A 142155-nucleotide genomic window follows, 5' to 3' on the forward strand; every position below is an offset into this window, starting at 1 on the left:
ATGGTGCTGATTGGACTTGTCTGGCATCCTTTTATTTCTGTCAAGGGTTTCAGACTTTCAGCTTCTTTTAATTATCTGGCACTTATTGTTATTCAAGAGGTGCAAAGACCAATATTTTTGATGGTAGAACATGAGTCTGCTAAGGGTTCCCATCTTTGGAAAGCTACACTTGTGTGATTTCTTAATAATCACTTGCATTATGAAGGTTTAATGCCCCACGTGGTTTCCAATGTGAGGCTGCATTTTCTGGAACTACAATTCATGTCAAAGACCCTGGACAGTACAGACTATTACTATAGAACAGTGGTTCTCAACCTTTTTAGACCCAAAGCGCCCTCTCCAAATGGAATATGGAAGGATTTTTTTAAACCCTCTCCTTAGACTCAAGCTGCCCTCTCCAAAAATGTTAGCTCTTAGTTTTTTTTACTTCTTCTGTTGCAAAGAACCTGGAAAAGACCATGTCAGGTTCCAAAATGGCAACAGCTCCTATTTGAAATCTCCAGGTTTATCTTATGAATCATGGCTGCACACCTGATAATGCTAACATTGCATGGCACCCTGCAGTACCCTTGAAAGGATCTCAAGGCACCCCAGGGGGGATTGCAGCTCCTTGGTGGGGAACACTGATGTTATAGACAGGTGCTGTTGCAAATGAACATCCTAGAGGGTCCTCTTTCACTACAATCACCCCTAACAACTATTGTATTGTGTATAAAAGGCAGATGCTGTTCCCTTGATCCCAATGTGTACATTAGTCCTAGCACATCAGCTGTTTGTACTGAAGTAATAGGTGTGATGAAGCTGGCAGCTCCTGTGAGATGGAGGCAATTGCCAATTTATGGCAAACATGCTTGTCTCCAGTGCTGTCTTAAGCTTCTCCTTCCATTCTGCTCTCCCCACAGTTTTAGCTCCAGGCCTGAGCCTACCTTACAACCACCCTCCCTACTTTGTGTGGGCACTGTGACACGATGAAGCCCCAAGTTCCTCAGGGGCTGTGGGCGGGCAGGGAAAGCAGGACCTTTCTTCCAGCTGAGGAGATGGTGGCTTGCTCCCAATTTACTCCTTCCCTGGCTGCCTGTGGGCGACAGCTGTCTAGCTTTTCCAAGTGGAGAGGGAGGAGCCAGGCATTAAAGAAAGAGAGGGAGAGAAGGAGCTGGAGGTCTGGGTAGAAGTGATTTGCAGTGGACATGTGTGTTGGGGATAGGAGGAAAGCGGTAGCTCCCATAAGGGGGAGGGGAGTGCTGGGGACCAGAAGAAAGGAAGGGGTGGTTCCTTCAAAGTGTGTGTGTGTGAGTTGGGGACAAGAGGAAAACGGTAGCTTCTGTAAGAGGGAGGGATTGTGTGTGAGAGACTGAAGTACCGTTTTCCTTTCAAGTGTGTGTTGGAGACGGGAGGAAAGAGGTAGCTCATGGAGAGGATGGGGGGGCAGTTGTTGGGGAAAAGAAGAAAAAAGGGGTAGCTCCTTGAAAGTGTGTATGTATGGAACAAGAGGAAGGGGGTAGTGCCTGTACAGTGTGCACGCGTGTGTGTGACAAGAGGGGAGGGAGAGAGAGACAAGAGGAAAGGGGCAGTTCCTTCAAAATGTGTGTGTCGTGTTGACAAGAGGAAATGGAGAGCTGGGGCGGGAGGCTGGGGACAAGAGGAAAAGGATAGGTCCTGTAAGAGGTAGGAAGTGACTGTGTGTCCGTGTAAGACAAAAGGAAAAGGGTGCTTCCTTCACAGTGTGTGCTGTATGTGTTGGGGACAGAAGGAAAGGGGCAGCTCCCATGGGGGAGGAGGGTGCTGGGGACAAGAAGAAAGAAAGGGGTGGTTCCTTCAAAGTGTGTGTGCGTGACAAGAGGAGAGAGAGACGCAAGAGGAAAGGGGTAGTTCCTTCCTTCAGAGTGCGTGTGTGGTGTTGACCAAAGGAAAGGGGTAGTTCCCATGGAGGGTTGGGGACAAGCAGCAAGAAAGGGGTAGTTCCTTCAAAGTGTGAGAGACAGACCAGGGGCAAAGGGCAGGTCCTGCACAGAGCGCGCTGGGGCCGAGCACAGACGGAAAGCCCCGGCCGATGGTCTCTGCCCTGGCCCCTTTAAGGCTTGGGAAACTTTTCCCTGCTGGCCCGGCCCGTCACATCCGTGGGCGGCAGCGCCCGGCCCCTGCCCCTGTCCGAGAAACTTGCCGGAGCCGGGCAGCGCCGCGATGCAGCCGGGGCGGAGGCAAGCCGCTCCCTGCCCCTCCCCCGCCCCCCGCCGCAGCCGCTGAGTTGCTCGGTGCCTCCCTCCTCCCCGCTCCGGTCCCCGCGCTGCCGCCGGCATGGGCTCTTGCCCGCCGGCTCCGCGCCTGCTGGTGCTCGTGCCCGTGCTGGTGCTGGCGGGCTGGGCCGGGCCGGGTCGGGCGCGCTTCTCCCTGCCGCTGCGGGTGTCACCGCCGAGCGCCCCCCCGCCCCCGCCCGCCGGCATGGCCCTGGCCGCCGAGCCCGCCGCCGCCGCCGCCGCCACCCTCAACTTCTGGACCATGGTGGACAACCTGCAGGGAGACGCCGGCCGGGGCTACTACCTCGAAATGCTGCTCGGCTCCCCGCCTCAGCAGGTGAGACCGACACGGACGCTGCTCACACGCGCCCGCACCCTCTCATGTACACTTCGCACACGCACATATTCACACCGTCTCTCACACACAGTCACACTCACTCGCATTCACACTCGCACATCCAGACACTCAGGCGCACACACCGACACTCATGTTCTCTCACACACCCAGACACACACACATTCACACTTGCACGCACACCGCCACCTTCACTCTTGCACAGACATGCACTCATACTTTGCAGTGCCCTGCTGGCGGAGTGCATTGTAGCGCCTTAGCTTGAAAAGGTTCATGTGCAGCCAGCCACAAGCCCCCCACACAAGGAAAAAGAAAAGACCTTTGAGGTGGGGGGGCAGGAAATGTTCCTTAATCTTTTCCCTTTTCCTTTCCTTCCCTTGAAGAAAAGGGTTAGGGGCTGGTTCAGCTTGAGCAGCTCAGCTGCTCTTTCCCTGCTGGGTTTGGCTTCTCGTGAAGAACTTCCCTGAATTCCCCTCCTTTGCCAATGCAACTTTCTTCTCCAGTTTGCTCCTGCCTTTGCTGTTGCAATTCCAGGGGAGAAGGAATGCACCTCCCATGAAAACCGTCCCTCTTGGCATGTTGCACCAAATCCGTAATAAAGTGGCTTGTGCCAGCATTCGCCAGTGATTCAGATATCAAAGGGGATTATGCAGGAGCTCGGCAGAAAGCACTATTTATCAGAATAAGTCTTGGATATCTGTACGCATGCTGTGCACACTCTTGAGCCCGAAAGGGTAATGACACTTCTAATGCAGTGCTCCAGCAGTGGGGAGAGCCTTTTCTGTTGCTTCTGGGGAGAAGGAGAGGTCGCTGTCTTTATTTTAGTGTCTGGGGTAGTGTTTTGGAGGTAGAAAGCTTTTAAAAGCTACAAACATGCTGGTAAATATGATGTGTATGTTATATGTGGGATTACTGACAGCTAGTTCTGAAAGACAGGCTTGCCTAGACTCCTTCCTCCTCCACTCCCCTTTTAAGTCCCAGATGGACTTGTCAGGTGGAGAAAAACAAAGGGAAATGACAAGCGATATTGTGCTCCTGCTAAGTACTGTTACACAGCTTTCAGTTTTCTTGAAAGGCAGCATTTACATTCATCCACACTTTGCATGGAAAAACTCTTGTTCTCGGGCGCAGTAATTTGAAGGAAATTCTGCAGAGTTGGTCTCTCATTCAGACTGTTTAATATAATTTTAATTTGCAATGAGATGTTGTGTCAGTTAGTCTCTCTTTTTTCGGTCTGCTTTCCACTACAGTTGGGTATGTTGACTACCAGGAACGCCTATCGCCTCTCATCTAAATGCATTTGAAGCAACTGTAATTCCTTTTTTTTTAAAAGAAACAAATGCCTTCAAACATAGCCTACATATTTCTACTTATTAACAAAAATTGTTTTCTGAGAAATGCATTCCCTGTAGAATTAATTCTTCCGTTTACTTTTCCTCTCCTCCCCCTCCTCTGTCCCCCTACCCAAAAAAATTTAATTGTAAAGTTTTAAAACTTGGTTGCTTTTTCATCCAGGTCATGAGATTGCATGTGAAGCATTGGTGGATTGTTGGTGGGGATGACTAGTCAGCTGAGGAGGATTAATTTCCTGAAAGCCCTTGGGGTTTTGCATCAGAACTGTGTGTGTGTGTGGGGGGGGGTTCCTCCTTTTCATCGCAACTTTTCTACTTCTCCTTCCCTCCAGTTTAGCTCCATCGTGCTCTGTGCCATTAATGAGATCTAACTGACTGAAGGCACCCTGTGTGTGTGAAAATCCAGATTCTTCTATTCTAGCTCCTCTTCACTCGGAAAAGGTGTCAATGCTCAAAATGCTTAGGAAAAAAGAGGCTTTTTGGCTAATATGCTTCCTACTTATGTGAAATAAGTGGATTTTTCTACTTGGATGTAACAGGGGGACTGGCTAAATTGTCATGCTAATTGAAAACCTGTAGTTCATAGAGTAACACAAGTATTTAGAACAGCTTGGATAGTTTCAGGATGGAGACTTACCCTATCTGATTGTCACTGGGGTCAGGAAGGACTTTTTTTTTTTTGCCATATTGTACATTTTATAGTTGTCTAGTTTTATTGCTATGGAGGGACTGGAGAGTATGCAGAAGTGGCCACTGCTCAATTCAGGATACCAGCTTTTGATCGGACTAGCAGTGTGACCCTGTGTGCTTGAAATAATAACTGTAGGTAGAATAAGTGAATAAAAAGAACACTAATGATCTTATCTAACTGTACACTTTCAGGGAGCCTTAAGCAGTAAGTAAAAGAGAAAAAAGTTGAAGAATTCTTGTTAGATCGTCATTCTTAATTTTCCTGAGATAGATATTACTTATTGCTACAGTGGATACTACTTGTAGCTATTAAGTTATGTTATAAATAGTGCAAATGAAAAATAAACTTGCCCTCTTGGGAGTTGTTTTACAAGTTCACGCTTGACCCTGATTTCAGGGCAGCACTATTGTAAGCTAGTATTAAGTTCTCCTTAAGTTGAATGTTATAGTGCAGAACCACAAAGGAGAAACATAACTTTGTTCTCATGATGAATAGCCCCACTGAAGTTGCAAGTGCAGTCACAAATGTGCTTCTGGGCTTGACAGGCAACAATGCAGACATTGACGTAATTCGGCAGTTCCCAAACTGACACATTGTGCACCACTAATTTAAGATGGTACAACCTTGGATACATCAGCATATTTTTCAGTTCAACCTTAAGCAAATTTTTGTCATAAAAGGTAATTATAATAAATCTGTTAACATGTACCACTGGCAGGCTGTCTGTGTACCAGTGGTAGTACACATACCACAGATTGGGAACCACTTTGCTTTCTAAGCGTAGGTAAGTTACTGGGATCCGAAGCAGACAAATGGCTGTCCTGGGGTAACTACTACAGTACTGCTAGTACAGTACCCCACTGCCACATGGTGGTAGTGCAAGTAGTTGGCTGTGTGCATTGATCAAATGGCTACCCTGGGATAAGAGCAAAGTTACAACGCCAATGCCATTTTAGTTCACATCGTTTATTTTTATTGCTGTTCTTGTTTCCTGAGGTAACTACATTAGATCTTTGTAAATTACATTGATGTATGTAGATTCTAGCCATGTTGGTCTAAAGGCAAAAACAGTCCCAACTCTAGAGGTGATATCTAATTGGTCTATAGCTCCTGTGGTAGAGGTGAAATCTTTTGACTGATGTGTGTATACTTTAACACGGCAGTTCCCGAACTCTGACAGATTGCGCGCCACCAATTTAAAATGATACAACATTAAGTACCACCAGCAAATTTTTGTCATATAAAGTAATTATAATAAATTGTTAGTGGGTACCACTGACAGGTTGTCTGTGTACCACTGGTGGTACCTATACCACAGACTGGGAACTGCTGCTTTAACATATGTTTTGAGCAAATGTTTGCGGATCAGAGCCTTTTAGTGACTTGGTATTGTAGTTAAAATGTATCTTTTACTTTGAAATGAGCTGCATTAAATGCTCCCTTCCCTGCCTGAACCTGAAGCATAAAGCAAATCTTAAGCATCATGAAGATACCTGTGCAAGTGGCACTTCTAGTGAACAGTATTAAACTGTTAAGTGGAGTTGTGGTTTCTAATCTGTCCTCCATTCTCAGGTACATAGGAGAGGGGTTTTGCATAGGCAAAAGGTTCAATTTCTGAGAGAAACTGAAATTACAAATTTTGTCATCACAACTCAGTTGACTGAGAAATCAGTTTTCCTGAAGGAAACTTTGAATCCACTTTGAATCTTTCTCTCTTCCCCAAATTTGTATTTCAGGGCATTCAAGGTGTTTAAACTTCACAATGATATTGTTTCCATTCAATTTCTTTCTTTGTGGTGGTGTTTCTAGGAGAATAGAACACAAATTTCAATATTTCAAAATGGTCATTTCAAAACATTTGTTCTGACCATGTCCAAAGAGGGATGTCTCGGTGGTATCAGAATTGTTTTTTCTCCCTGTTCTTTTATTCCTAACAAAAAAAAAAATATCTAGTGCAGTCAGCCCAAGTTTGTGAAACATTTTGCTTTCAATAGAAACTTTGATGGAATCATTTCCCTGACTAGTTTATAGCATGTTATCCTAGTCTTCTTGTCAGAACCCCAAGCTAGTTACTGATTTGTGCTTTCCCAGTATTAACCAAGAGTTTAAGCACACATCTGTTCTTTGAGGATGACTTGAAGACAAAGTGAGGAGTTATAGTGGGGAGTGTGATAGATGAATTTCTTATTTCACAGATTTAGTGCATGTTCAACTCCTGATGGATTATGTACTTTACACCTATCTGTAAAGGTGCCTCGTTTCCAGTCTAAAGATTAAAATGTCAGCTATAAGAGCCCATTATGAACTGCATGCACTCTTCTTACTACTTAAGACAAATATTTCAACTGTTTAGTTTGAAATGAAGCTGTAAGCCCTTTGCTTACTGTCTTCCATATAGTTTTGTTTGAATTTGTTTTTCTTCTCCACACTTTTTTTGACCAGCAAAACATAGACCGCTTTTAACATATTCTATATTTTTTGTAATTTCCTTTACTTAATTTATCTTGAATATTTTCTAGTCATTGCAACATAGTACTATTGTCAATGTCTTCCCAATCCCATTAGCCTCTCCTCCTGTTGTGCTTCCATAGCACACCTTTGAGACCATGCAAATTTTTTCTGTAATAAAAAAGGAAGGATAATAGTATGATGTAACTAAAGTTGATCCATTACAACTGCAATTATAGTAGAACCTGAATCTTTTTATGATCCAGCATCCACTTTTGTTGTTAATTCTAAGCACAATATCTTATTCTTTTTCCTAAAAGCAGTTTATGCTGTTCACAGGATCGTTAAAATCTGACCTGAAAACCCCTGTATTTGAAAAGTTGGTTGTTTTTTTTGTTTGTTAATTTAGTTTTGTTTTGGTTAGTATGGCTAAAATGGGTTTTGAAAGTAACCTTCATTACAAAATAAATTCAAATTTCCTTCTATTTTGCATGTGCACCCACACATGTACACAGAGGCATCTGTATTGAACAGCTAATATGTGTTGAATACTTATGGCTGTATGTTTCAAAGGTGATAAATTCCCACAGCTTCCATCAGCCTGAGTATAACTTGAGAATATTAGAGGTGCACTGATGCATCGGTCTGATATTGGATCGGCACCAATATAAAGAAAAATGACTGTATCAGATGGAAATTGGCCTGATGTGACCAATAATTTGGCTGATAATGCCCTGTACATGTGCACAGCTGCAGCACAGGACGTAGGCAGCAAGGAGCACAGCCCAGCAGCTTGGACAGCTGTGTGGAGTTGGTAACTCTGTTGTGGTGGATGGGGAGGGGGGAGGGAAGGGACATGGGGTGCATATCGAGGCCCCCATGGTGAGGAAGGGAGTGGGGCTAGGGCAGGTGCTGCCTACCTGGTATGGGGTGGGAGTGGGACAGAGCCATGGCTTGCCCAGGGAGTGCAGGGAAGGAGGCGGCTCCTGCTGCTGTGTGTACCCTGTGAGGGCACAGGGGGGGAAGGGAGGGCATGTGCCCCCTGGATCTGCGCAGGGTAAGGTGGGCTGGTGCCAGGGCTGTGCAGGGCTCTTCCCAGTGGGGGGCTGGGCCAGTCTGTGCTCAGGATGGGCAGTCATGGTGCTGGGGGGGGGAGTTGTGGGGACTATGGTGAATTTTGGAGTTGCTACAGCCCCTCAGCACCCTCCCAGCGCTGCTGCTACCTGCAGGAGTACAGCCCAGCCCAGTCCCCCACCAGGAAGAGCTCAGCCTGCCCCCAGTGGCAGCCACCCTGCCCTGCACAGATCTGGAGGACACATGATGGGAGCTGCACCCCCCGAACAAGCCACTTGTAGCTCTGTCCTGTGCCCGTGCCCCCGCACTGCCCCGGCTAGACAGTCCCTGCTCTGCTTCACTCCCTCCCTCACCACAGGAGCCTCGATCAGCCCTCTTCCCCCTCCCCCCCCCGCCAGTGCCCCTTCTCTTTCCCCTCCCCTTCTATCAACACATACTTACCAGGTGAACCCTGCTCTTCAAGCTGTCGGGCTGGTATCAGAAATCAGATTGATATCGGCTGATATGTTTCCTTAAAAATTGGGTGTCAGTATGGGCGTCAAAAATCTCTCTGTTGGTGCACCCCTAGACAATATTGCCATTATGTCTGAAGTGATGATCTTTCTTGCTTACCTCAGAAGAGAGTTGAGGAATAGTTTTGCATAAACGTTGTCAACTGTTCAGCAAGTTTTGCAAGTCCCAGTTCTTTGAGTCATTCTAATATTATACAAGCCTTTGTCTGTCTGTCTGTAATGTTTTATACACGCTCTGATTGGCTGATGGAAACAGCCAATCAGAGTGCTCCAGATATGGGAGAGTGCTGCCATGATTTGTGCCAAGGACCAGACAGAGGGTTGGGGAGCTGAGGCCAGCAGCATTGGCCTTGGCTCCCCCACCCACCTGGTCCCTGCAAGAGACAGAAGAGCAGCAGGATGGGGCATTAGGTGGCGGCACTCCATCCCAGCCCTCTCCTGCTCCCCGCCCCCTTACCCCTCATTTTTGACGGGCAGTTGGCTAGTATACTATAAGATTCCGAACTTTAATTAACTTATAAATGAAAGCATATACATACGTGTACAATAGATTGATAAAGTCTATGAAATAAAGCATTGACTGTCCTATAATGAGGTAAGAACTGCTGTGGTGCAACTCAATGCCATAATGGTTATGGTACAGAAGAGGTCCAATATATAGAAAGATGGATATAGACAGATTTTTTTAAGTGTGTAACTTAAAGTGTGTTTCTAGTCATCCTAGTTGCAAAGAGAAATTTGAAAATCGGGCAACAATTTAACTTGACCTCCAAATCAATTTTAAGTCCCTAGAAATTTTTCAAAATAATACCTTTTTTGTGGCCTGTATTTTTTTTTTTTTTTTTTTTTTTAAATGTATTAGGTGTGCAGCATGATGCAGAAATACAAAGTGTAAATGTTATCACAGAGTGTTCCATCAATTTAAAAGTCCAGCTAACTTTTGGTGGGACCCAAGAAAAACAAAGGGAGGTGAAACTCTAGGATAACTGTTATCACTCCACGTTTTAGGGAGATCTTGGAGCCCTTCTGCTCTGTAACTATTATGGGATTGAGTTACAACATAATAGCCTTTACCTCATTAGTGTGGTTAATGCTTTTATTTCATAGACTTTCCAATCCATGTTAAAATCAAGTTGTGTAACTTTAAAAAAATTTGCAGTACTTATTGGGGAGATGTATATAGATACATAGATAAAAACATGTAAATAGGGAGGAGTGGTGTTGCAGGGGGTAGCTAGTGGACCTCTCCATGCCCCCCCCCACTTTTAGTATGTGGCTCTCCCTTACCAAAAGTGTTTTTTGCACTGGGTTGTCATTCACATCCTGGGAGCAAGCTACCACTTTGTGCAATAGTCCTATAACCCAGAGAGCCTTTGACCTCAGCAGTTCTGCATTCAGTTCCAGGGTGTGATGGGAAAGCATGGTTGTAGGCTTTCAGTGAAAGGATTTGTTAAGGTAATGGATTGGTAGAAGTGGGTGAAAGCCAAATGTAACACAGCTAAAACAGAGGGCAAGTACATGAGCACAATTGCATGGAATGAATTAATAGAGAGGCAGAAGTGGAGGAGGGGAAATATGGGTGCCTAAAGCAAAGCATTGGATGGAGATTGCAAGAAGAACCTTTCAAAGCTGCTTCCTCCCATCTCACTCTGCAAACATAGTATCACACCCAGCAGAATCCATGGTCCTATGTGAATCTGTTAGACTATCTCTGGACCTGACACAATAGATTAGAAACTGCTGCATGTTGCTACAGCACATGGAAAGTAGATGCTTTTCACAAAGCTGCTTACTATATGGGCTTGTCTAGACATGTTGGCTAATACATTTTAATTTGCATGATTTAAAACAATATTTTGCACCTATTGTATACAAGGCATGTCATGCTTAAGTGTAGTAGCTGATTATAGTCGGGCTAAGGCAGTTCTGTAACGGGAAACTTGAGTATATTACAGCTGCTGTTAAAGGGTAAAATGTCCTTTTTCTCCCTTTGCTTGATTGCCAAAAATGTAATTTTATTCCTAATTGGACTGAATTTGCAGGGGGGGTTGATTGCTCAAACAGCTTTATTTCTGCATGGTTCTGGTCTTGAAGGTACACAGGATAGTAGTCAGCCACTCCATAAGTATTCTTGTAAGCATCTCCTTCACGGTAAGAAGAGAAGGCAGTATTTTCTGTCCTTTTAGTGCTTCTCCAACCTGCTTTTTGTTATGCAAACATGAGCTTATGATGCAATGATTGTATGAGTAAACCAAACAACTGTTAAATGGTATGACGTATTTTATGTTCAAAGTTATCTTCTGTTTGTTAATTCATTGTGCACACTTGAGTAATACTGCTGAAGGAACCTAAAGAACAAAGTATTGTTTATAAAGCAGAGTTGTCTAGCAACCCAGAGAGAGAAGAATATTTTAGCTTCTGCTACTTACAAGCTTCCCAGTCTTTAAGTCACAACAGACTTCTGCTATCTGTCTCTGTGTAGGTCCAATCATTGGAAGCATTTGTCCCAGAAGTGACTGCAGTGTAGTGTAGACATGCAAGCTAGTTTTAAATTCTAACATGTTGGGTGCTGGTAGCCTGACAGTCTTGAGCTCAGTGTAAGTAACTTTTACCCTGCTCCACCGGCTGGTCTTGGCAATCTATACTGCTCTGTTTTTGAGCAGCTAAGCAACTTGCACTCCTTGACCCAGCTAGTTAAAAGCTAACTTAGGTATGTCTAAACTACCCAGAAGGGACTGCAGTGTAAAGACACCCTCTCTCTCTAGATTGGAACCAGCAGCAGGCTGTAGAAAAGGCCCTCCAGAGAACCAGAATAGCCCAGCTGGTTAACTTTCCATCCTATTTTGTTAAAGCAGCTAGTATTGTATGTTTCCATTTTTCTCTCCCTTCAGGCTTGCTTTCTCTTCTTTTTTCTAATTCCCCTGCCTTCTTTCCCACCAGGAGTGGGGAAAAGGTCCCACAGGCCATATCTGACCTGCCAAAAGCTTGTATGTGGCCTGTAGCTGCCCCTGTGCCGTAGGGTCATGCCCTGCCCACTGCTGCCTGGGACAGCCCATGCTATGCTTCCTCCCATACCCAACCCTGGCCCCAGCCAGCATACACAGCTTCCCTGGGTATGCTCGGCTTTTCCCTGGGTACAGCTGCAGTTCCCTGGGTACTGCTCGGCTTTTCCTTCTCTTGCCCCAGCTGCACCACTCTGGGCAACAGATAGTGGGTGGGAAATGGCAGCAGCCATGGGGATGCGTGCTGGGCACCACACACCCAGTGGGGAGGAGGGGGAAGGTGCAGTTGGGCAGCTTCTTCCCAATGTACTGCTTCCGATTCCACCCACTCTACCCAGGTGGCGTGATGAGCAGCCACCTGCAGGCAGTTGAATGGGTGAAATGCAGCTAGAAGCTGAAACGGGAGTCCTGCACACTGGGGCAGGAGTGGCCCAGCTGCAGCTTCCCCCCGCTCCCTTTTCCCCCACCTGGCTGGGCATGTGGTGCCCAGCACATGTCCCCGTGGCCACTGCCTCTCGCCACATGCTACCTGCTGCCCAGATGCTGCCTGCTGCACAGCAGGGCAGGAGGAGGAGGCACTGAAGGCAGGGAAGTCAAGCAGTACCTGGGTGGCTACAGCTGCACCAGGAACAGCCCAGCCAGGAAGCTGTGTACTCTGACAGGGGCCTGAGGCAGGCAGGAGGGCAGCATGGGCTGGCTCCTTTGGGAGCGGGTGGGACTCAGCCCCATGTGGAGTCCCACAAGGTTAGCTGTGGGCACATTGGCGGTAGAGGGTAGACCATACCTGCACCGCCCAGTTGAGCTCTGCTGCATGTGCCCCTGCCAACCCTTCCACCCCCTGCTGGCTCCCAGGACCTAGAGTGCAGGCACATATGCACACGCATATGTGCATACCCCTGCCCAGGCCCATTCCACACCCCCACACACACACATCCCCCCCCCCCACCCCACGCAATATAGAAGAATAAGACTATTTTGAGTTGTTATGCAATTGCCTTTATATACACACTGCTCAAAGAAACTTAAATCAGGAGAGAATATATTTTTTGAAATAAAATTAAAATACAGTAGATTTTCATTTTTTTTTTTTTTTTTTTTTTACCTATAATTTGTTAAAATGATATTTTCTGAAGTATTTTATGTGTGGCCCTTGAGCTCACCACAACTCATTAAGTGGCCCTCCTGCCATAGTAGTGGCCCTCCTGTCCAGCCCTGACATAGTAGGGATCACAGAAACGTGGTGGGACTCATCGCATGACTGGGCGGTGAGTGTCAAGGGCTATAGGCTGTACAGGAGGGACAGGATAGGAAGGAAAGGTGGAGGAGTAGCACTCTACATCAAGGAGGAATATACTTCCTCGTTAATTAGCAAGAGGGTAGAGGGGGGGCACTCTGAGGTGCTCTGGGTTAGAGTAAAAGGCAGTCCAGGGGAGAGAGACTTAACGGTGGGAGTCTACTATAGACCTCCCAACCAGGGAGAAGAGCTCGACCAGGAATTCTTAGGTCAGCTCACAGAGGCAGTGAGGGCTAAGGATGTGGTCATCATGGGGGACCTGAACTTCCCAGACATCTGCTGGGAGGAGCAGTCAGCCAAGTCTGATCGCTCACGTCGGTTCTTAGCCAGAGTGCAGGACCTCCATCTAACCCAGGAGGTGCACAGTCCCACCAGGGGAGATGCCTTGTTGGACCTGGTGCTGGCCACGGGTGATGACCTGGTGAGGGGGCTGCGGGTGATGGGCCACCTGGGAGACAGTGATCATCGCTTGCTGGAATTCACCATCCAGCGTAAGGTGGCAAAGGGCTGCAGCAAGGCAACAGCCCTAGACTTTAGGAGGGCTGACTTCAACAAGCTAAGGAGGATCGTTGGGGAAGCGCTGAGGACCCAGAGGGGAAGGGAATCAGATGTCGAAGGTGAGTGGTTGCTCCTTAAGGAGACGATCCTCCATGCCCAAAGGGAGGTAATCCCAACAAGGGTCAAAGGGAGCAGGAGGGCACATAAACCCCCATGGCTCACTAAGAGCATCCGGGAATGTCTCCTTGCTAAAAGGGAGGCATATACCCAATGGAGAGATGGGGTCATCACCAAGAAGGACTATGTTACAGTCGCCCGAGGATGTAGGGGGGCAGTCAGGAGGGCCAAGGCAGAGATGGAGATAGGACTAGCTTCCCGGATTAAGGACAATAAGAAGTCCTTCTTCAAATACATAGGGGGTAAAAAGAGGGTCCCGGGTAATGCGGGGCCCCTGCAGGACACGATGGGCAACTTAGTCATCACGCCAGATGATAAAGCTAACATATTTAACGATTTCTTTGCCTCTGTCTTCCTAAGTAGGGACCAGTTCAGCCACCTCCCTGCTGGGCCCCCCTCGGGCCCCGGGAGAGACACGCCTGGGCCAGGGGTTAGCGAGGAGTTAGTTAGGGTACTTCTGGAGAGGCTGGACGTGTTCAAGTCCGCTGGTCCGGACGATCTTTACCCTAGGGTTCTACAGGAACTGGCCGAGGTCATTGCGGGACCCCTGGCACGGCTCTATGAGCACTCATGGTGCTCTGGCGAGGTGCCGGAGGACTGGAAGAGGGCCAATGTGGTCCCTATCTTCAAAAAGGGAAAAAAAGAGGACCCGGGAAATTACAGGCCAGTTAGTCTTACCTCAATCCCGGGTAAGCTCTTTGAAAAAATTATCCTGGCATACATCCAGGAGGGCCTTGCGGGGGAATGCATGCTCAGGGGCAACCAACATGGGTTCATCAGTGGCAGGTCTTGTCAGACCAACCTGGTGGCCTTTTACGATCAGGTCACCAAATCATCAGACGCAGGGGTTGCTGTGGATGTAGTCTTTCTGGACTTCCGGAAGGCTTTCGACACTGTCTCTCACCCTGTCCTCATCAAAAAGCTGGGAGACTGTGGTGTCGATGCCCACACGGTCAAATGGGTCGCCAACTGGTTGGAGGGCCGCACCCAGAGGGTGGTAGTGGATGGGTTCTTCTCGACCTGGAAGGACGTGGGCAGTGGGGTTCCGCAGGGCTCGGTCCTCGGGCCCGCACTGTTCAACATCTTCATCAGTGACTTGGATGACGGGGTAGAAAGCACCCTGTTCAAGTTTGCTGATGACACTAAGATGTGGGGGGATGTGGGTGCACTAGAAGGGTGCAATAGGCTACAAGCTGACCTTGACAGGTTGCAACGGTGGGCGGATGAGAATAGGATGGGGTTTAACACTGATAAGTGCAAGGTGTTGCACATGGGGAGGAAGAACCGGCACCACACTTACAGGTTGGGGAACTCCCCTCTTGCCAGCACGGAGACGGAAAAGGATCTTGGAGTCATCATTGACTCCACGATGAACATGCGCCGGCAGTGTGGGGAGGCAGTCAAGAAGGCCAACCGTACCCTGTCATGCATCCACAGATGCATCTCGAGCAGGTCCAGGGAGGTGATCCTCCCCCTCTATGCGGCACTGGTCAGACCGCAGCTGGAGTACTGCGTCCAGTTTTGGGCGCCACACTTCAAGAGGGACGTGGACGATATGGAAAGAGTTCAGAGGAGGGCCACTCGTATGATCAGGGGTCAGCAGGGCAGGCCTTATGAGGAGAGGCTACGGGACCTGAACCTGTTTAGCCTCCATAAGAGAAGGTTAAGGGGGGACCTTGTGGCCTGCTACAAACTGGTCGGGGGGGATCAGCAGGTATTGGGGGAGTCCCTGTTCCCCCGTGCGCTGCCAGGAGTGACCAGGAATAACGGTCACAAGCTGGCGGAGGGTAAGTTTAGATTAGATATTAGGAGGCGCTACTTCACAGTCAGGGCGGCTAGGGCCTGGAACCAGCTTCCAGGGGAAGTGGTGCAGGCTCCTAGCCTGGGGATTTTTAAAAGGAAGTTAGATGAGCACCTTGCCGGGGTCATCTGACCCTGGTGCTCTTTCCTGCCAAGGCAGGGGGTCGGACTAGATGATCTACCTAGGTCCCTTCCGACTCTAGCTACTATGAAACTATGAAAATAAATCCCTACCCCTGTATTATACCTTTATTGGCTTTTTATTTTTCAGGAAAAAAAAATGGGGGATGGGAAGGGGAAATGAGCTTTTCTTCCCAGTTACTAATATTCCTCCTGAAATCCTCACTTGTTTTCCTGGCTAACTAGAAAACAAAGGTTCCAGTGCACAAACACATTGTTTATATTATGAAGAAATAAATGCATAAATAGTGGGAGTAGCAAGGGACTCTGACAAAAAGAAAAAAAAAGAGTTGATTGAAAAATGTCTTTATCCTTAACAAAAAGTATAGTGCATCAAATACAATTAATGTGTCATAATTAAAATACTTTTCTTTAAGGGATGCTGTCAAGATGAAAATTACACTTTGACTAGTTTCTCCTTGTTCTGTTTACTCACAACTTGGATTATGAAAGTAAATTAAAATTTTAAAAAAATCCTCTTCACCTTTTATCTTCTCTTCACTCAGCTTGTGAACAGCACAATTAGCTGGTTACATTGTTTTATAGGCAGACTTTCGTTTGCCGGTACAAAGTACTGCTAAGTTGGACTGCATGGTTTAATAAATAAATAAATGCCATTATCAAACTGTGCAGTCAACCCTGATTTTATTTAAAATGGAAAAGCGTGCTCAGAATCCGCACTGCCTACTAATACATAGATGAACCCATACTTGGTGCCTAAACTACCTGAGACCATCACTTTTTTTCATGATCAAATATTAAAAAAAAAAAAAGGACTCAATTGAGGAACTGAAAGCAACCTTTAAACTTGAGGCACTAAATATAAGCCTTCTCTCATTAAAGGCCAAGATCTGCCATTTGAAAAGGAAAAAGCAATCGGATCACTTTGACAGGTATCTCCCAGATAATTCCTTTTGATATTTGTTTGTGGATCTGCCTATGAGTAGTCAGCAGATCAACAATTCAGAACCTCAGGCAATATTTAAACTTACAGTCATTCCTATATCAAGGCTGGTTTTAAGTTCTTCCCTCCCTCCATTCCTGTTTTCCCAACTCCAATTCCTTTATTATTCTGCCTCCATATTTTCATATCTGAGACTGGTCAGAACACTGGTCAGTTTGAACCAGGGGAAATGTGGACATCTTTTCTTGTTGTTTAGTGAAGGCTGACAACCCATAGTACATTGTTATACTATTGCATACTTTCAAATGATAGATGGCAGCAGCTTTTTTGCTTATACCATTGATACAGAATAAGGCAAACTAAAGTTAATTTTGAGGTTATCTTTGACTGTAATTTTGGGCACAGAGCAGTGGTGTTTCCATGGAACTGTACAAGAGTTACATGCTTCAAGGTTTTTTGTTTGTTTGTTTTAAAAAATCACACTTAAGACTTTGACCTTATGATTGGGTTTCTCTTCAGTGTTGTCATTATTGAACAAATAAATGCACTGTTTTCCAAACAAGGTTCTTTGGGTAAATCTGATATCTTTTATTAGACCAACTTAAATAGTTGGAAACATTTTTCTTAGCAAGCTTTTGGGTTTAAAAACCCTTTGTCAAACTGAGGAAGCATCTGTACTTGGTGTGTGTGCTCTTCCTGGATGGAATGAGTAGTAGAGAAACCAGAGGCTGATATACATTCAAGAAAGGCAATCAGTGAAGATATAAAGTGAGAAGTCAGTGAGAGACAGGCTCAGGCGAGGAGGAGAGAAGGCGGATGTATGTAGCAGGTAAATAGTGGAGAGGTACCTGGAGAGTTGGATGTCAGGCAGGTTATAGTGCATCATAAATCCAATGTCTATATTTAGTCCATGATTTTTTGTATCCAGGAGGTTGATGAAGTGAAGTTCGTAAGCTTGTCTGTGGAAAGTGTTTTGTAAATTCCCTTTGAGGATTAAAACTGAGAAATGGGGGAGAGAGCAGTTTTCTTGTGGCCCCATAGGTAATTGGGTATTCTTGTCTTCAATAGATTGCCAGTGTGCGTTCATTCTGGTGCGCAATTGTTGTTTGGTCTCTCCTGTGTATATTTCATCAAGGCATTTGGTAACATCTCATCCAATGCATGTTTCTGGAGGTGCAGCTCTAAGATCCAGGAATGCTGATGGCTTTGTTATGGGTTGTAGTATTGTGGAGTGACAGAGATGTGTTGGCAGGTTTTGCGTTTCATGGTCTGGATCCATTTGGTGTGTTTTGGGCCATAGGAAGTTTGTTTTTGGTGATGGGGTTAGTGAGGTTCAGTGCTTGTTTGAAAGCTAGGATGTGGTTCTGGGAAGATCTCTTTAAGAATATGGTCTCCTTTTAGTATGGGTTGCAACTGTTTGAGAATTTTCCATGTGGGTTCAAGGGAAGGGTGATATGTCACAATCAGCGGTGTACGATTTGTGCAGGTTTTCTTCTGTACTGCAGCAATTCTTCACATGGTATCTGGGTGGCTCTTCCAAATGTGCAATCTGTCTCTCTGGAGGAGTGTCCTTGTTGACCAAAAGCCTTTTTAAGACTCGTGAAGTGGCAATCCCTGGTGTTTTCCTTGGTGCAAATTCAGTGGTATCTGAGGGTTTGGCTGTATATCACAGCTTTCTTGGTGTGTTCAGGGTGATTGATGGTTCTATTCAGATGTGTACGTTGGTCTTTTGGTTTCTTGTATACATGGTCTGTATTTTACCATTCTGGATACTGATCATCATGTCTAAAAGGAGATGTTGGTGCTGGAGTATTCAAGAGGTAGTCCGATGGAGGCATGATGATTGTAGAATTTCTGATGGAACTCAACCGGATTTTCAGTCCAAGTGATGATGTCATCAATATACCTTAAGTATAGCAAGGGTTTGATGGTGCAGTCCTTGAGGAATTCTTCTTCCATCTGGTTCATAAAAAGGTTGGGACATCTGGAAAGGTACTTTTCAAAATTGTTTTACATGAACTGTTGGTATAAACTCTCTGACTATTAACACTTGTAGCAGTATAAATAAGTAAATGGGGCGTGTCATCCAGGTCAGAAAAGTGTGAGACTGGCTAAACAGATGTGGAGAAGGATATTCTACTGTGCAGCTAAATTCAGTTGGTAGAGCCTGTGCTTTGCAGCAAAGTGGGGAGAGGGGAAGGCTGTGCCTGCCACATGTGACAGTGAAGTAAGATGCTGAAAATGCTTTGCCCTTGCTGGCTTTTTTTTTAATAAGCAATTTCCATTTCAGCATGTGTTCTCACAGTGCTGAGGAGCCTGTGAATCCCACAAGGAGGATTCTAAAAATGTTATGTGGGGAGAGGGAAGAAGAAGCTGAAATTCTTTAAGTTAAAAGATCCGTAATGGGCATTATGGGGCACTGTCCCCCTTGTGCTACTAATTTTGGGGATGGGGGAGATCTTTTTAATACTTCTGAACTTTTCAGGATCATAGCAATATACTTACCTGATGCAGTCAAAATACTGCAGCCTGTCTATAGCAAATTGATCCTTTCATAAGATTATGCTTAAAAACCCTTCTGTGAATAACAAACACTTTTATGATGTTGACTGCTAGCTTTTGCTTTTGGAGTGTGATATAGTTAACAAATGGAAGAAAAAACTTCACAAATCTGTTTTGGGAGTGTAGACATGGATGTTGGAGAACGTTGTGTCTTCCAGCTGAGGGTAATGTCTGCTTTTCACGCTCAGTACATTCTTTGGATTACCTTTTCCCAACAATTTACTAAAGATTAGTGCATCCTTGCATCTGCTTCTGTTGAAGATGATGTCCTCCAAAGCCTCCATATCTTCTAAGTCTGTGGAAAACTGTTTTTAGATGTAGAAACTACTATATAGTGCATCTACATCTAAAAGCACTAGTGCAAGACTCAGAATGTTGCTATTAGTGTGAGTGGCACTATTTTAAAATTATGTTGATGTGATCAGAAGTTATACCTACTTCTGTTACACAGCCATATACACATTGGAAAAGTTGCTCTGAGCTGCTGTGTGTACAAGAATGCTAGTGTAGTTGTGTAGTAGCGCAATATGATTTTTTTTTTTTTTTTAAGTTTCTGAAAAGAATAACAGAAAAGCTGATTGCTAAGTATGTGCAATCTGGGCAGGTGTGGGCATGGAGGGGATGGCGGCTCCCACTGTTGCACACTTCTTGTCTAGCAGCTCATCAGGGGTGGGGAGGGGCATGTGCCCCAGTATCTGTGTGGGGTGGACAGGGCTGGGGCTGTACTGGGCTACGCTCTGGGTAAGCACGGCAGTGGCAGCAAGGGCTACGCCCTCCTGCTGCTCCTCCAGCTGGGACAGGGCAGGCACAGGGCAGAGCCATTGAGCTGCCTTCGGACAAGTGGCATGCAGTGGCAGGAGCTACCCCCCCCCCCCGGATGAGCCGCAGCTTCATCCTACACCCACCCTCACTGGGTGGGCGAGCGGTGGCAGGGCACGGGGGAAGTGTGTTGCGCCCCGATTATAGCAGAACGGGTGGCGAAGCGGGAGCTATGTGGGGGCTGCAGCCACCCAAAAATTCACCATAGCCCCTGCTGCTTGTCTGGAGCACAGCCTGGTGCAACCCTGCCCCGTGCAGATCTAGGGGCACCCCACCTATGTCCTCCCAGATGAGTGGCAGGTGCAGCGGCAGGAACCGCCAGATGAGCAGCAGTGGGGCCCCCTCCTTTCCTCTCTGTACTCTGTCAATGAGCTGCAGCTCAGTCCTGCACCATCCTGGCCCCAGCTGGGCTGTGCTTGCCACAGCCCCTGCCCCTCCCTCACCAGGGGGGACCTCGTTCTGCCCCCCACGCCCCTTCCCTTCCACCACAACAGGCTTGCCAGCTGGATGCAGCTGTATCGAGCATCGTAAAGTTGAAACCCACATTGGAACATTGAAACAGGGTGTCAATTTATAAATGTTGTGATGTTCATTGTAATTTGAAGAATCGTAACTTGAGGACTGCCTGTACAGAAAAATAAAAGCAGATGTTCTGTTGCAAAGAATATTTTTTCATACTATGAATTCTTATTTGCAACTTTTGAGTTTATTTTGGAAATCACGTTTGCACACCTGTAACACCCTTGAAAGGATTTCAAGGTAACCCAAGGTGCAGCAGCACATTGGTTGAGAATCATTGTCCTTGTGATCCTTGCTCTTCCTGTCTGTGGATAGAAAGGGCTTTTTCTTGGGAACTAGTGGGTGTAAGCAGTGTCTGGCATGTCTATCCCAGCTGTCTTAGACACTGCTGACCAAACTTTGTTAACCAAACTTTCAGAACTCTCGGGTGCCTATACACAGGCAGCAAGGCAGAGTGTCGGAGCAGGCTCAATTAATTAAGCCTGCTGAAGCATGGTAATTACCGCACTCCAGCAACTTCAACATCTCCTACATTGGTGTCCCTGTGCTGAAAAATGATGGTGGGGGCACTTTAACTAAGGCTCGTTTTAGCTTTAGTTACAGTGTCCCCACTGCCATTTTTCAGTGTGGGGATACTGATACACAAGATGATCTGGGTGCTTTAATTTAAGCCTTTCTCCCCCCTCCCCCCAATGCCCCTTGTGTCTAGATATTTGGGTAGCTTTAACTGACTCAGTAATCTGAGTATATGGTGTATGCTATATGTGTCATCAGGGTCGTCTTGGAAGGACAGAATTAGAAGAAATAATATATTTTTATGTAAGAATTTTTTGTTACAGTTTTGCTTCCTTAACTTTCAGATGGTTCTTTGTGAACCCTACTAAACCTTCTTGCTTGGGTTTATAAAGCAAACTATTTTAGATTATTGTTCTTGTGTCTGGTTAGTGAATCATTGCAGAGCTCACAGTCTAGAACTTTGCAAATATTGCACAATGATGTGCTGCTTCTCAGGAGTTGCAGGAAGCAAAAATGACCAAATCAATAAATAAACTGCTGAAGACCTAAGGTACTGTCATCACATGGTGGATTTCATCTCGTAGGCTAGTTTTGTTCACAGGCTACAGTGGAATTATGCTCTGCAGAGGAGGGCGGAAACTGCAGAAAAAGTCCCTATGTATTGTTACAAGGACTCTCACAGTGAAGTTCTTCAGTTTGAACTTCAAAAGGTCACCTTTCTAAACTCTAAACCTACAAACTCAACCTGGTATCTGAAAATAACGCTCTCCCACTGTGAAACTACATACTTTTCCTAGTGGTAAAAGTTTATGGTGGAACTTGGTTGGCAGTTCTGATGCATGAGCCAGAAGAGAAGCCAGTTCATCTCCCAGAGCTACTGGCTCCACAACATGTATGTGTGTGTACTGATAAGTGATGGGGAGACGGGGAGGGTGAACTTATAAAATTCACATCTTTTGCATATTTTATCAAAACCACCCCTTTTTAATATTCTTTATAAAACTGTTGGAAATAACTAGTACATAAAGAAAACATTGATATGTTAAACAGCCTTGTTCTGTGCTGAGTTCCCAGTGTGTGGTGTTTTGTTTTTGTTTTTCCCTATGTACCTGCTAATTCATGAGGTGCAGCAGCATGGTGGTTAAAACATCTTGCTACAGCTACAAAGGTTGAATTCACTTTGGATCATGCCTGAAGGCTTCCCCCAACTGATCCAGCTAGGAATGGGTGGGTGCCTGATCATTCATGCTGGAAAGTCAGATGGCCCAGCTAGTCGCATGATCCCATCTTGTGATGCTGACTACAGAAACTGGACCAGCAATGTTAAAGCATGCCAGTGGATTTTGAGGCTCAGGTGGGCTTCCAACTTGACTTTGCTTAACCACTTCTAGGCTCCAGTTTCTGAAGGTTTTGGTGGTAAAATTTCTCACACCGTAACTTGGTAATACTATAAATATGTTAGGGCTGGAAAGCGCATTTCTAATAACTGCTTAGGCTGCATTCTTGAGTAGAAAACCCCATAGAGTTTCATCATCACATTGTCTTATGACACTTGAAGAACACTACATAATTTCATGTGTTTTTAAGATGCATAACATACCAAAAAGCAACTCATAATGCAAAAGGAAAAGCATAACAGTACAATTCTGTAATCACATCTCACAAAAGGAGTCATGAAAATCACAAAAATTTTTGATTTGAGCTCTTTTATATGATCAGTTCTCCAAGGATCAGAGGTAATGTGTTTACCTACCCTTCGGAACACCTGATTTCAGAGCTCAAGTATGTGTCATACAAAGTCCAGCTTAAGTTTTTTGGGCTTCATTCAACCTTGACGTGTTATTGGTCAATTGGGCTATAAACCAGGTAGCATTTTGGAGCTAGAGGAAATTACTGGCCCCAACCAAAAATCAAGATCCCAGTACATGCATGTTTGTTAGTACCACTGCCTCACATTTCCTAAATGTAGCACAGTCTCCCAACCCCTCAAAGAAAGTTTAGACGGGTAGGTTGTAGTGCCCTTTTGTCCACTGCCTTTGAATGATTCAGGTGTCATTACTCCTCCTGACATGTTTTTCTTCCCCCTGTAAAATAGTTACCCAGTCTATCTATGCCTCTAAAACACTTCAGCAAGGCACATAAAAAGTGCTATGTAAGTGCTCAACATCCAATTTTAAGTCATGCTTTAAAACCTTGCTAAAAACAAAGCCAGTAAGTACAGATAGAACAACATTCTAATGAACTGGCCTGCTTTTCCTCTGCAGAACAGGCTATTCTGAGAAGAATAATTTAGTCTGATAGGCTAGGAATGTTCCCATTTGCCTTTCATTTTTCATTTCTCCATGCTTTGTTTTTAAACTGATTTTTTTGAAAGTCTTTGCCTCCAAAACTAAGTCCTTGAGAGACAGAAGGGGGTAAGTCTAATTTTTATTTACCGTGCGGTTTTTTCTTTTTTTGAGCATTCAGATTTGTTGCTGAATGCTCAATTGTTTTTCAAAATGTTTCTCATTTCAATTCCTTGACTCATCCATCATTCCAGTGACATCTCTCTCTCTCTCTCTCTCTCTCTCTCTCTCGATGTTGAACAGCTGCTTTCAAGCTTGTTTAGAAGTTCAAGAGAGCAACTTTTATATTTGAGACTAGTAAATAATATAGAATTGGCCCAGAGCAGTGCAATTCTCATTTGGAAAACGGAGTTTAGACCAAGGGGAAGCTGCTTGCATGGCTCTTAAGTAGGGCTCATTTGGGAATTCTGGAATGAGGTTGATGCTTTCCTGAGAGGAGATGGCTTTTGGTTTTGCCCACTGCATGAAAAACGGTTGGACCTAGTGTTTTTGACAGAAGGGAGGCCAAGTGCAACATCAGTTCTTTCAGGCTGGGAGAACTCTTTCTTCATCCCTGGAAAGCAATTTGAAAGGTCGTCTATGCTTGAAATTACTGGTTTGCACTTTGAAGTTTGAAATGCTGTCCTTTATTCACTCTGTTATTTCCAAATACTGCTGCAAATGTAGAGAAATAACTCAGTGCTTGGAAAGGCATAGTATGGAGAGGTTTTTAGACTGACTCATCTTGAGCATGTTGGAGTTAAATTAGTACTATTTTTTTTTCTCTTTCAGTATAAAAAATGAGTTGGTTCTTACTGATTTCAAAGATTGGAAATTGATTTCCCATTTCAAGGTGAACTTCCGTTACGCAGGGTGGCTTCTGAAGCTAGGTAGTGAATAGGCACAAACTGAAAATGCGAGTTCTTTTGGAGAGAAGCTCCTTGGTGATTCTAATGAACAATGGAACTGAAGAGAAAGTGACATTACAAAATAAATTAGTAGCTAATTTTGGAGTGAAGAAATGTCAGAAGATTGAAATTCTGAACTATATGTAATTTTTAACAAAAATAACAGACTGTAATGCACTTGTGCATACTTATCTTATTTTAATATATTAAACCACTTTTTTCCATTTCTGAATGGCGCACAACCAGATACTTTTCTTCTCTACTTATTTTTTAAAAATAGGACAGTAATGGGAAGATGAGGGATAGGAAGCAAATTCAAAAATTTTTGTGAGTATTCTGTGTAAGTCGCTTGCTGCTAACAGAATATATATGCAAATTTAAACATTGGAGCAGGCTGAAATTTTACAGTTTAATTTTTTTTCCAAAAAATGTAAATTCAAGCTGACTGAAACAACTCGGCAAACTTGGAACTTGTCTAAAAGTACAGGTTAAGAAATCAAAATGAGACAAAGTATCTGTTTTGCTTTTCAAAAGACAAATTACTAAAATTAAATGTTAAAATGGAAACCCCCAGAAAGGAATCATTTGGGGTTGAATAACATGTTTTGTTTGACCTAACATCTGTCTTCTAATACCTACCTCACAAAAAGAATCCAGTATTTGCTTGGCACTATGTGGTGTGCCAAATAATTATATTTCAGAGTAAAGTGGGGCTCTTACTGCATTCCGTGCTCACATGAAGCTCCCACTGATTTCAGCAATATTATACTCTAGGGACAGAAGTTACACACAAACTGGTTTTAGTAATCAGAAAGTGATTTAAACCTGTAACACAGCAGAACCTCAGTGCACATTAACCAGTTTCAAAATGGCTAAAACTGCTTTAAGACAGACCTGGTTGAATGTAGTATCAGACTTAACTGATTTGGCTCAAACTGGTTTATGAAACCAGACCCCTTACTGGTTCAAGTTAAATCAGTCTCCCAGCATGCTTTCCATCCCTGGGCTGGGCTATGCTGCCTGCTTCAACAGAAAAGGCTTAGAGGGGAGGGGGAGGAGGCAAGGACTACCCCCCCTCCCCGCACTAGGCAAACCGTTGCTGGGGGCTGGGGCCAGGGATAGGAGTTAAACATCCCTTCCCCTGCTCAAACTTACTGCTGACTACAACTGTGGACTACAAATCGCAGAGGTACCTGGAAGCAGTAAAAGGAAGTGATGAGCAACCCTGCAGAGTCCTGGTGCTATGATTCTGGACTGCAAATCCTAGAGACCTCAGGGGCAGCAGGAAGAGGAAGCAAACATACAGTCCATGCTGGCTACACACCAGAGAGCCATGCTTTAGTGCCCCCTGGCTTCTGGCCTGAGGCACTGCAGGCATTTCCTGAATCGAAAGTAAATGTGGTCCAGTTATTTCTCAGTTTAATCTTTGCAGTTTAGACTAACCTGCAAAGACTGAATCAATTCAGCCTCAGGCTTTTTCATTGTCATTCACTGGTGAATGATCAATGGAGGATCAGTTCCAGTAATTACAGTATTGCTAACAACAAGTATTTAGAATCCTGAAATTGGCTGGAAAATCTTCTGAGGTTTTGCAGCCAGAGTTTTGGTTTTAGTGTTTTGTTTGTTTCTAGCTTTCAAATTTTTTGCCACTGGCGTGAGGAAAAGGAACTTATTTAATTAAATGAAATCTTACATAAAGCCCTTCAAAACTAGGCTTTTAGTCAAGTGCCAAATATTGTAAGACTTAAAGGGGTAAGGATGGAATTTAACAGTCCATTTTTTTTGTTTGATTAAAATAAATGTCATTTGTATGTACATGTGGCAGTCCATCCTTCTTTGGAAAGGTATCTCTGTTTGCAGGTATGTTATGGATCTCAAGTTATTTAAACCTATGCTGGATTTGTAAAAAAGGGCTCCTAATATTTAAAATTCAAATCCTTAATCACTGGTAACGAGGGCAAGTTAGTAGGCCGCAAAATGCAGGCATGCATGGCTAGTTATGAGGACATCTAGACTAGTATCGTTGTACATACAACAGCTCGGAGCAACTTTTCTGATGTGTATATATGGCTGTGTACAGAGAAGTAGGAATAACTTCTGATCAGATCAACATAATTTTAAAATAGTGCCACTTACAATAATAGCAGCATTTTGAGTCTTGCTGGGGGCCTTTCCTTTTTAAATAATTACTTTACATCTTCAAAATCTACAGTTCAGTTTCAAATAGATGCTAGCAGCCTACGCTCTTGAGCAAGCCAGGGAAGATGTTCACAGAGTGGAATGCGGCAACAATACTGCACCTGTAATCGTTTAACTTGTGAAGCCAGAGGTACTGCACAGCAGCATTTTCTTTAGCTTCAGATGCAAGGGTTTGTAGAATCAGAGCCTCTGCTCAGCTAGAGAGAGGAATCTTGAATCATAAAGACCGGTTCCTGCAAAAGTGAGTGTTTGGGTCTTTCTGAGGTCACTTTTTTAAAAACAAATGTTTCTAAAATAAATTAATCTTGAGCTTAGAAAGAATAGCTAGAGTGCCATGACTCGAGAGAGATGTAGCACCAGCTTTTAAAACATCATAGCACTGAAAAAGAATGTGCTATGAGAAGGAATTGAGATGAAGTTGCTAGGTTATTTTTATTTTTCTGTATACCTCTAAAATAAACAAGGAATAACTCATCTTCAGCAATGAAGCATGTTCATACAGCATGAATTAGATGGATGGGATATGGGATGTATGTGGACACCAAGAATAAATTTCAGCTAGAAAAATTGGATACCACATGAGATGGCATGTGTGGAAAGAATGTTAATGTTCAGACAACTGAAGGAATTGGCTGAAAGGAAAACACAACAATGAAGAAAGGATATTTTGCTTTGTTACCAGAATTGATTGGCTGTGTTCTTTTTGTCTTTAAAATTGTAATAGTTTTTCCTTTTTGTCAAAATGATGGTCTGTAATACAGCATTTCCTATAGAAATTGTTTTAAAAGCTTACTTTAGTTCCCCATTCAGTTGCTCATATTTCTGTTTACCATTTGGTTTACCAAGTATATGCCTCAAACCAACAGTCATTTTGGTGGATTTTTTTCTTAAGTGAAAATCAACTGTAGCAAAGCATAGTTCATGCTATGAACCCTCTTCTTAAAACAAAGGCAAGTGATTATCACTTTGGAGGCAAATGAACATAGCTCTTAATCCTGCTATGAGGTCCATAATGATACTCAAGTGCTAGGCAGAGCTTCACTGACTTCCTTCAGGACTTGTGCAGATGTGAAGGCTTGTACTTTTGGGGAAGGGGAATGGGCAGGGTAATATGTATGAGGTGAAATCCCTATTAAAGTCAATGGAATAAACACAATAAACCAAAGAATCAGTAGTGTAATGAGCAGTTGGCCACCAGGGCACTAGCCCGGGGCACCCACTTACAGGGGACGCAAGAATAGCTCCTGCTGCCAGGCCAGCCACTGTTGTCTGGGGTACAGACTCTAGCTGTTGTGCCACTGGAAAGGACGCTTGGAGATACTAGATGGCAACTTGTGGGTTTACTGCTAGTTAATTGCAATTGAATCTTAATTTAAATGTTGATGATGTCCTGCATGCTTCAGAATCTATGCTACCAATAAACAGTAGGGTCTTGGTTAAAATGAAGGTGCTGCCATGAGGTGTCTCTTACATTAAACCATTACCCAAAATATTCTACTGTGCATTTGTTCCTATAGTCACTTGAACTATTCTGGAGTTGTCAGCCCTCACTTAGCATATTGCAATCCTTCTCCTGGATATGTTGGTTTGCTGACCTGCTATCTCATATAACAATGCAGACAGACGCACAGCTCTATATCTTAACCAAACATTGACACACTTGTGGAATGTGTTGCACCACCCTTTTAACAAACCACATCAGGAAATTATTGACTTCTAAGAGTTTCTATGGCTGTGGGGACAAGCTGGCTATTTCTTTGTTTTTATGTTATCTTATTCCTTTCTATTCAATATTCCTGCTCTCTGCAAGTCCTTTCATAGCATTGATGAAGTAGGCTGCCATCTACGGAGGCTTAGTCTTTTAGGTGCCAACCTACCCCACCTTCTTACCAGTAACCTCCATGAAAGTCTGTCCTGGCCTCGTTCCTGTCTTCTCTGCCAGCTACCATAAAACAGTTTTCTGTGTTAGTCTAGTTATTTATGTGGAGAGAACATTTAGGCTAGGGACAGCCTTTACACACACACTGGTTTAAGTGATCAGAAACTGGTTTAAACCTGTAACAGAACAGATGTTCAGTGCACATAAACCAGTCTGAAAATAGCTGAAACCAGTTTGAGATAAACCTGGTTGAATGTAGTATCAGACTTAACTGATTTGGGTCAAACCAGTTTATGCAAACCTTGCTGGTTTAAGATGAACCAGACAATCCCCAGCATCCTGGCATGCTCTCTGGGCTGGGTGGGGCTCTGTACTCCATAGCAGGGCTGCACCCTCCCCTCTGCTCCCTAGCTGCATCTCTGGCAGAGACTTCCAGGCACAACAGGGTCTGCTGGCTTTCCTGTGCCCCTTTCCCCACACTCTCACCACGCTGCTTAAGCAGAGTTCCTTTCCTCCTCTTTCCCACAGCACAGACTGCCACCACGTGGTATACTAGCTAATACTGTGTAAAGCAGATAGGACAGTGTCTGGTTAGGGCTTTTGGAGGTAATCAACAGCTCAGTTGGTAATGTCCCTGCATTCCTTCCTTTGGAAAAAGCTGTTTAAGAAGAGCTTGTAATGGACAAGGCTTTGTTTTCTAACAGGATGTTAAATGCTGATAATACCAGAGCTGATAAAATCTCTGTTATCAAGGGGGTAGTGGGAGGGTGGGGGCAACCCTCCCTAGTCGCAGTGTCTTCCTGGGGCCTGGTCAGGCCCCCTCAGCTCAGCCCTGTGGAAGGGAAAGGAAGGGAGGACTACTCTAGCACCCCCCTGGCTTCTAGCCTGAGCCTCTCAGGCAGGTGCCTGCATTTCTGGAATGAAACAGGAATGTCTATCCACCTCCAAATTGGTTCAAGCTTTGTAGGTTAGACTAACCTGCAAAGATTGAATTAATTCAGGCTCAGGCTTTTTGAATGTCCATCCTTAGTCTTAAGGCTTGTCTCTGTTACAGAGCTTCCAATGCTGTAGCTGTGCTGGAATAGCAATGCTGACAGACTTCCTTAGCAGAGATCAGCATATGCCACTAGACAGGTTTTTTCTGCTAACCTAGCTATGCCGTTTCACTGAACAGTACAAGCACACTTGTTGGTTTAATTCTTTGGTTGGTATAGCTGCATCTGTGCCATGGATTTTTTGATGTAGCTATGTCAGCAAGAAGGCATGGTCTTTTCATGCCCATAGCAGATGTGCTATGCTGGCAAAACTTTGTAATGTAGATAAGGCCTAAGTCAGCACTGCAAGAGGGAGTTTTGTAGTGCTGGGTGGGGTGACTTATCCCCCCAGAATTGAAACGGATGCAATGTGTTCTGTGGATTCCTTTCCTGAGTACAGCAGAATCATGACTTTGTAGGTTCCACTGAGGAACACCCTGAAATGAAGAAAAACTGATTTTTTTTTTTTTTCTCCCCAAATGCTGGATCTGTTACTTTTTTAGCTGGATGTTACAGTAACCCTTATTTAGGCCTTGTTTGCCTATAAATAAATTGCAGTAGACTTTGCTGCTATATACAGCTGTCTTCCATTCTACATGCAGTGTGTTTTTCCTGGGGTCATGTTCTTGGTTTTCATGTGTATCTCTGATCCTCCACACGAAGCATACTCTCAAATCTTCCTTTAACTCTTTAAAAAAAAATAAATTCTACAGTAAGCCTTAAACTTTTTTCCTTAAGAAATCTGACTGTAAATATTATCTGATTTCAGATAATAGAATTACTGTACTCTGTTTTTCTGTTTCTTTAAAAAGCCAATATTCATTCACTTCCATAAATGAAAAGTTGAAAAAACCTGATGACGATCTAGGCCAGTAATATCACGTAACAACTGGTCAAACAGCATATAGTTTCTAGAGTGCATTTCCCATTTTGTATGATGGTTGCAAGCAATTCTTATCAGATGGGTTGATAATGTCATTAGAAATCATTGCATTAAACAAGGCAGTATTTAAATTGGCAAGTAATTTTCCTACCTATTAACCAGCTTTAAAGAAAAAAAAAGAGCAAGAAGTGTTATCCAAATGATTTCTAGTTGTTAATCACTAACTAGAAACCTAGCAGTTTTTGCTTCTCAAATGTGCTATTCAGCAAATTACTTTTAATACCGTTTATTACAGATGGGTAGAACAAACTTTAAGAAAGAAGGTAAAGTAAGATCAAATGTTTATATGTTGCGTAGTAAATATTTAGTGGTTCGTAGAGTGATGAAATTGAAAGGAACATGAAGGTAATCTCATCCATGCCCTAGCACAAGCAAAGGATTTGCTCAAATAGATGCTTATCCGTGAAACAAATGCTTATACATCAAACTGCTCTGATTTACTGAAGTGCTTCTTGCTTTGGGCAATTGACTTGAAAATGGCCACGGCTGGCAACACCCTCCATCAAATACAGCAGGAATACAAACCTTTACCTGAAGCATGTAAAACAGGACAGAGGGATCATGAAAGCGAGGAAGAACAAGTTTTTAAAACAGCATGAGAATGTAGCTGTCCTATTCCCTGAAAGAGATCTGTGTCTGTCTCTCTTTCTCTCTCTCTCCCCACTTGAGTTAAAAGCATACCTTTGACTAGAATTAAAATCTTAGTGAAGATAAAGCCTAGTTTTCTTCTCATGAGCTAGCAGTTGTATTTGAAGCGAATGTGATGTCATAGAGAATGTGATTAAAAAGTACAAATGCCTTATCTTCACTTAGACTGTAAATTAAGAGCTTGCTGGCCTTCAGAGGGCAACAAAATACAACACTGCTTTGCCTGTGATTTACATTAACCTAGTGTCAAAAACAGGAGGAGCACAGAAAGAGAGAGGTTTCCATCCCTGGGACTTGACCAAAAATATGTTTTGTTAAACCAAGGCTGCTTTCAGCAAGGGGAAGTGGAGAGGGCACATTAACCTTTTATTCATACTAGAAGTTACTGAGAACTCTGGCGGGGGGTGGGGGAGTGGAAATTGGCCAGATAACTTAAGTCTAAATTGAAAGAAAAAATTATTTAATGCATTTATGGTGATCTTGGAGGCTGTAAAAGAAGGCAAGAACCCAGGCAAATAACAGGCATCACACAATGAAAATGGGAATGAGTGTCTTCTCAATCACTCCTAAAAATAGGAAGTTTGAAATTGAGTAACTGGGAGAATGTGGCTTCCAGATGGGGTAGTTGATAGCTTTATGTTTAGCAGCCATGAAGTGTAGATAACCCCTATCAATAAAGACATAGTAGTGACAGCACTCGTTTTCGCAAATGAGTGGGACAAGGCTGAAAACCACAGATGAATACTGTTTTTCCAAAACGAAAAGATGACAGATCGATATTAGAAGGAATCTTTTCATTGGTTTATTTAGCTCTTTAAATAGACCGTTAAACATTGCCTTAAAAGGGGATGTTTAACAGTTAATTTAAAGTCTTGTATTAAAGTATTGAAGCAGAATAGTATACAGAAAATGCTACTTGATGTTGGGTCCAACCCAAATACTGGACGATTTGAGGGGTTATTGAAACAAAGTATTAACAAACTACTGATGCAACGTATTGACAGTGAATTTGATTTCCCATCAAAATTAAATTATTGCTTTTTTTTTTTTTTAGTGTTTTGTTCACTTTAGAATAGATCGATATACACACTAAAAATGCATGGTATATAGGGATTTTTTCCATCTCTTCACAAAAAAATATGATCCACGTTTGCAGCTTTAGGTAAATTTAGATTTTTAATTTTCTAATAGAATTTAATTTAATTTTGTAGCTCCTTTACCAAAAACAGCATCTAGTCTTGGTGTAGGGAAGAAATAATAAAATTATTTACATTCAAATTTTGCCTGGCAAAATTGCCAGCCATTGGTTTAGATATTCTTAATTTAATCAAAATTGCCATTGTTATATGCATAGGAAGCAGGCCTGAGTGTCTTTATAAACATGCATTGTATGTTCTACAGCTCTATTAAAGGTGACCTTCAGAGTCAAAACTAGGCTTGTACCTTTTTGGATGCTGCTTAATATCTAAAAGCCTGAAATTGAACTTGGAAAAAAACAATAAAAAATCCCTTCAGGCTTTCCTTTTATACATCAAAAACTAAAAGGACACAAACCTGTTGTTTATTAAAAAATGTTTTCCACATGATCAGGCAGTATTCCTTAGGCAGTCTTGATAACCTATAATTTTTCTTTGTACCCCTGTACTGTGTTGCTCTGATCTTGGCTTTCTCAAAAACTTTAACTTGCTCTGACACTTCCTGACAAAGCTTGATGGTCATTGGATAGTGGGGCCCAAACAACAGGAAGTGATCACTATGGCTAGGGACAGAAATTACACACAAAATGGTATAAATGGTCAGAAATTGGTTCAGATCTGTAACGCAACAGAAGTTCAGTGCATATAAACTGCTTTCAAAATGGCCAAAACCAGTTTAAGATAAACCTGGATGGGTGTAGTATCGGACTTAAACTGATTTAACCTAAATCAGTTATCACACTTTTGTCCCAGATCCCCTCCACATTCAAGTTAACTCACAGTCCCCCAGAATCCCTGGGAAGTTTGCATCTCCCCTACAAATTCTCCCTCCCCCTCCCCCCCCCCTTCACAGTGTGGGCAGCTAGCCTTGGCCGAAGCTCTTTGTTGTAGAGCAAGCAAAGAGGAGGGAGGTGCATTTTAGCGCCTGCTGTGTTCTGGCCTGGGCCAGTACAGGCATGTGACTGCATTTCCAGAATCAAAAGTGAATGTCTGTTCATTTGCTTATTGATTCAATCTATGCAGCTTAAACTAACTTGCAAAAACTGAATCAGTTCAGCCTTGGGCTTTTTGACTGGCTGTACTTAGACTGTAAGTGTGTAATACTTTTCCTGGTAGACCTACACTACTTGTCTGAGTTGGCCAACGAGGAGGCCTCTATTATATTGATGTGAAAGGACTTTTTAAATGATGAGATGTAAGGGGAATAATAGGAATTCAAACCTAAAAAAGACAATTTGGTAATTTAAACCCATCCCCAGATAATCCACTAATTATTAGTACTGTTGTAAGGATTATAACAGATCTGTGTCTGTCCTGACTGTCTGTGTCTAGTTATACATAAGCATATAGATATGGAATGTCAGCTTGAATAGCTATTTGTCATGTGAATACTAGTTATACCAGAGTGGGCTGCACTCATGTGCTTTACTGTTCTTTGTAATTTTATGGAGGTTTTTCTTTTTTCTTTGAGTACCAGACATTGTAAATGCTGTCTTTCTCAGTAGTGGGCAGTAAATTTGCCCTTTTTCAGGGATTCGTGAATTCTGTGATGCTAGCCTTTCTGGTGTTTTAAAATATCTTTCATGCATGCTTTTAAATAAATCACAAATACCACAAAGTCCTCCTCCGTGTGCAGTGTCATGTATTTTACTAATGTCAAGGCAACACCTACATACAGTTTGTACTATTTATATAGTGCCCATCACTCAGTCAGGAATCACCAACTGCTTTAGAAATGCTAATTAATTAAAGCCATAGGGCACCCCAGTGAGGCAACATTTGTTGCTTCTAAAGTGCTATAGCCTTTTTATAAACATACTCGTTGTTTCCGCAAAGAACAAAAATGTAGATACTTCATTGTAACTTTTCATGCTATTGTTGAAATGAATTCAGCATAGGGAATGAACTTTCCTGATATCTCCTTAAAGAATAATACAGTAAAGCACACAATATCCAGTAAGCTCGTAATGTGTAGAACACAACTTTTCTTTTCCAGAAAGTTGAGTAAGCAACCAACAGGTTGATCTTTCTTCTCCTGACAAAGGAAGAAAAATTGCTCGCAGGTGTGAAGGAGACAAGAGTCTTGGAAGGAAGTGTTTATAGTATAATAAAGTTTACGATTATTTAAAAAAAAAAAAAGGCACAAAATTAGCAAAGGAGGAATATTGAACAGCAGAAGGGTAGATTTCAATCAACTCCATAGCATGGACGGTCCCATGGGTAGACCAATTGAAGCATAGTGGGGTCCAGGAAGCCTGACAGTTCCTTAGGACCATAATATTGGAGGTTCAACAAGAAGCTATTTCAGTGTGGTAGGAAGAACTTCAGGAGTGATTTGTCTATACAAGAACTTATTGCTTACCTCAAAGCAAGAGAAACATGGTCAGAAGTAAGATGGGTGAGTCACTAGGGATGCATACCAAGGAGCTGCGAAGATGTTCAAGGACAAAATCAGGACAGGAAAGGCAAAAATGATATGCCATTGAAAACGGATGTTGAAGACAATTCAATTTAAATGTCAGATGGAATAAGACCAAGGGAACTGTGAATGATCCTACAGATCTATTAGCAAAAGCCACAAAGAAGGCAGAGTCGCTCAATAATTGCTTTGCTTTGCCATTTTCTAACAATTAAATGGACCAAATAGCTAAGAAAACTAATACAAAGCAGGCAAAAGGCAGCAGATCACTATAAGTAAAGTGCATATCAGAGTTCTTGACGAACTTTGGATGGATTTGATAAGGGCAAATGTGACATGTTACACAGGGGAGAATAATGACATGCACAAAAGCAGAATGGGCAATGTTTGGCTTCGCAGTAGCATTACTGAGACACTTCTGAAGGCTTTGGTGGATCAAACTCCATGTGAGCCAGTAGGGTCATACAGTTGTCAGACAAGAGCATAATTTTTGGCTGTGTTAACAGGAATGTAGCATGTAAGACACAGGAGGTGATGGTACTATTTTACCCAGCAGTGCTTAGACTTCAGCTAGGGTACTACTTGCAGTTTGGGCCCTGCAATCAAAGGATGATGTGGAAAAACTAGAGAGGCTTCAGAAGCAAGCAACAAAAATGCTAAAAGGGTGTAGGAACACAAAGTTGTACAAGGAAAGGTTAAGAGAATAGTTATGTTTAAGTTGGAGAATGTTAGATTAAATGAACATTTCCAACTGTTTGAAAGGCTGCTACATAGAAGAGGGAGGACAACCTTGTCTCGGAGAATGGGACATGAAACAATAGGTTTAAATCTGCCTGCAACGAGGCAGATTTAAATTAAGTATCAAAAACAAGTCTTTGTTACTATAAGAACAGTAAGGAACAAACTTCCCAGGGAATTTGTGACATTTTCATTAGAAGCTTCCAAAAAGAGGCCGCACTGTCATTCATCTGGAATTGTAGAGAAATTACACATCCTGCATTTTTGAGTAGGGTGTTAGACCCTGGCAGTGCTTTCCAACTCTGATTCTGTGAAGTTGTCAACTCATGACTTCACCTAGTGTTGCACTGTAGTTTTACCTAAAGCCCCACCCAGTTCCTGCAATGAAGTAAATGTATTTCAGCTATTTTTGAAAAAAAAAATGTTTCTGGCCTTCATGGTTGTAGAGTAAGCTTTGAAAGCGAACTCTAAAGGCTAGAAGTACACGGATATGACAGTTGCCTATCAGATCAGCACTGATAAAAGGAGAAATGATATTATTGGTTATCGGATTCTTTTTTTTCCTGTTGTAACCAATAATATTTACCGATAATTATGCCTTCTGGCCAGGGCTCTGGACACTTGGGTTCCCTCTTCCCCCATGGAGCCGGGACCCTCAGATGCCTGGGTTCCCTTGGGAAATGGCAGGTTTTCCCTTGCAGAAAGGCAGCATTCTAGCCTGCAAGGGGTCCTGCTGCCTGGAGTGAGACGCAAGGGGTACTGTGGGCATGCATGTAGCCAGAAATGCAGCCAGGCAGCATGGAAAGCAGCTCCCTGCAGGTGAGTCTATGGAAGGAAAGGGGCAGGGTCAGATCAGGGCCCCGACAGTGAGGGAGAGAGTGGGGCTGGGGGAGCTGCCCAGCCAAGGTAGTGTATGGGCCTGGGGCAGAGAGTGGGATGGAGCCATGGGCAGCTCATCCAGGGGGTGTGGGTGGGATGGCTCTCCACTTTGCTGCCTTTCCCTCGGGAGCCTCCTGCTGGCCCTGCACTCCCTGCCTATGCAGTAGTAGTGGAAGTTGCGAGTTGTGCCTCCCACTGCTAAGCAGGCAGGAGATGTGATATGGGGCTTCTGAGGCAAAGGCAGCAGGGTGGAGATACCAGAGCCCACAGCAGGCAGCCTCCATCTACCCTCACCCCACTCGGCTCGGCTCTACTTTAAAAGCGTACCCGTGCTTTAAAATGGTAGTGGTGGTGCTTATTCAACAACCTGGACCAAGGAGAGGAGGTTGATGTCATATATCTTGACTTCAGAAAAGCCTTCAATCTGGTATCCCATGATCACCTCTTGGCAAAACTGGCCAGTTGTGGCCTTGGGACCGCCACGATCTGCTGGCTGGGAAATTGGCTCCATGGTCGTACCCAGAGGGTTGTAATTGACAGAAGTCAATCGTCATGGTGCCCTGTGACCAGTGGGGGTCCCCCAAGGATCTTATAAAATCCTGAAGCTTACTGTACAAAGATGAAGGGCAGCTGACTAGAGCTTCTACCTGCTGTTGTACAATTGGTACAGTACCAAAGTGTATCTCTACACACAGCAGGCTACCTAGATATGTAGAAGAAAGATATGTTTATAATGGACCTGGCTAATATAAGCAATTTAAGGAAAGTACTGAATGTGTTCTCTACATGAATATCAGTATTTCAGGTCTCTTCTTCCTACCTTCACTTCGCAGTGAAATTCTTTAATTAATTCTCATTAATGAGCCAACCTGAAAGGCCATAACAGCGTGTCTCATGTCTTTGCTAAGAGCAGTATTTTGTGCAAATACTGTAGTTGTATGTATTCACCAATGTTCACCTGTTTATAAACTGAAGATAGCACTTGTGTGTTTGATTCAAGGATTTGTCAAGTAAGAAAGCAGCCCCTCACCTTTCTTTTCTGTTTTCTGCAGTTGAACATTCTGGTTGACACTGGAAGCAGTAATTTTGCAGTTGCGGGTGCTCCAAATCCTGATGTTACATCGTACTTTGATACTGAAAAGTAAGTGTCTTTTCCTCACACTTTGAGCAGGGTTGAGTGCCACTGTACGAAAACCACAATGCAAAGCAAAGCAAGCGGACAGGATCCTGTGACAACTAGTAGTTGGTTGTGGTGTGTACCTTTCTTTCTTGAGGGTCAGAGTTTTACCAACCTTTCTCCAGGCTGAGCAGTATTTTACTTCCCTTAATGGGCTGATTAGAATAAAGGGCTAATTAGGATCCAGTGAAAAATTTTTGGACAAAATCTTTTTGCTCCTGATACAGCTGATTATAAAATATTTTTGCAAAGTTCTACAGGCTTCAGTGAATTCTTATCACAACAAAACCTGAAAAAAATTCTGAAAGTTGAAGTGAAATGATGCATAAAAACTGCTGAACAAATTGTTGTGTTTTTTTTTACTTTGCATTTTGTCAAAAAATGTTCAATATGGCATGACTTGCTAGAACATCTAGTCACCAAATATAGCACTACCATAAGCTTTATTGAGAAATAGGCTCAGTCATTGTCGCATTTTGCTATTAGTATGTTGTTTTTCCCTTGATTTCAGTATTTCAGGTAAGCTGCTGCAAGAAGGTGTAGCTGTACCCATCTTTAACTGAACTGCAAGAACATAGCCCAAACTGCTTTGATTGAGAGAGAGGAAGATGCTTGCCATCCCTCATACCTCTTCATACATCTCAGATGTGTAACTTTTGCTTTATTTGGGCTATTTTTTCCCATAAAATGCACTGTACATTGAGGGAAAAACTGCATTTCTATGCCAAATGTGATGGTTAGTAAGACTACTCTATATTCAGCAGCCTTAATGGAGATTTTGCATGGCTTATTCCAGAAATAAAACCTATCTGAAGAATCCAGCATTTGCCTTTGAAAACTATTCCTCGAATACTTAAAAGTATAGAGTCCTACATGCCAATTGTATATGCTGCATTTTCTATGAAATAGTGCTTAATCTGAGTAGTATTGGGGTGTGTTATGTAGTGACAGTAATTGCTCAGCAATAGAGTTTCCATTATAAATCCCTCACCCCCTGTACATATGTGCACACACCAACTACAAAATCCTCAAATTTTGGCAGGCTAGATTTTGTATAAAGTAAGGAATCTTTCTGGTAGGTGTAAAACCAGTTGGACAAGAGGTTCCTCAGAAACCCCAAAAATAAGGCATTTGGGGGAGCCCAAAAAATCTACTAAAGGAACAACAAACCTAGTGACTGGACTGCTCCTAGGATATCCAGTGCAGAGGTTCTGGGCTTTGAGTAGGGTGAGCATTGAAATCAGGGGACAAGATTTCCTATTGAAATCTGCTGTGGAGCAAGACCAAGTAGTGGAAGATGGCATTCATCTGAGTATTCAGCGCAGTGCCAAGGAGAGGGGGGCAGTCCCAGCCTTCCTGTCAGCCTTGATAGACTGGTTGGGCTTTTGTAAGCATCATACTGATCTAATTGGGAGGAGAATGGGCATATGTTGTGCTATGTCCATTATGTTGGCTAGCAGAACACGGAACATACACCAAAAATATAATAAGAGTTATAGTATAAGAGCAGGATAACAACTTCTTAGGAAAGGGTTGTGAGCTTCACAGCTTGGACCTGTGGAGACTTTCTGGACCACTGGGTTTGGTGGGTACTGGGAGGATGCATGGCTGATCATTTTAAGGCTCAAAGGTTAGGAGCAGAGAAAGGGGCAGGAATGTTCCTCCTAGAGACCCCATGCATGGAGTTTGGGAAGTGCCATGGAGTGCTAGAAAGGAGTTCCTCAGTCCTTGTAATTCCCAAGCATGGAGGCTTGGGAGAAGTTTGTCTCAGTAAACCACTCTTTTTAGGTTGTATGCGGTGTCCCTGTACCCATCTCCAGGTGGCTTAACAAGAGAAGAGGAGCTTCATTCGGTGCCTTTCCTGGTCTGAAAGAAAGAACTGAGAAGTGGGGACTTTCTCTACATATGGACTAATGTAGCCAAAGGACTCTTTTTTTCAGAGGAAGTTGTCTGGGGACTAATTATGGAGACATTGTGGCCATCAGCCAGTCCTTCCCAGCTTTGCTCCCATTTCCTAGCAACTTCTCGTATTTGTAGGAACATGGCTTCTGTATGTCAGGTCCAGTTAATGAACAGAAATGACCCCTAAGAAATGCCATACAGCACCAGAAGTTTGCAGTCATGTATCTGTGTTCTATATATGCCCTCCTTAACTTTTGGCAGGCAGCAGCAACAAAAGGGAAGTGTCACTGAAAAGGCTGTAGAGAGGAACAAAAACATATTGGTACAAATATACAAGAACTTCATAATGCAGCATAAATTTTTATATTATAACTGTGTTGGACATTCATATGTAGGACCCTTATACTTCAGACTTCAAATAAACATACCCTTGATAGACTCCTGGCCCCACTGGAATCAGTGACAAAACTTTTATGGAATTGAATGAGGCTACCATTTCACTTCTTATTTTTTTCAAAATGAAACAAATATTTGGTGTGATTCAACACCAGCATTTTTTCTCTAGGTCATTTTACCTCTATTAATTGACAATGAATGCACACTTCAGCAACAAAGTTATAAAATGCTCCCCACATCTCCAAAAAGCATTAGTACTTATTTTATTTTGTTACATTTTTATGTAACTATTAAGGTGGAGTACTGTTAGAATCTTAGTTCAGTGTTAGTACCTCAGTTCTGAATGCCCTGGGGTGCTATTTTTTCTTTTTATTTAACTCAAATGATCAAAATGCTAAGCAATGTGTGAGAGGTCTTGACTTTAGTTTGTTTTTATGTGGACAAGAAAATTGTCTTGTTATGGAGTCTTGAGGAAAATAGTGCAGAATTATTGGTTTTATAAGACTGACCTCTGTGAGTGTTCTAGGGGGAAAAAAAAGTCTTTGAGAAACTGTCCTGTGTTGTTTTTTTGCCTTCATAAAGGTCTGATGCCTGTCTATGAGTCTATTTAGCTATAAACCGAGCAAACTTTGCAATCTGATATTTGAGCACTTTGAGTATTCAACTGCTAACATTCTCCATACCACCTAAAACAGTGGTTTTCAACCTTTTTGAAGTAGAGGCACCCCTCCCTCATTTTTTTGAATTGTGTGGCACCCAATTAAAAAAAACTAATTAATTGATTATAGTGCTTATGTTCTTGCAGAGGGGCCTGGCAATAAGGATTGGGGGTATCATCCAGGCAGAGACTAACTTGAGCCTCCGCTTATCTGCTTATTTCCTGACACCTTGCTTATCTCTTCCCATCTTGTGATCTGGCAGACCCCTGGTTGAGAATTGCATATCTAGATTCACGTGATGGCAGGGCAGGGATTGAGGTACTTTGGTAGTCTCAGTTTTGAAAAATTCAGCTGGTATTAGCTTACTGTGTTTGTTGTTCATCAAGTTCTGCTTCATCAATCTTGAAGTGGGGTAGTAGGAATTTCTTCTGTTTAATGGGGTAGAAACCATTTGAGTATTTTGCAAGTGAACTTATTATGCCCTTAAAGCAGGGAGAGAGGGGCAGAAGGTTGGGAACCTGGGAACTTCATTTCTCATGCCATTTGAAGTCTGTCTGTCTTTATGGAAAAGTAGCTGTGTACATGCATGCGTGTGTGTGTGTGTATACACACGTGTGCACTGTGTGTATGTATATATGTATGTACAGAGACGCACACATTTATTTATTTATTTATTAGTGAACATAATGGGTTGCTTTTCCATAAATAATTTACTTGAAGTACAAGAGTTTTTAACAGTGCATTTCAGATTATATCATCATTGCTTAGGCAGGTGAATGAGTGATAGACAAGTGAGATGGATTTAAACAGCAGGCTGCTTTTATTAATGGAAACATTGGCTGCCTTTTCCCACCCTTACCCCCAAAGAAAGGAAAAAACTCTCTTGCCAAACTTGTAATTACTTCACTCATGGGTTAAAACGATTAGTATTATTTATATAACTAAACCACTTAGGAAAGACCTTCCTTAGTCTAACCCTGACCTCGTCTCTCTTTTCAACGTTAAAGAGTAAGTGTATGGTGGAGGCTATCAAGTGGGTGGACATCTCAGTTGCAAAGACTTCAGGTCTCCCCCAGCAACATCAGCAAGTAGAGCATCCCACAGCAAAACCCTGCATCATCTACCTCTTGGAGCTAACCTCTTTTAAGTTTGTCAGCTACACTAGACAGTAGCCACAAGCCACAGCAACCTTTAATTTATATTTTCTTATAACTGCTAACCCATCTGCCTCTGAAGCAAGAAAAATAATGGGATGGGGAGAAGGAAGGAAGAGCATTCATAAACCTCTTGTAAGCTCTGGCTTGGCTAAAAGGGAAAAAAAAAATTCTTCAGGCTTATACAGACTTTTTTTTAAAATAGCAGTATTTTTCTACAATCTTAATTATTGTATTTTTAATGACAAATATGTCACAAATTTAATGATGCATAAATATTCATTGCTGTAAACAGCAACTATCTTGCTATCAGCTCTTAGAATGTTAAGATCTCAGTCAAATTCAGTTATGGAGGTGCTGTTTGCTGCTGCTGTGTGCTGACCGTTTAGAGAGGTGTGTAACATACCTCCAACATGCCTGAGGGAGGACACACAGACAACGTAATGTCATCTGAAAGTTGAGTGTGAATACTATCCACTTCCTTCTTTTCGAATGCAAGCATTCTTTGAAACTTCCTGAATTCTTACATTTTGGTTACCTTTTGCAATTAGCAATCATACAAGAGTTGAATTCATCACACACATCTGACTCTCAGCATTAGAAAAAACAAAGCACACTTGTTACAACTGAAGGGAGGGAAGACAGATATCCAGAGCAACAAGCTTTGGAAGAGGCCTCAGCAAGCTTAAATATTAAGGGGGGAGGTCAGAGCCAATGAGCTGGCCTAACTTTTCCCCTTGCTCTAGCCAGTGGAAAGGCAAAGGCCCTGAAAGTATCCTTTCTTTTCTAATATGCTGTCTATAGCACCCCAGGAAGTGACTACAAACACTTGCTGTCCTCCATGCAAGTTCTCTGGCAGGTGAATTCCTGGAGGAGAAGCTCTTAACCTAACCTAATTTTAAAAAAACAAGGATTATTTAAAAAAAAATGTTTGGTAACATATGGAAAATCCATCTGGATTTCTCCTTTAAGCAATCTCTAACAGCTTGATTTTATTAGCCAAGCCTATTGTCATAAAACGAAGGTTTCCACTGTGATATGTGTTTGATCATCCCTTGAATGTGGCAGGCAAATTTAACTCTCCATATAAGGATGTCTAAAACTATGGGGTAGTAATATCGCTTGACACAGTACTAAAAATACATGATAGCAGGCAGAAGTAAACACTCTGGCTTTGCACTGTTTTTGTATTTGATTTACTTGTGTGTGCAGTTCACAGGTTAAATATCGTATTTCGACTAATTGTAGTTTTTTCCCCAAGAACACTCCTAAATTAGACTTTTACCTTAGTTAATTTAGTTAAATGTTAGCTTATACCCTAGCATAGACTCGGGAGGGATCTTGCTGTTTTGTTTTGGTTCCCTTTTGTTTGCATTAATGGAGGAGCTGGCAGCTAGGCAGACAGTCACCTTGGAATCTTAAGATCTTTGTCTTTGGGAGATGTAGAAACAAATTTTTGTTGAGTCTCTTGCTCACTCTATCATTCTTATCTCTTGTTATGGAGCTTCTTAAGACATTGATTTGGTACAATGGAAAATATAAGGCCTTAACAGGATCCTGCATTATTTTATGGCTGGGGAGTAGTAGGGGTGAGTGGAGATTATGGAGGGGATTCACAGATGGATCATGACCAAGTTAAGTACTGGACAGATATCCCTATAGCACTCCAGCAGTGGAACTGCTTATCCCATCCCATGCTTTCAAAGGAAGAATGACAAATTATATATTAAGGTCTGTATTTTAGATCTGCAGGGCAGTAGACTGTTCTGACTTCAATGAAATCACAATTTACTTTCAGTTTTGGTTGAAGCCAAACAGGAATTATTTTTGTTCAGTAAAACAGGTTGTTCTTGCTTTTGTTCTTTATCTGTGTTCATTTCATAAACAGAACAATAACACTAGTTGTGCATACTTTCCAGACAGTCTGCAAGCTTACTGGCTAAGGTCCAAATCCCACAGAGCATGGGAGACAGCCATGTTTGGAGCCTAAAAAGGCATGTAGAGTACTTGGTATTTATGTACTTGTTTGCATTTTGTCAGACTATGTTATGTTGCTGAAAGGAGTGGCACTGTATGTTAAGGATAGTATGGATAGTAACAGTATAAAGAACTTACGAGAAAGGAAACTAACATAGACATCCGGTGGCTAGAAATTTTGTACTTGATTAAAAAGAATATACTGTAGTACTGTCGTCACATAGACCAGATAAACACATTATCACGGCAAGATGTGGAACTAAAATTTCTGGATGTGATAAATGACTTCTTTCTAGAACGGCTTATCTTGGAATCCACAAAAAGAGAAGCAATTCTACACCTAATCTTAAGTAACGCACAGGACCTGTTTCAAGAGAGATATGTTGGTGAGCCACTCGGTAATAGTGACCATAACATAATCACATTTGACAATCTAGCAGAAGGGAGTAAGCTAAAGGAAAGTTCACCGCACTGATATCAAACTTTAGGAAGAGAAATTGCACAAAAATGAGGAAATTTAATTGGAATGAAGTTTAAAGGTGAAGTAAAAAATGTAAATGGCCTGCTGGTAGTTTGGAAGCTCTTTAAAAATACTGTATTAGACCATGTAAGAAATGTTTATATCATAAATCAAAAAGAGTACCAAGTGAACCAATAAAACCCTTGAATGGTTTAATAGCATAGTTAAAGAGGCCATTAGAAGCAAAAAGGCATCCTTCAAAAAATGGAAGGCATACACAGATGAGGAAAACAGAAAAGCTGACAAACTCTGGCACTCCAAGTATAAAAGCAAAAGAGGACTGGCCAAAACAGGATTTGAGGGAATGTCAAGCAAAAGATGCTAAAATTAATAATAAAAACTTTTAAAAACACATCAGAAGTGGGAAGCCAGGTAGAAAACTGATGAGACCATTAGAAGACCAGGAGGTAAATTTGAGCTCCAGGATGATAAGAAAACTGTAAAAGATGGAAGATTCCCATGCCAGATCAATCCTTCCTAGTAGATAAGTCTGAAGAGTTGGACCACGTTGATGTGGCAACAGAAGAAATTTCAGAACAAATCAATAAATTAAATACTAATAAGTCACTACAACTAGATGGCATTCACCTGAGAATTCTTAAGGAACGCAAAGGTGAAACTGCAGAATTATGGGAATAGCAGGGAACCTATTGTTACAAATAACCCCTGTGCCAGAGGACTCATAGGTTGCCAACATAACACTCATCTTCAAATGGAAACTATAGATCAATGGGCATGTCTACATGAGACACTTAATGTGCAGAAAACTAATTCTGCTCAGTAGCATTTAATGTGAGGAAGACTAATTTTACTGCTAATGCTAATGCACAGTAGATTTAATCTACACAGTAGATTTAATCCTGGAATGTCTTCTAGCTAAAAGGGAGGCATACACCCAATGGAAGGGAGGGGCCATCACCAGGGAGGACTATACTGCGGTTGCTCGGGGATGCAGGGGGGCAGTCAGGAAGGCCAAGGTGGAAATGGAACTGGGACTAGCTACCCGGATCAAGGACAACAAGAAGTCCTTTTTTAAATGCATAGCAGACAAAAAGAAGGTACTGGGTAACATGGGGCCTCTGCAAAACATGCTAGGAAATTTGTTCATCACACCAGATGACAAAGCTAACCTATTTAACAACTTCTTTGCCTCCATTTTCCTGAGCAGAGACCAGATCAGGCCCCAGAGGAGGCGCACGTAGGCCAAGGGTCAGGGAGGATCTAGTCAGGGAACTTCTGGAGAGACTGGATGTATTCAAATCAGCTGGTCCGGACGATCTCCACCCCAGAGTGCTGAGGGAATTGGCTGAGGTCATTGAGTGACCCCTGGCATGGCTTTACGAGCACTCATGGTGCTCTGGTGTGGTGCTAGAGGACTGGAAGAGGGCCAAAGTGGTTCCCATCTTCAAAAAATGGAGGAAGGAGGACCCAAGGAACTATAGGCCAGTTAGTCCTACCTCGATCCTGGGTAAGCTTTTTGAGAGAATTATTCTGGCACATATCCACGAGGGGCCAGCAGGGGAGATTATGCTTAGGGACAACCAGCATGGGTTCATTAGAGACAGGTCCTGTCAGGCCAACCTGGTGGCCTTCTACGACCAGGTCACCAAATCCTTAAATGCAGGGGTAGCAGTGGACATAGTCTTCCTGGACGTTCGGAAGGCCTTCGACACTGTCTCTCACCCCGTTCTCATTAAGAAACTGGGGGACTGTGGTGTCAACACCTACACAGTCAGATGGGTTGCCAACTGGCTGGAGGGCTGCACTCAAAAAGTGGTGGTGGATGGGTCATTTTCGACCTGGAGGGATGTGGGCAGTGGGGTTCCGCAGGGCTCGGTCCTCGGGCCCACACTGTTCAACATCTTCATCAGTGACTTGGATGAGGGGGTAATAAGCACCCTGTTCAAATTTGCTGATGACACTAAGATGTGGGGGGACGTGGGCACACTGGAAGGATGCAACAGGCTACAATCAGACCTAGACAGGTTACAAGGATGGGCGGATGAGAACAGGATGGGTTTCAACACAGACAAGTGCAAGGTGATGCACCTTGGGAGGAACAACCGGCACCGTACCTACAGGTTAGGGAACTCCCCTTTTGTCAGCACGGAGGCCGAAAAGGATCTGGGGGGTCATCACTGACTCCAAGATGAACATGGGCCAGCAGTGTGGAGAGGCAGTTAGGAAGGCCAACCGCACCTTGTCATGCATCCACAGATGCATCACGAGCAGGTCCAAGGAGGTGATCCTCCCCTGCTATGTGGCACTGGTCAGGCCGCAACTGGAGTACTGCGTCCAGTTCTGGGCACCGCACTTCAAGAGGGATGTGGACAACATGGAGAGGGTCCAGAGGAGGGCCACTCGCATGATCAGGGGGCATCGGGGCAGGCCCTACGAGGACAGGCTACGGGACCTGAACCTGTTCAGCCTCCATAAGAGAAGGTTGAGGGGGGATCTAGAGGCCATTTACAAACTAGTCAGAGGGGACCAGCAGGCACTGGGGGAGTCCCTGTTCCCCCGAGCACTACTAGGAGTGACTAGAAATAATGGTCACAAGCTGGCGGAGGGTAAATTCAGATTAGACATCAGGAGGCTCTACTTCACTCTGAGGGTGGCTAGGATCTGGAACCAACTTCCAAGTGAAGTGGTGCTGGCTCCTACCCTGGGGGTTTCATAGTTTCATAGTTTCATAGTAGCTAGAGTCGGAAGGGACCTAGGCAGATCATCTAGTCCGACCCCCTGCCTTAGCAGGAAAGAGCACCGGGGTCAGATGACCCCGGCAAGGTGCTCATCTAACTTCCTTTTAAAAATCCCCAGGCTAGGAGCCTGCACCACTTCCCCTGGAAGCCAGTTCCAGGCCCTAGCCGCCCTGACTGTGAAGTAGCGCCTCCTAATACCTAATCTAAACCTACCCTCCGCCAGTTTGTGACCGTTATTCCTGGTCACTCCTGGCAGCGCACGGGGGAACAGGGACTCCCCCAATACCTGCTGATCCCCCCTGACCAGTTTGTAGCAGGCCACAAGGTCCCCCCTTAACCTTCTCTTGTGGAGGCTAAACAGGTTCAGGTCCCGTAGCCTCTCCTCATAAGGCCTGCCCTGCTGACCCCTGATCATACGAGTGGCCCTCCTCTGAACTCTTTCCATATTGTCCACGTCCCTCTTGAAGTGTGGTGCCCAGAACTGGACGCAGTACTCCAGCTGCGGTCTGACCAGTGCCGCATAGAGGGGGAGGATCACCTCCCTGGACCTGCTCGAGATGCATCTGTGGATGCATGACAGGGTACGGTTGGCCTTCTTGACTGCCTCCCCACACTGCCGGCGCATGTTCATCGTGGAGTCAATGACGACTCCAAGATCCTTTTCCGTCTCCGTGCTGGCAAGAGGGGAGTTCCCCAACCTGTAAGTGTGGTGCCGGTTCTTCCTCCCCATGTGCAACACCTTGCACTTATCAGTGTTAAACCCCATCCTATTCTCATCCGCCCACCGTTGCAACCTGTCAAGGTCAGCTTGTAGCCTATTGCACCCTTCTAGTGCACCCACATCCCCCCACATCTTAGTGTCATCAGCAAACTTGAACAGGGTGCTTTCTACCCCGTCATCCAAGTCACTGATGAAGATGTTGAACAGTGCGGGCCCGAGGACCGAGCCCTGCGGAACCCCACTGCCCACGTCCTTCCAGGTCGAGAAGAACCCATCCACTACCACCCTCTGGGTGCGGCCCTCCAACCAGTTGGCGACCCATTTGACCGTGTGGGCATCGACACCACAGTCTCCCAGCTCCCAGGGTCTTTAAGACAAGGCTAGACAGTCACCTTGTTGGGGTCGTTTGACCCCAGTACTCTTTCCTGCCATGGCAGGGGGTTGGACTTGATGATCTGCTCAGGTCCCTTCTGACCCTACTAACTATGAAACTATAATCTAATGTGCAGTAGTGTCACAAAAAAGTTCATCTGTCCTAATGTACTGTGGTGCCAATTTATGGCACATTGCTAGTACCTGTCATTATAGATACTAAACTTAATGTGCTGTAATTATACCACATTAATGAACATGTAGAAACACCCAGTGAGTCTCATTTCCACCCCGGACATTGGTAGAATACTATAATAAAGAATTAAATCAAGAGTCACATGGACAAATATTATCTTCTGAGGAAGAGTCAACATGGTTTTTGTAAAGGGAAGCCCTGTCTCACCAACCTGCTAGAGTTCTTTGAGGGTGTTAAGAAGCACGTGGGCAAGGGGGATCCAGCTGATGTAAAGCTTTCAATAAGCTCCCTCACCAAAGGCTTTAAAAAAGATGATGTTTCCACAAGACTGGAGGGAAGGTGCTTTCATGGACTGAGAGCTTGTTAAAAGATAGGAATCAAAGGGTAGGGTTGAGTGGTCACTAAAGGTGGAGGGCTAAGGGTGGATTCCATCAAAAATGGAATCCCGTAGGGATCTGTGATGGGCCCAGTGACCTGGAAATGGGGGTGCATGGTGAAATCTCCAAATTTGCAGCTGATACTGAATTATTTCAAGACTACTGAGGTAGTCAAGTCCCAAACTGACAGGGAGGAGCTGCAGAAAGATCTTGCCAAGCTGAGTGGGCAAAAAATATGGCAGATGAACTTCAGTGTCATCAAGTTTAAGATAATGCACCTGGGAAAAATAAGCGCAGCTACACATACATAATGCAGGATTCTGAGCTACCTGTTACAACACAGGAAAGAAACCTTGGAATCATTAAATAGAGTTCTCCAGAAACATCAGCTTAATGTGCAACAATGACCAAGAAAGCCAATTAAATGTTGGGCACTAGGAAGGAACTAGAAAACACCATTGTGCCATTATACAAATCTATGATGCACACCCACTTATTGAATATTGGGTGTAGTTCTGGTCTCCACATCTCAAGAAGGATGTAGTAGAATTAGAAAAAGTACAGAGAAGGGCAACCAAAATTGATTAGGAGCATGGAGGAGTTCTCCATTCTCTCAGGGAGAGATTTCCATATTTCTCTAATTGTGATCTGTTTAAACACACAGGACATGCATTAGAACATTGTATTAGTTGGATTGGCTTAGAGGTTTATGCTCTTTTGCATCTGTCAAATGGAAAACACCAAAATAGATTATAAAAACTAGGTATCTTCAGTTTGGAAGGGAGAAGGCTGAGGCGAGGATATGATCGAGGTTTAACAAATCATGAAGTTTATGGACCAGGTGAACAGGGAACTGTTGTTTACCAAGTCCCAGTTCCTAGAACTAGGTACACTCTGGGGTATTATGTGCAGAGAAATTCAAAATTATGGAAAATTAATTGGGTTTTTTTGTTTTTGTTTTTTTTGTTTTTACAAATAACACTAAATACAACTCTGTTTGAAGCTTCTTTAGAAATATATGCAGGTATTATGTAGGTTTGGGGGTGGGATTTGTGGGAGGAATGGAGGGTTGTAAAGGTGTGCGGATTTGAAGGGGTTGTGAAGAAGGATGGGGGGGTGTGGGTATGAGAGTATGTGGGGTTTGTGGATAGGTGTGGGAGGATATGGAGTTTGTGGCGGGTGTGGATACGGGAGTGTGTTGGGTTTGTGGGGTGGTATAGATGGGTGTGAAGTTTGTGGGTGTGCATGGGCCCCTGCCACATGCTTTTTCTCCCTTGGTGCATAGCCCCCACAACTGGCAGCTCAGCAGTAGCAGGTGGCAGGCCCTCAGGGCACTCACGGCTGCAGCAGGCAGAGCCCCCGGTGGTGTATGGCTCCAGCTCAGTCCCAGGGATTGCACATGGAAACAAGGCATGGAGCCAGCTCAGCCCAATGGCATGCAACTTCACGTTTCCATGTGCAGGTCCTCATTAGAGTGCTAGAAGCCCCACATGGAGGTAGACAGCCTGCCAAGCCTGGCTTGATGGTGTGCAGAGCAGGAGCAATGCACCATTGGGGCAGACAGGCTCTGTGCCTCCACATGGGGCTTCCAGAACTCCAGTGGGAAACATCATGTGAAAGCATGGAGTCGCGCACTATCAGGCTGTGCTGGCTCTGCCTCCACATGCAGCTTCCAGCTGGAGTGCTGAAAGCCCCACCTGGAGGCATGGAGCTGGCCAGCCCAGCCTAATGGTGCACAGCCCACGCCCACCCATGCCTTCTCCTCCCTGCAGGCAGGAACTCCTCTGGCATCTCTAAAACAACAAAGGTGAATGCTAGAGAGGATAGTGGGTAGGGCAAGGATGGGGAACATCTGGCCGGCAGGCCAGATCCAGTTGGCTGGGGACTCCATTTCCCAGCCACCCCTGCCTGCATTGCTTGTGTCAGTCTCCATGGAGACCCCAGCCTCAGCCACACCAGCAGTGCACATGGCAGAGCAGCACAGGGGGCTGCTCGGGAACCGCTGGGATCTTGCGGTGGGGCAGCTTGCTCCAGAGCCAGGGCAGAGCCGTGGTATGTAGCCTGCATGCTCCAGGCAGGAGCACACATGCAGGGGATCGTGACTCTGTCCCAGCCCCTTGCAGCAGTGACAGCCTGTCTGGAGCTGGGGCAGAGCCATGATCTCCTGCATGTGTGCCCCTGCCTGAAGCGTGCAGGCTACAGATCACAGCTCTGGAGCAAGCTGTCCCCGTCCCACATTCTTGGCAGCTCTGGAGCAGCCCTCTGAGCTGCTCTGCTGTGTGCGCTGCTGGTGCGGGTGAGGTCTCCATAGAGATTGGCACAAGCCATGTCCACAGGGGCAGCTGGGAAATGGAGTCCGCAGCCAAGCACCAGCCCAAAGGTTCCAATCCCTGGGGTAGGGGATAGATCATTCTAGGAATGTTCTCCCTCTAAGCATCCACTTCTGTCACTGTTGGAGACAGGTTACTGGGCTACAGCAACCCTTCTTATGTTTTTGTGAAATAATTGGCTCACTTACCTCATTTTCCTCCTTGGAGGAGGAGTAAACTAATAATGGCCATGCAGCCTTCCATAGCCTGTACTTGTAGGGTCCTTTCCTTACCCTTGTAGTTCTCATGTGCTGTCTCTTGGGGAGATGGAACCTTTTTCCATATTTCTCTGTGATCTGTTTGGGACTCATGCCATGCATTAAAGCAATGTGTTAGCTGATTTGACTTTTAAAGAGGTTTTTGCTCTCTTGGATAAGTCAAATGGAAACCACTTTGATTCAGGTCAAGCATCAGAACAAGCATCAGAAATTTATTTATGTTCTGTACCATAATGCTGCTGCCACCAGGGTCTTGTATTAAGAGTTTTAATATTTTGGAAGTGACTCAGATTATCACTGTTTGGGTGAAGAACAATACCTTACTCTTAAACAGTACTCTTCACCTTTCCAGCACTTTACAAAGGAAGCCTGGATAGTTATCCCCACTTGACATATGGGGAAAATGAGGTACAGAAAACTGAGGGGATTTCATAACAACTTTAAACTACCTGAAGGGGGTTCCAAAGAGGATGGAGCTAAACTGTTCTTGGTGGTGGCATATGACAGAACAAGGGGCAATGGTCTCAAGTTGCAACAAGCAGGGTTTAGATTAGAAATTAAGAAAAACTTTCTCACTAGGAGGGTGATGAAGCACTGGAATAGGTTACCTAGAGAGGTGGGGGACTCTCTATCCTTGGAGGTTTTTAGGGCCCAGCTTGACAAAGCCCTTGCTGAAATGGTATAGTTGGGGATGGTCCTATTTTGAGCAGAGGACTGGACTTGATGACCTCCTGAGGTCCCTTCCAACACTCATTTTCTGTGACTCTCTTCAGGTTCCTCACAGCAGACTGACATCAGCCAGAAATGAACCTATGATCTCTTGAATCCCAGTCCAGTGCTTCATTTGTAAAATAGCATATAAAATAAAGACCACATGCTTATGAAATCACATCTCTAATCTCAATTTACTCCTCTCCCCAGACAAGAAGTGAGAATGGCTTTAAAAGCATGATATTTTAATTAAAAGTAACTTGCTTGTCTGCCTTGTAGAACTGCAGGTCTTAAACTGGTTCTCAGGGTTTTTCTTTCTCCCTAAAACTTTATATTGGGAGGCTCTTCTCCCCAGTCCTGTGTGGTCATTTCAAGCTTGTAATTCATATTTAAATTAATGTATACGTAAGATTCATCTCACTGCCTACTTGAAGCAGAACTCAGTCACACCTCCAGAATTTGGGAAGTGATGATGTTTTGTTCTCCTTTTGTTTCTTTTCTTGTCTTTCTGACACAGATTCATATGTTTTCTCCCTCCATGCTGTGACGCACCATCTTGCATTTCCTTTCTCTTTGTTCCCAGTGTAGGGGCTGCTGTGGTTATGTAGAGAAGAACTGGGAGCCATCTATGCTATCTGAGAAGTTTATGCTGTTTTCCACATAGCACATTTACTGCTTCTGAGCTGATTATGTTTGATTCTTTGACTTGCTGTCTTGGGCAACAGAGAGTCCGGTCAACAAAAAAGTAATGCAACAAGAAAAGAGGCATGAGAGGTGACCAGCTTCCTCTTGCCTTTTGGAAGGACGGGTGATGGGGTCTGGAATCTACATGTTGAAAATATTAACAGCCAAGTCGCTTTTACAGTGTCACCACATTAATCATTTTTGTTCCCATCCCCCCTCCAATTTTTTCCAAAAAATGGTATTGGGTTATGAAGCTAGAAGTATCTGACCTTGCAGGTTGGGTAGCTTTTTAAAGGAATGCGAGGTAAACTGTCCAACTTCACTCTGACCTTGCAGTGCCACTCGTCTTGAGGGAGGAAACTGTGGTCAGGGCTTGGCCTTATCCCTGCAAATCTCAGAAAGCATTGCATTTTTATCAACTCCAGGGAAGGTCTGCCTGGTTTTGGATTTTTCACTTACAGGATTTTAGTTCAAAGCCTAGAAGTAAGGTTTGCTTAGATAAAAATGGTAGACAATAGATTGAAATCGGCATTGTTATATGGCTAAGCAGATTCTGTGTTTTTCCACTGTGTATATAAGTGGTCTGTGCTATACCAAACCTAAATTTAAATATGCCTGTGGGCCTAAAGGCAGGAGTTCAGCAGAACTGAGACTTGGCTTTAATGTGCATACATCACTGTATTTAAACTACACATATACATCGTATATGTAAAAGTCAGTACTGTGAAATAATCTTAAAATCACAGATTTCAAATTTTCTTTGAAGATTTTTACTATAAAATAGTAGCCTTTTTAAAGATGTTTTGAAATAAACTTAGCCCTGTCATTTGTCACTTTAAAATGCCAAATAATTGGACCAAAGACGAATGGTTTAAAAAAAAAATCAAGTTTCATTGACCTCATCTACTGAAAAAAATAATTGTTTTAGAGTTTAAGTAATGGTTGTGATCAATATTAAAAAAGGACCTTCAAAGTAAAAAAACAAGAACAAAAAAACCCACTTGTGTGTGTTCTAATCCTTTTTCTTCTCCCTCCTTTCCCCTGACCCATCTTCTAAATTTTAATTAAAATTTTTCGCTTTTAAAGAATAGATGTTGGCATGTATTGGCTGAAAGCGAGACGGATACTCCAAATGTGATCTTCTGACACGTTTTTTCTGTCCTTCTTCATCCGCTCAACATCCTTGGCTCTGATTTTGCTCTCACTGAAGTCAATGGCAGAACTCCCGTAGACTTTAACTAAGTACAGACGGTCAGAAAGCCCGAGGCTGAACCGATTCAATCTTCACAGGTTGAAGTATAAGCTGCGTAGATTGAACCAATAAACAAGTGAACAGACATTCACTTTTGATTCTTGAAATGCAGCTACATGCCTGCAGTGGCCCAAGCCAGAAGCTAGGGGGTACTAGAACACATCTCCCTGAGATGAGGGGAGTTGCAGAGGAGGTGCAAAGAATCCTGGGATACTGAAGGACTGTGAGTTAACTTGAATCTAGAGGGGAACTGGGACAGAAGTTCAATAAACTGAAGCCTGATACTGGTTTCGGCCATTTTGAAGGCAGTTGTGTGCATTGAACTTCCATTGTGTTACAGATCTGAACTGGTTTCCAATCACTTATACCAGTTTATGTGTAATTTCTATCCATAGCCTAATGGTGTAGCCTGTAAAGCCTTTGATTCTTAATCAGAGTGCCATGACACCCTGGGGTGCCATGAGATCTTTTTCACGGTGCCACCAGCTGCTGAGCAACTGTTAGGTATGCAAACAACTACATATGATTCACAAAATAAAACTAAAGATTTCAAATAGGAATCTAGTGTCAGAACATTTTGACCTGTTGCAGTCTTTCTGAGTTCTTTGCAATAGAAGAATTGTTATATAATTTTTCTGTAGTCAGGAAACAAGTGAAAGCCAGGAGCTGATATTTTTGGAGGGGTGCCTTGATTCGAAAAATGGTTGAGAACCATTGGTTGCTAAGCCCTTAATGTTCAGAAAGCTACACCCAGCCTTTCTGAAGAAAGTCAGACCATACAAACCTTGCTTTGGCAAATCTATTAATCTTCAAACTCTCACTGAAATGAAATGAAAGATTTTCCCACCTCACCACCCCTGCCCCTGTGTCCTTGTCAACAAAGCCAGGCATGGGTTTGTCTCTTCATAAATTGTTTTACTCTGCTTTTTCTCTTTACCCCCTGGCTTATCACAGCTCTTCATTCCTTTACTATTGTCCCCAGTGTACAAAATGTTTTTCTTCTTTCTCTTCCCTCCCCCCATTATTGATACCTTGCTGTTAAATCTGCCTGCTTGCTTTCAATATGCAGTTCTGATTGTTTGTAATGCATGTAATGTATGTTTCATTGCTGTGCAACTAGAAACAACATTCCAGTTAACCCAAAATGGAATTTTAATCGTGTTAATAGAGTGTGTCTAGACCTCCTCGGGTAGCTAGGCACTTCAGTTTTTACATCTCACTGCAGAGCTTTTTTGGTTACTTTATAAAGCTTAATACACTCAATTTACAGTGAAAGTTTTTATTTTTATTATGATAGCAAGCAGATCAGAATTGGGCTCCTGCTATGCTGAATGATCATATAATCACAGACTTTAAAAGTCTCATGCCCCAGTGAGTTTAGTTATTGAATAGTTTTCAGAACCAAGCTATGGGGTGAGGGGGGGTTCTTCCTTATGTGCTGTCTCAGATATGCATGGTCGGTCTGTCTGTCTGTCCCTCTTATTTTTAAAGCACATGTGACTTCCTTGGCAAAAGCCACATTTTAATGAGCAGGGCATTAAAACAATCTTTCCTTTTATAGGTCAAGTACATACACATCTCAAGGCATTGATGTTACTGTTAAGTATACTCAAGGAAGCTGGACAGGAGTGCTTGGCAAAGATTTTGTTACTATTCCAAAGGGAATCAATGGCTCTTATCTTATCAACATTGCTACCATTCTTGAATCGGAAAATTTCTTTCTACCAGGAGTGAAGTGGCATGGAATTCTTGGACTTGCCTATGATGTCTTAGCTAAGGTAAGTCTTCTTATGACTTGGAACAAATCAAAATATTAGATGGAGAAGGCAAATGCCTTCTAATGGCTTCAGTCACACCCTGTCAACCTTTATCAATTCTTTATACCTCCCAAATAGTAGGCTTTTCATATAGGTCTGACAAAGCTCAGCAGGGCTAAGTTGGTTGCTCCCTCCAAAGTTCCATGTGAAGATTTAAATTTTTCTGATGCTGGATGATCCAATTATTGCTCCTCTGGAATGAGTTAGCTTCTTCCAGAGCTTGTGATTAATGGAGGAAGTTAGTTTTGAATGATCTTGCAGCAGCACCTGACTGTATTTAAGCCTCCTAAAACATGTAAGATCATGAGGCTTGCTAGTAATTGATACACTTGCTAAGTAAAGCCCTGTGGGTGTGTCTACACAAGATGCTTTACTGCACAGTAGACTAGACTACTGCACAGTAAAACGTTGCCATCTACATGTATATGCCATTTACTGCACAGTAGATTAGTCTACTGCGCAGTTAGCTAGTGCCTGTAAAAATACAGGTACTGGGTTAACTGCATAGTAGTTACTATGTAGTACCACTCATGTAAATGCTGACTAGGAGCAAATTTGATCCTGGTTGGCCACAAGGGACAGGGGAGCTCTCTGTCCCTGGTCCTGGTGCTGCTCAGCAGCTAGCTCCCCACAAGGAGCTGGGAGCCAATCAGTGTTAGAACAGGGTTGCTCTCTGCCTGCTCCCCCCAGTCCTGCCCCCATCCCAGCACTGCAGGGCTTCTGGCTCCCCACAGGAGCCAGGAGCTGAGCAACACTGTGACTGAGGAACTCTCTGCTTCCTAGCTTAGCTGCGGGGCTTGCTAGCACCTGTGCTGCTTGTGGGGCACCTGCCAGTGAGCCAATCCCCCCTCAGCAGGGGACTAGCCAGGACCTGTCGTACTCATGGGGTGGCTCCCAGTGAGCCCCCTGTTGGGCAGGGAAGCTCTGCTGGTCATGGAGCTCACTTGCAGCGATGTATCCCCACATGCATGGTGCCAAGAGATCTCTGGCAACTGCAGCAGCAGCCATCTCCCAACCCTGTGTACATTAGGCCCCATCCCAGCGTGCACAGGGACAGGAGACAGCTGCCACTGCATCTGGCAGAGCTCTCTGGCCCCAATCGCATTGGAACTGGCCCCGTACCCCCTGCTGGCCCCTGAGCTAGCACCCCAGGGAAGCCTGGAGCTCCACCTGGCTGCTACAAAGGACAGAGCAGGGCAGGAGCAGCCCTGTACTGGCTGTTCCCATTGGAAGCAGACTTGCTCCCAACAGGGTGCGCACATAGGCAGACTCCCAAGGAAGGCTTATGGCACAGTATTTTACTGTGCGTTAAGCCAGTACTGCACTAATAGCACATGTCGATGAGGCCTGTGGTGCCTGTTTAAAGTATACAAACTCTATTCGTCAAGTGAAGTTGAGGCTGAGAGCACATACTGGGTAACTTCAAAGATAACATCCTTTGCAAAAATGCTGTCACTAAAAAATGTTTATAACCTGTCCTTATCCCTACTGTTACAGAGCCAAGAAGTTTACAGATAAAGTGAATATACAACAATAATCCCAGTGTGAAAATTCAATTAGAACTCTCACGTTTACCTTAATTCTGCTGTCATAATGATTCCCTGACAAATCCAAGGACTCAAACTTATCAACCTACAATGAACAATATTATTCTTTGTCTAGAACTGGAATGCTTTACTCCAAATTGTACAAAGGCTGTGTCAGCTTCAGCCTGTCTGCTGTTGTGTTCTGTCAGTTTAGGAGAAAGGGGAAAAGAACTATTTTCAAATTTTGGATTAGGCAAATGGTATGTTGAAGGCAATTCATTGCCTCTCCTTATCGATGTCTCACTGCTGTAAGATTCTCAGGATGCTGAGCACCTCCCAAGGTAAAGCTCTTTTATTCTGTGTGCCAAGCAAATATTGACATGTCATGAAATGCAAAGTTGAAGCGTCTTGATATAGGCTGAACAGGTTTTTTATCATGAAATTGTGATGCTTTTACAACCAGAACAAAGGCTAGTGTGGGGGCAAATGCATCTAGCTTCTATTGGCAAACCAATTGTTTGCCAATAATGAATCAGATGTAAGCGCATTTTGATAGTTTCAGGGTTTCTAGGGTCGGAAGGGACCTGAGTAGATCATCTAGTCTGACCCCCTGCCATGGCAGGAAAGAGTACTGGGGTCAAACGACCCCAGCAAGATGTGCATCTAACCTCCTCTTAAACACCCCCAGGGTAGCAGCCTGAACCACTTCTCTTGGAAGTTGGTTCCAGATCCTAGCCGCCCTGACAGTTGAAGTAGAGCTTCCCGATATCTAACCTAAACCTACCCTCTGCCAGCTTGTGACCATTATTCCTGGTCACTCCTGGCAGTGCTCAGGGGAACAGTGACTCCCCCAGTGCCTGCTGATCCCCCCTGACTAGTTTATAACAGGCCACAAGATCCCCCATCAGCCTTCTCTTTTGGAGGCTGAACAGGTTCAGGTCCCTCAGCCTCTCCTCATAGGGCCTGCCCTGTTGTCCCCTGATCATACGAGTGGCCCTCCTCTGGACCCTCTCCATGCTGTCGACATCCCTCTTGAAGTGCAGCACACAGAACTAGACGCAGTACTCCAGTTGCGGCCTGACCAGTGCCACATAGCAGGGGAGGATCACCTCCTTGGACCTGCTCGTGATGCATCTGTGGATGCATGACAAGGTGCGGTTGGCCTTCCTAACTGCCTCTCCACACTGCTGGCCCATGTTCATCTTGGAGTCAGTGATGACCCCCCAGATCCTTTTCGGCCTCCGTGCTGACAAAAGGGGAGTTTCCTAACCTGTAGGTATGGTGTCGGTTGTTCCTCCCAAGGTGCATCACCTTGCACTTGTCTGTGTTGAAACCCATCCTGTTCTCATCCGCCCATCCTTGTAACCTGTCTAGGTCTGATTGTAGCCTGTTGCATCCTTCCAGTGTGCCCACGTCCCCCCACATCTTAGTGTCACCAGCAAATTTGAACAGGGTGCTTATTACCCCCTCGTCCAAGTCACTGATGAAGATGTTGAACAGTGTGGGCCCGAGGACCGAGCCCTGCGGAACCCCACTGCCCACGTCCTTCCAGGTTGAGAAGGACCCATCCACTACCACCCTCTGGGTGTGGCCCTCCAACTAGTTGGCGACCCATTTGACTGTGTGGGTGTCTACACCACAGCCCCCCAGTTTCTTAATGAGAACGGGGTGAGAGACGGTGTCAGAAGCCTTCCGGAAGTCCAGGAAGAGTATATCCACTGCTACCCCTGCATCTGATCGTAAAAGGCCACCAGGTTGCTCTGACAGGACCTGCCACTGATGAACCCATGTTGGTTGCCCCTAAGCATGCGATCTCCTGCTGGCCCCTCTTGGATGTGTGCCAGCATAATTTTCTCGAACAGCTTGCCTAGGATCGAGGTGAGACCAACCGGCCTATAGTTTCCCAGGTCCTCCTTCCTGCCTTTTTTGAAGATAGAGACCACGTTGGCCCTCTTCCAGTACCTCACCACAGCACCACGAGTGCTCGTAAAGTTGTGCCAGCAGACTTGCAATGACCTCGGCCAGTTCCTTTAGAACTCTAGGGTGGAGATCATCCGGACCAGCTGACTTGAACCCCTCCTGAAGCTCCCCAACTAAATCCTCGTTAACCCGTGGCCCAGGTGTGCCTCCCCTGGGGCCCAAGGGGGGCCCAGCAGGGAGGTGGCTGTTTTGGTCCCTATTTAGGAAGACGGAGGCAAAGAAATCATTAAACATGTTAGCTTTGCCGTCTGGTGTGACAACCAAGTTTCCCATCGCGTTCTGCAAGGGCCCCACATTACCCGGGACCTTCTTTTTACCCCTTATGTATTTAAAAAAGGACTTCTTATTGTCCTTAATCTGGGAAGCTAGTCCCAGTTCCATCTCTGCCCTGGCCTTCCTAACTACCCCGCTACATCCCCGAGCAACTACAGAATAGTCCTCCCTGGTGATGACCCCTTCTTTCCATTGGGTGTAAGCCTCCTTTTTAGCAAGGAGACATTCCCGGATGCTTTTGGTGAGCCACGGAGGCTTGTGTGCTCTCCTGCTCCCTTTGATCCTCGTTGGGATTACCTTCTTTTTGGGCTTGGAGGATCATCTCCTTAAGGAGCGACCACTCTCCTTGGACACCTGGCTCCCCTCCCCTCCGGGACCTCAGCGCTTCTCCAACTATCCTCCTTAGCTCGTTGAAGTCTGCCCTCCTAAAATCTAGGGCCGCTGCCTTACTGCATGCCTTTGCCACCTTGCACTGGATGGTGAATTCCAGCGATGATCGCTGTCGCCCAGGTGGTCAAGCACCTGCAGCCCCCTCACCAGGTCATCACCCGTGGCCAGCACTAGGTCCAACAAGGCGTCTCCCCTGGTGGGGCTGTGCACTTCCTGGGTTAGATGGAGGTCCAAGAACCTACATGAGCGTTCAGACCTGGCTGACTGCTCTTCCCAGCAGATGTTATGGGGGACTTGAATTTCCCAGACTACCACATCCTTAGCCTTCACTACCTCTGTGAGCTGACCCAAGAATTCCTGGTCAAGCTCTTCTCCCTGGTTGGGAGGTCTGTAGTAGACTCCCACCGTTAAGTCCCTTTCCCCTTGACTGCCTTGTATTCTAACCCAAAGCAGTTCAGAGTGCCCCTCCCCTGACTCCTTGCTAATTAACGAGGATGTGTATTCCTCCTTAACATAGAGCGCCACACCCCCACCTCTCTTTCCTGTACTATCCCTCCTGTACAGCCCATGACATTCACCACCCAATCATGCGTTGCGTCCCACCACGTTTCCGTAATCCCCACTATGTCCGGGCTGGTGTCAGCCAGCAGGAGGGTGAGTTCCTCCTGCTTATTCCCCATACTACGAGTGTTTGTGTAGAGGCATTTGAGGCTTCCTGTGGGTGTGTGTACTGACCCCCTAGTCCCAGCGTTACCCTGGCCCCTATCTCTTACCTGTTTATTCACTTTGCTTGTTGGTCTGGGCTGGGCTGTAGTTGTGGGTGCGGTTTGGTCTGGCAGTCTGATGTTTCCTCCACCCTCATCTTCCCTTTCCCCCGACGAGCCTAGTTTAAAGCCTGCCAGAGGAGGTCTGCCAACCTAGAAGAGAACACACGCTTACCTTTAGGGGAAAGGTGGAGCCCATCCCATCCCAGCATGTCTTTCGTTGTGATGTGCCGGTCATGGCTGAGGAAGCCAACGCCCTCCTCGAAGCACCATTCCTGTAGCCGCCAGCTGGTCTCCACGATGCACATTTCATGCCGTCTACCTCGTCCACTCACTGGCAGGATAGAAGAGAAAACGACCTGCGCGCCCATCTCCTTCAGCACACACCCCAGAGTGTGGTAATCCTCCATCAGGCGATCAGGGCTCCTCCTGGCCGCATTGTTAGTGCCTACATGGACTAGGACCATGGGGTAATAATCGGTGGGCTGGATTACGGTCTGGAGCATCCCTTTCACATCCTGAATCCTCGCTCCTGGTAGGCAGTATATATCATGTGCCGAGGGGTCCCAGCAACAGATGGGGCCCTCCATACCTCTCAGGATGGAGTCATCAATGACGATCACGCGATGCTTCTTCCTCCTGGCCTTCTTGCCTCCTTCAGCTTGCACGGGACGCGGTGAGCGTGGAGTTGCCTCCTCTCCGGTTTCATCCTCTCCTCCCTCCTCCTCCAGGGCTGCCAGGGCTTCGTACCTGTTCTCCAGCCGGACTGGAGGAACTGGCGCTGCCATGTCTCGAGCAGCCCTGGCACGGGAGGTGACCGTCTGCCACTTAGCAGTGGAGGGCTCATCTTGAGGTGCATCCTCCTTGGTCGTACAACCCTGCAGGGAAAGAAAATAGCTGTCAATTTCCTCCTCTGCCTCCCTGATTCCCCTCAGCCTGCTAACCTCCTGCTGGAGCTCCCTCACCTACACCTGCAGGGCCCTAAGGCCTGCAGGACAGGTGTGGGAGTCTCCAGTCCCTGGCCCCCCAGGCCTTGCTGGGCAGCTCCTGCAGGCCAGGGGGGTGGGGGGTGCCAGCCCCCCCCCCCCCGTGGGCTCCGTCTGGGTGGAGGCCTCAGACAAGCCCCGGGAAGGCCGCGCCCCCCGGGCAGGGGCCCTGGCAGCACTTCCTGTCGACACCATCGTAGGGGTCGCTGAGTTTCTAGCTGAGTTTGGGTCCTCTGGCCCGCGCTAACACGAGTCAGCCTCTGGGCCTCTCCTGCTCCCCACCGGCGCAAACGCCGGCGCGCTCTTACAGACCGTGCCTGTTTGTGCGGCTTGGGAGCACGGCTCCCTACCGGCTCAGCTAAGAGGGATCCGGGGGGCTTCCCCTCCAGATCTGGCTCAGCTGCGTCGATCCCTCTGCCCCAGTTACTTTAGGGGGATCAGCTGCTGCTGCCCCTGCTGCTGCTCTGTTTGCCTATGCTGCTCTCGCCTCCGCTCTGGGTCAGGTAAGTCCTTCCTCTCCCTGCTGCTCCTAGCTCCTGATATACCACCCCATCACAAAAAGAAGGGTGAGATGTGCACTACAAAGTTGTTACATATAAATTACATTTATAATCCAAAATGCCTGATCTTTCAGGTAAAAAATACTGCCATTTAGTGTTAGATGGCAGGGAAAACGGTTTCCTGATTCTTTCAGAATCCCACAAAGAAATACATGCCCAAAACTTCCACAGAAACCAGGCTTGTAGCAGCGAAGCTTGTAGGCTTTATTGTTTGGGGGTGAGAGGGGTGGATCTTTTTTTTTTCTGGATCTATGTGGTAATCCACCAGCATTACTGTGCAGTAACAACTGCACAGTAGTGTCTCATGTAGATGCACCCACTAGCTAGCAAATTCGTTTTAGCCATCCTTGTTTCTATAAAACTGATCCTTTTATGTGAATACCTCCTCACTTTTTTTTTTCTCCCCACTCTAGCCTTCAAGGTCTGTGGAGACGTTCTTTGATTCCCTTGTGAGGGTGGCAAAGATCCCCAACATTTTCTCCCTGCAGATGTGTGGAGCTGGATTGCCTGTTTCTGGAAGTGGTACCAACGGAGGTAGTCTTGTGGGTATCTGTCAGTCTGAAAGGGAAAATACTCCTTAATCTCTCACTCCCTTTCCATTACTGCCCTATTCTTTCCAAAATTAACTATTAAACATGTGAAGTCTGTTTTAATTCTGCCCATCTAACTAATTTTAAATATTTTTAAAGTGCCTCTTTATTCTTTCCAGCCATTTTCCATTTGTACTAAAATATACTTAAGCAATTCTTTTTGACAATATTCTTCATTTTAAAGATTTTTAAATTTTTTTTTTTTTTAAAAGCACTATCAAGTATGTGGTGGTGTTGCTTTTTACATAATGTGTTAGAGTTTGATTATGCTGCCCCTCTGCTGTTCATGGCAAAAGGTTCCATTCAATGCAGATCTGGGTCAAATTAATAGGAATGTTTGTGATCAGATAATACTAGATGTAAGTTCCAGATTCTGCCAACTTGGCTGCTTTCAGAATTTTTCCATGGTTAATATTGGCTAAGGAGAAGGCAAGAGACATTTATTTAACCTATGATAAATACCAAATTCTGATCCCATTGTAATCTGAAGGATTCTTGCCTCCAGTTTCAGCAGGACCAAGAACTGGCCCTAAAGTTTTGTTTACACTGGAATTATTCTGGTCTAAGTATTCCAGATTCATTCGTCTTACCTTTTTAAATCTTAATTTCCTAAGGAAAAAAAATCTAATTGAGAATGAACACAGCAAAAATAAATTCAGAGGTGGGAAGATCTAATACAGTTGCAATGAATATAAATATAAATGCTATCGGGAGCTAAAATTGACAGGACTGTTATTATATTTCTTATGCACCCAAAACGGAATTTTTTTTAGGCTATATTAATCTTGGGTGAACTTGCTAAGTGAATCTTTAATATGAAGGCTTGCTTCTCTTTTTTTGATTTATGTGCATTGCTTAGGTTCAGTGTTGGTTCTACCAGACCATTCTAATTTTAATCGGGGAAGAGAACGCCAATAAGAAAATTGATTTAAAGTCACAGGTGATGTGGATGCTTAGGACATCTTTGAATCAAACCTGAAACAGGAATGTTACTATTACTGAAGCAAAAGTGCGGTGGCATCTAGATCTTTTAAATATTAACAAAATATGGCCTTTGTAGATTAACACAACTTTTCTGTTATCAGCAGAATCTGTACAGATGAAGCTAAATTAAAAATACGTTACCTGTATAAACTGTTTGTAACTCTTGTTTTGCTTTCTGTATTTTTAGGGGAAAAAACAAACCTATGTGTTAAGAGATTTAAAATTTGTAACTCTCCCTTTTTCTCTAGGTGATGGGTGGAATTGAACCAAGTCTGTACAAGGGTGATATTTGGTACACACCTATTAAGGAAGAATGGTATTACCAGGTTGAAATTCTCAAACTGGAGGTTGAAGGCCAGAACCTTGACCTGGACTGCAGAGAGGTATTTGCAGTTAAAATAATTGTGTGTCTACAGGGGAGGAGGAGACATAGCACTAGTCAGTCAAAATGCTGGAGTTTAGATGTATGCTAGTCCTCTTTATAAGAAACTTGTTTAACTGTGTTTGAAAACAAATTAAACAACACATTGAAAACCGTGCTTAAAAGGAAATAGTTTAAAATACTACTCTGAAAATGGCTACTTGTGTTAGTTTTGCTGCATGCTTTTTGCCAAATAAAAAAAAAAATTTTAGTTTTATCAGTGAAGCTTATCACTTCTTTAATTATTGTCACTACTGGCTTGTTTTTTCCCCCCCTGTCCATTGGATAATGGCTCTGGTGTGTTAATCATCCTGCAGAAGACATAATTTCTACTGTAATAGAGACTGCTAGGTAAAGATGAGCCTAAGACCTGTAGGGGAAGGGAAAGGTAATTATATGGTTAGCTAACTAGATTATCTTTTTTTAATTTCCAGATACATAATTATTATTTTCAGGGGATGAATTATGTGATTGGCGCTCACTTTGTTGTTAGAAAGGGAGCATTTGTTTTGGAAAAGTTATTCACCAGTGATTATTTCTCTCTGGAAATAATCCTCTCCTTTGGTTAAATACTGGGAAATTGTCCGGATCATAGCGCAGTTATGTTCTTGATCCTGCTAGCTGTGGGTTGGGGGAAAGAGAAACACTGAGCTGTCTGTGTAGCTGCTGCGCATGGGAAATTGTTAAGTATTAATCAGTAAGATTAAGAATAGAAGGGTAGTTATGGAACACTAAAAGTATACTGTACACGGAGTACAAAGCATTGAGCAACTAAGGTTCTGTATGGTCATGATGTCTCAATTTTCTTATACTTTCACATGCGTTTTTGTCAGTGGATAACATGTTTGCTATGTTTATTTCCAAATGTATTTCTTGAGAGTGCCCAGCATTGGAAGTAAGAGCAATTTAAAAGATTTCTTTTTTTTAAATGGCTGCTGTTTGCTGATGTGTGCTATGGCCTTAACCTCTGATCATTTTCCCTCTGCTCTGCAGAAGTATTTTTTTATGGTCTTCAGCATCTGTGGGACATCCTAGGTAGGATAACCATATGTCCCAGTTTGGCTGAGACAGTCCCGGATTTCAGAGGCTGGTCCCAGCCAGCTGGTGAAAACTAAAATGAGCTGGGGGTGGAGCAGGGAACCAGAGCAGCATGAGCTATGAAATAGGATGCCCTAGCAGACACCAAAGTTGCCCTAAAATAGGTTAGCTTGACTAGTGGAATGACCATTAAAAGGGAAAACAATTGTTAACACTTGTGAAGTGAAGAACAGTGGGTCATTAATGGGCTATTGATTCCTTTGGCTGCCTGACTAGTAATACCAGAGCTGTACTTTGCCACCCTGCCCCCACCACCTTTTTGTGCAGCAGCACTCCTAACTTAAGAGGTAAGTGTCCTGAATTTTACATTGTCCCATATGGTCACCCTAATCCTAGGGAGTACCATAGTGAAGAACAGCATAGCAGGCCTGCTCCCTGTGTGTTGCACCCCAAAATGCCTGAAGCGTGGCGTTGGGCACACATCATTAAGCACAGCTGAGACAGCATGCCCTGATGCATCTGTTTCAGAGTTTAGTGTGTATAGAGCAAGCATGCCATACATTCCTGCAGTGCCCCCTGACTCAGGTCAGAGATGGCATAGGCTGAGCATGGTAAGTGGATTGGGTGGGTGCTCAGCAACTTGCCAGATCCAGGCCTACCAAAAGAAACTTAGCATAACTCGCAGTCACTCTTGTTCTAACAAACTTATGTTCTATCAGAAGTGAAATGGAACAGCTTTGCACCCTGGGCAGCAACAGTACACAGGGCAGTGACAGCTGCAGCACTACTGGCTGTGGTGGTTTGGCCAGCCCCCAGCTTCAGTGGCAGGTATTTTTCTGGACATGAAGGCACATATGCACATACAGCAGCCCCTGAGCTCCTGTCTGTCTCCCCCCGCCCTCCAGTTATGCTACTGCATTCTGTGCAACTGATAATAATTTAAAGCTAAAGCTTTCCAATTGTGTTGCTGCTACTGGTCTGGTGCAGCTTGGCCCCTTGCTTCCTTCCCTAACAAGCTTCTGTAGTTTTCTTTATTTTTATTGTGCCTTAAACACACAACTGTCAAGTCCATTTTACTCTTGTTGGCTGACATTACAGAAAAGGTAATTTAAAATGTGGCAGTGATGGGTGATTGTTTTATGAGTGGCTGTGGTCATCAAAACGCATTGTGAAAAGACATGTCTTTTAAAGTTTGTTCATCTACTGTTTGAAGATTTATTTATTTTTTTTATAGTGAAGAGAAATGTACCCTGTTGCAGGGTGGGAGCAGATGCTGACCGGTCCAGGATGATGCGTGTGCCCCACCATACCCACAAACCCTCCCCCGCAAACTCCACAACCACACTCTCCCCCACACACAATCAGACACCTCACAAACACTGAACCCACCCATACTGAAAAGCCCAACACAGGTGCAGCCTGCCCTGCCCCACCCTATCCTGTGCAGATCCAGGGGCACACTTGCCCCACCATGCCTTCCTGGGGTGCAAGCAATGGCAGGATCTGTCCCCCCTCCCTGATGAGCCATGACTCAGTCCCACCTTACCCCAGCTGGACCACACCTGCCCCTGCCCCCTCCTTTACCACAGGGGCCATTGATCTGCCCCCCACCCCACGCCCCTTCTCTTCCTCCTCCCCTTCCACCACAATGAACTTACAGTTCTCCTACTGCCAGCTGTGCTTCTCGCTGCCTGAGTGCCACAGCGTAGCTGCGTGCACACAAGCATTTATCTCACCCTAAATGCGCACACGTGCACCCACACACACCCCCCCAGGCACCCTCTCCCTCTGCACAGCCCACAGTCACCCACATCCACATATACCCCCACACCCTACATACACACACATCCACAGCTACCCACACCCCCCACAAAATCCATACCCACCCACTCATACGCCCCACACTCCTCCACATATACAAATGTAAGACTTTATTTTGAGCTGTTACGGAATCATTTCTATATATACAGTGCAAACACGTGCAAATCAGGACAAAAATATATATTTGTAATCAAATTAAAATACGTTATTACAAATGTTAGACTTTTAGTGTATAATTTGGGTTTTTTCTGGTTCCAAGATGGCAAACCCCCTTCTCAAAAGGAGTACTTCTGGGGCCAAGTGGAGGGACTTCTGATGGCAAAGGTCAGAGTTTAGGGGTAGGACTTCCAGTCCCTAGATGGCAACCAGGGGGCCAGGCTCTTGCCAAGGGGCAGAGCCACCCATGGAGCCCCCAACAGCTCACCAAAAGTCATTAAGCAGCCCTCTAGCCGAAATAATTGTCCACCCCTGGATTATAGTGTAGCAAGACTTGTACTTATCAGTTTGTTTTTAGTTGCTTTTATACTTTTGACTCTTCTGGAGTATTTCAAACCCCTGAGACAGATAGGAAGGTAATTATTTTTTGCACCCTTGACACTGACTTGGTACTGTATTGCAAGCAGGAGTAAGGATTGCTTCCCACTGTTCCTTAAATGAGGGTACGTTGTCCTACAGGTCATGATATAGTAGGCCACTGTTCTGCACTCAAGTCATGGTGAGCCATTGCCACCATGGCAGAAGCCTTATTTTAATGTCTTGTGCTTTCATTCTTTTTCCTTCTTTTAACTTGGTCTGCCAACTGTAGAGTTCTGCCAGAGTACATGTAGCAGATGCTTATGAAGACCAGTACTGAAAAGGAGCAACCTAGTAATTATTAGAAAATTACTGACTACATGCCTTTGTATGCAGTGTGTTAACTGTGTTGCTTATCTTTTTCTTAGTATAATGCAGATAAGGCGATTGTAGACAGCGGCACCACCCTCCTCCGCCTGCCCCAGAAAGTCTTCACTGCTGTTGTGGAAGCTATTATTCATACATCTTCGGTAAGTTGATGTTATCGTAAAAACTGGTCTTGTTCCATTGCTTGATTCTTGGAAAAAGTGTATTGGGAAATCTTTTAAGATTCTGGTTAGCCTAAGAGCGTTTGGATTCTCAAATTGTGGGTCACAAACAGGTGTTGGAAACATATGAGCTTCCTGCCAATGCCACTAAAGGTAAGTTCCCAAATCAAGAAGAAGAAGATTTCAAACTAATATAGAGGTAGAATCTTTGCTCTTCTTCATTTCAGAAACATGAACATAATCCCTCCTTTTCAAATTCAGAGCACTGAGCTTGAACATTTAGTTTGCTCCTTCAAAAAAAGATAAGCGTCCATAAGGTATACAGGCAAACATTTACAACTGTGCCTGTTATCAGAGTTGCACAGACTTCATTCAATATCTGGTTAACTCCTTACAGATCTCATTATGCCATCATACAGATCTCTGCCCAGAATTGGGCATATTGGTGATTTGAGCCAAGGTCTCCTACAGCTCAAGTGAATGTCCTAAAGACTGAACTAAAGGTTTTAAGGGGGGAAGGGGACTATTGCCTTCTGCATTTTACTCATATTGCTTTATTGTTTCTTATTAAAATGCCCCAGAATTAAACTAATTGCTTCAGTTTGCTGAATCAGCAATCGTTTAGTTTGTGGGGTTGGTGGGGGGGGGTATGGTTTGGGGTTTGCCTAAAACCAGTATTTTGTTTCAGCCACCAAACCAAAAATTTGAATTATGTGCACAGCCCTAAGCAGATGGACCATTTGTGTAGTAAGGTACTCCTTAGTAAGAGTTAGTATCAGAGATGGTATTTAGTGAATTATTTATATAATGCACTAATAGGACCATTGTGCCATTGTAGTACTTTGAAACAATGCCTTCCAGAAATACAGCATGTTGAAACTATCAACTTGTTTAGATTAATATTCTGTGAATAAGTAGAGAGAAGAACTCTTAAATACCGCTAAAATAATTTATTTCAGTTACATGCTTTGTCTGTTTATGTAGCATAAAGCCATGTGTCTGCATCCCAAGATACATTTTTTTAAGCATATAAAAGCAAGACAGGTAAATGTAATGTACTAAGCAATCATTCTGGGAAATCAAAGCATGCATTCAAAAGAGAGCACTTTTGCAGGCTTCATATACTCTCAGTCTGCATTTTATTCAGACTAGCATTTGTTTTCTACTCTAGGGAAGGTAGAGAGAGAGAGAATATTTTCTATATTGGTAATTTTCCAGTAAGACAGACTGGGGGCCCTGTCCTTTCACGTGTTGGCTACTCAGGCCTAAGCAGTCTTCAAGCACACAGCAGTCTTTTGTCTTCAGTAAAACAGGGTGGGTTGGGATGGGGGTTACGTGTGCATGTGCGTGCACTTAAATGCTTTGCTTGCCCAGGGACAAAGTGCTCAGCACCATGCAATATGCAGCCCTATTGCAGAGCAGTGGGCATAGCAGAGCATATCCCATGGGCATCTCAGCTGTTTCAGAGTTGTCTGTGGAAATGAGCTGGTCAGCATCTCAAAGCATTTCTCCAAATGCTGATTTGTATAATGTCCTTGTCCTCGGACAGCTGTCTAAAATAACTTGTTCCTATATGCCATGTAGAAAGGACACTGGCATCATTTGAGGGATTTTTTACCACTAGGGAATTCCCATTCCTTGGGGAAATTCTGAAATTTCACTAATATTTTTGTTAAGCATTAGAACTTGCTCTTCTGAGATTTCCCATAGAACAGGAGACTGTAAATTTTGACTTCAAAGCATTTGATCACTGATGCAACTGTGGGGGAGGGGGCAAAAGGGGCAGTTACCCCAGGCATCAACTTTGAGAAGGGAGGAAAGAGGGGAAGTGGGGGAAAAAAACCAGCTTCAACCAGCATTCACCATCACAATAGCAGCCAGAAATCGCTGCTTCCACTTTGCCCTGAGTTCCCAGTAGCCATCTCTATGGTGCTTCATAAAAAACCCCATGTTCCTTTAAAACTTTTCAAAACTCAGTGGTCCCAGCATCCAAGCTGTTGGTAGCTCCTACTTCCTGTCTGACAGGTTTCCGCTCTTCACATCAGAGTGGAAACCCTGGAAGTCCCAGCTCCCAGGGGCATGGCTCTGTAGCAGCCCAGAAGGCAGATGAGCTGGCAGAAGGCTTCCCTCAGAATCAAGGGCATGTACTTTTTTCCCCCATGTGTAGCAGTGCAATATAGCTGAAATCTAGGCATCTGATGAAAAGGCATTTATTATCAGCTGAGCAGCTCGTCTTGCCATGACAGCACAAAGGCTGGTACCTTGGTTAAGGTACTAACCTAGTTTTTGAGGAACCCCATCTTCTATTCCTAACCTGTATTTTGTATCCTCAACCTGTAGTATTCTGTCTTCATGCCTCAGTTCCTCATGCCTTTAAAAAACCAAAACAACCCTTCCCCCACCTTCACCCCAAAAAACTCAAGAAATCAGCGTTTTTCTACCTCTAAGTGTTAAACTATTAATGTAAGTATTAAAAGTGCTAAACTATTAATGTAACTATGCTCCTATAACTGAATGCATTAGGAAAGGTTGAAGTCCTAAAAGAGTGGACCCCTGTATGCTAACTACCAAACTCTAGGGTTTTTATTAACATATTCATGTCAACTTTGAAACTTCCTGTACCTAATTTCAAAGTACATGGTTTTAGTTTGAAATGGTTATGCAATGAACATGCAAAAATAAACTGCACAAGAAAGAATTGGGGATAGTATTTTTATTAACTCAAGCAGAGTGGTTTCAGTGTCTCTTGCAGTAAAGTATTGTGGGGTCTGTGTGTGCTGCTTCCTAAGGAAACAGGAACAGGCACAAAGTACTACCTTTGATTAAGGAAATGTTTTGTTTTGTCTTGCCTGGCATCTTATCAACACTGTGCTTCAAGGAGCATGAATGTTAGGCAGGATGTTTGTTTTTAGGTGGAAAAACTCTACAGGGAGGTTTAGTTTGCTTTGTTGGTGCCTTGGATATGTTGGGAAACCCTGTTAATCAACTTTTGATTTTAAAAGTTTTTCAAGTTATGTTGCTAAGAATTGGTATGACAGCAAGAGAGTTGAGAACAGGCCCTTACTTCTTGCGTTGAAAGTGGCATCAGGACAACAGTTTGTGTACAGGGAAGGGAATAATTTACCAGTGACCTCATGTTTAAAAGATACTGACATTTAAAAGAAAACAAAAAACAAAAAACTCTGTTCAGTCCCAGCTGTATATTAAAGTTTGTAGAGGGGGTGGAGAAGTAGCAAAGGCCAGTTAGTACTTTTCCTGTTTTTTGTAGTAATCACTCAGGAGAGCTTATAAGTTTGACCTTCCGGCCTCTGTATTCACTGCAGCTGGTTAAATAGTTTATTCTCTTTCCACTAGTATGGCTAAGCTTATTTTTGATCTGTACATCTAATAGAAATAGACATGTCCCACAGTCCCTCCAGAGGACTGCCACTAGATATATTAGGCCTTATGTTATGCAGTAGTAACATTTTTCAGTAAACAGTCTTTACATTAATCAGTCCAAGTTTCAGAATGACTTATTAGTAGATTAGGATGCTTACAGCATTCATAATTTAAAGGGGAGAAAGCACTCATGGAATACTAAGGATTAAAGTTCTAGATCATTATAAGCATCTAAAAGAGAATGTAGTTTGTATATATCCCTTTTCCCCCCCTCCCATCTCTCTCACCACAGATCCAAGAATTCTCTTCTGGATTCTGGACAGGCTCCCAGCTTGCATGTTGGGATAAAACTGAAAAGCCCTGGTCCTTATTTCCTAAAATCTCCATCTACCTGAGAGACGAAAACTCAAGCAAATCATTTCGGATCACTATCCTACCACAGGCATGAACTTGTTTTATTATTTGGATAAAATCAGAAGTTCGACCCCGTTGTTTTTATCACTGTTGTAAAGATTTCCTCTTCTCCTTATATAAACTAATTTGATTAATGTAGTGAGGCCTGAACCTAATAATTCATTTTAGCTAATTATAATTGGAGTTCATACTTTAGGAAAAATGTTTTTAACAATATTAGTGAAAAACTGGATTCTGTCTGGCAAACAGTTTTTTGATGAAGTTAAAAAAATGTAAAGGGGAAATAGCACATTTAATTTTTTTTAAATGGTCTCCTTACTTTGTTGATTAACAATGACTTTTTTTCTGGAGATTTGAACAATTCTCAAAAATATTTTTGCCCACTTCATTGTCATGGCAGCTGTTGATCCTTCCAGATCATGTTGTATGCATGAGAGGTCACACACATGCATATGCCTAGGCAGCAGTTTTTGGGAGAGTGGAGGCTGCCTAGACCTTCCAACCTCCCTTTGGGCCACTGAGACAGAATCCAAAGACCAGACTGGGTCCAGATGCTTATACAAATCATGGAGGCACCATGTCATGGAGGCGCCAAACATCTGGGAACTGAACCTGGGTCTCCTGTGTGGCAGACAAGGGGACTTGCCCACTTCATAAAGCAGCTCAGATTACATCAGGCACCAATATAGTTTTTGGTTCTGATGTTTTTAATCTACTTGAGGGGTAGGCAGCTCCCAGCACACATGCTAGAGCGTGGCATGTGAAACCATTTTGCTTCCCCTTCCCACCCTCTCTGCCCCTCTTCAGGGAAGGGGCTAGGGCTATGCTGCCACAACAAGGATCGGGCCCCTCACAGCTCTCCTGCCATCTGCCCCAGGCACACCAACATCTTAACAGTTCAAGGTTGTGGGTGTTTTTGTCACTCTGCCCAAAAACATTGCTGACCCCTAACCTACTTACTTTGGAAAACAAATTGATTTGTTTCTCATGGCACCATGATGAGAAGCACTTTTCCTGAAAATGATGCTTTTGGCAAAGGGCCTGTATGATCTCTGTGCCAAATTCCATAACTTGGTCAATTTATATTTATTAATATTATAAACCTATATGGATTATGTACTGTCTGGCTTTTAAAAAATAATGTGCTACTCAGTTCTGTTTTCACCATAAGTGTGGTTCCTGATTGTATTGCAGTTGATGCTGAAAAAGCAGAGTGAACATCAACTGATCTAAGTAGTATCCCTACTTAGCACAGAGGGAGGGGGGCAAAGCTCAGATGTACACTTAACTTGAAATATAGCCAAGGCTTACAGTAAGCTAAAGAATCAATGTAGGGGATGTGAGAAAAACCCTTATCAGTCTTCCATCCCCTTGGTAAAAAGTGTGTGAAATTTGACTTCAGTTTATTCACTCTGAATATTTCTGAAACCGACAGAAATGCTCTCTGGATCCATTGCATCCTAATCATTTAAATATTTCTAAGTTGAACACTTGTTCCTGACTGTCTTTATAGAATACAAAATAAAGAAAACCCCCTATTTTTTTTCTTCAGGAAGATAACCTTAAAGTAGCAACTAATCAAAAGCCCAAATTTGAACTTAGACTTCCTAAGTCCCATCTATTAACTTCACTGAACCTCTGCCCTCTCTTAGGCAGAGGAATTTGCTTACTCCAGTTTATTCTTTGTTTTTAATTAAATTTGAGTGACTTAAAATCAAAATCGTGGGAAACACTTTGAGTTAAAGCACCCTATTGGTCAGCATCCATGTTTTTGAACTGTAGTTATCTTCTAAATACTGTACATTCCTGCTACTTATTTTATGTCTCTTGTTTGTGTGTCTTGTTTGTTTAATGAACAGCTTTATATTCAACCCATCCTTGGGATTGGACAGAACCTGGAATGTTACCGATTTGGCATCTCTTCCTCCACAAACGCTCTGGTTATTGGTGCCACAGTTATGGAGGGTTTCTATGTCATCTTTGATAGAGTTCAAAAGAGAGTAGGCTTTGCTGTGAGTCCATGTGCAGGTAAGAGAGGAACTCCTTGTGAGAAATAGCTGTCATTTTTGGAGCTGCATCAGTTAATCTGTCAACAAGAAACATTGCACAGGTTCCACAATTTGCAGATAAATAGATTCTAAAGCAAACTTTCTGCAGTATGCAATAAAGATATTTTTTGGTGGGGGGCGGGGAAGCCAACACAGTTTCTGTATAAAAACAAAGAAATCTGCCTTTCTGACCTTTCAGCAATATTTTTGAAAATTTAAGGTAGTTTTAAGATGACCAAGCTGCTGTTAATACAACTTGTACTGGCCATTGATATTTCTGTGGAAATATTGCTGCTAAGGAATGAGAAATAAAGGCTTCAGGGGAAATGTAGGAAAGTCAACTTTTTCTGAAAGGTGTTTAGTAAGGAGGTACTGTATAATGAGAATTGTACTTTGCCTCACTCTTAGAAGCAAAGTGCAAAACGATGAACAAAATCTATGAGGGATGTTTCGTGAATCACTTCTTCAGATGATTAGTCTCTAATCCTTGGGTTGCCACAGGCCCACAAAGCTATTGCTGGTTGTCCCTCACCAAAGAGCTGATTCCATGGAACTGGCTTAATAACCTGTTTCTAAATGATCCATATATTAAATGTGGCTAATAGATACCTTTCTATTTTTTTTTATTTTTTTGTACATATTAGCCGTTAAAAAGGTGCCATAAGAATATAGAATCAAAATGGAAGGGGCAAAGAATGTGAAGGTAACTGGTCCCAAACCCCCATCTCTACTTAGGCTGTAACACTTGATCCATGTGCAATGGCAATGGTTCCTAGGTACACAGATATATAGATTAGCCAAAATTAGGAAGGGCTAGTGAGGAACTCAAGGTCTTTATGGAACGGTGTAACTGAGCAATAGAAGATCAGTGCTGGCTTTACACGCCCTAGATTCTGGACCTTTTAAGGATTTGTCTAAATTCATAACACATTTCTGAAGCCATTGCTGTAAACAATTTAAGCCTAGCAGCAAAAATCTGGGCACCTGTGTGGGCAGCTCAGTTAAGAGCTCTGCATGGGGAAGAGGCTGATGCATTTAGGAGATGGAAAATAACAATAACATTGCCGCAGACCATGTTTTATAGCCTCTTCTCCCTTTAGTCCTCAACAGGCATAGAGCTGATATAACTGACTTATACGACTATATCTCTTGAGCTGCAACTCTGGATGGGTACATAGGTAGAGTGATGCCTTGGCTCTTCCATGCTGGACTGATGGTCCCAAGGGGACCCAGGCCAGCTGGCATAGTTCAGAGTAGCCTCTGAGCTCTTCTAAAGTATTTCATGATTTGCATCAGAATCAAGGAGCTAAAATCTTGCACTCTGCTGTACCCCATATCTTTGTAAATAAATACATGGTACTTAGCTACATTGTTCAGTTCTAAGACCCTTACTTCACAGAGAGAGAGAGAGGGAGGGAGAACTGTATTTATCAAATAAAAATAAAATATTTTTAAGAGGATACAAGCTGATCATTAACTGGTTTCAGTAAAAAGCTTCCCCTTCCCACCTCCCATGCCTCTTCCCAATCCCATTGTTTAGTTTTATGCAACTGTCCATATCAATTATTATTTGTAGACTTCTGAAATCATGCGATCTAATCTAACACACTACTGGAGGTGAGATATAGTGCTGGTATGACAATCTGTTTGTACACATTTGTATATACTAATGTGAACAAATGTGTACACCAGCCTCACTGATTTCATTTCTTCACAGCTTATGGTTTCCATCTGAGGCCCCATTTCATCAGGAAAAAAATAATGACTCTGCATGGAAACTAGTCAGTATTGCTTGCAGGGATTAAGTGTCATAACTGCCTTTACACAGAAACCAACCAGGACTTCCATAGCAACTATACTAATGTACTTTAGTTGAGGCTTTTTAGTCTGTTCAGAGACATTAAATTTAATTGGGACTACTGATGGCATAAGCCTTTACAATTGGGGAAATATAGAACAAATATATGTCCGTCTACTTTGTATGGTGATGCAGGGTTGATAATTTGATGCAATGTTTATCCCAAGTATGAATTCCCTAGCTTTATCATTAGACTTTAATTAGGTAATTTATCAATCTGGTTTTGGTTAAAAAGATAAAAACTGAATGAAAACCATTGACTAAATTAGACCACAAAGTTTGAGGTTTGGCTCAGTATTAAGTAAGCAATGGCTTACTTATATCACTAGTCCATGTCTTGCCTTGTTGGGGAAAAAGCTAAGGTCTGAGAAGAGTCTGAAGGGCTTCAGGAAGCTGATTATTGCAGAAGAACAAATCCATACTTCTTGTTAATTCAGGTAAGTCCTTCAAAAGTTCAAAGGACTGTTTAAGCCTTGTTTCACATATTGCTAATTTCAAATCAAATCAATATGACATAAAGGAGCGTACTGAAGCACACTGTATGAAATTGGAAAGTTTGAAGGTGATGAGAAAGGCAAGCAAGGTGTTCCAGATTCTAAATATCTAATTCAATTTTTAAAAAATCATGGTGTCTGGAATACTGATGCCAAGCCTTTTGGGGGGCGGTGCTGAGATGGTGACTAAATCCATAACTGCAGCTGCTCCTATACAGTTTTAGATTTCATAGACATTAGAGCTGGAAGGGACCTTGGGAGATCGAGTCCAGCCCCCTGCCCAAAGGGCAGGAAGTCAGCTGGGGTCATAGGATCCCAGCAAGATAAGCATCCAGTTTACTCTTGAAGGTGTTCAATGTAGGTGCTTGAACCACCTCTGCTGGCAGACTGTTCCAGACCTTGGGGGCTCAGACAGTAAAGAAATTCTTCCTTATGTCCAGCCTGAAACGGTCTTGCAGGAGTTTGTGACAGTTCGACCTCGTCATCCCTTGGGGCGCTGTGGTAAACAAACGTTCCCCCAGATCCTGGTGGTCACCCTTGATAAATTTATAGGTGGCCATCAGATCACCCCTGAGCCTACGCTTTTCCAGGCTAAAGAGTCCCATGTCTCTCAGCCTATCATCGTAAGATCTGTTTTCCTGACCTCTGATCATGCGCGTGGCTCTCCTCTGGACTCTCTCGAGCTTCTCCACATCCTTTTTGAATTGTGGAGCCCAAAACTGGACGCAGTACTCCAGCTGCGGCCTCACCAAGGCCGAGTACAAGGGGAGAATGACGTCCCGGGATTTGCTCGAGAAGCATCTATGGATGCAAGCCAGCGTTTTGGTCGCTTTACTAGCCACAGCATCGCATTGCAGACTCATGTTCATCTTGTGGTCAATGATGACCCCCAAGTCTCTTTCTTCTGTAGTGCTAACCAACGTAGCACTGCCGAGCCTATAAGGGTGCTGCAGGTTTTTCCTCCCAAGGTGGAGAACCTTGCATTTTTCAGTGTTAAACACCATGAGGTTCTCGTCTGCCCATTTGCTGAGCCTGTCCAGGTCAGCCTGTATCACCCGCCTGTCCTCTGGTGTGGATGCTTTGCCCCAAAGTTTGGTGTCATCGGCGAACTTGGCCAGTCCACTCCTGACTCCAATGTCCACATGGTTAATGAAGATGTTGAATAGTATGGGTCCCAGGACAGAGCCTTGAGGGACCCCACTGGTCACAGGGCACCACGATGAGTGACTGCCATCGATTACAACCCTCTGGGTCCGACCACGGAGCCAATTTCCCAGCCAGCGGATCATGATGGAGCCAAGGCCACAACTGGGCAGTTTGGCCAAGAGGTGATCATGGGATACCAGATCAAAAGCTTTTTTAAAGTCAAGATATATGACATCAATCTCTTCTCCCTTGTCCAGGTGATAAGTCACCTGGTCATAGAAGGAAATGAGATTGGTCAAACAAGACCTACCCGCAACAAACCCATGCTGGCTATCCCTTAGAATGTTAGCCTGGGCCAGTCCCTCAAGGATGGCCTCCTTAATAAACTTTTCTAGGATCTTCCCCAGGATAGAAGTCAGGCTAATGGGCCTGTAGTTACCCGGATCCACTCTCCTCCCTTTTTTGGAGATCGGCACCACATTGGCCTTCTTCCAGTCTTCGGGCACTACACCAGAGCGCCAGGAGTTTTCAAAGATCCATGCCAGGGGCTGGGCTATGACGCTCGCCAGCTCCTTGAGTACCCTGGGGTGCATATTGTCAGGGCCAGCTGGCTTGAAGGTATCCAGCTTCTCAAGGTGTTCCTTCACGAGGTCAGCATTGATGGAGGGTAAGGGATCCCCCTCACCCAGATTTCCCTGTCCCATAGCAGGCATGGACATCCCGTGTGACTGATGAAAGACTGACGCAAAGTACCTATTTAATAGGTTGGCTTTTTTTCCTGGGCGTCAGTTGTCAGTTGCCCCATCTGGTTTAGCAGGGGTCCAACATTGCCCTTGCTTTTCCTCTGGCTCCCCACATATCTGAAAAAGGACTTTTTGTTGTCCTTGATGCCTGAAGCTAGTTGGAGTTCAGCTGCAGCCTTGGCTTTCCTGGTTTGCTTCCTGCAGGACCGGACCAGCGCGGAGTAATCCTCCTTGGAGGTGAATCCCGTCCTCCATCCTTTGTAGGCTTTCCTTTTTAGCCACAGGAGGTCCGCTAGGTCCCTGGAGAGCCAGGAGGGCTGCTGTGCCTTCTTGCTGCCTTTCCTCCGTGTTGGAATAGATTTAGCTTGTGCATTGAGGATCGCTTCCTTGAGAAGCAACCACTCTTCTTGAACTCCCATCTCCCTGGGGTCATGGTCCCTGAGGGCCTGACTGACTAGCCTCTTGAGCTTGTCAAAGTCGGCTTTTCGGAAGTCAAGGACTTTTGCGTTGCTGACTGACTTGCCAGCTTTACGGCGGATGGTGAAGGTGATCAGCTCGTGGTCACTGTCACCCAGCTTCCCATGGATCACTAGGTCGCCGATTAGGTCATCCCCCATAGCCAGTACCAGGTCGAGCAGCGCTTTGCCTCTCGTTGGCCCATAGACTTCTTGAGTCAGGTAGAGGTCATCCATGCACGAGAGAAAGCTTTGCGACCGCTCGGATTTTGCTGAGTGATCTTCCCAGGAGATGTCCAGGTAATTGAAGTCACCCATGACAACCAAGGTCCTGGAGCAAGCGGCCTCAGTCAGTTTCCGGGCGAACTCCTGGTCAAGCTCAGGACTTTGAGTGGGAGGTCTGTAGTAGACTCCCACCGTTGTGTCCCCTGTGCCGTATTCCCCATGAATTTTTACCCAGAGAGTCTCTAGCTGTCCATGCTGGTTGCCAACATCAGCTTGCAGGGACATGTAGCTTTCCTTCACATAGAGACCTACACCCCCGCCCCTTTTGTCAACACGATCCCTCCTGTACTGGGTATAGCCCTCTATACCCGTGGTCCAGTCATGGGTGGAGTCCCACTAGGTCTCCGTTATCCCAATGACATCATATTTCTTTGCACTGAACAGGAGGACGAGCTCGTCCTGCTTGTTGTCCAGGCTCCTGGCATTAGTGTACAGGCAGGCAAGTGTGCCCTTGGGGGCTCTTGCCTTGCCCACAGATTGTGCCAGGGCTGGGGCAGGGGTGGGCTCCCTTAAGTGCCTTGGTCCACTGGCTTTGCAAGGGTCGCTCTGCAGGCCAGCAGTGGCAGTAGTCCCCCCCATCCCCCAGCGGGCTTAGTTGAAAGCCCGGTGGAGCAGGTCAGCCAGCCTGGCTGAGAAGAGCCTCCTCCCCAGGGAAGAGAGGTGGAGGCCATCTCTTCCCAGCAGCTCGCTGTCTCTCTCGCCAAAGAGCGGGCTGTGGTCATGGAAGCCAAAGCCTTCCCGATGATACCAGCACTGCAGTCTTTGGTTGACTGCGTAGATCCTCCTCTCCCTCCTCAGTCCATAGCCCGAGACTGGGAGGATTGACGAAAACACCACCTGAGCTCCCAGACCCCTAAGCCCCGCTCCCAGCTCCCTGTAGCGCCTCATGACCTGGCTGGGGGTGCTCCGAGCCGTGTCATTGGTGCCCACGTGAATAAGGAGCATGGGGTAGTGGTCTGTGGGCCGGAGGAGCTGCGGGATCCTTTCCGCAGTGTCTCGGATGTGGGCCCCCGGGAAGCAGCAGACTTCCCGGGCTAAGGGGTCGGGGCGGCAGATGGCCCCCTCAGTGCCCCGCAGGATGGAGTCTCCCACAACAAACACCTTTCGCTTTGACTTGGGGAGAGCGGGGCCAGTAGCTGCGGTCGAGCCTGGGTTGCCTGCGGGAGCTGGCAACTGCGTGGGCTCTGCCGGGGCTGCAAGAGGTGCGAACCTGTTGCTAAGCTCCGGCGGGGCAGTGGCCTTGATGCAGCGGGCCTTGGGGCCCTTGACCACCTTGGTCCATGCCCCTGACTGGGCAGAGCAGGAGGTCCCAGAGTCCTCCTTAGTCGTGGAGAGAGACGGAGCTCTCCCCTGCGGCTCCCGGGGGAGAAGGGCCTGGCAGTAGGAGTCTATCTCCTGCTCACAGTCCCTGATGGCACGCAGTCTCTGGACTGTGGCCTGGAGCTCCTCCAGCTGGCATGCCAGAGACCCCAGTAGGGAGCAGACCCCGCAAGGGGAGGGGGCCATGCTCCCGGGCCCCAGAGCCTGAAAAAGATCAGGAATAGATGTTCACATAATGCAGTATTAACAGTGCACTTCTCATTAACAGTATTTCTGCATGTTGTTAAATCCTGCCTTTAAAAAAAAATTTGTATTGAATGATAAGAATATAAAATTAAGCTTTGTATATGATTTATCGGGTGTTAATGGTGAGATTCCCCACCCCCCCCAAAAAAAAAACTTTCTATTTTTAAATCCAAATAAGTTGGACCAAATTGATTGTTCACTTCATAAATTATATATTTTAAAGAGAGATTCTCTGTAAGTGGCTATATCTGTTAAACTGTTTATTTTATGTATTTGTCAGGCAGCACTAAATTTAAAAATTCACAAGTTGCATTTCTGAAAAATAGTGGCAGGTGACTTATGAAAGCTAGTACACTTTAGAAGATAACCCTAGCCTGAAAGGGACCAACTTTGCAATGCCACGAGGGGATTTACTGCATACTAAACTGCTTGAACATGCATCTGCTTGTGTTTTAACTGTGCTTAGGAAGTTAAAAGCAAATAAAATTTCATTTCCAGGGTACAAAGCAGGCAATGGGAGGAAACTTCAAAAAGAGCAAATAACCCTCAGACCCTGTATCTTGTACACACATGTACACAGCACTATCTTTCAGGCAGTCTTTGTACTTCTATAGAGAAACCAACAGAAATACCCCCTTTGAATAGGTCCTCTCCTTAATCATGCCTGCAGTTTTCTACCTTGAATTATCTAAATATAAGAATACTTTTGTCTCAGGCACTGTCTTTTTGATTTGGCAAGGCTGTGTAAAATTTTAAATAGAAATGGTGATCAAAAGCAGAAGCCCTGCATAAAAACCCTATGTATAGATGCCACAGGCATCTATATTTGACTACAGAGGTGGACTACTTAAGGATGAGTCTTTAAAATGCAGAGACAGTACTAAGTCCCTGCTCTTAGTTGCCCTAAGCAAACTAGAAAATATTCAGCCTTCCCAAGCTACAGTGCTACAGATATGAAATGTATTGTATAATTTGCTGTGTTGAACCTGCCTATTCTGCCTCTGAAATGAATAGCCCTAGCCATAAATCAGAGAAATTCTCTGCTGTTTTCCATGGTTGAGAGAGTTCAGGCACATATTTTTTTTAAACAAATGAGTTTGTATGTAATGAAATGGCAATACATCACAGATTACATAATGTGTGGGTGTCAGAAGGAAGCAGTCCAGGCAGGCTTCCTTGTTTGTAATGCAAATCCCATTATTCCAGTTTTTCAAATCACTGGGAATGGAGAACACTTCCTACCACACTGGATTAAAACTCTTCTTTGTAATTCTGGTCCTTCATAGCTAACTTTCTCTTCCACACTATCCTCATGTCTCGTGTCACTATCCCCCAGCTCATCCATTTAGCCAGAATGCCAGCATTGACTTCTTCCTGAGCTTCCCTCATCTGCATCTCATGAAGATGTTTTTCTGCCCCTTACACATAGGACCACTTCCCCTGACTTAACTCTGATGGCCAATGCTTTTTGAAATAATATCTGCTTTAAATCTCTCTGCAAGGTCCTCCTATTCTGTGAAATATAAATGCAGCATATCTTTTTGTCCAAAATTGTGCAGAGAGCCCTTTAAGACTCCCAGGAGGTGGGAAATGCTGGTTCTAGCTCCTCAGTCTGAGACATGCAAGTTTCCCACTTCCTGGCTGAGCATTCCAGCCTGTCTCTTCAGCATTTTCTGCTAGTTGGCTTGGTTATCTCCCTCCTCAGCATGATGGCTGTTATGAATCCCATTCTTAAGTACCCAGCTGTCCCCATTCACTGTGTAGGGAAATCAGGAGCCTAATATGAATTCCACCCCTGGAGGCAGGTAAATAAAGTTAAAGATAGCCATTCTGAGCATTATTCTAGTCCGTCTCTTTATGGGTCTGGTTCTTCATCTTTCTGTGCCTTAGTTTTCTGTTTGTGAAATTGGGATGCAAGTGCTTCGTTTCCTCCCCAGACTGTTGTGCAGATGAACATACTGCAGAATGATATGCTCAGATATGGTGGAGGTAGAGACCACTTAAGAAATCTTTCCTCATTATCCTTGAGTATTGATGGTATATCTAACATTACTTTTCTTGTAATTTCTCAGAAATAGGTGGCTCTCCAGTATCTGAGATAGAAGGACCTTTCTCAACAGCAGATATAGCAAGCAACTGTATTTCCACAGGAACCTTCCATGAACCACTGTTGTGGATTGCCTCCTATGTTCTCATGAGCATGTGTGGCATCATCCTCCTTGTTCTGATCATCTTGCTGCTGGTCCCATCTCGGTGTAAGCATCGCTACACTAACAACGATGTAGTCAATGATGAGTCGTCCTTGGTGCATCATCGCTGGAAATGAGGACCTTTTGATCATGGCTTGGGAAGCCTTAGACTCCATCAACACAATAAAGAATGAAGTGTCCAGCCTAGGAGAGGAAATTAATACCTTGTTCCTTTTTGTTGGTCACAAATCACAGTTTTCTATATATACTGCATCATAATTTTTTAAGCTTTAATTTCTAACGCCCAATTCCAAACCAAAACACTAAACCCACCTTTCAAGTGTTGTCTTGCTGGATTGGTTCTATCATAATGCAACTGAGCCTTTCAGCTCCCAGTTGTACCCTTTTTAAATGTTGACATGGTGTTCTTCCATTATCCGGACAAAAAGCTCATTCCTCATTCCCAAAAGAAAAGGAACCATCAGATATACCTAATGTTAATCAAGACTTGAATGTTGGGGGGAAGGGCAAGTTTTAATGAGTTTTCTTATTAATCACATTAAAGAAATAATGTTTGGTTCATTTTAAAACAGTGCTTACAGAATAGGGGAGGTGGAAAGATCAGTGTTGTGCAGCTAACAAAAGCAATTTATGTGAAGAGGAAACTGACTTTTTTCACAGTGAGGCTACTGGTGTCATTTGAGTAGGTCTTTGTTAATTAGCTGCCCTTCCAGAATAGTTTGAGAGGGGAAAGACAGGGAAGCCAAACTGTTGTTCTGCCTTAGTGTAAAACAAGACTACCTCGATTAAAATTAAAAGGGCACTTACTATCGGTAAGTGGGTGGCACTAAGAGCTACTTTTTAGCTGTTTTAGAACAGACACAAATCCTGTACCACAAAATGCAACCCCTTGTTTCCAAAATAGCATTTTGCTTAATCCTTCTGAGAGGTTTATAAAATAGCTTTTCACATAATCACGTTAAAAAAAAAATCCTCTCAGTTTTCCGCCCATGTCATCTCCGTCTCAATTTGGGCACATTGCTGTTTAGAGTAGAAGAGGGTTCACTATATGTGAATGGCACAGAGCAGATAATTGTTAAGGGCAGATGTTGCTCTTTACATCTCTAGTGATTACAAGGAAAAACAATAAAATGTAAAGCAAATCTCTAAAGAGAAAACGAAACCACGTTTGCTGAGCCCAGCAGTCTGAAAGTTCAATAAATATAAAAAGTATTTCTCTTTTGAATAAACTCTGGAAGCTTTGGTGACACTGACTGGCTGTTTAACTTGAATAGCAATTGAAGATTTTTTAGTTTAGTTTTTGTAATATGTCCATCTTGGTGGAAAAGCATTATACACAGCAGTGGGAAACCTGTATGACAAACTGAAAGTATATTGGTTTCGTAGCCCTAAATAAACGTGTGTGTGTGTGGATTTAGATTTTTTGGGGGAGGGGGAGGCATGATAGACTAGGTACATATCTCAGTCAAACAGGTATAAAACTTAAATTTAACAGAGACAAGAAATGTTGGTACTTTCTTTAAAGCCTAAAAAGACTTTTCTTACAGCTAAGAAAGGTGGTGCAGGAACTAGGCTCAGAAATCCAATTTTATTTACTTTTTTAAAAATCACAAAGCTAAAAGGGCCTCTTTTTCCTTTTTTTTTTTTTTTTTCTTTTTGCATTTTTGTTGGATTTAAGTAAAAGGGTTGGAGTTTCTGTCATCTGGAAGTGATTTTCTTGATACTGGGAGTTGGAAATATTAGGAGGAAGGGATTTCTGAGTTGTTTTCTGCTTTTTATTTTTCACTGACCTTTATGAAAAATTGAATTTAAGGAATGCAAGAATCTGTGCATCTTAAATTATAAAACCTTCATATAATTAGGCTTCTATTAATAGATGCAGTTGTTTATCATTTAGAAAACAATGCAACTTTCCTTCTTAATTCTTGTAGACTAAAAAAGATTCTTTTTTTTCCTTCGTCAGTCCTAAGATTCACATAACTAAAATCATGCTAAGAAAGCTGTAACTCTTGTGTTTCCTCAGGTGAACCAAGTGATTAAGTTTCCTTCATATATATCATGGTATTTCTGTTCTATAATCTAATTTCAGTTGAACTTTTTAAAAGTTTTTCTTTGTACAAAGATCCAATAAGATCTGATTCTTAGAGATGCCAGGTACCAGCCACTATTAATATCAGCCAGCATTAAGAGCTTTTGAAAATCAGGTCCACGCCTCTTTAAGTGACGGCTCATAGCACTAAAATGGATGAGCAGTGCGTTAAAATGTAAGAGAAGGTTCCACTGATCTTGAATCAAAGCAATAAATTTTATTTTGGAAAGAACGGTGCTGCTAATTCTGCAATCCAGCTCCATATAGTACTCCTGGGTTTGCCTCAGCTCATAGCTAGTAATATCAAAAGTCATGTTCCTTTTTTCTTTAGGAAATATCTTAAATAATCTTGTCGCATTTTCCTTGAAGTCCGAATAATTTTTTTACCCATTGTTCCACAGCCTGGATCAACAGCACAGGAGAGAAAGTACCACCATTATTACTTTTGAAGAGCAAAAATTGTGTACTATTAAAATACTTTTTACTTCAGCTTTTTTCTTATTAAGGAAGGAATTTAGCAGTCAGATTATTGGATAATGTTCCAGGTATGCTTTGTAATGACAAGCTTGATCTCTCCAGAGTAGTTCAGTGAAGCCTTTTAATGCTCTATAAAAGGCCTTGAGTTCACCCTTTCATTTTTGAATGTCATTGGTCAAGACATTTTAATAGAAATGCTTGAATTATATGAGCAATTATCTGGTAACAGAAATGAAATAGTCCTGCAGTGTGAGATTTTCATGGCATCCCTTGCCACTAAAATTTGGCTTATAGTAAAGATGTTGTTAGTGACATCTGCTAGCAGCACAAACTTCATATCAGACTGTAAATTGATACTTGCAGTGGCAGATATTCAGGTGAGTATTGCTTTGTTGCTCTGGCAACAAGAAGAGCAATGCTAACCCTTGAGGGTTCATTTTTAGCCTGCAGCACATTTAGAAAAATAATGCACTTGAGCATTTTTCTATGAAAGATGAAGCTCAATGGTAGACTACAATTTTACCAACTGTGGCTTAGTAAAGAAGATTTATTTTCTGATTTTTTAAAATGAAGTGATCTAAGGGATTCTCTGCTTGTGTTAACTAACTTCAGGGATATTCTTTGATTAAATCATGCCTTCACATACAAAGTTCAGGGTAAAGATGGTAGGCTTTGACTTCCAAGATAATTTGTTGCTAGTAATATAATATATCCCAAGTGATGGGTTACTAGACAATACATCCCAATGCCCATATACTCTTAATTTTGGGAGCAGTGCCTTTGTATACCATGCTATTTACCAGACAAGTGTGGGGAAAATTATCTTTAATTGCATGGAGCTTCTTTAATAATAGCTGATTCATAATGAATGCTATGTGTGATTGAATTCAAATTATGCCTGAATTTGAGCTAAAGCAAGGGATACAACAGTTCTGTCCCACTGGTCCATCTACTGTCAGAGTTCAGTTTCAGAAATGTTACCTCAGATACCTTGTACAACTCAGGCTTTGACAAAAATAGATTAAATGACTTAGTAAGCATTTGTTTCAAGTGCTGTAAATAAAGTTTAGTTCAGCTTTAACATAAAGCAGCCTATATTGCACCCATCGCATTTATATTGAAAATACTCAATGAATATTATGTATCAAAGGAATATAATATTCTTGGCTTTGGTTTTGTACTAGCATTTAATAGTAAATCACAAACTACATAGAGATGTTCTTACTTCTGACTTTTTTTCAAATTGAGGAAATGCTAACCTATTAACAATAGCTTAACCTTTATTAGCTGAAAGCCAGTCATTGGGAAGAACAACAAGGGCTGTTTCTCATGTCAAATGAAGTCTTTCTTGGGACTGATGATTAAAAGATTTATCTAATTTGGTTGTTGACAGTTACTTTTATGTATGGAAGTTTCGGGAAGCAATCATCAAAACAGGGTAGTAGTAGCTTTGTTGAATGGGATCTATTTTTCCCTGGTAATCCAGGGAGACGGACATTTTAAATTTTAGAGAAGTGAGAGAAATCATTAAAGTGATTCTTGACATTTCTAAAGATTCTAAGATTAGTTTTTCAGTTCTGCCTTCAGCGGGAAGAAACCTAGCAAGGTAATTTGTGGCACTGAGTGCAAATAAATAAAAAAAAATTGCAAGTAAGATGTTACTTATTGCTGTATTTTATAAACTCTTCCAAGAATATAACTTGTGAAATGGTCCTTTTTAAAATGATACAAATTATCCAAAAAATGTGTTAATTGTTGACTAATACATATTCCTGTAGATCTAGGTTATGTTACGGCTTGACTCCCTGATGGATAAAAACATTGGAAATGACTTGCCTCCACTCCCTTGACCAGAACTAAGAATTGCAGTGGTTAGGAAACACTGAAAATGCTGTTAAGCCATTTGGAATCTCTTATTTTTAGATACCTAGTTCAAACTTAGGCCAGGTTTTTAAAGTTCCAAAGCCTTATTCTTCTTTAATGGCTCATCATTTAAACCCTCTAAAATTAACAATGGTTTTAGTCAAGATTCTGGATGAGAGTTGTTTGTATTGAAGAAGCCACTGTCACAAATTGTACCAACTGAGAAGAAAGTTGAGGCTTATTTGGAACTAATTAGTTATGCAAATTAACATGAAAATGGAACTGTAATCTTTCCTAACAAAGATCCAAATCAAGGCTGAGGGGCAATAAAACTCACCTGTGGATATATAATATCTTACTTCAGTCTCTCACTTCTCATGAGAATTCACTTGGTGTATTTTTTAAAACAAGACTACCCTAAGGTATCAGTTAAGCTTAGTGAGTATTTTGTATCCATTCTGTTAGCAATAACTGGCCAAATAATTTCTAAATGGATTTTACAGTTAACCACTGAATATTTTTTTCCTGAATCTTATATGTTGTTACATTACCAGTGCCTTGTTTGCAGGTATACACAACTAAGTTATTTAACATTTTAAAACAATTGCCTTTGTTAGTTTCACAAAAATATTTGGTGTTTAATTTTTTTTTTCTTTTCACTAAATACTCGCAGTCAGTTTAGCTTGGTTGGATGTTGAGTTTTAAATAGTTTCAAAGAAACTCTTTCTACTCTTACCTAAGCAAAACCCCGCTACGGATATGAATTTTTCAGCCAACCAAAGGTCAAAATATAAAAAAAAATCTTGCTTTCTAAAGGAATATAACCTTCAACTAAATGTTCAATCTGGTACGAGACAGTGATTGCTTTCTTATAAAAACTGACTCCAGCTTACCTGTTTCGGGGGGGGGCGGGAAATAAAGAACACTGACACAACTGACTCCTTTCCTTTGGAATAAAACCATAAGAAACTGACAAAACCATCAATGTATGCCTGATCAGTAAGGATAACTTAAACTGTTTAATGTTAATGTCAAAATATCTACATATATACTTTTCATGCCGTCTAGGAAATGTACAGGGGAGGGAGGAGAACAGGAGATAATTTTAAAAAGAGCCCAGACTTCAGGAAGCTGCCAGGGGAGTTGGTCAGTAATGGCAGAACCAGCCTTTAAGCATCTGATTGCTTCTGGCATTCTAGTGTAAAAGACCCCATGTATTTTGGCCATACTGCTGCCACACCAACAAAACTGGGCATCCCACCACCCATGATCCCTTCTTTCCAACTCTGAAGTCCCCAGCTTTCCAGATTGAATGACTTGACCCATTTGGATTCCACAGGAATGGGCAGGAAAGAAAGAGGGGAGTCAGTGCAGCTTGGCAAAGTACCTAAGCCATCTTTCATTAAGAATAATTAAAAGACTCCCATGGATTTTAATGAGTTGAATCAGTCCTAAAAAAGCTAAGGCAGGCAGGGTGTACAAGTTGGCCTAGTTTGATACCTAGAAGAGGCCCTGAATATCACTTGGTTTAATTTATAGAACCTATGCAAAGTAGGTTGATATCTATGCAGTCAGCAGGGGATTACGTAATTATTTTAGGGAAGCGTAAAATGACTGAGCCTGCAATGATAGATAGTATAATCCTTTACCCCTTGCCAAAAAAATCATGGGAAGTGAGTGAGTCGAATTGTCAAGCTTGTGTTTGACTTTATTTCAATTTCTTGTCAGCAAGGTATGTATTATTTTAATGCATCCTCTGAAGAGTGTTACTAGCCAGTGAAATGTGCATTTTATATCCCAAAAATTTGAGTTCTGAAACAGGATTTATCTAGAGAAGAAAACCTAGATGAGCAAATCGTGTTTTAAATTCCCTTGCTGTCTAAAAACCTGTAATGTGGACTTCTCAAAATCTGTTAATATTTTATTTGGTGCCACATGATACACCTGATGGAAACTTCACTTAAGGAAACAATTCAATTCACTGGAGAAATTTCTCTACATGCGAGCCTAATTTTATTTTAATGGGTCACTGATCCTAATTAAAGAAAAATGGGGTCAAAATATTGAGATAGGTATGAAGAGGCTTAGTTGCTTTTTAAAAGCTAGTCTTCAGCTGCTATACAATATTTGTCCAAATTACTGCTAAGCATCATTACTGGATTTTCTAAAAGTTGGTATTTTTGTACTTAATGTCCCACTGTTTTCAGATGTGCACTTTGTAAAAATTAAAGTTTCTGCTTTAAAATAAATAATTCCTCTAGCCTGTTCAGTGTGTCTTGTTCAGTTCTATGGAGTTACATTTTGTAAGTACTAATGCTCTGTTGTTCACCTGACTGCTACTTAATACAATGAGGCTTTAAACTCAGAAGTGAGTGGAGAACGAATCTGTAACTGGTTTGAAGTTTAAAATTTGTAAATGTATCAACAGGGGCGGATCCAGGGGGCTGCAGTAGTACAGTTGCACCCTTCTTCAATAGTGAGGCTTAACTGTCGTTGGCCCCAGTTCCCCAGAGCTGCAGGTGCCTGGGTGCCCAAGGCATAACTGGATCTCCAGGCTGGTAGGGGATATGCAGGAGGACCAAAACAGAGGAAGGGGAGGCTGACCACTACTCTCTGGCTGACAGGGATGGGGGAAACTCCAGGCTATTCATGCTGCTCCACCAGGGGGCCATTAGGATCAGCTGCACAGGATGCTGTGTTCAGTGACAAAGAGCAGGTCCCTAATCCCTGTTCCCTCCTTAAGGTTTCTCCCATGAGCCTGGAGCTCCAACTGTGGGAAATGACTGCATTGGGTATTAGGCTGCACTGGGGACCATGGCATTGGTGGACATTCCTCCTCCTTCCAGCACCTGCTTCTGGCCAGTGGGGACCACCCAGGGGTCTAGACAGGAAGCAGACACTGCAAGTGGGGCCTCCACCTGCTGCTATCCCTGACTGAGCCCAGCACCCCAAGCAGCCACTTGCTACAGCCCCCAACTGGAGTAGGGCAGGAGCAGCTCCAGGGCTCACCTGCCTCTGGTCAGCTGAGGACAGTGGTAGTGGTGGGCTGGTCCAGGGAATGGTAGGAGGGTGGAGAGGTAACGGTGTCAGACCTGCTTCAGGCACTCAAAAATGTCACCAGCAGATGATGCCACAGCATGATCTGCCCACAGGATGGGAGCACCCCGACATTCCTGAAATCATAGTTCTACCTAGATGTAATTATGAATCCTTTTAGTGAAAAATGATTTTTCACTTATTCAGTAAAGTTGACCCCTTTTTGCTTCAGCTCTCAAACAAAATAAGTTGCTAGCAGAGAAAACATCAGTCATGGCACACTTCAACCAACCAGACAAAACTTTTTGTTTGGAAGGATGGAATCCATGATTACAATACTAACATTTGGTTATTTTTAAAAATTCATAATGATCTGGCTAAACATGAAAGGGAACACAAACTTGGCTTTAGATTCTTGTTTTTTAGTGCATCTTGTTTTGATATTTCCTTTCTTAACCTAAGAGATAAAGAAATCTTTAACATGTCCTGCTTGTTGTCTCCCAAAAGGTGGCACTCTTGCATAAACTTCCCTTTATATTCTTGTTTCTTCTTTGTATTTTATTTTTAGTGAGCTCTATTAATAGTTAAGTGAAGTGTTTTTTTTCTTTTTACCTACATTATATATTATATTAACAGTAATATATTATTATCTATTTTCACGTGCAAGCTTGCCATAAGGATAGTCTGATTTATCTTGAAGAATCAGTACTCTCTTTTTGAAGTCAGTTTCCAGAAATGTATTGCTAAAGATAGTGGATTAAGCAAGTGATATTAAATGAAAATTGAACATCATCTACTTTAGCACTTCTGCTTGCATAAGACTATCCATTTCAGTTGATTATTGCCTTTTCCTGTTTAATGAAGTCTAATACATCCATTTTTCCAACTTTTTGATAGTGAGCAATAGAAGCATTTTGAATTCGTTCCTGTTCTTGTTCATCTTCTAGACAAACATGCACTGTATTATGTATGGACCGTGAAATGCTCATCTGTTTTCCATAGGAGTGCTAACCCTACAACTCTGTAAAACAGTCTAATACAAACATATCCATAGTTGGACTGGTTTAGTTTAGCACTCAGACTTCTGCCACTTTTAAAGCAAGGTCATTTTAGCATTCATAAGCAAAATACTTACTAAGTGTACAAAACTGAATGAAAAACTCTTCAAGAATGCTGTAGTGAGCAAAAACGTTATTTAAAGCCAAAATGTTCTGAGCCAAGCTTAAATTTATAGTACAGCCAAGCATTTGAAAGCATGAAAATTGAGTTTAAAGTACCCACATTTTTTCACTGCAGCACCTCAATTACATCTTCATAGATTCATAGATGTTGGGGTCGGAAGGGACCTCAGTAGGTCGAGTCTGATCCCCTGCCCTGGGCAGGAAAGAGCGCTGGGATCAGACGACCCCAACCAAATGCTTGTTCAGTCTCCCCTTGAAGACCCCCAAGGTAGGGGTCGAGCACCACCTCCCTTGGAAGCCCATTCCAGATTCTGGCAACCCTTACTGTAAAGAAGTTTTTTCTAATGTCCAAACTAAATACACTCTCCGTCAATTTGTGGTCATTGTTCCTAGTTACTCCAAGAGGTGCCCTAGTAAATTGGGCATCTCCTATTCCCTGCTGCCATCCCCTGATGAATTTATAGGTAGCCACAAGATCACCTCTCAGCCTTCTCTTGCCTTTCCTAATTTTGTTTTCAATTGTTTTGCAAAGTGTGTAGCACTTTGAAGTATTTGTTACAGTTAGGCTGAGTACTTCATTTATTGGTAAAATTCTGGACAGCCATTGTACTTGTGTAGCTGTATTGCTCTAAACTTTGAGGAGCACTGGCTTATAACTGATTTTATGTCTCCCAGGCCCTGTTAGATGTTTCTATTATGTACCTGAATCTTTGTTGGTACTTGAAATCATTGTATCCGACAATGTTTCATCCCTCAAAATTTGGCATTTAAAAGAATGGAGTTAATGTCCTTTTAATATGCAGCTTACTTAACCTGTGTATTGTTTCTTGCCAAGTGTGGATGGTTGTAGGACAGGATAGGGTTGACTCTGTCAATAGATAAATAATGGCTTATCAGAATGGGTTTTTGTGGCCATTGATAACATGAAACAGTTTGTCGGACCAAGACCATTAAAGTGTGGACTTCAGGTAACTTCCACATGAATATTTACTTTTCAATTTCTCAGCATAACTAATGTTTAACTTTAAATCTAACTTCTCTGGCTGTTAAATATTTGTGATATCTATAGATATTTTTGCTGAGTCATTTCTTTGAGGTTTTGTTTTGACAATTAAAATCCCTTGTAGGGATTTTTTTAACCTTTCATTTACTAATATAGTCTTTGGGTCACATTTACACCCTTTTTCACTAATACAGCTCATTCTTGCATAATCCTGGAAGTTCAGCTCAGCTCTAGGGGTGTAGGTTGCTGCCGTGTTGATCTAAGGACTTAGGCAGACAATGCTCTTTTCGTGAATCTGATATCTTTTATTAGACCAACTTAAATAGTTGGAAAACAGTTATTAAGCAAGCTTTCGGGTTATTAAGCTGCGTCAGGCTAAGCAAGTTTCAGCAGTTGGTGTGTGCTTTTCCTGGATGGAATGAAAAGTAAAGAAGCCGGAGGCTGGGCTGGTGCGCATGCAAGACGGATAGTGAAGATGTAGATTGAGGAGTCAATGGGTGAGAGACAGGCTGGTGGGGGAGGGGACAGAGAGAGAGAAGAGGGATGAATAGTGGAGAGGTACCTGGGGAGTCAGATGTCAGGCAGGTTATATAATGTGTCCTAAATCCAATATCTATATTCAGTCCATGATTTTTAGTATCCAGGAGGTTGATGAAGTGGAGTTCATAGGTTCATCTCTGGGAAGTGTTTTCTAAGTGTCCTTTGAGGATCAGGACTGAAAGATGGGGGAGAGAGTGGTTTTCTTGTGAGAAATGTGCCCCCATCAGTAATTGGGTATTCCTGTCTTTGATAGATTTCCAGCGTGCATTCATTCTGGTGCACAGTTGTTGTTTGGTCTCTCCTACATATTTTCCATCCATCTGGTGCACTGGATGAGAGATGTTACATATCTGGAGGTGTGGCTGTAAGATCTGGGAATGCTGATTGCTCTGTTGTGGGGTGTAGTCATTGTGGGGGGGTGGAGATGTGTTGGCAGGTTTTGCATTTCTTGGCATGGTCTGGATCCACTTGGTGCATTCTGGGCTTGAGGAAGTTTGCTTCTGGTGATGACTTAGTGAGGCTCAGTGCTTGTTTGAAGGCTAGGATGGGTGGCTCTGGGAAGATCTTTTTAAGAGTAGGGTCTCTTTCTAGTATGGGTCCCAATTGCATGAGGATTTTCTGTGCAGGTCTAAGGGAGGGGTGATATGTCATATGTCCCTAGAACCTCAAACAATTTGGAGTCCCAGGCAGGTTTGGAGGGTCCCTGGGGGTTGTGGTGGGTTTTGGAGGGATGCCTGAGCCACTGGGAGGGTCTCTGGGTTTTGGAGGGTCTCAGTTACTGGGGGGGTCCCCAATGGGTCTGGGGGGACCCCTGAGCTACTAAGGAGGCCTCTGGTGGGTTTGGGGAGGTTCCTGAGTTGTTCAGCATCCCTGACAGGTTTTATGGGGTCCCTGAGTTTTGGGGGGTCCCTCAGTCCCCCAGCAGGGACCCCCAAAATGCAGGGAGTTTTTACAGGGTCCTTGGTTAGGGGGTCCCTAGTGGGTTTGGGGGCATCCTTCAGTTACTAGATGAGGTGCTGAGTGGGTTGGGGGGAGCCCCTCCATTGCTAGTGGGGGTCCCTGGTGGGCTTGGGGGTCCCTTGTTTACCAGAGGGGGCTCCTAGTGGGTTTGGGGGGTCCCTCGGTCGCTAGAGGGGGTCCCTGGTGAGTTTCGGGGGAGCCCCTCTGTTACCGGTCCCCACGGGGTTTGGGAGTTCCTCCGTTAGCAGGGGGGGTCCCGGTGGGCTGGGCGGTGTTCCTGAGCTACTGGGGGTGCGTGGCCGATGCCAGGGTGGGTTACAGCAGGGCCGGGCAACTATCAGCTTGTGTGTCTGTTCGCTGAGGCGCGGGGCGTGGCGGGAAGGCGGCGCGGGAGCAGGCCGCAGGGCCCGCGCTGTTCCGGCTGCGGGCGGCGGGTGCACGGAGTCTGCACACTTCCTGCTGCCGCGGAGGAGGCACCATGCGCCTAGTCGCCACCAGTGAGTAGCGCGGCACTGCCATGGCCATTGCTCTGGGGAGGGGGCGAGTCGCAGGCTCCGTCCTGCAGCAAGGGCTGGGGTGGCTTGGCCCCGGCTGCTCCCCAGCGGGCGGGCGGGGGGAGGTGAGGCGCCTCCTACCCCTCTCTCTTCCCCTCGGCTTCCCGCCCCCTGGGCTGGGCTTGTTTAGTCTGCAGGGGGATTTGATAGCAGTTTTTAGCTACCTGAAGGAGGGCTCCGAAGGGGGCGGAGCTGGACGGGTCTCAGTGGGGGCAGATGCCAGAGCAATGGGCGCAAGTTGCAGCTAAGGGAGGATTACATTGGATTTTAGGGAAACCTTTCTCACTAGAAAGGTGGTGAGGCAGTGGGACAGGCTGTGCAGAGGTGGCAGACTGACCATCCTTGGAGGGTTTAAAGACAAAGCCCTGGCTGGGATGATCTCGTTGGGGGTGGTCCTGCTTGGAGCTTTGCTGGGAAGGGGCGTCTGGCTCCCGGCCCCTGTGAGTGCTATCCTTATGGGTCCCACCGCTGAAGAAGCTATAGTGCGGTTCTGGGAGGGTGTAACAAACTGCCGTCACTGCTCCATGTCGTTTCTGGGTTGTATTTGGTAGCCGTGTTGGTCTGAGACCAAAAGAAATGCAAAACTGTGGAAGTCTTGGCTCAAAGATGATGCCTTTTCTGAGACCAACTAAGAAATTGCAGAAAAATTTAAAAGCAAGATCATTTTTTTGCTATGTCTTAGTTGGTCTCATAAAAGGTATCTCTGAACCAAGAGTTGTAGCGTTTTGCATTTCTTCCATGTAGTTTCTGGCACTTTTTTGAGTGGGAGGTGTCAGAATTTGGCTTGGGGTGAGAGGTGCTTCTTTTGGTTGGGGCTTGGGGCAGGGGGTTGGACCAGATGACCTCCTGAGGTTCCTTCCAAACTTCATTTTCTGTGCAGAGGCGCTAGCATGAGTCCGGCCTGATAGGTGTGGTGGTAGCACTGGGGGGCCCTAGCCTAAGGCAGAAGGGGCAGAGCTGGGGAAAGGGGCATCGTTCGAGTCGGGCAGTGCAGGCTCCGCTCTACTTCTCACTTCAGTGGCAGCTTCGCCAGCTTGGCTCCCTTACTTGGCTCCCTTGCTGGGGCCGGCTGTCCTGAGCATAGGCACTTTGCTGAACTTGGGCTTGTTTCCCTTGGGAATCCCCACTGCTAATGGGAGAAAAATGGTTCAGAGCAGGGCAAGGTGGCCTGAGGTTTTGGAGCAAGTTCCAGCCTTTTGGAAATGCTTTTCAGTCTTTGCTTCCTTGGCCCCTGTGACACATTACATGCTTGACACAGTTCATTGGGTAATCGAGCAAATTTAAACCACCCCCAAGCACTCATCGCACTACGAACTGCTAAACATGGGCCGGCAGTGAGGAGAGGCGGTTAGGAAGGCCAACCACACCTTGGCATGCATCCACAGACGCATCTCGAGCAGGTCCAAAGAGGTGATCCTCCCCCTCTATGCGGCACTGGTCAGGCCGCAGCTGGAGTACTGCATCCAGTTCTGGGCGCCACACTTCAAGAGGGATGCGGACAGCATGGAGAGGGTCCAGAGGAGGGCCACTCGCATGATCAGGGGACAGCAGGGCAGGCCCAATGAGGACAGGCTACGGGACCTGAACCTGTTCAGCCTCCAAAAGAGAAGGCTGATGGGGGATCTTGTGGCCTGTTATAAACTAGTCAGGGGGGATCAGCAGGCATTGGGGGAGTCACTGTTCCCCTGAGCACCGCCAGGAGTGACCAGGAATAACAGTCACAAGCTGGCGGAGGGTAGGTTTAGGTTAGATATCAGGAGGCGCTACTTCACAGTCAGGGCAGCTAGGATCTGGAACCAACTTCCAAGAGAAGTGGTGCAGGCTCCTACCCTGGGGGTGTTTAAGAGGAGGTTAGATGCACATCTTGCTGGGGTCATTTGACCCCAGTACTCTTTCCTGCCATGACAGGGAGTCGGACTAGATGATCTGCTCAAGTCCCTTCCGACCCTAGAAACTATGAAATTACACAATAGACTTTAGATCGGTTGCAGGTGCAAAGCAAGCCCAGCCTCAAGCCCAACATATTTATTATGCAGTTAAGTAGTGAATCGCATGATACATTTAGACCAGTTACACCTGTAAAGTAAGACCAGACATAAGTGCAAGGCACTTATTGAGCTGGTGAATCCTTCAATATTTTTAAACCAACCACATGTGCAAATTAAGATCACTCACAAATACAAAGTACTTATCACATAGTTAACTGGTGAATTGTGCAATAAATATAAACTTGTTGCATGTGCAAAGTACTTATACAGTTCACTGTATCGTGCAATAAATTTAGCCTGGTCACGGCTGCAAAGTAAGACTGACCACAACCGCAAAGAACTTGTCACACAATCAAAACTGGTGAATTGTACAATGAATTTAGACTGGTCACACATGCAAAATAATTATCACATGATAAAATGACTGCCCAGCTATAAAAAGAGCCAACCAGATATCAAACTGGTGCTTGAAAATGTGTAACAACTCTAGCTGGTTTCTAGCTAGAACGTGTAGCAGGGTGCCTTGTCATTCTGTTCAACACGAACATACATAGTCTAGAGAGACTTTGACAAGCATCTCAAAATCCATCCAGATAAGTATGTTCATATGGGCTGGAATTTGACCTGCTGTCCTCAAAGCTCTTCCCTGAGCGCTACGTTCAGGGAGGTGAATTATGAACAAGGAGTGGCAGTATGTGGATGAGAAATTACACAATAATTTATGCATTTGCCACCTGTGGTGACAAAGGTCTAATCCCAGGAAAGAGGAAAGAGAGAGATGTGTGCAGTTGTCCTCAAAACTGCCCTTGCTTGCCCCCAAAAGCATTCTAGTAATACTGACCCAATCCAAAATAAGCCAGTGCTGGTTTTAAGAATTATGGGTCTGTACAATGTGATTCACTTAGTATATGTTTCCCTCAAATATTAGAAGGTGCAAATTGGAAAAATTAAAAAAACCTAGGGTATGCAAGTAAAACGCACAAATGTTACAAGAGAGTTCCCAGGCTCTTAATTAGTTAGGTCTTCCATGCTTTTCTTATTCAGGGATCTATTTAGTAGCCATGTTGGTCTGAGGCAAAAAGAAATGTAAAACTCTAGAACCCTTGGTTCAGAGACGATACCTTTTATTAGACCAACTAAGAAATCACACAAATAATTATCATCTTCTGCAAGCTTTCAGGCACACGTGCCCTTCCTCAGGCTCAGGGGAAATTAAAGATGATAAAAAAGTCCCATAGGTAGAAAATAAACTATTTTTGCTTATTTTCTCTTTTTGTTTATTTTCTATTATGTTTCTATTTTGTTCTATTTGTATATCCTTGAGATACCAGTGCACTTCAACATACTTGTTTTTTCCGCCCAAAGTTTGTTACAAAACTTTAACCAAATCAATCCCAAACTCAACAACAAAAGAAAATAATTCTGAAATAAATTGTGGGGGTCTTTTATTTTTAATTTATAAGTTTCTGCCACTTTGATAGGGGACTTATACCCTACTGTATTTGTAAACTGGATCTTTACATTTTTAATACTGGAAAGAGACATTCAAGATTTAAATTTCCACAGCTACTTTTGAGCTTTTGACTTATTTAGAGTCAGTCATGCTGGCTCAGTAACAGAAAGGGTATTCTTTTATGGTTCCATTTCCCTGTCAGTTACATTATCCTAGATTTGCAGAAAGTTGTTGATTGTTGTGTAATGTGTGAAGTCCTTCTGAAAACTCTTTAAATTGCTCTTTTTAATGTTGGATTGATGAAAAAGTGTGCACTGTGTATGGATTTAAATTTTTCATATTCATACAAATTTCAGTATATTTGATGGTTTGGTACAGGTCTTAACTTGCAGAGTTCAGAGCTCTGCTGTGAATGTGGTGAAGTTGGAACGCCCTCCAAATGACTAGGAAGTAGAGAAGAGTTAGTAAAGAATGTTGGCATGTAAACTAGAATTGTCAGTAGTTCTCTTTTTAATCAAGTCGGTTTAAATACTGTGGTGAACACTTCTACGTCAGGAATTAAATGACTGCACCCAAGACATTCATTTACATTTATTGTACAGCGAAAGAGAAAGAACTACTCATTATGCTTCTTGCAACTTGGATGCAGTTTTCCATTTTATTTTATTTTATTTTCCTCACCAGATGCAATAGCACTAATTAGGAAAACATTTTTTCCCTGCATAGCTACTTGTAACTGTTGTTGGGTCCTTTTCTTTTTTTTCTTCATCTTTGACCTACTGTCACACCTAAATGTTGGTGCTAATTCTCCTTGTTCTTCTGTTATATCTCCCCCTATTTCAATGGAAACACTTAGAGAGAGATCTCTGCTACAGTCTCATCTATATTTGAGTTTTCAGTCTTGAAGAAAAATGAGCATGCTGTATTAGAGGGCATGGTAGTCAAGATGTGTCTGGAGGAGTAGATGCTTAAATCATTTAATTGCATTTCTCTGGAAAGGGTGCATTAAAGAAAGTCAGTATTTTTTTATGAAGTGAAAACTTTTCCTTTCACTTACTTTATTAGTATAATCATAGCTTGATTTCTTGGCAGCTAAAATGAACAAAAACCTGCTGCTGGATTATACCATGCTAAGCCTGGAATTTAAAGGAGCAGCATGAACATTTTCAATAATGATATTGAAAATGCCCTGCATAATAACCAGATTCAATCTGCTCTTTCATATTAGCAGACCATTGTGTTCAGTGGCACGTTTAGATCTTAGTTTCCAGAGAAAATGAATTTTTTATACTTCATGGTGTCCATGAATCCTTTCTGTCTCACCTACTTGCTGCACTTCATATTTTGCTTTAGAAGGATTTTTTTACCCATTGCTTCCATCCGTGTTTTGTTTAGTTTTTTTAGTTTCATGGCACAGTTTTGAAACTGAAGTGAAAGCAAAACATTTTAATTGAAAAGACATTTATAATTGCAGAAACCAAAATGCCAACTTTACATGGTGTTATTGTTTATATATTATAAAATTTTAGCTTATGTACTTTAAAATCACTTTTTTTCCATAGGGCTTAGCTTGCTGAGATTGCTACAAAGTCCTAGCATGTCGGCCTTGTAGTGAAGTAATTTGTCAGGACAACCTAAGCAGAATTTACATACAGAAAATATCTTCCATGTTTCTGGATTTTTGGTTGTAGCCATGCTGCTCCAAGGACATAGGCAGGCAAGGTTCTTTGAGTAGAGGTGATATCTTTTATTAGACCAACTGCATAGTTGGGAGAGGAAAAGTTCATAGCAAAGCACAAACACCCTTCTTTAGGCTTAGGGAGTCTCTGCTGTTTTGAGAACTGTCTCATAATGGCAGAGACTCCGTATGCTTGAATAAGGGTGTTTGTGCCTCAAAGCTTGCTACAAACTTTTCCCCTCCCAACTACGTAGTTGGTCTAATAAAAGATATCACCTCTACTCAAAGAACCTTGACTGCCATACAGAAAATAAATATTTAAACCAGTAAAACCTGTAAATATTATGTTTCATCTTCATTTTCCTGTCTGAATTGTGATGTATGTTTTCCCAGTATTTCTCTGTCCTTTACATCTTTTCCAACACCCCAAAATGGCTGTATTTCAGTGGTGATCATAGTTTCTTATTCTGTAAAATGGACATATTTACGATGTGAAGCACTCCAATCACTTATGAGTGAAGACACTAGAAATGTACTATTTTGTTCATTTTACCATCATTAATCCTGCTGCATTTTATCTCCAGGTCAGTGGGTTGCTGGTAAGTAAAGGTATCATGCATCTGAAATGGTGGTCTTTAAGGGTGCACCAATAAAGATTTTTCTGGGCCAGCATCGATGGCTGATTTAGTAACAATGGCCGATTTTTTTTTTTTTTTTTTGAGGCTGATTATTAACGATGTCCGATTATTAACAAGCCCTATTGGCTGATACTGATCCAATGGCTGATACATAGCCCGGCAGCTTGGAGAACAGTGTCCAGTGTCCCCCAGTGCCCACTCTGGTGGGAGGGGAAAGGGCATGGTGTGTGCAGATCAAGGTTTCACAGTGAGGGAGGGAGTGAGACTAGGGCAGGGACAGGGTTGGCCCAGCCTTCATGGGGCACGGGCTGTAGCAGGGCACGGGCCAGAGCTACGAGTGGCTCTTTCAGGGGGGGTGCACAGAGGTGGGGGGCAGATCCCGCCACTACGCTTACCCTGGGGGAGTTATGGGGGGTATGTGCAAAGGGCATTGGCAGGCTACTGCTGAGGCTGGGGCCAGGGCCAGGCTCTTCCCGGCTGGAGACCTGAGCTGGGGCTACGGTGGGGGCAGGGCAGGCAGCAGTAGCACTAGGGGGGCAGTGCTATGCCCCCCACATAGCTCCCCCTCCCAGCGCCACTGTCCTGAGCACAGCCCTGGCCCCCTGTGCTGGGAAGAGCCCAATGCTGCCTCTGGCCCCAGCATGCAGCAGTAGCCTGCCCTTGCCCCATGACTCCCCCAGGGTACACATGGCAGAGGGATCCAGCCCCTGTCCCCAAGCCCCCCACATGAGCCACCCACAGCTCTGTCTCACACCCCACCCCACTGCACAGTGCCTGCCTCTGCCTCAGCCCCAGTCCCTCCCTCACTGGGGACCTCAATTTGCCCCCGTCCCTTCCCCTTCCCCCAACAGACTTTACCAGCTGGACGCTACTCTCCAAGCTGCCGGGCTGGTCATGGCAACATTATCTGCCTCATCAACCCAAAAAACCCAGTTGCTAATAATGTAAGTTTTCCTTTTCTCAATGCTGATATGATATGGATCAATGTATTGTGCACCTCTGGTGGTCTTTACTTACGAGTTTTGTTGCAAAGAAAGCTGCAAACACACATCTGCCTCCCAGCCGCTGCATGTACTGTTCTAGGTTCTCAATTTGAGAAACTCTCATGTAATTATGGGACAATGTAACAGGCTGCCATCACTGCTCCATGTAGTTTCAGGCACTTCTTTTAGAGTGGGAGGTGTCAAAACTTGGCGTGGGGTAAGAGGTCCTTCTTTTGCTTGGGGTTAGGTTTTATAGAACCCTTAAGGTTTTAGGAGGAAGAAAAGGGTTATCAATGTTAAATGTTATATTCCCTCTGTTTGCAACCCTATCACAAGTTTTAAATAGTGCAGAATATTGGAGCTGATTTTCAAATACTCCTTATCAAAGCAGTCCATTTGTATGGCGTTGTCATAGAAGAAACAACACTTTGAGGTGTCCTTGGATATATTTTTTATTTCCTGTTGGCTTTCTCATAATAAATGGTGGATTTCTCTGTTTCTTGCCAGATCTTGTGAAGTTATCAGGGCTTCTGTTAGCATCAGGCTGTGCTTGGTACTTGGGTTACGTGTTTGCAGATATCATACCTGAAAAGACAGTATCAACAGCTATTCAAAATCTTCAGAACATTGGAGAGAAACCTCTAATCAAAGGTATGTGGTCGTATCAGCTTTGCTTTCTCATAATATGCTTCATAACAATCATGGTGTTTGTTATTTAACCTGTAAACAGATCATTAGTCAATAAGTGTTTGGTTAAGTGCTGTTCTAAGAATGAATGAGTTGCTTGTATAGCATGGTGGATTTTCCCCCCCCATGTTGGTCACTAACAAATAGTCGTGGGGCTTTGCAGGGACTTAATATCAGAATCTCTTTGCCAATAATGCAAGTATAGTTAGATTGATTTGTCAAACAGTAAGATCTTTTTTGTTCAAAAGCAAAAACTTTAAATTTAAAGTTAATTTTTGTCACTGCAGTGTAATACTGATGAAAGATTAATGTGAGCCGATGGGATATTCTTAGTGTTGATATGTGGCTAGGCTCACTATATTTACATTGCTTTGTATGTAGCGGTTCATATAGTATGAATTTACATTATACTATCCTATAGCTAAAACAAGTGCAATGTAGTATTCAAAACTGCTAGAAACACTAAGTGTTATGCTATGATCCCAGACTAGCACTTTTGCCTTTGCTGAGAGGGAATCATTTAAACAGACATGCAGGGAATGTTTAGAGCATAGAGGTATCTTAACTTAGTATGTTAAAATACTGGAGGGTATGCATATGTGGTATATATGTCTGCATGCACACAAGTGCACACACGTATTGAAGCTGTTGTTCAACAAATAACAGGTTCTGAAGATCAGCAGGGAAGCAGAATTAATCCTGTAAACTGCCCTCATGAGACCATTACTAGGCTACTGTATTCAGTTCTGGTTTCTAAACTTAAAAGCTGTTGTAAAATAGAGAGAGGTAGTTAGCCAAGTTAGTCTGAAGTCAGGCAGAAGGCAGGAAAGGATGGCATCCTAGGGTTCCTATATACATACACCAGGGTGAGGAGGTGTGCTTTAATTAGAGCGGTACAGCATCTCATATATTCAGTGCCCCATGTTAAAGGGTCACTTTAACTAAAGCTCATTTGGTGAGATTTAAAGTTCCCCTGCTGCTGTTTTGAAATGCAGGACACTGAATACATGAGATGCTGTGGCACACTGGAGCATTCTGATTAATCAAGTCTGGTCCAACTTGTTCTAATCAGAATGCATCAGAGCACGTGTAAAAGTGTCCTTAGAGACTACCTCATTCATCAAATCAGCTTTTGTAGGCCACAGTCTACTTAGTCAGAAGTTTCATAAGATTCTGACAAAGTTGGCAGTTGCTTACAACAGCTCATGGTTTTCTGAACAAGATGGTCTCTAAGGTATCACCCTGCACTGCCTTCTGCCTTTTGAAAAATTGGAATTTTTTTTCGAAAAGGACTGAAGGAATGACTTGCTTTCTGGTAAGCCTGTCCTACAAAGAGTTTAAAGAAGACCGGTTTAGTTAATTTAGCCCAAAGGTTAAGAGGTGACTTGATCATGATCTAAAAGTGTCTCCAAGGGGATAAACATCCTGATAGCAAAAGGATCCTTTACTGATACAAGTATAACAATATCCAGTGGCTGGACGTTAAAGTTTGAATCTAACTAGGTATAACATGCACATTTTTAACAGTAAAGGTAATTAACAATAGGAACTACTATTTACCAAGGGCGTGGTAGATTCTAACTGAAAGTCTAAAACAAGATTAAATGGCCGTCCGAAGGATACAGTATAGCAGAACCAGAAGCCATGGCCATAAAATAAGAATTACTGGCTGAACATTTGTGCCCTATGTTATACAAGAGGTCAGACCAGATTCTCATGATGATTCCTTCTGGCCTTAAAATCTGAGTATTGGGGCCTATTTCATTCAGTTTCACTCAGTGCACCAGGTGTGAGAAAAATCCACGTTTGCTAAGGAGAAAGCAATCTAACTGGTAAGGACTCGTCCTATTTCTTGCATATTATAAAATGTATTTCTTACGTAGGAGCATTGGCTCAGGAAATTCCTTTCTGTCTTTCTAGTCAAATCTCATGCACTCACAGGCAACTATTTTTCCAAAAGGGTCTCCAAAACCATGCACTCCAACCCATGTTTTGTAATAGCCACAAAGCATTCTATTTAAAAAAAAAAAAAAAAGTGTGTTGTAAAGACCAGAATAGATGAGGGCATTGCTAGTGCCCTGCCACGCAGTTAAACTATGCTTGAATGATCCCAGAAAAAGGGCTGTGCCTCATGCTGCCATAGTAAGCAAAAAATGCTGCAGTCGTGCTTGCAAAAACTCCTTCCTGAACCCAAATGTACTGATCGGTTTGACCCAGAATGCACAAGTGGCACCCTCCAGCCAGGTACCTAGGAGTTTCTAAATACTGGTAGGCACATTATCACACTTCAGCCAACCCCCGACTCTAGGTGTGACCCATGTCTGATGTTTTGAAGGAAGGCATGTGTAGGGGAAACCAAAAGCCAATAGTGCATTAATGCAGGAAAGGTTCTTTAAGTAGATGTGATATCTTTTATTAGACCAGCTGGGTAGTTGGAAAAAAGTTCTTAGCAAGCTTTCAGGTGCAATCACCCTTCCTCAGGCATAAGAAGTCTCTGCTGTTCTAAGACTCCGAGGAATGAGAGAAGCTAAAAGTGTGGCAGGAGGTCAAGGAGAATGTAAATAGGTAGAAATTAGGAAAACAAGAGGTAAAGCAGGGAAGGAAGGTGGCCAGGGGCAAGGAAGCAGTGGGGGAAAAAAAGCCAAAGGTGAGTAAGGTAGATTACAGTAGTAGTAATTCAAGGTAGAAAAGAGGCTGTCTCTGAAAAAGGAAATAGCAGGAAGAAATTCTTACTGGCCACTACAGGTGTGCTGCGGACCATTGACTGAAAGATCTCCTGGAAAGATTGCTGGACCCAATCTCTTTAAATTCCTCCCTGCTTCCTGTAGCCATTTGGCAGACAGTTGCTTATTTCAAGTCCATATGAACGTACAGTGTTTTCAGCATGATGATGGTAGGCTGACAGCGTTGGACTTTGATCTTACCCTGTCATGCTGACATTAAATAGTAATTTTCCGATACACCTGGTATTTACATAGTGTTTGAACAGAAAATGATCTCCTTCCTCTTGTTATAGCCCCACTTCCAAAAAGACAGAAATGTGACCACTGGTCTCCATGCGCACCTAGAAGCTATGCTTATCGATTGCTCAGTGGTGGCGGCAAAGAAAAAATGGCTAAAATTTGTTTTGAAGATGAGCTGTAAGTACCTATCTACTTTGAGCCCAGGCAAGGATAAGCTCAATAGCAGAAGAGTTTTAGTTTAGTCTGCTAGCAGCAAAAGCTAAGTTTTTTTATTAAAAAGAACTTCTTGGATTGAGATAATCTGCATAGCACAGAGCCACTAGTCTTAGGCAGACATACATTTGAAGCACTCCAATTTCCACTCCAGTCTGGAGCACTTCAAATTCTCCTTGGAAGAAATGCTTTTTTACATTTCTATGGCTGTTGGGCTCCTTTTGAAGCACTTTAAATGTTGCATCTGTTCTGGCATTTAGGGCTTTTTCCTTTAAATACTAATGACTCTGCTATACTGCCTGGGTCCCTCAAGCAAGACATCTAGCATCTTCAAGTCTTGCGGATAAACTTTTTTCATTTCTGCTAGATGGCTGCTGTTTTATACCACAGCAGAAGGTTATCTCAAGGATCTGTTCTTGACTCTCCTCCTCTCCTGATTCAGTTATAACAGTTAATACAATGCTGATGCGGAAAAAGACAGTTCATTTCCAAAAAGTTTAATCATAAAATATAAGCATATCACAAATAAGACACACCTGAACATCTGGAGTGGGATTAATTTAGATTTCATACATTCTTGGTTAGTAATTATTAGCCTTTTTTCTTTTTCATTTTTTTTTAAACATCCTTTTAAATTATTCTCATCTGTGCTCCATGTGTTTTCTCTCTTTAGACCAGCTAGTTGTTTTCTATGTCCCTGGGTCTGAATACTATTTTCATTGAAGTTAGTGCCAGAACTGCCACATACTTTGGATTTAATATTTCTGTCACTCTTGTCCTTGTTTGTGTAGCATGTGCTGTCTGGCAGTTCTCGTCTTGCTCCTTCCTCCTAAAGGAGTTACTAGCTTTAGTGAGTTTTTTACTACTGCCTTCCTTTTCATTTCTAAATAATTCTGTTTGGTCCACAAACAGGATGCCTTGTCTATTTTACCCTGGAGCTTTACAAGGCGGTATTTTTCCTTGTATTCATTTTTACAATAAATGCAACTCAACTTCATCTTTTTATTTTGTCTTTTTAGTTTTCCCAGACTGTATGTGTTCTTAAAGTACACTTGTTTTTATCTGTGTTACTTTTTTTCCTTTTACTTTACTCTTATTTTGTTTTCTTTGCGTGTGTGCATGTGTCTTTCTCTTCTGGCTCATTGACACCTTTTATGATCTTTCTGTATGGTAGAGAAATGGCAGAGAAGAGTTCTCTTTTGTGTAGTTGAAACAATCAAATTGATTAAATTAGGCTGACCAGATCCTTAAACAAAACAGTAAAAACAACCCTTGTATCTAAGCTTTTATCTGTTTCTTCACTTAAGCTGCTTTGGCCCAAGATTTTACAATGTGACCTGTGCTTTTAAAAGTACATCAGTTTTTGTGTGTCCAACTAGAAATCCTGAAAAGTTTTTTGGATTTTTTTAAAATTTCAGCATTTCTATAAATCGCACCCCTTTTAATGTATCATCTGAGGCACGTACAAACACTGGTTGCTCTTGACAATCTTGACTCATACCCTCTGTGTTGATAGACCTCCTGCTTATATAAAACTTGTATGGGGTAGCGCTACAGAGAAAACTGTCCAATAAGCAGTAAAACCCTAGATTTTTAAGGCCATAGGTCCTTTACCTTTGGTAGTCATCCGTTAAATGAATAACCTGAAACCTGCATAGCAGGAAGTAACTTTGCATAAGTATATATGACTTGGCAATGTAGCCTTCAGGAAATACAATTTGTGACTGACTTTTTTTTTTTTTTTTCAGACTCATAAGTGAGCAGAGGGGTAATGTTGGAAGAGGGATAAACATTGCCATTGTAAATTGTAAGTAAGAGAAAAAATGTTGCAGAAAGATATGATAGCATATTAAAAGAAATGCTTTGCATACAGACATTCAAATGCTGAGTTCCTGAAGAGTTGAGTATTTACAGTGCTGACACTGTAGTGGGGGAAGGGCCTGTGCGCACATCTCAGCCTGCTCTGCAGACTTCCTTAGTCTGCCTGGCAACAGATGGCAGCATGCATAGGGAAGCACTGATTGCCTGACCCAGATTGCTCATGGTCAGCCTGTGTTCTCCTGCATCACAGTGTGGTGATTGTGAAGGGGACATAAATAGCAGAGTCCAGGGAGAGACTCCTGGAGTGGGGAGGAGGGATGCTGACAATAGCCAGGGGTTAGAGAATTTCCCTAGCGTGCAGGCAGTATGGCATCTTAAACCTTTGCCTCCATCCCTCAAGTGCTAACCCTAGAGTTTCCCAATCAGTCATACTGGACCTGTTGTATTTTTTATAAATAAATATTCAGTGGGCCAAAGAAAGACACAGGTTATACTCTGATGGCTAGGGAAATCTAGTTCCTGCCTCTCCTGAAGCCTACGTGCATGTCTTAAATCCTGAGATATTGATAGTTCTTGTCTCATTCCCTGCCCTATTTTCACAAAAAAAATCAGAAGTTGTCATTTTCAGCCTAATGAACAGAAGAGAAAGTGTGTTTGCAAAATCACTAAAGTTTGTGCATGAGAAGAAAACTACTTTCTACCCAAGTCTAAGTTAATAGAGTCTTGTGCCCTCCAACAGTTTGCAGACCCTTGTGTACCTCCCTGTTCAGCATAAACTGGTCCTTGAAAGTCCATTTGTCCCAGAGAAAAACAGCTACCTTCTCCATGGCAGTAGAACAGAATCTGCCACATTTGTGTGCGTCTCTCTGTCACTCACCGCTTTAGGGCAGTTCCCATTTCCTTATGGTCTCTAGTAATGGCAGTGTGTTTTCAGATGGACTGAAGTTCATCTTAGACATGATCAAAACATATTTTTTGGGAAACGGGAATAAGATTTTTAATTTCCAAGCATAAGAATGCAGATATCCAAAGAGATAGGATTACCTGATAGGTAACGTAACAGAAATGTCTTGGTCCTTTAATGGGAGATGGTAGGGAGGAGGGAATGCAGAGTAAAATATATAATTATATTGTATACAATATATATATGTTCATTTATGCGTGTGTGTGTTATATAATTAGGGGCATACTTAATTCACAGTTTTGTGGAAACAACAAAATCTGCAATTCTCCATAAAATCAACCTAAAAAAAAACTTAATAGAAATGCTGGCTCCCCAGTGGGACCCAGTCTGCCCAGGAGAGGGAGGTGCCAGCTGGTGGGGCAGTATAAATCAGCTCTTCATTCTGCAACCAAGCCATGAAAATTCATTTAGCTGTGAATTAAGTAGGTCCTTAAATATAATATATATGTATAGAATGTGTGTGTATAATACATATAAATGCATGTATTAATGGAGCTTCCAGAGATCACTAACTGACCTGTTTTACAGTTAGTGACCTCTGCGCTAAGTCTTCCCACATAAAAAATTGATTATTTGGATCTTGTTGTATTCTGACGTTAAAGTAAAAGGGCACATGAGAAGTAAAAGGGCCAGGTCCTCAACTTGTATAAACTGGTGTGGCTCTGTTGACTTAAGTGGAGGTAGTCAGCGTAATTTAGCATGAGAATCTGGTGCAAAATTTTAATTTCCATTTTATTATCAAATTTAGTTGTATTTACTTTCCATTACAAAAATCATAAAAGATTTAGTGGCCTCAGGAGATAATCAAATAAAGATGAGTTTCACGTGTGCTACAGTAAGAGATCAAAAACAGTACTTGAATGTCTAAGCAGAAGAATATCAAATAAGAGTTGGGGAGAGGTGTTACCTTGGTGCATGAGGCTAATGAGCATGACAGAATGCTCTCTGGAAATTCTTGTGTCCCCATTTCCAAAACAATGTTGAAAAATTGGAAAAGTTTCAGAAAAGAACTACAGGCATGGTTTCAGATTGGTAATGATTGTCTTAACAATGAGGCTAAAGGAGTTCAATTTATTTAGTTTGCTCGAGAGATGACTTGACCACAGCCTAAAATTACTTAAATGGGGAAGACATTTCTGACAGTAGAATTTTTTTTTAAATCTAATAAAGAACTGGAGGTTGAAAATAGGTTCATTTAAATTGGAAAAACTGTATGAGTTTTTAACAGTGGTGGCAATTAACCATTGGAACAAATTACTGTATTTTCTTGCATATAGCCTGCACCTTTACTCCCCCCAAAGCCTAGAAATTGAGGTAGGCATTATATGCAAGAAATACAGATCCCCACAGGTCTGAAAATTTGGTGGTGGGAGAATGGTAGCAGCACTAGTTGCTGTGACTCTAGGAGCCTCAAGAACCAAATCAGGCTGGCACGTGGGGTTGGTCCCAGGCCCAGTGCATAGGCTGGCAGAAGGCTTGGGAACAGACTCTGCTCCCTAACTTCTCCTACTTGGTGGGTTCATCTAAACAAGACACGTACTGTGAAGTAGCCTAGTTCAGTGTTTCTCAACCTTTTAAATAGCAAGTACCCCCTAACTTCTGAAAATTTTACTAAGTACCCCAACACTCAACTTTCCAGGGGATTTTATATTTACAGACTAACGTGTACCATATGTGGGAAGAAGGGCTGCGTATATAAGGCCATGATATGACAGATGTCTGATCTGCTGTGGGTAGGGATGCTACCTTTTACACCAGGGTGCTCAGAATTTACGTGGGCTAGAGGTGATGTTGGCCAAATCTAGGAGGGCTGAACCCAGTGTCATACAAAGCATGGCATACCAAATCATTGTTGGGGAGCTTAAAGTGCTGCGCAGTGCGCAGCATGCCAAATTTTTTGCCATAGTTTTGAGAGGAGGAAAGGGGTGAGAGAGAGAGAGGAAAAGAGGGCCAGAGAGAGAGAGACAGACAAGGATATAGCACACAGGAGAGAGAGCGAGACAGGGAAGGCGGGAGGGTGAAAAGAGAGGGAAGTGCAGAGAGAGAGGGGACAGGTAGTAACCGTAATTGTGGAGCAGGCAGGTGGCATTGGCTGCTTCCGGGAGTATGCATACCACAGGTTGAGAAACTACAGCCTAGTTTATTGTGTAGTAGGCATGCACTTCTACACAGTAAAAACCTTTAATGGTGAGGTAGCAAATTTATGCGGGATTAGTTAGTGTGCAGTTACACACTTGTAGATGTGACCCAGGAGCAAGTTTGCACTTGGGTCAGCCTTACCACTAGGGGGCCAGCCTGATGCCAGCCCCAGAGCTCCGGGCTGAGAGACTCTCCTTCCCCAGGGCTGAGTTGCCTCTATGGCAGCCCCTGCTTCAGACTTTAAAAGCCTGCAGGCATTTTGAACCCTAGGTCACATATGCAGGAAGCCTGAGGGCACTCCAGGCTCTGTGTCCCCCTGGGCAGGCCACAACCTGTCTGTGCCAGCCTGCCTGCACCCCAGCACCGCTGCCGGGCACCACACTGCCATGCAGCTGTCAGGACCTCACTGTCCAGGCTTTCAGGATGCTGCATGCTGCCAAAGCCTACGGCCACGCCTGTCAACCCTCAAGCCTAGCTTCAAACAGCTTCTGGCCAGCAGGGTGTGCTCCACCTGCCTGCAGCACACCCCCAGTAGCCTGCCCAGAGCCTACACATGCTTCAGGGCATTGCCTCTGCTGCCCGGCTGCCAGTTCCATGCCATGCCCCTCTACTGGGCACTGCTCAGGCCTGGCTGCATGGGGCCCAAAGAGCCAGTGTGACATCCCCAATGGCGTCTTCCTCGCCCACACAATCCTGGCCTGGGCAATGCAGGCCATTGCTGATGACCGCCGGGTGCTGGACACCATTCTGGCCCTGGCAGTTGCCTTCATGGTGCCTGCTGCCTAGCCCCGACCCTAGCCCCACTTCCCCCTGAGAGCTGCCTGCCATCCAGCAGCAGGCCCCCACCTGACTGTAGGAGGAGGTCCTGCACTGCCACCAGGATGCTGTGCCCTGGACCCCACCTTGGGTCCACTGCTACCTGGTCCCCCTACCTGAGCCCAACCCCATCACACACCCTACTTCCATGCAGGCAGGAGGCGAGCCGGCCTGGCTGCATTCCTTGCTACCACCTGCCCCATTGGCCAGAGCTGCACACCACTGGGTGGCAGCACCTGCGTGAGCCATGAGCACCCCAAGCACCTACTGCTGCTCCTGGCGCCAGGGCTGTACACCATGGGGGGAGTTCCTGCACCCTCCCTCATACCCCACAAATGTCCCATGTTCCCACAACACCCCACATTATATATACACACACTTCCCAACATACCCAACTGCCCCCCTCACACACACTCCAGCAAACACACACACATACCCACAGCCACACTCCACACCCCCACACAATATATAAAAGTAAGACTTCATTTATGGGCTACTACACAATTACCTCTATAGAGTATATGAACACAAATCAAGACAAAAATATTTTTGTTATAAAATTAAAATACACTATAGTAGGTGTTTGACTTTTAGTGTATAATGTGGGGTTTTTTCTGGTTACAAGATGGCAACCCTCCCCTCCCCTCCCAAAAGGCGTACTTCTGGGGGGGCAAGAGAAGGAACTTCTGGTGGCAAAGGTTAGAGGTTTTGTGATGGGACTTCTGGTCCCGAGATGGCAACCAGGAGACAGGGCAGGGTACCCTTGCAACTCTCTACAGCTCACTAAAACTCATTAAGCGGCCCTCCAGCCAAAATAATTGCCCACCCCTACTCTACATACTTGGTCCAACAAGAGATTCCACCCTAAGAAATCCTTGCTGCTTGCATAATTTCTGGATCATCACTGCTACAAGATCAGTGTTATGCTACCAAAACATTAATATATAAGTGTTCAGATACCATGATGACCCAGTACAGTTTTCATAGATTTCATAGACATCAGGGCTGGAAGGGACCTCAAGAGACCATCGAGTCCAGCCCCCTGCCCAAAGGGCAGGAAGTCAGCTGGGGTCATAGGATCCCAGCAAGATAAGCATCCAATTTACTCTTGAAGGTGTTCAATGTAGGTGCTTGAACCACCTCCGCTGGCAGACTGTTCCAGACCTTGGGGGCTCAGACAGCAAAGAAATTCTTCCTTACGTCCAGCCTGAAATGGTCTTGCAGGAGTTTGTGACTGTTCGACCTCGTCATCCCTTGGGGCGCTCTGGTGAACAAACGTTCCCCCAGATTTTGGTGGTCACCCCTGATAAACTTATAGGTGGCCATCAGATCACCCCTGAGCCTGCGTTTTTCCAGGCTAAAGAGTCCCATGTCTCTCAGCCTATCATCGTAAGATCTGTTTTCCTGACCTCTGATCATGCGCGTGGCTGTCCTCTGGACTCTCTCAAGCTTCTCCACATCCTTTTTGAATTGTGGAGCCCAAAACTGGATGCAGTACTCCAGCTGCGGCCTCACCAAGGCCGAGTACAAGGGGAGAATGACATCCCGGGATTTGCTCTAGAAGCATCTATGAATGCAAGCCAGCGTTTTGGTCGCTTCACTAGCCGCAGCATCGCATTGGAGGCTCATGTTCATCTTGTGGTCAATGATGACCCCCAAGTCTCTTTCTTCTGTAGTGCTATCCAACGTAGCACTGCCGAGCCTATATGGATGCTGCAGGTTTTTCCTCCCAAGGTGGAGAACCTTGCATTTATCGATGTTAAACACCATGAGGCTCTCGTCTGCCCATTTGCTGAGCTTGTCCAGGTCAGCCTGGATCACCCGCCTATCTTGTGGCGTGGATGCTTTGCCCCAAAGTTTGGTGTCATCGGTGAACTTGGCCAGTCCACTCCTGACTCCAATGTCCACATCATTAATGAAGATGTTGAACAGTATGGGTCCCAAGACAGAGCCTTGAGGGACCCCACTGGTCACAGGGCACCACAATGAGTGACTGCCATCGATTACAACCCTCTGAGTCCGACCACGGAGCCAATTTCCCAGCCAGCGGATCGTGATGGAGCCAAGGCCACAACTGGCCAGTTTGGCCAAGAGGTGATCATGGGATACCAGATCAAAAGCTTTTTTGAAGTCAAGATATATGACATCAATCTCATCTCCCTCGTCCAGGTGATAGGTCACCTGGTCATAGAAGGAAATGAGATTGGTCAAACAAGACCTACCCGCAACAAACCTGTGCTGGCTATCCCTTAGGATGTTAGCCTGGGCCAGTCCATCAAGGATGGCCTCCTTAATAAGCTTTTCTAAGATCTTCCCCAGGATAGAAGTCAGGCTAATGGGCCTGTAATTAGCCGGATCCACTCTCCTCCCTTTCTTGAAGATCAGCACCACATTGGCTTTCTTCCAGTCTTTGGGCACTACATCAGAGCACCAGGAGTTTTCAAAGATCCGTGCCAGGGGCTGGGCTATGACGCTCGCCAGCTCCTTGAGTACCCTGGGGTGCAGATTGTCAGGGCCGACTGACTTGAAGGTATCCAGCTTCTCAAGGTGTTCCTTCATGAGGTCAGCATTTATGGAGGGTAGGGGATCCCCGTCACCCGGATCTCCCTGTCCCATAGCAGGCATGGGCATCCCATGGGACTGATGAAAGACTGACGCAAAGTACCTATTTAATAGGTTGGCTTTTTCCTGGGCGTCAGTTGTCAGTTGCCCCATCTGGTTTAGCAGGGGTCCAACGTTGCCCTTGCTTTTCCTCTGGCTCCCCACATATCTGAAAAAGGACTTTTTGTTGTCTTTGATGCTTGAAGCTAGTTGGAGTTCAGTTGCAGCCTTGGCTTTCCTGGTTTGCCCCCTGCAGGACCGGACCAGCGCGGAGTAATCCTCCTTGGAGGTGAATCCCATCCTCCATCCTTTGTAGGCTTTCCTTTTTAGCCACAGGAGGTCCGCTAGGTCCCTGGAGAGCCAGGAGGGCTGCTGTGCCTTCTTGCTGCCTTTCCTACGTGTTGGAATAGATTTAGCTTGTGCATTGAGGATCGCTTCCTTGAGAAGCAGCCACTCTTCTTGAACTCCCATCTCCCTGGGGTCATGGTCCCTGAAGGCCTGACCATGAGTTGAGGAAGCTGCATTGATTAAAATCAGGTCCTTCTTACATAGGCTCAAGTTGGGCATTCAAAAACAGTTGCCATTTTGGAAAATGCTTTAGTTCCCATTTAAAAGAAAATTTATTTAATTTGATGAGCCAAATTCAGTTGGCTGTAAAATGAATAAATTACATTATTTGAATTTGTGGATGTATAGTCATGGTGTTTTCTTTGATTGATGTCTGCTGGATAGACCTGATTTGTTAAAGCTTTCTTGAAACTGGAGTCCAACAAACTAGCTATGTAACAGAAAAAAACTCTATCCAGTTTTTTATATATATGCTGTTACCAGATCAGCTTTTGGATTTGAAAGTAAAAGTAATAGAAATTCAAAATCATAATATAAACAAGATATACTTATTTATAGTGTCAACTATTGTATTTACTTATACCTAAATAGCCCTTTCCATTTTTGTCTGTATATTAAAATGAATCATTTTCTTTATTGCAGATAAAACAGGAAAAGTTGTTTCTACAAAATTTTTTGACATGTGGGAAGGAGGTGAGAACAGATCAGAGTATTGAAGCCTAAAGGTAGCATAGAGGCTCTTGTAGATACTTTACTATTCAGAAGCGACTTGTTTCTAGTTGTGTTATTATATAGATTGTATGCAAGAGAGAACACAATTTTTAAGAAAGTAAGTCCTTTTTTTTTTTTTAAAAGAGGGCTGATGTATACAAATGAAATATGAATGGGGCTTGGGTCTCACTCTTGAAACAAACTAAATTTAGGTTTATAAATATATATGTATTTTTAACACTTCTAACAGTCAAGCAAACTAACCTGAGATCCTAGGCAGTCCTGGAGAGCATAAAGCTGTCATGGACTGGGTCTGTGCACTTGCAACCACAGAAAAATGCACGCGACTACAGGTGACATCTTTGGGGAGAATCATCTGAATAGTTTTGTGTACAGTGCTTAAACTCTAAACTCTTCAGGCTGGTGTCAGGGCCTTTATATGATCTGTAAAACTCTTAGCATATGTCTGGGCATTGGAAAAGCAATAAATAAATACCAGTGCTGTATAGTTTGGTGCCACAAATCAGCTGCCTTCAAATGCTGCCTTTCTTAAAGAAATAAAACCTCAAACTTGCTCTGTGATTGTGTTAGGATGCATGTTTCAGCTCAAAAATTAGTAGACTAGCACCAAAAATCATTACACTATGGAACACTGTAGGAGTGACTCATACTGGAGATGCTTATATCTTGTTATGTCTGTAAGTGTAACATGTTTTCAAGGTAAACATAGGGAACAGAAGAACAGAATCTGTGGTATCTATGTACAGATGTTTTCAATGTAAACATTTAAGAAGTAGCAATCTGATTTCTTTTTTCTATCTATTCCCTGTGGACTCTGGGTAGTGTTGATCAACCTGTATTTTCACTTCCATCATTGAGAGCTGAAGGCCATTCAGTATTCACCTGGGATTGGGTCCTTTGGATGCAAACAAGAGAATTATCTTTCTAAATTAAAACTAGTAACTCCTTTGCTTTTTATCTTTTGAATAAGCAAAATTAGAAATAATAGAAATAAGTTGATTGTAATAGGAAGGAAATAATGTATGTCTTGTGAGTAGATATCTAGGTAATGAAAGATCATTTGTCTGGTATCAGCAGACTTCTCTGGAGAGATGACAGCTTTCATTAAAAACGCACCTCAGGGATCACTTCTCTTGATGGTGACCCATGATGATGGAAGTACCAGGTAAGCAAGCAATACATTCCAACCTAGCTAGAATAATCAAAAGTTTGAAATTACATTCTTTTGGAAAGGGAAACTTTATATAGCTTGATGCAGAAGCATGTTTAATCTCCTACCTCAATTCTATGTCCGCTTAATGCTTGCCTGTATGACACGCACTGAACTTCTCAAAGATTCTCAGGCCAGCTCAAGACCTGAAACTTACTGTACACAGTAGCAGCACTCCCAAACACATTGTGATGCTCCATACATGCTACTATCTAGGCCTGTGTGAAGCAGCAAGCATTCACTTCGGATTCAGATTTGGCTGATTTAGAGGACAGTGATTTGATACAGAGATTCAAATCAGTGTCCCGATTTAGATTTGGCCAAATTGGATCCAAAAGACTTGGTGCCACTTCAGAGATTCAGCTATAAACTAAACAGGCAGCTAACAGCTGCCTCCAGCTGGTAAGTCTGTTGGGGTTGGGAGACAAGGGAATGAAGAGGACTAAGGGATTGGGGCTGGGCCAAGCTGCCCAGCCAGGGTGGGGGGCCACATTACTTGGGGAGGGGGGGAGGGGGCATGCTATGTGGGTGCAGCAGCGCTCAGATTGGGGGCTATGCCCTGCTGCTGCTTGCCCAGCCAGGGGGGGAGCAAGGGGGTGGCAGGATGTGGGCACAGCTCACTCTGAGTAGAAGGGGGCAAGCTGTAGCCAGGCATAACCCCCCGCTTCCAGCACTACCACGCCTGCATTGTTCCCCCTCCCCCCACGCTGGCTGAGCAAGTGGCAGCAGGGCATAGCCCCTGCGCTGCCATGCCCACATCAGCACTGGGAGCAGGGACTCTGTCCTGCCATCACTTGCCAGCTGGTACAGGGAGGTAGGCAGTACCGCCACTTGCCCAGCTGGCGCAGCAGGGCATGGGATGCAGGCATGGCAGTGCTGGGAGCAGGGGCTATGCCTTGCTGCTGCTTGCCCCCTTCTACCCGGAGCTGTTGATACTGGATTTGGACCCAGCACTATAAATTTGTTCTGGGTGGGCATAACCCTCAGACTGACCACAACACCTCCCAGTTGATAATGGGCAAATTTATTGATACAGAGTAAGAACAAAAAAAGCAACAGTACAGACAATCAAACAATTCTATATCCACCAATCCTAGGGCTGTCATCAGAGTCAAAGTACATCTGGTCAGGATGCAGGCTTACTCTGAGGCTCTCTCTCTTGAGTGTCAGCAGTCTGGAGGTGGAATGCCAAGACCTACAGCCCCACTCCAGTGGCGTGCGTGAGATGGGCTGCTGCAATATATATTTGGTTTTGATGCTGCTGGTCAGATAGCAGTAGGGTTGTGTAAAGCTTCAGTAGCCGATCCAATATGAAGGAGATTTGGCCCAATTTGGATACCGAATCTCTGAATCCAAATTAAAAGATTTGGTGATTCGGTCATAGGCTAAACAGGCAGCTGACACAGCTGCCTCCATCTGGTAAGTCTGTTGGGGTTGGTGGAGGGGGAGGGAAGGATTGGGGCTGGGATAAGCTCAGCTGGAGGGGGCGTGGGATGTGGGCATGGCAGTGCCCGGAGTGGAGGCTATGCCCTGCTGCCGCTTGCCCAGCCAGGGTGGGGAGGGGAGGGGTGGGATGTGAACACAGCTTGCTCCTGTTGGCTTAGAAACAGTATTTAAAGGCCTGTTTTCTGGGAACTGGCTTATAGGTATAGATATAAGGGGTCAAGATGGGCAGCGGGGGTTAAATGGATTTCTAAAGAGCTTGGGAAGACGCACATACAGCTTCTCATAGCTCTGGAAGTAGACAGGCTGTCTAGCACAACAAGGCCAACAAGGACACAAGGTCTAGGAAATAGCCTGGGAACCAAAGAAGTATGTACCATACTGTCCCATAACACAAGATAAGTAACATCAGCAACAAGGCCTCAGAGAGCAGAGGGGCCCAAGTCCTGGTTTTGGGGGAACCGACCAAATTAGGAGAAGGCTTAGAAGGCTATGTGGACGTGTGACCACAGAGAGACAACCTACCAGAGATACCCACGGATGAAGAGTCATCAGGAGTCATCAAGGGGGTAGGAGAATGTGGCAGGCCAGCAGGGGGTGCTTCTGTGCTAAGCCACCCACTTCACCGTGCCCGACCACCTTCCAGACTCTGAGTGCCTCACATCTGGCCGACCCCCTTCCTGGAGCACATGCGCTAGCCTAGGAGTAGAGCTGCCACCACCCAGAGATGAGCTTGATTCTGGCACGGTGTCCCCTGGGAAACACAGGCCTACTAGCCCTCGAGGGTATTTGACTCACTTCAAGAACTTGGGGTGCTTCCCTCAGTCAGAAGCACAAGTAGTGGTCTCCCTTAATCAGCCAAACCAAGGGAACCCCAAGGCATAATCTAGACCCACTCCCAATAAGTCTCCCACGCTAGGTACAAAAGAGAACTTTATTGGTTACACGGAGTAGGGTTGGAATAGGGTCCAGAGTTGAGTAGCATCAGAGAAATCCCATGGAACAAACAGGGTGGCTAGAGTAGCCTTTGATCACACATCTGAGTTACTGCAATCCGTATATCTAGTTAGATCTCAGGTAGCTCACCCACAAGTATCATCCAGAGGCAGGTAGAGATTCCCTCTGGAGGCAGGCAGTTCATTCATCATGAGTTTTGAGAGGGAGCAAGTTTCAGATGGTCCAGCTCACGCTCTCTCTCTCTCTCTCTCTCTCTCTCTCTGAGTTTTCATCATGGCTACTGCTGCTCCTCCTGGGCAGTCCTTAACTTATATAGCCCTTATGACCTCATTTACCTGGCCCAGTGGAGGCCAGCACCTGTTGGTTGCCAACCCAACCAATCTGAAATGCATCACTGGTTGCTGGGCAGACTGACAGTCTCTAGCCCACTAGAGAGTGCAAGCCCCTCACCCAAGTATGTGATGCCAGTCACATAGGCAGAGAGAGCAGGTTTTCCCCCTCTCTCAGGAATGTATCCAGCTCAGCTCAGGTTACCTAAAGAGACAGAGTAAGGTGTGTACCCTCTGCAGGGCCCATCCTAACCAAATTGTCACAGAGCAGAGTTTTTGGTGAGAAACAGAGGTGGTCTTCTGCCACAGAGAATACAATAGCAGAGACTTGAGATCAAAGAGTCCCTCCCTGTTCCTTCTCATGCCTGCCCATCTTGCTCCCTGAGAGGAATCCCCATCTCTGTCCCCCAGAAAGGGTCCCTGAAGTCACCATGGACTTCAGCACACTGGTGCTGATGAGCGTGGTAAATAAGTCTGTCCTCAGTGACTTGTGGACACAACTACAGTTTCCACGTGGCTGGTAGCACAGCCAGAGCTATGTGGTATGTTTGAGGGCACTCCTACTGGGTGTGGTACGTGGCCTTAGATTCCACTGTATATCTTCAAAGATACAGAAAATTCAGAATCCTTGACAGGGATTCAGTTTTTTGAATAATTGTAACTAACTGGTAACAGCAATCTTCCATTGCAATAGGATCCGTAATTCCAGTTACAATAATGCATCTATTCTGTATCCTTTCACACGCCTTAACTTGATTCTTTCAATTTTTTTAGTTTGGGAAATTTTAAACCCAGAGTATATTATATTAAATATGTAGTTCTTAGAGGTAACACTTTTTAGCCAAGTATTCAGAGAATATACTGGGAAACCAGGCAAAATGTCAGTCACTGTTGTTCATCACAGATTCTCCCCTCTGTTCCTCCTTTGAAACTCAAACAGTGAATCTGCACAGGTGTAGTAGGGGTAGAGCTTGGCTATGGGAATGTGATGGCATGTGAGTAGAGAGCTCTCCAGTGGAAAGATACAGGAAGCTTTAGAAAACCGTCCACTGATAGATCAACAAAAATAGCAAAGTAAAATATTGACATGGTATCCTTCCTTTTGCCATTTATTATGTGTCCTTTTTCATGTTATTTTTAAAGCCATGCATTTGAAAGATTTCTTTGCTAAATAGTTTATTTTTTCTAGATTGAAAGATGATGGAAAACAAGCAATAGAAGAGCTGGGCAGTAAAGAAATAAGGAATATGAAGTTCAGGTCAAGCTGGGTTTTCATAGCTGCCAAAGGTTTCAAGTTACCAGATAATATTGAGAAAGAAAAGGTTGGGTTTGTGTTTTGTTGTCTAGTTTGGGTTGGGTTTTTAAATTTTAAATGTAATATCCATAACACTCCATGATGTCCTACTTCAACTTCTTTCTGGAAACAAATATCTAAAAGTGACTGGTGATTTAGGGAGTCTTGATTCTCAGGAAAAAAAAGCACTGTATGTAAATTAGGACCTCTTATTAAAGTGTCTCAAGTTGGGTACATGGGCTTAAAGATGCAGAAATCACAAGTGGGGTTTGAAAATAGTGGCTTCAGAGTTCAGGAAGAATTTAAGTGGTCATTTGTGTATCAGAATTACTATTTGCAGCAGAGATGTTCTGTTTTCTATGCTCCTTCCAACACAATAACTATGCTTCTGTATTACAAGGAGACAGAAGAAATTGATTAATCTAACCTAATCAGTGTTCCCTTTTCTAAATGTTCCATTTTATAAAAGCAGATGGACAGTATGTAGATTGCTCTTGAGAGCTGCTTACCAATGCCATATACCTACAGTGAAAATATACCATCATTGGTTCTGTGTTATAACATCTTTCCCAGAAGTAAAGCATTTTGCAGAATGATTATAGAATTGGTGGAAGACTACTGCCAGATAAAATAAGTAAAATACCAAGTCTCTCTGTTAGTTTCAAGCCCTCCTCTTTTTCTCTCCTTCTACCCTCTGTTTTACTGAGACCTGAATTTTGTCAAATTAGTGACGTTAGCTGTTAAATAAAATGAATATTGATGGGTTGTTTTTTTTTTAAAAGATCAACCATTCTGACAAGAGGAGGAACCGATACAGCGGCTGGCCAGCTGAAATCCAGATAGAAGGTTGTATCCCAGACGACCTGATCTGAATTTATTTGTGACTTTATTAGGAAAATCTCTGAACATCACCTGTAAAATATGCAAAATTTTAATCATTTTTCCTCTGGAAGTTATGTAATATTTCATGACTGGTCTTAAACAAATGCATATTTCAATAACAGGCATAGATTAAATAATTCCAGACACAAACATGTTGTACAGTATGATGCACAGTAGGTATGACTTAAAATGTCGGGATTACCAGAATAATTCAGTGTGGTCTGTTTTGTTTCATTGGTTTAAAATGGGTTGTACTTTGCACTAGTCTTCAGGAGGAAACCAAAGAATCACTTGCAATAAACAGATTTTTTTATTTTGACGTAGTAGTAATTCTTTATCATCTTAGAGAAAATACTGAATTGCCCTTATCTCAACACATCTTTGAGATGGATAATTATCCCATGTTGACAACCCAAGGATAAACTGCTTGACTCATTTAAAAGAATTCTGTGTAGGCAACCTGTACATTTCTGTTCTGTTGGCCTGCTGTTCCCTTGTCCTTAACTCATCAACTGAAAAATTGTTCAAAGTATAAATGTTGTGTAACTTTTCAGATGCACGTTAACTGTTTTGTTCATAGAATCACTCAAAGGTAGGGCTAGAATGGTTCACATGATATTTAGTTGATACCCCTGCTGTGAGACAACTATGTACACTTCATTCTAAGTGGGTCATACCTGTGTACTTAATGAGGGATTAACCAAGTGGTGCCTGACATATCAGGCCCCACAGGCTGGATGAATGGCATGGGCCCAGGGCTGGAGTGTGTCACCTGGCCCCTGGGGCTGGAGTTTTGCCATAGAAACATTAATTGCTGCAACTCCCAGAACCGCAGGAGCCACTCCTCCCACCACCAAATTTCTAGCCATGTGGATGCTTTACAGGCCAGGAAACGTGGCTGTGTGCTCCAAATCTGATCTGCAGGGCTCCTCGTTGGTCTAGAACTTTGGTGGCAGGGCAAGCAGTGCCAGCGTTAATTGTAGTACCTCAAGAAGCAATTAACACTGCTACCTTATGCCTTCCCATCAAATTTCCAGATTCATGGGAAATCTCATGTGCCAGATGACATAGCTTCATGGGCCCTGTCTGGCCTGTGGGCTGTGTCTTGGTCACCACCGGTCCAACCTGTTCAAAATAATCAGTGTTGATCAGCATTCCACAACCACTCTAGGAAACCTGCTTCAGTGTTTTGGTACCCTAATAAACAGCTTTTTTCCTCACTTCTAATCTGACTCTCCTTCACTGCCAATTAAGCCAAGTAAGTATACTACTCAAGTATGTCTTGTCCTGATGCTGATGCACATGAAGAACAAATGAGAGCTGTTCTCTTCATAACAGTCATTTAAGCAATGGAAGACTTACCATGGACTTCCTTAGTCTTCTCTTTCCAAATTAAACAAAGTCCATTCTGAGAGCATCTACACATGCTATTAAGGCAACGCAATACACTCTGCCCCTTATTGTGCTGGAGTTTATTGTTCCTGGGCATCACATTTACATATGGGCCTGGATCCTCAGCACATTGAGCCTAATTGGAGCAGCCCTGGTGGTTAGGAAGCGGGGAGGGGGGCAGGGGGAGTCAGCCTACCAGCCCAGGGCTGCTGTGACCCAGCTCAGCATGCTGCGGATGTTTCGTGTGGGGCTAGCTGGGAGGCAGCCCCTAAACTGAAACACCCTCATGCTTCAGCCAACCATTTCAGCATCTACATGTGCAGTGCTGTGGAGTGAAAAACTCCACAACAGGATAGTACTTGTATTTACAAGTACTACCCTGCTGTTGGGGTTGATTAGTTTCCTGTGCCCTAATAGGGCCCCATGTGTAGATGTGAAATGTTCACTGCAGAGCTAATTAGCATACAGTAAACATCTCATGTATATGCACCTTTCTTTAACTTGGTTCAAAGCTCATGTTTTTTTGAAGCTGTTATTCTTGTTCCCCTCTGATCTGTCTCCTACAAGACTCTTATCTGTCTTATTTATATGTCTTAAAGTGTGATGCCCAAAAGTGGGCATAACAGTGCAGTTACTGGGTATGATATATGTTTGGGATCTACTAAAACCCCTGAATCATTTTTCTACACTGTTACTGCCTACCTAGTTATTCCCCATTTTTTCCTTCCTCAGTATTCCTAAATATTTTTTCCTTAACCATAACATTCAGCAGTTGTCTTTACTGATTTTCCTTTTATTATTTAAAACCATTATTCCAATATATTATGGTCATTTTGACTTCTGTCTTATATTACAAAGTTACTAGCAACACCTCCCAGGTTTGTCAATTGCAAGCTTGAAAAGGTGGCTTCATTCTTTCACATAATCTAAGCCAAGGGTGGGCAAAATGCGGCCCGCGGGCCAGATATAATTGCCCACCCCGATCTAAGCTGTTTTAGGAGCAGTAAACCCTGCATCTCTGTGGACAGTTGGACTAGATCAGTGTTTCTTAACCTTTTTAGATTCCAAGCACTCCTCTATAACTTTTGTGAATTGAGTGGTCCCCATTTCGAAACCTAATTTATTTAGTACAGTGCTTATTTCCTTTCAGCAGGAAGCAGGCAGTAGGGGTGAGGGAGCAGCCAGGCAGGGGGAGCCTACGCCTGCCCATATCTGCTTATCTCCTCACAGTTCCCGTAAAACACTTCAAAGGATTTCACAGCACTCCAAAGTGTCCTGGTACCCTGTTTGTGAATCACTGCTTTAGATGATCCTTGGAGGTCCTTTCCAGTCCCAGGACCCCATGATTAATGAAAATGCCAAGGAATCTGTCTTGGATCCAGTACTATAAACTTCCACTTGGTATGTCTTCCCAGTCTAACAGCTAACCAGAGATAACTACTCTTTAAAGATTATTCTCAACCACTTGGGAGCACATCTTCTATTATTTTCATTTAGAACGTATTTCCTTAGCTTGTAAGAATGTTATGTGGTGGGGGGGGACCATTGCCAAGAGCCTTGCTAAAATCAAAACGCATCATATTCTCTGCTGCTTATCCACTAAACAGGTTATCCTGTCAAAGAAGGACATTGGATTGATTTGACATGATTTACCCTTGGCAAATCTGTTGGCTGTGTCTTATCACCTTATCATCCTCTAGCTGCTCACAAATTGATTCTTTAATAATATGATACACTGTCCAGCTGGGTCTTCTGTTTACTTGCTTCTGTTGCCTCATTGTATGTTGCTCATTTGGACTGTAAACTTCACAGGTCAGGGACTGTAGAGGTCTCTGTCTAGAAGACAAACATAAATATGTTAACATTACACATAAATGTAGAAAATTCAGCTGAACCGGTGTACCACCTGCCCAATCTGGCCCACTTGTACAATGAATTTTTCCACTAGATGTGTAATGAAGATAGGACTAAGCTATAGGACAAAAGACTTGCTAGTAGTCATGTGTTGTTCTAGTGGCAGACATGGAGAAGTCTTCATAACCGCTATGTTGTAAGTATATTGGATGATGAACTGGCAGGAAAGAAAGTTAGATTGTTTTTGTGTGTATGTGTTTAACCTGGTCTTGGACGCTTGCTTCTGGGTTTGGACACAGTTTTCTGAAGCAATGAAGGTGCAGCAGATGATGATTTAGAGCAGTGGTGTCCTGTCTTTTTGCTGCATGGGCCAGATGAGCAGTGGTCTTGTCTATAGGTTGGATCTGGTCAGTGGAGTCAATCTGGCGCAAGGGGCATGCAGGGCCCAAGCCTAATCTTGCCATGCCAAGTAGACGGGGGCCAGGCCCAGGCCTGATCCAGCTGTGTGGTGGGTTGGCATACTCCTGATCTGGATGCAGGGAGGGGGCTGTCCCAGGTGTGACCCAGCTACGTGCAGTGATGTAGCCTGGCCCCAATCAGGGCAGAGCATATGAGGTGTCCTGAGACCAATCTAGCTGCACAGCAATGGCTTGGGCCCAGTCCAGCCAACAGGGTGGTGTCTTGACGCTGATCTGGCAGTGTGAAATTTGGGAATTTGGCAGCCAGGGAGGGGTGGCAGCATTCATTGCCAATGCTCCTCTGCTTCCAAATTTCCTGACCTTTGGGGAGCCCCATGGGCTAAATGTCATGGTGCTGCAGACAGGATTTGACTCGCAGGCCAGAGGTTGAACACCCCTGATCTACAGGAGGCTCTGTGCATCTGTGATGCAAGTGCAAGCAACTTAGCTACTTTGGGACTGCCAGAACATGTCCGCCATGTCATTACTCTTTACACACACACACACCCCCAGTCCTCTGAAAGGGGTCTATGCCCCAGTGTTTGTGGCTGCAGAAATAGTTGTTTAGGGACATGAGTGGGAAGTTGGAAGTTAATAGCTCTTTCCCATACCTCAGCTGCTCCAAGGTGAGTATGGGGCCAGTGTCTGTCTCAAATGCGTGCCTTGTGGAAATAGGACAGAATAAATACCAGAAGGTGGGGCAATTGAGTATTCCTTAATGAAATCTTGATCAAGGATCTCAGCAACTCCATAATTTTGCTTTACTGAAGGAAACTCCTGTTGTTTGGAGGAACAATACCAATTTTGCTGCAACTGGCCAATACAAATCATATCACTCGGCTGAGAGAGAAAAAATCAAGAGCTCTGGGAATTCGATGTTCCTTTTTGGCAAGGAAATTGGAGGGTTCAGTGTGTTGCCTACCTATTACAGACAGAAATACAATATGAAATCCCTTGCTTCTGTTTTGACACCTTTTTTTCATGAAGCCAAAATTTTAATCAGTTAAGAAACATCAAATCAGTTTGTTTAAAAACCTCAAAGTATAAAATTAACTATTTTTAATTATGCTCTCTTGGGTCCCTTGCATAGATCTCTGTACTCTATGCTGTTCCAGAACCTGAACTACTAATACACAGTCCTCCAACTAAGAAACCCTACACTGCCTCAGAACCATCAATACTATTTAATACTATCAGTAACAAACATTAGCCAGGTGATTCAGTATGCTCTCTCCTCTTGAATGGATGCTGTGATCTTAACACAGAAAGCATTTAGCAAACAACGGGGTATTAGAGGATGCAACGTTGTCAAGTGGAGAAAGGTGCATGTTTTATTTGCTTTAACTTTATTTCTTTGTTCTTCCGTGTTCAGCATTAGTGCCAGGTTCAAATATTGGGTTTATTGTTCTGTGTGACTGTCCATATTTAATCTCTGCATATTTGTAGAATCTTCTATCACTTGTGACTTGCTTTCCTTTTCCACATTTCAAACGAAAACTGCACACCAGAGGGCAACAAAACATTTCTAACTCAAGTAGTTTCTAATAAAGTCAAGTTTGTAAAAGTACATAGAGTCCTCACTGGCTATGTTGTTGGGTGTAAATTGGAATAGATAAGTGCGTGCTAAAATATTGTTTTAATTATCATTGGTATATAAGTAAGGGTTTTTACTTATAAAACTTGCTACATCTGTATCTTTCAAGTGGCAAGATGTCATTCTCAGTTAATTGCCTTAATTAGTTTATTGAGATAACTGTTTAGACTAGAATAATGATGTGTTTGTTTTAACAGTGAGACTTTTTGTATTTTTTTTAACTTATACATCTGAAATTCATACCTTTAAAAGTGGGCACCGTTCAAGAGCAAGACTCATGTTTGTCTAGATTTTCTATGGGTAAATTGCCCTAAAGCCAAATCTGTGGTAACGTGAGGTGGTAATTTGAGTTTGTGGTGCAAACATAACCAATCTAGGTTTTATCTAGTTAGATAAAAGACAAAATCATACTGCCCTGAGTGTGTGAGGGCAGTGCGGGCGGTGTTGTGAGGTTGTACCCCTCACTGCAGCCCCATGCACAGGGGATGCATTGCCAGGGCACTGCAGAGCTTACAGCTGCAGGCTTTCCTGTGTGACCATGCTATGCCCTCCAGTGCCAGGTCGCACTCACGGGCTGCAGGAGCTCTGGGGGAGGGCAGCAGGGTGGAAGCCTGAGCTTGCATCATGCACCTGCCCCATACACTGATCTGGGGGATGTGGGTTCCCCCTTACCCCCCAGGAGTGCACGCTGTAGTGGGGAGCCAGGCCCCCCTGCCCAAGGCCGCAGCAGGCAGGCAGCAGGGGTTGGAGCGGGCTCTGTGCTCTGCTCTGCTGCAGCAGCCACTGCCTTCTGTTGGGAGCAGATGGCTGCTGATCCGGATCCCTGGCCCCATAACCCTGGCAGCTGGGGGCCCCTCTGGGATAGAAGCACACTTAATAAGCCTGATAGAGACTGAAGAGGCTCTTCAAGTTTAAGGTAGTATTTGACTGTCAAGTATCTGCTAGCACAGTGGTTTTAGAGCTGGAGGGGCAGGGGCTGTGGGTGGGGGAGCCTGTGTGGGAGGGAGGAGTGAGGGGCATGAGGAGGGCCAGGGGCCAGCTTGTGAGGGTCTTTTATTTTAATCATGGACTTTGGAGCTTTTAATCGGAGAATTTGCAATTTTTTACCACAGCGGCAAGCAACTTTCCTGCATGGCTGCGCTCTGGCCTGCAGCACCAGCTTGTGCTTGCTGGGCTGCAGAGGGCCTGGGGATGAGCAGCAGGGTGGGAGCCTGAGCCCGCAGAAGGCAGCCCACCCTCCCCCTGCCCCATGCACAGATCGGGGGGGGCATGTGCTCCTTCTGCCCCCCCCCCCCGGGAGTGTTCGCAGTGGTGGAGACCTGGCTCTGGCTCTGCCCCTGGACAAGCCTCCCGCAACCTCATCCCACTCCCCACTGGGGCCTCAAGGCTGTGTGTATTGCAACCTCAAGCCACACAAACTGCCCAGCAGGGGAGCAGCCCCAGCCTCAGCCCTACCTAATTTCTTCCCTCCCTATGAGGGCCTCAATTCCCCCACCCCTCAACTTACCTGCTGAAGCTGTTCTCCAGCCTGCCTGGGCCCATGTGCCTGGTGCCCCCTGCCTCCTCCCGCTCCCTCCCAGCCCCTTGTTTTTGGGAGAACGGAGATGGCTAAGCAAACTTCTTCCTACTTTAGGCTGATCAGACAGACCTAAGGCAGAAGAAGTGTGGGCATGTGCCACAGCCTATCTTGGGCTGGCTGTGCAGCAGGTGTATAGGGCAGTTTTATCTGGAGAGAGCAGCACCTGATTGAAAAGCACTGAGAGAAGCTGAGGCAGAAATCAACTGCTTCTCAAAAGCTGCAATTGCTAATCACACGTATTCTATTAAAATGTTTGTAACAAAAAAATGTATAGCATTGTTCAAGCGGTTTGCCTTTCTGTGATATAACCACTGCAGATTTTTTTGTGCAAGAGAATGAATATCATCTTCTAATCTTGACATCACTATTAAAACTGTCTTTATTTTGGTTGCTTTTACCACAAGAACTCTTGATGAAAGCAGTAATTCATAGGACACTCTCCAGTGTTTTATAGTCAATAACTGTTCCTTTAGGCCGGGGTGGGCAAGATGCGGCCCACCAGGCCATTCTATCCGGCCCACAGGGCCCCTAACAACATTTAGAAAATTAATATTCATCTGCCCTGGCTGCCTGTTATGCGGCCCTCAATGGCTTGTCAAAACTCAGTAAATGGCCCTCCACCCAAAATAACTAACTGCCCATCCTTGCTTTAGGCCCTGAACATAAGTAGGTAATGTTATTCCAAGTAAGTAATGTTATTGCATTATTAAAAGAAAATTCCAGGAAAGAAAAAATGGTTAAATAATATCAACAGCCCCAACCTAACATTCTTAGCAGCAACACAGTCTTTGCTCAGGCAACCTTACCACTATCTTCAGAAGAATAGCAAAAGATGAAGCCTGCAAAGAGAACTAAGTTAGCACACCTTGGGAAACTGGAGTAACCATCAACTGGAAATGTTTAAGGGTGAAGGAAGACCTCAGTGCATTGGGATCTTCACGTGCTGACTGCTGTGCAGCTGATCTGTAATATTGAAAGAGGTGGATACAACCCTGTGATGACAACCAAGGCGATCCCAACAGAGATATGGAAGTATTAGTTTATTGCAGAAGGTCTGAGGGAGACCTCATCTGAAGTGCTGTATAGGATTCTAGATCCTCCACGTTCAAGAATCAAATCTGTACTGGGACTGGTGCAGAGAAGGGCTACTAGGATAATCGGGAAGAGAGCCTCTCATTTGAGGAGACTAAAAGACATTGTGGCTTGTTCACCCTCAGAAAACAAACTGAGATGGGGGGGTATGGTATGGTCTTTAAATGCGAGTATACACACAGGGAGGTTGAAGAGTGGCATTTATGCTCAAGATAATGTTGGCGCAAGGCCAGATTGATATAAACCAGTCACAAGTAAATTTGGCCTGAAAAATACAAAATGGCTCCTAACCGTTAAGAATTGTGGGGGCTACAAAGATATTTTTAAGATAGGTCTTAGCTAGTGCATAATATTGATATAAAAATCGTGGTTCGTTTCTTTGGAGGCTCGCGAATAATAATTTTTCAGGCACACATTCTTAGGAACACAAAAGATATATTTGCAAATAGGGTCAGAGCGAAGACAAAAGACCACACTCTGCCCGGGGGGAGAACTTCTCAGCAGGCTTTATTCCCTCTCTCCTGAGCACGTGTGCAGAAGCAGGAACTCTTACAACTCATTTCCGGTTCATACAAACATATATGTAAATACGTCACTTCATACATCCCATGTGCATTATAATTAACTACTTAAGTATGCGGGGCGGATAGGCTTATATGTATTAGCTGATTACGCATGCTTAGAAAGCTCTTTAGGTTACCAAAAGTTCAAACTTTCTCTGTCCCAAGGACAGGATCATTAAAAATTGCAATTACTCTTATCTGCATGAGAAAACTAAGGAGTATATGCTTTACTGTAACAAAGAGATAGTAAATTTGCAAAACAAAGAGAGTGATACCTTAATACAAAGAGCCCTTGGTAGTCTGTCCTCCACCCCCTCCTCCCACCAGGGAGAGCTGCTAGCTGTGCTGTTCTAACAACACTATTCATAATGCATTTTTAATAATATTTCTAACAATATGATGCCAATAAAGCAGGGAATTGGACTCAGTGACACAGGGCACCTTCTAGTCCTATGTTCCTAAGGGGATTTAGCAACCTTGTCGCAGTGCCTTGTAGACTCTAATGTGCAGGCTGTAGAGCTCTGATAATTCACTGGAAACCTAATATGGGCAGTAAGTTGTCTTCTTTCTTGAATGGATATCAGGTTTTTCAGCCCATAGTACTGAAATGTCTACTTCCCTGCATTTAGAAAGATTGTAGGTCAGGGACCTGCTATGCCTGTGCTGCCTGCACCTTTATGGACAAGAGTCATGGGATAGAAGCACACTTAATAAGCCCTATAGAGACTGAAGAGGCTCTTCAAGTTTAAGGTAGTATTTGACTGTCAAGTATCTGCTTGCACAGTGGTTTTCAATCTGTGGTCCTGGGGGTTCACAGATTATGTCTAAAGGGTCCATGAACAACAACTACAATCAATCAAAAGTACATGAATACTCGCATTTACAATTCTAAGTACCTCCATTTGAGATTTCCAGAGGGGTCCATGCCACCATTAGAAATTTTTTAGGGGTCCACAAATAAACAAAAAAAAGGTTGAAAACCACTGTGCTGGCAAAAGCTAATGAGCATTTTTAAACTACCTGCTTCTGTTAGTCATCTGCTTCTGTCACTACCTTCTTTCCCTTTTGCGTTACAGACTATAACAGAGTCTCCTGGCAGCCAGCTGCACTCCTTAGAGTTCTTCAGTTCCTCAGTGAAGCCAGTAGGAGTGTTGATGGCTTAAATGTGCTACACTGGAAAAGGGGGGCCAATGGCCGGTCTACATTGTGGGACATGAAGACCCAGGGAAGAGGCCGAGGCCAAGGCAGGCTCACGAGCAGGGATCTGGGTTTTCTGTTTGCCATGGAAAAACACAGGAAAATGCAGATTTTTCTCCTTTAAAGGAGGAAAACCTGAGAAACCACGGGTTTCCCCTTGCAGGTTGGCAGAGTTCCAGCCTGCAAGGGGCTGCTTCGGGCTGAGGGGAGTGAGACGCAGGGGGTGCCATGTGCATGTGTGCCCACACACATGCATGCGGCAGACAGGTAGTGGTGGAAAGCAACTCCCACAGCTCCCTCCAGGTAAGTCTCTGGGGGTGGGAGGTGTACAGGTGATGTGTTGAGGGTGCAGGGGCCACATGCCACCCCAAGATTTCTGTGCCCACATTGGGGCATGAGGCTGCAGCTGGATCTGCATCCAGGTTAGCAAAGGGGGCAGGGAGAACTCTGATTTTCTATGACTAAAAAAACCCATAATCGAACACCAAAATATATAGGCATTTAGAATTTACTATAATGATTGAGGCACTGGTAGGCTTCCAAATTGCTTTAAAAAACTGTAAATTATAGCAATAAAATATTGTGTTCAACTGATGCCTATACATATACTGTAGTGGTGTTTCATTTCAATTCATTTCATTCAAATCAGCAAATTTTGATTTGCTTTTTTTAATTGGAGAATTTTGCATTTTTAAACAGAGGAAACCAGGACCCCTGCTCATAAGTGTACTGTCAGGTTCAGGGTGTGCCCCCGGGCATGAGTTCTCAATCCCTTCAGTCCCAGAATGTGACACCACTAGGGTGCAGAAAAGTCCAGTGAGTACAGAGTGCCTAAGGCCGTGTCTGTATAGCAAACTTACCATGGCCAGCAGCAACACTCACACATGCCACGTTACTACATGCAGGCTGCCTCTTAACTGGGACCAGGAAAGCTGGGCTCACAAATAAGTTTCTTGGGGTAATTAGCACTGCTGAGTGACAGTTCTAATATGTTCTGTGGTACTGCATGGATGCAGCTGTACTGTTTCCAGTGAAGGAGGCAGCTTGCACAGAGTATCTTGGAGGGCACCTCTCTGACAGATGAAGTGCATTTGCTATGTAGGTGTGGCTTAGTTGACCTGAAGTCCCACATCCTGTTTTGCACCCACTCTTTATGCTAGGTTGTACTGCACTGGTGTGCCACCTGTTCTATTCATTTTGCTGCTTAACAAGAGTAAGTGCGCCAGAATTGGGCAATGAGGAGCCAATCTTGGGTGGATAGTCAGAAAAGAACCAACTATAAGCATGTGATTCAGGAAGACTGAATCACTGAAGAGTTCATGATAGACAAGTGAGATTCTCTGCAAGTTCTGCACCCTTTGCTGTTGCTATTAGTTCACCACCATCAAGGTACCTACTGATGTACAGAGAATACAGTACACATGAGAATAGATACAGAGAAGAAAGAAGGAGCAATTGCCCCAAGCTACCCCATTTTCAAGGGGGCTAAAAAAACCATTATTTCCCACTAGGAATACTTGCAGCAGCGGGGCACATGCGCATGTAGCAAGAGCACCTCATGATTTTCCCCAAAAAAACATATCTTTACAATTGACAGTGCATTCTCTGCTCCAAGTTGCTTATAATCTAAGATAGAACTAAACAACTGGCAGCCCATGGGCTGCTTGCAGCCTGAGAGGGATAATGCGTGGCCCCGGAGCCACCACCCAGCCACTACTCCCCGCTATCACTCCAGCTGCTGGGGTCTTTAGGCTCCCCACTAGAGTCCCTAAGCTTCTAATCAAGTCTTAAAAAATGAGACATAAAGACATAAGTTATAGGTGACAAAGTGTGGCTCTAGAAACTGTGAGACCAGATCTGGAAGCTCAATCCCATGACAATTTAAGATGGAATCCGGAAGAGAACATGTGCCAGGATCTAAGGGAATGGGCAGGTTTATTATGTTTAATAATTTGTAAATTTCATATAAAGGGGGTATAAAAGTCCCCTTAGTACTTTTTTCCTTTGATATTATTTTGCCTCATGTGGCCCTAATGATGTACAAACTGAGATTTACTTCTGTCCTGAACAGGTTCTGCAGGCACTAAAATTGTAAAGTTACTTCACACTCGATTTCATGAACCTTTCTTAGTTTCATTTCTCCAAGTTGTATCAGGGAGGGAGTGGAGTTATATAAACAGAATCAGCAGCACACCAGGTTTCCTCAGCAAACGTTTCCTCAGCTCAAATGTATTAATCTGGTAAGACTTTCCTACATTATTTTTTGTTATATCATTTAAACCTGAGTTGGTATCTGTGATATTTGTATGGTGAAAGACAATATTAGTTAGTTTGTATTAATTACATATTCTTAGCCTGGCATCTGAACTACGAACACTATTAACTGTAGACAAAGGCCTTCTCTCTCTCTTTCTCTCTAGACCAAAATAAAAAGAAATAAAACTCTGTATCCTGAATTCTCCACTAAAAGCATACCATTAAAAGGAATCAATGCAGTCATTTGACTTCTATTTAAGGGATATGCACTGGAGCCACAATTCATGATTGTTAATGCCACATAAGGTAGATGATGCTGTAGCTAGCTCAGTTTCATTTCCAGCTGCAGTGACTTAGCTCCAGGAAATTAAAGGAACTCCCCACAGTCCCGTAATAAACAAGAAAGAGAAACTGTTCTTGTAGTATTCCCAGCAATAGGAATCACATGCATCCACTGCAGGAACAACAGGAGCCGGACCCTGAGTCGGGACCTGGGCACATACCAGCAGGTTCCCTCCAACACAGAACTTTTACTTCATTTTTTTTCAAAGACCAGGATGCTGAGACAGCCTCTGAAATCCAGAAGTGTCCTAGCCAATCTGGGACATATGGTCACCCTAAATTAAACCAGATTGTAGCTGAATTCAGAATCTGAACTAAGCACACTCAAGCAAGAGGAGGGATTTAAAGCAGCATGAGCTCTGAGAGTTTCAGAAATAAGTACAATATAAGTAGATACCCACCACCATGACTCCTTTTATGCCTCCTCTGACCTGTAAAATAACAAGTTTGTGGTAGAATTGGAGCAATGTAGCCATGGTGGTCCAGGAAAATGCAAGAGGAAAGGATTTTTGCACATGATATCTTTTATTGGATCGACTGTATTTGGAAGGGATAGAGTTAGGCCAGGGGTCAGATATAGCCCGCCAAGCACTTTCATCTGGGGTCCCCTCCCCGCAACAAACTGTACCCTGCCCAGCCCTTCTGCCCACAAGGGAGGGATCGAGGTTCCCACATGTACACGCACCCCCAAACATACCCTACTGCCTCGTTCCCACCCTTGTGGGCATAGGGGCCTGGCCTAGACAGTGTGCAGCTTCCACGTGGGGCTGCTGCTGCCGCTGCTGCAGCCCCTGGGGACTTGCTCCACTTCCCCAGTCTCCTTCTGGCTCCGGGCAGCAGGTAGGTAAGCAGCGGAGGTGGGGCTGCAGCTGGAAGGGTCCCTGGAGCATGGAGTTGGGGCTGGCAGCAGCGCGGAGCCAGAGCTCAGGGGAGTGGCAGCAGTGCAGAGCTGGGGTGGGCAGCATGTGGATGTCAGGAAGGGTGGAGGAGGTGTTGGGACCCCCCATGCTCTGCCATGGCATGAAGCCCCAGCAGGTGGTGGCAACACCAGCAGCAGCAGGCAGGGCACTCAGGGTGCAGCTGCCAGAGGGCATGGCTTTAGCCAGCGCAGCATGTTGGGGCAAGGGGCGCAGTCTCCCCCAGACTGTCTGTATCACTGGTGCTCCCCGCCATTCACATACAGCCCACGCACTTGCCCAGCACAGCAATGGGCTCCAGCCCATGGGGCTTCTCTCCGGTGCTGCACAGCCTGGGCAGGGAAGACACCTGGCTCCAGCACCTGGGGCTTCCCTCCCTCCTGTGCTGAGTACCCTGCCAGCTGCTGCACCATGGGGAGAATATGGGGGGTCCCCACACCCCCCAACCTCCCTCACACCCTACCCCCACAACCTCCCACGTATACACCCCCCCCCACATTCTACCACACACACACACCACACACACTCCTCCCACCCTTGCCCTAACTCTATCCCTTCCAAATACATAGGAGTTATGGTTGTGGGTACCTCTGGTCCCAAGATGGTGACAAGTAGATGGGGCACCTATCAAGTGGTGGGGCTACCCATGTGGCTCTCATTAGCCTGCCAAAACTCACTAAGTGGCCCTCTGGCCAAAATAATTGCTTGCCCCAGAGTTAGGGTAACCATATTTCCTAGATTTTGGAAGCTGTCCCAGCATCCCAGCCCTAAATAGTAAATATACCCTAAATCAGGAGCCAGGCACATGTGGGTTTGTTCCCACCAATGTGGGACTCTTTCTTCAATTTTCTCCAACAAGCCCAGCCAGTGGACAGTTTACTGGCCCAGACTCTGCTAGGCTGCAAGCAGAGTTATTTGCACAGTAAAGTGCAGGGTGGAGGAACTGCAGGGTGGTTGCCTGGCCCACTCCTGGGAACTGTGGGGTCAGGGGTTGTGGGGAAGAAGGGGTGTCCTGCCTGGTCTCACTCCTGGGATCTTCTGGGTTGGAGATATACATGTGTATGCTCTTGGGAGCTGCAGGGGGCTGGGGATGGTGCATGCACATGAACTATGCTGTCATGCCCAGCCCTGCCCTCTGGTAGCCCCATCCCAGATTTCCCTCAAATTATTATGGTTACCCTAGATACAGTCAAGCTTTCGAATATAAAGTATCCTTTCTTACCCCTGTCTCTCACAAAAGTACTCGCCTCACATTAAAGATTGTTAAGTGTCAGTAATTCCCCTACCAGAGAATATGCAAAAGCCAAAATGTACCAAATCTGCAGTTGTATGCAATTCACTGCAGAGGATTCTCTAGTAGGAGTTATAAGTTATATTATTATAAGAATTGTCTCACTGAAATAAATCATTTTTCTAGTTTCCTCTAAACACTACTATTTCTTCTAGCAGTCTGAAGACATGGGGCAAAACATGATGGACAGCTTCCTAGGGTACCTTATCCCTCTGTGGATCCTTTAGTTCATGCTGCTCTCCAGAAAACTCTTCTCCCCAGGACCAGAGTGCCTCTCTAGCCCTAGAGCCAAACCTTTATACCTATTAACTCTACCCCTTCTGATCACCAGGTCCTTGTTTCTAGGAGCCAGGTGCAGGGGTTCCTATTGAGCAATCTACAGGCTTGCCTTTCCACAGGCCTCCTCCCTACCAGGAGACTCACAGTCTTGTGACCAGCCTCTTCCAGTCAAGTACCTCTGCACTACCTTGCAGTCAAGCCAGCCAGTCTTCAAGCTGCCCTCCACACTGTCTTCCAGCCCCTTCGATACTTGGATCTACGCTCAGGAACAGAGGTTACTTACTGGCTCAGTTATTACAGTCTGCTCAGAACTGCTACTGCCCACTGTCTGGAGCTCAGCCCTTGTAGCCTATCTCATTCACCAGCTTGCCCCAGGTGGCCTGCAGCTTTGGAGCTGCTACTCCTTTCTCCCTTTCAGCTGCCCAGTTCTCACTGGTAGTTTTCAGTCAGCTGTCTTCCTCTCTTAAAGCAACAAGGGTTAGGGGCCACTGTTACACCACATCATTTCCTTGTTTACCATTCATTACCTGTAGAAACTGGAATGCCTAATGGCTTTTACTTCTTAGAGAGCATGAAGGTAGACTTAAAACATGTTTATGTAACAAAAATACACAAGTGGGCTTACAAAAACAACTGTTTAGGTGGAACCAACTGAACACGCATTTATGCTGCTTCTGTTCTTTTAGCCCAGTAAAGTTGGAGATACAAGATAAGATCTTCAGCTGATATAAATTAGTGTTTTGGCTTCAGTGGAGGCACAGTAATAAATACTGACTGGGGATCTTTCCTAGTAATATCCTGGCAGAATGTGTGAACCAAATCAGGAGTGCTCTTTTTGATTTACGAAATGCCACCATATTTTTCCACATGGCCTATTCATTTGGTTTTTTTCATGCTAGGAAAACAAGCCAAAGATCCACGACAGCATGACAGGTGGGAAGAAGAAGAAAGGAAGAACTTCCCCTCTAATGGTGATATATCTTTGGATGTTGATTTAGCTTTGTAATTACTATATAGTGGCAAATACATTCAGAATTATGCAAATCATACTATAAAAACTTCCAAATACTGTATGTGCCTCTCCTGAGAGTGCTAACAAAGGTTCCAGTTAGTGCCATTTCCAAAGGTGACTTTTGTGATATGGAAACCAGGGAGGAACTAGACTGGGGTGGGCAAAATATGGCCCATGAGGCCATTCTATCTGGCCCACGGGGCCCCTAAACAAATTTTGAAAATTAAAATTTATCTGTCCTTGGTTCCTGTCAAAAATGACAGGACCCAGGGGCAGTAGGACCCAGGGCAATCTTCAGCAGGCTCCTGCAACAACAGGACCCACCTGGAACCATCCCCCAGCCGGAAGCCCCACCAGGGGCTTCTGACCTGGGACCAAGTGGCTTCACTGGTGCGGGAAGCTCAGGTAAGAAGGGTGGGGGATGGGTGGGCAGGGAAGGAGCTGGTGCTGAGTGTGGGGAAAAGCGGCCCCTTGCCCGCCCCATGGCCAGAGCACCCTGCTGCAACCACTCGCAGCCCGTGTGGGGCTGTCCTGAACAGGCACAGGCAGCCCTGCATGGGCTGCAATCTTCCACAGCAGGGAGTGCCAGCCATGGGGCGGGCAAGGGGCTGCTTTTCTCCATGCTCAGCACCAGCTCCTTCCCTGCCAGTGAGCCAGGGATCAGGACTGTGTGCTGCCCCCACCTGTGCGCTGCGTGGGAGCAGGGCCCACACCAGTGTCCCAGGGCCAGCACCAGCAGGGCCTAGAGCAGGACAGTAGGGGTACAGGGTCCCAGGTGGCAGGGGCTCTATGGAGCCAGGACAGCTCCCCCGTCTCCCTGTTGGAGCAGCCCAACCCGGCTCCACAGACTCCTGCCAGTCTGCGCTCTGCTCTGGGCCCCACCAGAGCGGTGTTGGCCCTGATACATTGGGACATTGGTTCCAAGATGGTGACCAAGGTGCAGGGCACCTGTCAATGGGTGGGGATACCCATGCGGCCCTCAACAGCTTGCCAAAACTGTGTAAGCCGCCCTCCACCCGAAATTACTGCCCACCCCTAAACTAGACAATGATTCTAGCTCACTCCACTTGAGCAGCTGGCTAATAGATTAATCGTGGGTGCTGCTAATGACTGCCTAACATTTTAAGAACTCCTCAGGTTTATTTACCTCTGCAAGTTATTGTGCTCAGAGGTGTGCTTGTCTATTGTTCCTAAGAATCTGAGCTTTCCAGCATGCTTTTAATGTCAGTAGATGAGGATGTTTTAGACTAAATTCATGGGAACAGAGCGGCACATTCTAATGAAAAAGGACCCTTGTGCAAAAGGCCGTACCAGGTTCCCTCTCTTATGCTACTAGGGGCTGAGGGCAAGGGGGGGGGGGGGAAGAAGTCCCACTGCAGCACCTCTACAAATCTTAGCAGGTGACAATGACATGAGAAGTTTAACCTAGTGAGCTATGCATATTTTGTTCTTCACTGAGTGTATGGAATACAGTTTCCGGACTCTGGGGTAAATGAGAAGTGACTGCCAAAATAGTTGATTCTCTTCTCGCTACAGAGCAATGGGTTGATGCAAAGAAACTGCTGGTATAATGCTTTGTCTAATTTCATTGAGACTATGTACATGCTTGAACTCAGAGGACAAGGCCCTGCTTTCACGTTAGAAGTAGTTTCTTGTCCTCTTTTTTTAATTTTATGAAAAAGCAGAACTTTTCTTGGGCAGCGAATATGAGGAAAAGGTCCATCCTTGCATTGATCTCATCGACTCTTTGAGAGCCCTTGGAGTAGAAAAGGTCCTTGTTTTCCCAGCAATTGCCATGATAGGAGATCAGAGCTCTGGAAAAAGCTCTGTCCTAGAAGCACTGTCTGGTGTCGCTCTTTCTAGAGGCAGTGGTAAGAATTTACCTTGTGGTTTGTCATTTCTGAAGCATCCAGCATTTGCCGGGGTATAGTGTCCTAAAAAGAAACTGAAGGACTGCTTTTAAAGAGACAGGAAGCCTCTGTGACCTAGTAGGTTGAGCATGGGCTGGGCAGCAGGAGAGATGCAAAGGCTCTGCAAAGGACTTTTCACATGATTGTTGAAATTAACGTCATTCTCCTGATCCTAACTGACCTGTTTGCGCACAACAGGGATAACAGCAATGTTCTTACACATCTTTAAAACGAACTCTGAGATTTCTTGGGCTGAAAGTTCATCTAAAGCTCCTTAGAGCCAATGAAAAGACTCATACTGCAAAGAACATTAAATATGAGCTCCAATATTGTGTAACTGCAAAGTAGCAGTGGTATCGTTTGAATATGAGATCATGTTTGCAATTGTAGTTAAATAGCTTCCTAAGGGGAAGGGAATATTGCCTTTCAGTCTTTATACATGCACTAGCCAATTGCCTGTCAAGAATGACGGTTGGTGGGGAGGAGAACAGACAGCGATGAAGCCCTGTGCCCAGGTCCACTGTCTCCAGGGAACAGGGCAGGAGGGCCAAGGCTAGCTGCTCTGGCCTCACCTGTGTCCCCACTGTCATGGCAGCTGGCTGCCTTCTGTCAGAATACTTCTTTGCACTCTGATTGGCTGTTTGTCAGCCAATCAGAGTGTGAATAAAGCATTACAGTCAGACAGACAGACAGACATAGGCTTTTACAATGTAGAATTGTGTTTCTGTAATACTGCAGGAATTGTTACCAGATGTCCTTTAGAGGTCAAACTGAAGAAAATCCATGTTACAGAAGGCTGGAAAGGGAAAATAAAGTACAAGGAGGTGCAAGAACTGGATTATCCCTCAGAAGTGGAGAAAGAAATAAAAAATGGTAAATATACCCTGAGATACAAGTGGCACTGATATACTTGATCCTGCCTGGGGCAGCAGGAGAAACTAAGTCAGGGGTGCTCAGCCCTTAGCCTGCCAGCCAAATCCAGCCACAGGCCCAGTGTAATCTGGCCTGCAGGGGTCCCCATGGATCCTATGGGGAGCTCTACGAGCCATGGTCTTGTGCCATGAACCATGGTCTAGATTGGGGATGAAAGGCCCAGTCCTGGTGTGTGGGGGCTGCCAGGACACCCTGGAGTCTGATTCTAGCCAGGTGGAGTGGCATGGAGCCCTGTGCCACCTCTGCCCAGCCATGATTGGGCTCTACGGCCTTGCATTGCCTCTGATTGGCCACTGCACACCAAGAACACCTCGGGGACCCACTCTATTCCTCCCTGGGCTCCAGCCAGGTGGCAGTGGTGTGGGGCCCTGGGGTCCGATTCCTGGCCCATGGACTGCCCTCACACCAGTCATTTGGTCCATGGGGCCAAAACTGTGAGCAGCACTGAACTAGACTGTTTCTTGAAGTTCCTTCCAGCTTTATCTTCTGCAATTCTGTGGCATACTTTTAATCTGGTACCTTTCCATGGTCCTGAGTGTACAATGTGTCAGTGAGAGGTGCTTCAGATGAGTCAGAGTTGAGTTGATGGCTCTGCCTGCCTCAAACGCCCAGGAGTTTATTGCACAAGGGAGAGCTATGTTTTCAGTGGCATCAGCAAAATGGGCATTTACTCTGACATCTTGGAAATTTGCACCTAGATGAGAGGACATCATCACCAGGGATCTTGGTTTTCTCTGTTTAAAAGTTGCAAATTCTCTGACAAAAATCACAAATTCTCTAAATAAAAAAACCAAACTGTGATTAAAATGAAATGCCATTGTATATGGGTATCAATTAAACACCAATGTTTTATTGATATATTTATAATTTTAAGCAATTTGGAAGCCTACTAGTGCCTCAATCACTATAATAAAATAAAATCTAAGTGTGTATAAATTCTTGTATTTGATTTTGGGTTCTTTATCGTGGAAAATCAGAGCTTCTCCTGCCCTCTTCCCTCCCCAGGATGCAGGTCCAGGCCCCTCACTCCCAAGCCACAACCCCCTAGCCCTGCTAGTTCCCCTCATTCCCTCCCAGCAGACAGTCAGTGACCTGGGGGGTGTCCCCCCATGGCCAATCCCACCGACCTGCAAGTGGCAGCAGCGCACCATTGGCACTTCCAGGCACACCACAGATGCTTCCAGATGAGTGCAGTCAGCCACTGGGAGGACCACTTTTCCTGGCGCTCCCACTCCCTGGCTGCCAGGAGGTGCACATGCACCCTGTATGCATTGCCGCTGGAGCTTTCTCACTCAACCCTGCCTGGCCCTCCTCTGCGCTGCCACGCCAGGCCCCACCTCCTGCACTGCAGAGGCCCCAGGGAGAGGGCAGCAGGGCAGGAGGCCTGAGCCTGCAGGGAGCAGTCCACACCTGCCCCTGCCCTGTGCACAAATCTGGAGGGCACAACTCCATCCTGCTCCCCGCCCTGTGGCTGTGCATTTGGGCCCCAGGCACCAAGACCTACACGCCACCTGGCTGGGCAGCAGCAGCAGCAGCAGCCCCAGCCCTGCCTAATTCTGTCCAACTCCTTCCCTCCTTCACTTCCTCCCTCCCTAAGGAGGCCTCAGTCCCCCCTTCCCTCCCTCCAGACTTACCTGTGGGAGGTACTCTCCAGGCTGCCTGGTGGCTGTGTGCATGTGTAAGTGCACACAAGACACCCACTGCCTGACCGCCCTTCTCCCTCTCCCCACAGCCCCTTGAAGGCTGGAACTCTTTGCAAAAGTGGAATATTCTCATGTTTCTCTGTTAAAATGAAAAAATACATATTTTTCTCAGTCAAAAAGGGAAATTGCATTTTTTTCCCCCATTTTTCTGTGGGAAATGGAAACCCCAGATCCTTTATCATCACCTCCTAATTTCTGTGGCATCATGGGTGTGCTGGGCACTTTACATTTAAGAAGAAGTTCTTGACTGATGGCAAGCAGGTAGTTAGTACCATACTACTCTCTGGTCCTCATATTTGGTTTTTTTCCCTGTAACTTTAACTATAGCCATGGAGATGCAATGAGCAATTTACAGTCCTCCAGCATCCCTGAATACCCTGCTCCCATACCCAGAGTAGAGATCATGCCCAGGTATCCTGACTCCTAGCCACACCCCTGCTCACCTGCCTTTTAGTGGCAAGTCAGAGCTGCGCAGGCAATAAATGGTTTTAACCATTTTAACCTAAACATGTGATGTTCTAACTTGACACTGCTTAATATTCCACAGATTTAGTATGGCCTAAGTGTAATGTGTAATTTCACCCTAATTAGTTGAAAGGTAAGTACCAAATAATGGAGGAAGGGACTTGTTGAGCCCATTGTCAAGAGAAACAAATTCTAATACTATGTCCTTTTTATTTAAATGCAAGTTAGCCAGTCTGAGTAAATGCTAATGATCTCCTAAATCTTTGATTTTGTGTCTTATACCTTGTAGCCCAGGATTTAATGGCTGGCAAAGGAGTGGGCATTAGCCAAGAACTAATCTCCCTAGAAATCAGCTCTCCATATGTTCCAGATCTGACCCTAATTGACCTCCCAGGGATTGCAAGAGTTCCAGGCTGGGAAGCTGATAAGTTATAGCAGTACAGTTTAACATGACTTGATCCCTAAGTATGAAGTTTTGCCAAAGGCACATGACCAAAACATATTTACTCTCCCAAAAATAGTTAAGTTATTTAAAAAAACAGACAATAACATGATTATAATGGAAGAAGTGCCAGTAATAGGAAAGATAATCGTATGATGTATACGAAGCAAATTGAGGGGAAAAAGCCTTGCATGCATAGCTATAAGTATGCCTGGAAATCCCTTTGTTCGCCCCAAGAACTGTGAGGGAGTACAGAATTGGGAAAAAAGGGCACATGAAAACTTGTATAATGTCTTTCCCAAGTATACAGTTGGTCCAATAAAAAATACCATCAAAACAAACATTACCACTTCCCCTAAGTTTCCATACATAATTACAATTGTGTGGCCACAAATCTCAACTATACCATGCACCTCATTCCTTGCCAAGTAATCAACTTTTATGATTTAATTTCATTCCATTACAGATCATAAAACATATTAAAACATATATTACTAAACAAGAAACAATAAATTCGGTGGTGGTATCCAGTAACATAGATATTGCAACTACAGAGGCCCTAAAAATGGCTAATGAGGTGGACCCTGATGGGGAGAGAACTCTAGGTAAGTAAAGATATGCCCATTTGCAAAGAAAATGGGGTGGGGTTGGGTTATGAAAAAAGTCATTATTAAAAGAATGGTTGGTAATAAACCCTGGGGAGACCAACTGTTTTCTTTTGTACTCCACACCTAT

At 44.1% G+C, this 142155-nt stretch overlaps 3 protein-coding genes across 6 annotated transcripts in view; all 3 read left to right on the plus strand.

Moving 5' to 3' along the window:
* The first annotated feature begins 1305 nt into the window (after positions 1–1305).
* BACE2 (beta-secretase 2) lies at positions 1306–88993 on the plus strand. The gene is made up of 9 exons (XM_090060977.1): positions 1306–2571; positions 37157–37245; positions 55050–55266; positions 62198–62326; positions 63607–63741; positions 67580–67681; positions 71373–71522; positions 73354–73522; positions 82162–88993. Exons 1-9 carry the CDS (start codon positions 2296–2298, stop codon positions 82413–82415), a joined length of 1521 nt encoding a protein of 506 aa, XP_089917103.1. The 5' UTR covers positions 1306–2295; the 3' UTR covers positions 82416–88993.
* Positions 88994–93792: 4799 nt separating this feature from the next.
* FAM3B (FAM3 metabolism regulating signaling molecule B) lies at positions 93793–120460 on the plus strand. Of its 4 annotated transcripts, none has more exons than XM_090061024.1 (8): positions 93793–93945; positions 101250–101393; positions 104446–104569; positions 106354–106412; positions 113937–113987; positions 115101–115191; positions 119155–119287; positions 120042–120460. In XM_090061024.1, the coding sequence occupies exons 1-8, from the start codon at positions 93927–93929 to the stop codon at positions 120129–120131; spliced, it is 711 nt and encodes a 236-aa protein (XP_089917150.1). In that variant the 5' UTR covers positions 93793–93926; the 3' UTR covers positions 120132–120460. The 4 variants fall into 4 exon arrangements, with proteins under 4 accessions (XP_089917150.1, XP_089917158.1, XP_089917168.1 ...); XM_090061032.1 differs by having other exon boundaries at positions 115104–115191; XM_090061042.1 differs by lacking the exon at positions 113937–113987.
* A 17176-nt stretch (positions 120461–137636) lies between these two features.
* Positions 137637–142155, plus strand: part of LOC149874396 (interferon-induced GTP-binding protein Mx-like) — a gene marked incomplete at its 5' end in the record, with an annotated part of 16971 nt that continues 12452 nt past the window's right edge. The window contains 4 exons of the mRNA XM_090043821.1: positions 137637–137838; positions 138616–138750; positions 141268–141398; positions 141887–142025. Coding sequence (XP_089899947.1) covers positions 137637–137838; positions 138616–138750; positions 141268–141398; positions 141887–142025 — 607 coding nt within the window. The remainder of the gene's footprint in view (positions 137839–138615; positions 138751–141267; positions 141399–141886; positions 142026–142155) is intronic.

The sequence above is a fragment of the Crocodylus siamensis genome, chromosome 1, assembly GCF_052110815.1.
Source record: "Crocodylus siamensis isolate JL-2025a chromosome 1, ASM5211081v1, whole genome shotgun sequence".
Taxonomy (NCBI): domain Eukaryota; kingdom Metazoa; phylum Chordata; order Crocodylia; family Crocodylidae; genus Crocodylus; species Crocodylus siamensis.

What these genes read in the sequence shown, in the direction of transcription:
- FAM3B (XM_090061024.1), top strand. An exon ending in ATTTGTTTTGAAGATGAGCT is followed by an intron (nt 104,570 to 106,353) that starts GTAAGTACCTAT and finishes TTTTTTTTTCAG; the next exon opens with ACTCATAAGTGAGCAGAGGG. An exon ending in TTTTGACATGTGGGAAGGAG is followed by an intron (nt 113,988 to 115,100) that starts GTGAGAACAGAT and finishes GTCTGGTATCAG; the next exon opens with CAGACTTCTCTGGAGAGATG.
- BACE2 (XM_090060977.1), top strand. Translation starts at nt 2,296, where the DNA reads ATGGGCTCTTGCCCGCCGGCTCCGCGCCTGCTGGTGCTCGTGCCCGTG. An exon ending in TTGACCTGGACTGCAGAGAG is followed by an intron (nt 63,742 to 67,579) that starts GTATTTGCAGTT and finishes TCTTTTTCTTAG; the next exon opens with TATAATGCAGATAAGGCGAT. An exon ending in GGATCACTATCCTACCACAG is followed by an intron (nt 71,523 to 73,353) that starts GCATGAACTTGT and finishes TTTAATGAACAG; the next exon opens with CTTTATATTCAACCCATCCT.